We start from the raw sequence: 120478 nt of genomic DNA, 5'->3' as shown, positions 1-120478 counted from the left end.
AATTTCCTAATGAAACATGCATGCAGACATGACTTAAAACAATAAGCACAGATTCCAATTCCAATATGGCTTGCCATGTTTAAGGTAGGATTTAGAGACATGGCTAGGATCAGCGATGTATAATTTCCGCTCCCAAACCCCATAAGTTTCAGAGGAAGTGTCAAAAATGCCGAAAATATTGATACACGGGGATATGTGAAGTGCAAGGCCGGTAGCAGGAAAATATTGATACACGGGGATATGTGAAGAGCAAGGTCGGTAGCAGGAAAGTATTGATACACGGGGATATGTGAAGGGCAAGGTCGGTAGCAGGAAAGTATTGATACACGGGGATATGTGAAGGGCAAGGTCGGTAGCAGGAAAGTATTGATACACGGGGATATGTGAAGGGCAAGGTCGGTAGCAGGAAAGTATTGATACACGGGGATATGTAAAGGGAAAGGTCGGTAGCAGGTATATTGTACCCATGTCTGGAATCGAACCCGAGTCTTCGGAGTGACGAGCGAACGCTTTAACATCTAGGCTATACCCAACGGACCCTCACATTAAGTGACAAATTATTAAACGATGGCGGCCATATACGCGGCAAAGAGTTTAATAGTGGATGGGTGGGTTAGCGAGTGAGTTTGTGGTTGGGATTTAAGTAGGTCAGTGAGCCAGGTGATGGGTGGCTGTTTGTTTTTATTGATTGATTGTGTAAATACGAACAGTATAACATTATCTACACTCCTGGTACAGTGAATTTAAGAGTCCTATAACGGCATCACGAATGTGATTAAACCTGCGAGAAACCCATACTCCCCTGGGCCATATAATATCCCAAATGAGGAGAGAATGAAAGGTCTGTGGTTCGATCCCCGGTCGCGTCGAACCAAAAGACGTTTAAAGATGGTACTTCTTGTTACCTTGCCTGGCGCTCGGCAAAAGGAGGATAAAACAAGGACTGGTCGGCTCGAACTCGGTATTAAACTGCAGTGTATTTTCTCAGTGGGCTAGCACTATGAAACAGGTATTTGTCAGTATGTCTCCCGATGGCGATGGGGTTTTACGCCTGTTTTTGAAACTATTTCAGCTTTATGGGCCATGTCAGCTTAATGAACGTGAGAAGAAATCCAAGAGATACGTCGAAATAAGTTTTACGATTTTAATTACATGCACGAGCATTATGTGGTAGTATGAAACTAAGGATCATAATCGTCGCCTGAGAGATTCGGAATTACGACCAGCAGATCTTGGCATGGATGTGGAGGGGCACACAACGATGCAAAGCCAGCTGTTTTTGCACTGTCCGGAGAATTGGTAGTTCAGTCAGCCATCTTTCAAAAGAGTCATGCAGGTTGAAAAGTTTGTATACACCGAACAAGTGAGTGAGCCAGTTGGGATTGACGCCACTTTAAGCAATATGCCAGCTATATCACGGCCTGGTGCACCAGAAATGTGCTTTATACATTGTACCCATTTTAGAAAATGAATTTTGAAAAGGCCTTCGGCATGACGAACGAACGCATAAACCACCAGACGTCACAACCGCCCACCACCGAACAAAGACTTCTGATCTTTATCGTGTCAGTGGATTGTCATCTTTCCGAGGCAAGTGAGTTAACTGACTTTAAAAGTCCAGTTTCCACCCTTGCCGAATTCGGCTGGAATTCCTGGACTCGATCGTTGCGCCACCAGTGGCTATTACGAGTTATGTCCCTTCCAAGGCTCTCCGATGGACCAATCAGATTCCACTTCTCATATCACTTGCATTTTATTCAAACAAAATGGCGTCGCCCAATCAAGACGATCTGATCGATAATCAAGATCTATAATGTGATAAAACTGGTCTTACATCGCGAAATGCAAATCACGTGAGCACATTGATTAAAAACATGAAAACATTTAGAAAATACCTGTTGACAACAAGTTGGCGGTGCACATGCTTTGCAAATCCGGCAATCGACCGAAATCTGCATGACAGTTCAGGAACCGGATTTCGATGTCGTTGTGCGATTTTGATTGGACTATGCATAGACTCTTTCGTCCAGCCTAAATGTAACTCCATAATGCCAGCCTAGTTCGGCAAGGGTGGAAACTGGACTTTTATAGTCAGTTAACTCTCTTGCCTCGGGAAGATGGTGGATTGTATGGTCCAAATCACTTGATTGTGTGAGGCAGATTCCGGTAGAGCAGGACACATTTACATTTTTGGTGTCATCAGTACCAGATAGTACGCCCTATGGAATCTGTTTCGAATCTGATTCTCAAGATTTCTGGCATTAACGTTTTGTATTATGTCGAAGAAATAAGTTGAGAATGATGACAAGCCCATAACACGGGAAGACGAATGGAAGATGTTAGCATATCTCACCACCACTGGTCGGTATAACATTCATCCTCTACCCCCTTCCCTCTTGCTTCACCAAAGCAACGTATCTACGCCAGTACATAAAAGGGAGCCCATCACGCCACGACATCTAGGATTTTAACCTGGAAACACCACTGATCAACATGTCCCTAGAAATACAAATACAGAGGATCTCTCAACCAGCAGATGTACCAATTTCAGTTGCCCAGGATTTCCCACTTTTCCGGAGAAACCCCTGTACCGAAAACGGAGTCATCCTTTGAAACTTGGATATGGGAAGTAAGATGCCTTATTCGATATGATGCTTACCCACCTGCTATTCTGTCTCAGGCTGTGAGGAAGTCCCTTAAAGGTGATGCATCAAGTGTTCTTCTTTCACTAGGTGAGAGGGCTACAGTTGACACTATCGTGAGGAAACTGGAAGGACTATATGGCACAGTGGATAATCCGGGATCACTGATGCAAGCTTTCTACACGACTCGTCAACAGGAATCTGAATCAGTTGCATCATGGGGAATTAGATTGGAAACCCTACTACAGGTAGCCACAGATAGAGGAAGAAACAAGGTTGCTACGTCAAGAGACAGTATTCTGAGAAATAAATTCTGAAGTGGATTATTTCGCGAAACATTAAAGAATGCTACCCGACCTTTGTTTTACTCAGGACAGGATTTCGAGGATCTTCTGCAGACCACAAGAGAAATTGAACGTGAGATGCAAGGAGAGCTACATCTAAGGATGAGATCCACGGTCCAACAGCAACCACACGTCATGGATGGGAACCCCACACCAGATACAGATCAGTCGTTATATAGAGACTGGACAAGCTTGAACTAGCGCAGCCAAAGCAACAGCCCCAGACGGACAACAAACTTGTGAAGCAGATCTTGGATTGACTTTCAGTATTAGAAGCCCAAAACGATTCTTCTACAGTTACAGGTATCCCAGTTAGAGGCCGAGGTCGTGGTAGACTTGGACGTGGGAGACGTGGTGGATCTTTAAAATTGGAATGGCCTACTGCTGAAGGGCTAGTAGAGGCCAATGGAATCCCTAACCCAACAGATCTACATGACATAATGATCAGAGAGGCTAATGAAACTCAAGTAGTCATCGCTGGTGTAAAATGTTCTGCACTTTTAGATACAGGATCCCAGATTACAACTGTCAGTCAACTCAACTTTCACAACTCTACATTATCAGAGATTGAAAGTCGGCACCTAACTGAGTTTGAACTTTAAATAACTGGAGCTCGAGACACTTACATACCTTACTCTGGATACATTGATGTATCAATCTACATTCCTTGCTATGATGTCGAACTGCAAATTCCTACACTAATAACCAAGGATACAAAATACAACAAAGTCATCCCTGCAGTGATTGGCATCAATGTTCTCAAGAGATTGAAATCAAGAAACCAGGAAGCAGGAAAGGGATTACCCAAGGAATGGACTACTGCACTGGATTCAATTAGTTACAATGACATTCTAGGAACAGTCAAGTCTACCAATGAAACCTATCATTATTCAGCCAAATCAGATGGTCACCTTCAGTGGAGTTATTCGTCATAGTCCAGGGAATTACACTGCTGTTACTGAACATCTTGAAGTTGAATACGACATGCATACAGGTTTGTCTGTTTGTCCGCACCTAGTTGAAGTTGGAAAACATGGAAAGTTATCCAGAATACCAGTTCAATGCTGCAACCTGTCTGCAAGAGTCATCACCATTCGTCCAAAGACCAGACTCTGTCAACTCCACCAAGTTCGTATCATTAAACAAGTGCCCCTTGATGTATCTGCTAAGAAGACTAATCATGTATTAGAGGACACAACAGATACTTCTTCTCAGCACTGCAAATCAAGGATTGATCTCTCTGACATCTATCTTGATGATCCACAGAAGGAAGTAGTCTCTGACATGCTACAGCGTTGGGATTGCATCATGTCTTCAGATATCACAGGCTTAGGTTGTTGCAACACTGTGAAGCATGGAATCAGGTTGACAGATGATACTCCTTTCAAGCAGCCACATCGAAGAATCCTTCCTGGATTATTTGAAGAAGTAAGGGAACACTTACATGAGATGATTGCATGTGGAGCCATTAGAGAATCTCACAGTCCCTACTCATCTAATGTGGTCTTAGTCCGCAAACATGATAACATTCTACGTTTCTGTCTTGACATGAGATTGTTGAATTCAAGAACAGTTCGGGATTCCTACTCAATTCCAAGAATGGATGAAACCTTAGATTGTCTGTCTGGATCAAGATGGTTCTCCAAGTTGGACTTGCAAGTTGAGCTTGAGGAAAAGGACAAGGAGAAAACGGCATTTTCAGTTGGACCATTAGGTTTTTATGAATGTGTCCAAGGGCTTAGATTTAACCTCGGATGGTAGCTCAGGGTGATGACGGAAGACAAAACTCAGGGGTGAAGTTTAGACGACAGCAGCCATATTTATTGTTGATGGTTGAAATGAGTCGAAAGGTACATGTTGATAATAATGTGACAGAGCGCACACCGGGACCGAGTGGCCAATCTTCCCGGGTGGGAGAACCATTCTGTCACTTACCTTCTGGCTGTTCTCTAGGCTGTCTCCCTGACTGACCATGTCAGTCCGGTTTTGTAGAGCGAGGTATTACGTAACGCGTGGCAAGGTCATTGTCCCACGTGTATTTATATACGTAAGCTCCGGCGACGTTGGGAGGTGTTAATTGTTAGGAGGTGTTAATTGAAATTTATAGATAGCGCAGGAGATTAAGGGTCCTGCCCGGAGGGGCTTATGATAAGAGGGGATACGCCGAATGGTTACTGAATATATAAAACAGACAAAGGGCATAGAATTTCGGTGGACTTGGAAACATATTGAACCAGTTAGGTATTCAGATAAATGAAATGTTAAATAAAAGTATTGAAACGATTTACACTATTACAATACCCCTGAACGTCGTGGAGCTTTTGTCCTCAAAAGCGTTTTAAAAATAGTGACAATATGGAGTACAAGTACAGTACAATGCAAGTGACATCGACAGGTTGGCAAGTAGTTGCTTCATGCACTACACTTGATTGAGATGAATGAAATGACATTAGATAAGATATACAGGCGTGTAAAGTAAATAAGTGAATAACATCATTGTCAATATCGGTGAAACAATTATACATAACGTTAACAAGTTCAGCGGAGGTACCGGCTCGTACACACAAAATACAGGTGAGCGGAGATTCCGGCTCATACACAAAGAACATTAATTTAGACGAGTTTCCACCGCGTGGCACATCCTGCTCGCGGTCGTCCTTGCAGTCGGAATACCAGACTGCTAGATCACAGGTATCCCATTGAAACAGACAATAAACATTGTTGAAGTAAAGTACACTGATGACATAAGGACAAACACATAATAGGCGTAAAGCGTTGTCGTTTGCATATGAAAGTAATATTTTCATGATAACAGTAAGATCTTTGAAATTGGGAGTCTTATATTGTGAGCCTAGACTCGACAAGGCTAGCAGATGTGAAGTGTGATCTGCGCTAAAAAGTAGAATGTGTATGCAAAACCTAACCAACTTCAAAAGTCTAAACTGGAATGTAATGAAAAATTCAATCATGTGAAATTGTCTCGAAGATATTTGAACGAATCGTATTTTGTGTGCCAGAGACCATTTACGGTTGATTGCACGAATATACATAATTTTCGCCGGTATCATAATTAAGCACAAAATCACGTTGGCAAAACGAAGAAGTAGGATATAGACTGTGTACACAGTCTCCACTGAATAAGTTTGGTAAGCAACGAGGCTCCCTAACTTATTATACTTCTACAAACGCTGCTACTACATCGATTTTATCAGTTTTCACAAAGAGTACAAATAATTTCAGTGCTTACATACTCAAAAAGGAATAAATGAAGATATATAAGCAGGAAATTGTAGGGTATTGGATAACTTTTTGAAAGCTATTGTCTATAGTAATGGTTATAGGGCCACAAATTAAAAGAAAAATCCTTGAAACCGGGAGTCTGATTTGTATGGGACGACTCGGAACCCGCAGATATCGTTGATCTGCACTAAATGCTATAAGCGTAGGGTGTAGGACATGAATAGAGTAAGAGCCTAGCCGATTTCAAAAACTTAATCTGATAAGGATGTACCTCTGATAACAATACATAGATTGCAATACATACTCATTATCGAAAAACATGACAAAAATTTTAAGACAACGAAACAATAATGACTTGATTACATAACATACCTTACATGAACAAGAATGTCCGTGAGAATACGTTTTAGCACAGTACTCATTTAGAGTTGGAACGAAGGTTCAAATATATTGTCACACACACACACACATATATCGGTAGGCACGTGCTGAAGAATCTTGATGATGGTCGACTTGATCTTGGGTGTCGGTAGCTGGCTACTTGAATATTGTCTTGATGTCGTTGTTGCTGACGTTCGGGTAGGCTGGGCTGCTGTCTGTTGCTGACGATCGGGTTGGCTGGGCTGCTGTCTGTTGCTGACTATCGATCGGGTTGGCTGGGCTGCTGTCTGTTGCTGACTATCGATCGGGTTGGCTGGGCTACTGTCTGTCGTTTCTCCGTTTTCCCGTCACGATGGCGACTGGCTTGACGCTGCTTTTGTCTCCCATCACCTCTGAACTACCATTTACTTTGCTACGAGTTAGGGTAGGGGGATCGTGCGTGAGTCACAGCAAACTCACGTTACCCGGATTATTCTCCATCATCTGTCCAAGGGCGTATGTTTCGGCCCTCGGATGGTAGCTCAGGGTGATGACGGAAGACAAAACTCAGGGGTGAAGTTTAAGACGACAGCAGCCATGTTTATTGTTGATGGTTTGGAATAAATCGAAATGGTACATGTTGATAATAACGTGACAGAACGCACACCGGGACCGAGTGGCCAATCTTCCCGGGTGGGAGAACCGTTCTGTCACTTACCTTCTGGCTGTTCTCTAGGCTGTCTCCCTGACTGACCATGTCAGTCCGGTTTTGTAGAGCGAGGTATTACGTAACGCGTGGCAAGGTCATTGTCCCACGTGTATTTATATACATAAGCTCCGGCGACGTTGGGAGGTGTTAATTGTTAGGAGGTGTTAATTGAAATTTATAGATAGCGCAGGAGATTAAGGGTCCTGCCCGGAGGGGCTTATGATAAGAGGGGATACGCCGAATGGTTACTGAATATATAAAACAGACAAAGGGCATAGAATTTCGGTGGACTTGGAAACATATTGAACCAGTTAGGTATTCAGATAAATGAAATGTTAAATAAAAGTATTGAAACGATTTACACTATTACAAATGTAATAGAATGCCATTCGGCCTAACCATCGATCCAGCAACATTTCAAAGGCTGATGGAGAAATACATGGGAGATTTAAATCTTAGAGAATGTCTCATCTACCTTGATGACATCATCATCTTCTCAAGCACATTTGACGGCAGTATTTCAAAGACTCAGAAATAACAGACTAACGCTAAATCCATCTAAATGTCAGCTTTTCAGAGAAAGGGTGAAGTATCTTGGTCACATTGTGTCTGTTAATAGAATCGAGACTGATCCAAAGAAGATTAGTGCTCTGAAGACCTGGCCAGTACCACGAAATACCGGAGATGTTTGCAAATTCTTAGGATTTACTGGGTACTACAGGCGATTTGTGAAGGATTTTGCCAAGATCACTAAGCCACTCAATGATTTGCTCATAGGACAACCAAAGAAGAAGAGCAGGCGACCTACAAAAGAGAAAAACAATTGGATCTGGTCAGGAGAACAGCAAGCAGCATGTGATACTCTCATCAATCATTTAACTCAACCACCGATACTCGCCTATGCTGATTATTCCCTGCCTTTTGTGGTACACACAGGTGCAAGGGCAGCTGGACTTGGAGCAGTTCATTATCAGAAGGACGTTTGAGGGTTATAGCCTATGCCAGTAGAGCTCTACAGAAGAGTGAGAAGAATTACCCAGCTCACAAACTGGAATTCCTGGCGCTCAAGTGGGCAGTAACTGACAAGTTCCACGAATATCTCTATGGAAACAAGTTTGAAGTGAAGACGGATAATAATCCTTTGACATTTGTCCTCACAACTGCTTAACGTGATGCCACTGGACATCGCTGGCTAGCAGCACTTTCAGCATATGATTTCAAGATCATTTATCGCCAGGGAAACAAGAACCAAGATGCAGATGGATTGTCCAGACGGCATAATCATACAGGAGATTTAACCAAATTGGATGTTCCAAGTATCAAGGCCATCTGTCAAGTTCACCAGGTACTCCAGGCACTCCAGAGGAACCATCCCTGCCTTTAGCCTCGAAAGAACACAACTGGAAAAAAAAACAATCGCTGGATAAAACACTTGCTCGGCTGATATCACTTTTGAACCTAGGACAGAAGCCCAAAGCACGTCAACATTCTCTTGAAGATCAATCCGTCAGGAAACTCCTTCTGGAATGGGACAAGTTTCTTCTAAACAAAGGAGTTCTCTCTTTCGAAGTGTCAATAGTTCAGATGGAGTTGTACATCAAATTGTGTTACCAATCATACACAAGGAAACAGTTCTCAAGGCCATCCACGATAACTCAGGACATCAAGGCAGAGATCACACTCTCAACTTAATTTGAAACAGGTCCTCCTGACTGGCATGAACGAAGATTTAGAGAGACACATTCGTAAATGTGGAAACTGCATCAGACGAAAATCACCTGTAACAAGGAAATCAGCTGAGCTAGTCAACATTCAGACAACCCAACCAATGGAACTAGTGTGCATGGACTACTTGCAATTGGAGGAATCAAAAGGAGGATTTGGGAACATTCTTGTGATTGCAGATCATTTTACAAAATATGCCATTGCCATACCAACCAAGAATCAACCCGCCAAGTCAACAGCAAGAGTTCTCTTTGATAATTTCCTTGTGCACTATCGATCTCAGGCATACTTCACAGCAACCAAGGTAGAAACTTTGTTGGCAATATCATCAAGGAGTTATGTCAATTGACAGGAATTCGGAAGACTCGAACCACACCGTATCATCCCCAAAGAAACGGAATGTGTGAGAGATTCAACAAGAGTCTTCTGAACATGTTGGGAACCCTTGAAGAAGATCAGAAAACTAAACTGACTGGAAGACTTATGTTTCTCCACTGGTTCACGCCTACAATGCCACAAAGCATGAGAGTACAGGATACTCACCTTTCTACCTTATGTTTGGTCGACATCCATGCCCGCCTGTTGATGCTTTCCTTGGAGTCAAGGAGATTGGTGATGACCACACTACCACTACTGAATATATCAACAAATTGAGAAACATACTGAACTTACTGGGACACACAAGTTTGCTGATAAGTGGGGATGGGATGTGTTCCAAGTTGTAAACCAACCAAATCAGGGCATCCCAGTATTCACCCTGCAACAGGAAGATGGCAAATGACCAAAGAAGACACTTCATTGGAACTACACCTGCCAATTGTGTTAATACCAGCGGAACCAGTGTTTGGACATCAGAAAAACAATGAAAGAAAGGCAGGAACGAAGAAATCTATATCCTTGAAGGTGAAAGAATACCTAGAACTCATGGAGTCAGAAGATGAAAATGCCAAGGAAGTTTTTGTATTGTTACCAGATCCGATTAGTCCACCAGTGTCTCAGGTTACTGGATCCAATGAGAAATAACTGAAGCTAATAGAGAGGAATCCATGGAAACAGTAGGAACTGTGATTGAGCTTGAAGACTCATTTCCTGCTGACACGTCTCCTGGACCATCATCTAACAGTTCTCCAACACACTATACTTCCAGCCCTCCTGAACAGTCATCTGATTCAGCGGAAGAGGAGCCCGGTACAGCGTCTGCTCGTGACGAGGATGTAGTTGCAGACTCCACTGATCATGTGTCAGAACGGAACTCTGATATGGGGAGGCCTACCCGTAACAGAGCTCCTCCGTTTTGGCTCAGAAATGGCGATTGGGTAACTGACTACAGTATTCTTGCCAAACCATCTGTTTCCTCTGATGTTTTCCTTTCTGAGGACACATCACCGGCTGCTGGTATCTCAGAATCGTTTGAGGTTTTTGTGTAGTTGTGTTGTTAACTTTCAACGTTGTGGGCTGATAATGTGTGTAAGTAGTTGTGTAACGGTTTCACTTTTCTCTGTTTAGATGCTTCAGCGCATTTAAATGTCCCACAACATTTCTCAAGGGGGGGGGGGGGGGGGGGGGGGGGTGTCGCCGGATATATTTAGGGTTAGTTGCCTAGAGTTGTCTCTGTTTCATTTTACGGACGCTTCATCTCTCAATCAATCTTACTCCTTGTTGTCTTACCAGGAGTATCTCGTGCAGATACCAGGGATGTGACGTGGACACTTTCAATTGCCACTTTTATGTCACGCCATTGTCGAGGGAAGACATTCTTCCTTCCTCGACTCATCAATTCATCCTGTAAGTAAGATTGTGAGTGAAAGATCTGGTTAAGTTCCATTTGTTTAAGCCCCCTTTACACGGGGCTGCGACCTTTGTGCCACCTTTGAGCATCAAAAACTGGCCAGGACGCTCAATGGTCGCCTAAACCTAGAAAATCATGTTTCTGTGTAACTGCTCCAGCAGTTGTTCAGCAGTAACTGCTCGAGTTGTTCAGCGTCTGCAACCACAATGAAACACTGCAGATACATGCCCTCCATTTATAGGCAGGCTGGGGAGGCACTACATGTAGCTCAAAGGAGGCAGAAAAGAGGCAGAAGCTTTGCCATGGTGTCTCAAGAGTCACCGTGGTCGCCGAATGGAGGCACGGCGGTTGCATCAGTCATCGTAGGCACAAGGGAGGCAGAAGCATCGCCCAGATTAACGGAATACATTTGCAGCAGAACGCATCTTCTACCATTGGGCGACCACTGTGCCTTCATTCTGCAACAACTGCAATGCTTGTGCCTCCCTTCTGCCTCCTTTGAGCCACCTTTCAGCAACCAACCTCCTCGGCGACCTTTGTGCGACTGTTTTGAACATGTTCAAAAATTCACGGCGACCATGGCGTCCATCGCGATGTCTGAACCTCCCGTGTACCACCTTGGAACGACCTCGGCAACCATTCTGCCTACTTTGAGCCTCCAACGACGACCTGGCAAATGTCATGGTCGCATATGGGATGTCATCCTGTGTAAAGGCCCCATTATCATATATATATATGATAAAAGATCATAAAAATGTTACTTTATATATAATGTGGTGACGTCACACCAAATGTGTGCCGCCCAAAACATGTATTGCTACATTTATAGCATATAAAGTAACAGCGTTTGAATATTATATTGTGCCTTGCTATCCAACCTAATTATATTAGATTTTTATGTCACGCCATAGCCGAGGGGAGACATTCTTTCTTCCTCGACTCATCTATTCATGTTGATGTCGTTTATATATTTTTACAGGTAATAATCCTTTTATACCTCATCCTCACCGCCTCAGTTCCCTCAATTACAGCGTTGGCAGAACCAGCGACAGTAATGTTTGTTTGTCGTGCCGAACTGTGTGAGACTGATTACGTACATTCTACACACGTGTATAATAAGGCTTTATACTGACCATCTAATTTCCACAATCACACACACACACACACACACACTCTATCTATCTCTCTCTCTCTCTCTCTCTCTCTCTCTCTCTCTCTCTCTCTCACACACACACACACACACACACACACTAACTCTCTCACACTCACACACACTCTCAAACAGGCCAGATGAATATCACACGGTTTTGCACAACTATTGAATGTGACTAAGCTGCGTAACTTGCAACAGAGACCATATAGTAGCTCTGTTATATGGTCTCTGCTTGCAGCTATACAATATCTGCGTGGTATAGAATCTGATAACAAAATGCCTCCGCTTCTCGCTCTGCCCCAAGTAACACGGTGCACGAAGACTGCACGCCTTAATAGATTCATCGGAATAAAAAAAATCAAACGCACGCATTAAAGTATCAGTTAACCTCTCTGATATAGTGAGTGAGTGAGCTGGATTTTAACGCCGCTTATAACAGTATTCCAGTTATATCACGGCGAGTCAGCTTAATGTGGGAGGAAAGCCCGAAGTGGTGCAGGTCTCAGACGTTTACCACTTCGGTGAAACCCACGAGCACGGGTATGGTGCTGACAAGCCTAGAAACATAATCGGGGTGAATCAGGATTCGAACCTTCAATCACAGGTTTCTGGCGTGCCTAAGGGACGCAACTCTGCACTGCTAATTGCGGCGCCTTAGACGACAGGGCCACCCGTGCCCCCTCTCTGATGCAGAACTCTCGTGACTGAGCCGGAGTGAGATTATCTTCGTGGTGTTCTCAATACGGTTCTGTCCATTGATAGGAAATTCTGTGTGCACATAAAATGTGAGATAACGTTTGTCGTCAGATATTTCTGTTGGAGACTATTTTGATATGGCATTTCGATGTTTTGTAGTTCTGTTTGTCAGTTGTTTACCGCCGCACTCTGCAATATGCCACTGATGTGACGGGGATCTGTGAATAAGCGATCTGTGTGTGACGCTGACACGCCAGTATACATGTAGAACTCGATCTAACGAGAAACGGATCCTGGCACGTCTAGGGGGCGTAACTTTGCATGTAGAATTGCCGTTGTGGTCGATGTAAATGGAAAACCTGCTAAAGATATAAAAAGGGTCTCTGCATTTAGTAGAAAATTGTTATGATTATGGAAATGGTTTTGTTGCTGTATTTAAGTAACTTTTCAAAGACATCAGAATTGTTTTAATTTTTATATCATAACGTAAGGCGCTGCAATAGCCCAAGATCGCTATTAAGCGACATCGCCATTTTTTGCAGTATTATAGATTAATGTGAACCGTTTCTAATTTTCTATTAGTTCTTCAAAACAGACAGAAAAGGCATTGTGAGTGAGTGAGTGAGTTTGGTATGAAGCAGTTTAAATAATATTTTACACGCAATGTCACAGCTTGATGCCAGTTTTCTCTCACTAATGATAATAATAAGGATCAAAATTATTATTATTATTAACGTGTTTCTGAAGGGATTTATGTTATCATGATATATATATATATATATATATATATATATATATATATATATATATATATATATATATGTGTGTGTGTGTGTGTGTGTGTTACGCATGCATCCAGTCCAGAATCCATTAGATTATCAGAAAGTGACACAATTTAAAGATATTGCAACAAATGTGGGTCAAAGAAAACGATAAGTATACAATTATTCACTGATTTCTCAACACGGTCACGTCACAAGGACAAATGCCTCTGATTCGCCACCACGACAACCCTGTCCAATGAGCGTCCTTGTCATCCAAGGGTAAAGGCAGCTGTAGGCGGATTGAACCAACCGTTCCCGTTAGCCACAACAAACTCAGCAGCTGATCGGTCGAAACTGCAAGATGGCGAGTCTGGGAAGAAACATAATTAGGAGTCAACAATTTGCCAAGTCGCATGTGAAATATGGTAAGCATACATGAACTGCTTCACGTGTCGAGGTTCGGCTTTAGGTCAGTCGAGATCTGCATTTCCAGCTGATTACTTGACGAGGTCAGGTCATGGTTCACGGGACATCGGACGATTTTTTAGCGTACTGATAGTATTTATATGTCACCCTGTTCCTTTTTGTCATTCGTTGTACTTTTATCTAACCAATGCATGTGTTGAGTTTGTGTTCAACATGTTCAACACGCGTTCAACTGTAGATAAACTTCAAAGTTAAGTATGTTACTTGCTTCCTGCTCAGTTTGGGTGAGTTGGGGGTGGGGTGGGGTTGGGGTCAGGCCTATTGCTGCTGGTTATGTATATCACATGCGTGGGGTGTTGTAGGAGGGAGCGTGAGGGTGTGGCCCAGTGGGGTGGGGTGGGGTTCTGCAGACGGGTGGTGTTGGGTTCTCGGGGAGGAATGACATACGCGGGAAAAGGGAGACGAACCTGACGGATGACCGGCCCTCTGGTCAAACCTGCCGCATGTGACATAGATAACCGCACGTGACTGTACTTACATGCAACTAATCACATTAAAAAAAACCGGACGTCTGTTGACCTATTATAATATTACACACTAGTTTACAACTATTTAAATTAAAGATATTGCATCTGCCCCTGCTAAAATGTAAGTTATTTGGTTCACAACAATACAAATAAATAACCTTTGATAAACAACATACAGTCCACAGGTCATTGTCAGGCATAAGTAACCCTGATAACTTGACAATGAACTGTCATAATGAAAACATTATAAGGGTAACGCTATTTTTCAGGGCATTATCATTTGCAGAAGTCCGAGGTCTTCCATTAACTGCCCAACAAAGGAGGGCAGTTGAAAAGACCGAGGGCTTCTGCAAATGATAATGCCCTGAAAAATAGCGTTACCGTTATTATAGCTAAAATGGATGGAATTTGTTATCAAATGAAAAGAAACAACAATGTCGATTTTGAAACATTTACTGCAATCAACACGAATGTCACTGACCCACTTTTACAAATATGGAAACGTCATAGAACAAACCAGATGACGTCACTATTGAACGTTACATCACCTATCCCTATCCTATGACATCACCTAACAACGGGCGTGATAATGGCCCGTCGTCAAGTAATATGAGGGCATTATCAAGTTACAGTGGCCCGCTCATTTCTGTTAACATGCGGGCCTTTTTATGATAAGTCTATCCATTTTAGCTATAATATTTTATAACAAATGTTATATTTGGGATAACACTTTTTTGGTAAAGTACATATTCTCATACTTTCTGGGTTGAGTCACGTCAGGCTAGTTTACTCACCTGCTTAATTAGATTAATTCCCTGTCCTGATCGGGAAGTATGGCATCAGTAAGCAGACTATCTCAGATATATATCTTTTGGCTTACCGTATTCGACGTAATAAACGCCTCGCTCTAATAAGCGCCCACAACGATATTTGCTAATATATTGGATGGTGAACAATCCCAATTAGCACCCCTTCCGATTGACCAATGTGCACATGACTTATTTATTCGTGTATAATACGCACTCGTTTGTTATATTATGGGCAATTAAATTCTGGAAATAAGATATCTGTCGTATCTAAACATTTCAGGCTGTCAGCATAAACCGCTAAATTTACGATCTTTGACCCTTATTTTCACCAAAATAATACTCTAATAAGAGCTCACGATTTCTAATTTTGAAAGCGACATGGGCGCTTATTGCAGCAAATGGTAAGTCCAACATTTTGTACTCTGTGTAATCCAGATCTTGCCGTAAACCAGACTTTTTTACCAGTCCCAACCCGAGTCCGAATTGGACAGATTCCACTGTAGTCACAAGGCAATAGTATACCCCTTCTGTTCTGCTGCACTAAAATTAACATTTGAAACCAAATGCTGCACAATTTATGTTACCAGATTATATAGGTATATCCTTGCTTATCAAATGAGCATCGTGTGCCAAAATAAAATACTAATTACATTTATGTTTATGTATTTTGGTTTATTGTCAACTTAAGAAGGAATTATTTGCTAGTACAATTATTAGCCGACATGTTTTCAAATATCAGCTGTTATTTATTTTTGTGTCTACAGATGTATAGCACCAAATGTCACCACAAGATATTTTTTGAGGTAGTCATTTGGCTTCCTCTGAGTTTTGGGACCGCCTCCATGGTCTAGTGGGAGAGAGGAAGGTCCGGGGGTTCGATCCCTGGCCGCGTTAAAAGATGCTGAAAGATGGTACTTGATGTTACCCTGTCTGGCACTCGGCATAAAGGGGTTAACACAAGGACTGGTCGTCTTAGAGTCAGTGTACTGTGTCTGAGTGGGGTATTCATGGAAAAATGCAGCATGGTATTTCGGTGAGCTAGCACAACAAATCGGCATTAGTCCGGACTAGCACACACACACACACGCGCGCGCGCACGCACACACACACACAAACGTCGCAAGACACGTTCAATAATCTTGGATGTGATGTTAAACCCAATTTCACTTCACTTCTGAGCTTTAGACAGTAGACAAACAGAAATTTAGGTCGCTCAGTCTACCATTTTAGTCGCAACTTTGAGGCCTAGTAGTACAACCAACATGAACATGCACTTAAGCTGTCACCATCCTTCCGCTGTGTTTAAAAATATGGTAAATCAGCTCAGCCTGCTGGTGCAGATAAATTAATAACTGAAATGTTTAAATATGCTAGGATATACTTTGTCCAATCTTGACTTTATTATTTAAAGTAAAGGTATTCAGTAAGGGAGGAATGTTGTCTAAAACTGAAAAATGGTATTATTGAGATGTTAGATTAGATTAGATTTCTTCTTATAAATATTTGGGTGTATCATTCTCGAAAACTGTAAATTGGTCTAACCATGTATGCAATGCTGCACTTCAGGCCAAAAAAGTATTGTTTTGTATTTTAAAATCAATCAGGAATGTATTACCGTTTGATAATATAGTGTTTTTCAAGATATTTAATACCAAAGTAGCACCAATATTGTTATATGGGGCTGAAATTTGGGGCTTTAATAAATACAAAGAAATAGAACATATCCATTTATTATCATGCAAACAATTTTTAGGCGCTAAGTCTTCGACACCCGATCATGTTGTAAAAGACGAGTGCGGTCGATATCCTTTGTACATTTCAGCATATAAGTGTTGTATTATAGTGGTTGCTATAGTAACCTGATAGTCACATTACCTGATAGTCGTTACCCAAGAAAGAGCTGTTATCTGTTGAATAAAGAAGCTGTAAATGGCAAGATTAATTGGGTATCTAAGGTTACAAATGCCTTATATTAATTTGGTTTCGGCTATGTTTGGGAAAACGAATCCGTTTTTTATCCAAAACCATTTCTTTTTGAATTTGTATCACGATTTAAATATATACATTAACAAGAATGGCATTCAGATATTGCTAGTAGTCCGAAAATGCATACCTATTCTTTATTTAAATTATTTTTTTGTGCTGAACTGTATCTTCTAAATATCAATATTGATAAATGTCGTACTGCGCTTTCCCGCTATCGTTGTAGTTCTCATACACTCTATATTGAAGTGGGGAGATATCATAATGTCCCAAGAGACCAAAGACTTTGTAACATGGGTCTTATCGAAAACTGAATACCATTTTTTGTCAATTTGTAAAACATATAACAATCTTAGAAACAAATATATTCCGGGAAAATATAATGTCCATCTTACATTACATAAATTTAACATACTGTTGTCATCATGCCATGCTCAAGTCATGAAAAACCTCTCATATATATTCCATGCCATGAATATGAGAAGCCTGTTATTGTCCATTGTGGACGTGACTATCTAAATGTAAAATGGGCCGATAGCCTACAGTCCGAAATGAATAAAGAAATATCAAGGTCATATGATATGGCAGATAGATGGCCTTGACATGTACGCTGCTAAGAAGAAAATGCAAAAGTGATTTTAGATGTATATTATGTGTCATGGAAATAAAGTGGAACAGATGTCTGTTACCAACAGATGGTAATCGATTGTTCAATACTGGCACACATCATTGCCATTGACCCAGGGTGAAGGTCATCTGTTCTCAATTCCTTGTATGTTCACCATTAGAGTCCAAAACTGACTGGCATCGTCATCCCATGGAAGCAATCAGATCCTGAATTGTGGCTTGGGGAATATTCACCAACTCTGCCTGCAGTGCTGTCTTAGGTTCTGTGGTTAATGCTGACGTGCTCGCAGTCATTGATCCTGTGCATCCTATAAATGTTCATTGGCTTAAGTCTGGAGACCTGGAGGGCCATGGCAGGACCTGGATGTTGTGATTCCCCGAGGTCGGATGTTGTCTTGTTGAAAATGACCTTTGCTTGTTGCATTATGGGAAGGACATGTGGCGGAAGAATCTCATCCATTTAACATCATGCCGTTAATTTCCCAGAACTTGCACCAAGTCTGTTCTACCAGTGTAGGAGATGGTTGCCCACATCTTTACACTACCGCCACCAAATCTGTCCACTTACTGCTTGCAGTTTCATACGTAATGTTCCCCGAAACACCTGTAAACACGTTTACCATCCACAAGGCAAAGCTTAAAACATGAATTGTCACTAAACCAAACTTGTCTTCATCACAGTTGTGGCCATACTCTGACCTTGACATCATTGACGTTCCAGCTGACTATGCAGGTCCATCAAAATGACACCTCGAACTGGTCTTCTAGTGCAAATACCTTTAGCGCGTAAATGGTTCCTTACTGTTTGGGCTGATATCCTACGCAATCCTGGTATTGCCATAGTTGTAGAGGTGGCAGTGGTGGTTCTTTCATGTTATTGTCCTGTTCTCTAGTCGTGATACATGGTCGTCCAGATCTGGAAGGTCACGTGTTGTCCTGTGTGTGTGATAATGGTTCCACAGTCTTGTAATGGTGCTTGGTGCTACATGGAAAAACCTGGCTGCAGCTGAAGACGATTCTCGCATTGTTGTGTTGGGCTTCCGTCAGTCGTGGCATGTTTTCGCTGTTCACTTGCTGTAAGATTATGAAATAAAACCGCAACATTTTTACACCCCATGTGATGTTGCACGTGCATGTCATGTTGGTGTTTCGGCACCAGGCTCTCATGGGTTGTGTTTTTGCAACTTTTCCATCTTTTCACCAAATTTCTGCAGTACCTCATTCTTTCCACACAAATCACTCCCAATCCATGCAGTAATGACATTCATTTTTGTTATTAATTTGTATGGATATCAGCAAAACTCTGTCGAATATTTATAAATCAAGTGATACCTGCTCAGAGAGTTTTTCATCTGAATTGTGAGATCTGCACGATTCGTTTTGTATCGCACCTTCTGTTTTCTTATTGTTTCTGGTATGTCTTGCAAGTAGATGGTTCATAAGTTGAAACACTCCTCCGTTTTGGGTGAAAATGTAAAGCCTCCCATCTCGAGGAGAGCGGAGCCCCCTGGTGAAAATGTAAAACCTCGTTCAAGGGGAAAGCCTAGGTTTTAAATCATCAACACAGAAGTGTTCTTGTTCCAGTAAGAAACCTACTTTATTATTGACTTGATCAGCGATATGTTTACATAGTACTTATCAACAGCTGTTCTCGGCAAACAAAGGCGTGACACATCATGATTATACTTCCACTCAAATCCCCTGACCTCCACCTCCAAGAATGTCCTTTACAGTCTCACTCCAGCCACAATATCTCAATAGTTCATGATTATGAACTCTTGTCAGCCTGGTCAATGCGATAGGCTTTTGTCCTAACCCTAATATGTGGCACCGGTTTTGGTCATTTAATGGTGGTGGGGTGGGCTTCTTGGTGATGTCTCCGTGGTCTGGCACAACAAAACCAGACCAGTACCTACCAGTGAGCTCACACGTTCACACACATACACGCACAAACACACTCACTCATACGCATCCATTTCGCTCTAGAATTGCAATAATGTTTGACGGGACATTAAACCCCACTAAACTTCACCTCACCTCGTTTACAAAATGTTTCCCTGGTGTTGATGTAACCTTAGAATCTGTGCATCCGGCATTTTATTGCTCATTTAAAGTGTTTTAATTTCCCACATAGTCAGTGTTTCTCTTCTTCCTGACTAACACTTCATCTTGATGATATGTTGTAAACAACTAGTCTTTCATCACTAACAAAACTCAATTCTTCAATTTCAGGTGAGATTAAAATAACCTGACCTTGTTATTTTGTTTGCCATTTAAAAGATGTTTATTGTTTCGTTGTTTGTTCCCTCTCTCGATGTCCTAGGAAGAAGCAATGAGAGACAGTGAAACTGATGGATGTATTTGCCGCGCTATAGTACATGCGAGGGAGTAATCATTGCTTCCCTGTAGGGAGCATTAATTACATAGATTACATTACATATATGTCCCTCCCTCATCAGTTTAAGAAAAATATACCTGAAAAACATTTAAATATATTTTTCAATCTTCTCTATTGAGAAAAGGTGTAGTGCATTCAGTGTGTGCTGATGCAAGAGAGTTTTCATATCGGCTCAATATATTAGATGTTCACTCATGTGTGTACACATAACTTTCAACCTTAACAGGTTTATAGTAACATGCTGACAAGATTTCTTACGCTTGAGTTGGCCTCACAAAAACTTGATACCTTGAATGAAACTTGACACATTTTGATGTGTCACCTTGGGGGTCTTTCGATTGTTGTTATATTGACTTTTCATTAAATTAATCTGATACATACATACGTTTTATTACATTTCGTTAATGTAGATTTTGTCAGGATGTAAGTTTATGATTGACTTATGTAGTTTGACGGCCTGATGCATGTTCTGTGTTGTGTAATATACTGAGTCAAATTAAAAACTTCACATTTTTGAAAGTAATCCCATATATGATATACAACAGACAAATGTATCAGAGTAGGTAATTTTTAATCATTAATGTCCAAAGAAGGATTTTAATTAACAGTGGTAACCATAATTTGTTCAAAGCACCTACGGTATTCGGTAATAACATCAACAGTTTAAATCATAAGTCCCAAGCACGAAAATCTGATGGCACAAAAGTTCAGTAGCGTGTATGGCCACCATATGCGTTGACAACTGCCACACAACGCCTCCGCATGGACCTTGTGATGCTTGTGAACACATGATTGGGAAGACGACGCTATTGTTGCTGCAAAATGGTGCCAAGATCTTGCAAGTTCTGTGGTTGGTTCTGGAGAGTGCGCAGACTTCTGCCAAGAGTATCCGAGACGTGTTCGATGGGATTGAGGTCGGGAGACCTTGACGGCCAGTCCATGACGTTGACTCCCGCATTCTGAAGGAAATTCCTTGTCAAAAGTGCTGTGTGGGGTCTGGCATTGTCGTGTTTGAAGATAAAACCGGGTCCATGTGCTGCCATAAAAGGCAGAAGTTCTTGTGCCAGTACCTGGTCGCGGTAAGCAGCAGCGTTGAGGTTGCCACGGATGACAAGAAGCCTGGAACGTGCATTGCCACAGAAAGCAACCCACACCATGACACTTCCGCCTCGAAATCTGTCAACTTCCTGTACACAACACTGGGCGTAACATTCATGACTGCGCCTCCAAACCCTCGCTCTACCATCAGCAAATCAAAGATTAAATCGTGATTCATCACTGAAGACGACTTGATTCCAGTTCCTCTGAGTCCATCGTAAGTGTCGCTGTGCCCACAATTGACGTTGACGTCTGTGTCTGAGTCAGAATCGCCCCGCAGTATGGCCGTCGTGCTTGAAGGTGAGCAGTTCCAGACGGTTTCGAACAGTTTGTGCACTCAGTCTACCCCAAAACAGTTCATTTCTGGTTGATGTAGCTGACAAAAATCGGTTACGGAGGTGACGTAAGACAACCTGACGATCCTCTGCATGTGACGTCACACGTGGTGGACCTGACAAATGGCCGCAAAGACTTTTGTTTTCTTGTGCTTTTCTTTTTTTGTTAATGACTGCTAACAAGTATGACTGAAAACACGTGCGGTATTGGCCACGTGACAAGTTGCACGTGAAAAAACACTTTTGCCACTGTAGTGCTGTGCACATGATTTTGATCGATTCACCTGCACAAAAACGGGTGTCATCTGAAGACAATACGTGGCCATTACTGTTTAAATACACGATAAGGGCCTACAAAGATAACTGGTCAAAATGTTAAAATTTTAGGATTGTGAAGTTTTTAATTTGGTTCAGTATATTTATTCTACCATGACACTGAAGAATGTTTGATTCTGATTCGTCAAATTCAGGTACCTAACTCGATTCAATACCTCAAAACTTTACAAACAAAAAATCTTGTGTATGAAAACATTGATCTGTCGAGAGCCTACTCATCGATGCATGTAATGATATCTCTTCTTGATGCATTTCAAACCTCACACTTCCGTTTCAAGTAAAATAAGAGGTATCTAATCTGCAGTTAGACAGCCTCAAATTTCAGAACTCAGGTTTAACCACTAATCAGAGAATAACCAACAGACATTATTGATTAGCTGTCCAGAGTGAATAAGTTATGTAACCGCTGTGCATATGACGAGCGATGTTTCATTCGTTCGTTCATTCATTCATTCACTCGCTCGCACACTCACTCACTCACTCACTCACTCACTCACTCACTCACTCACATCACCTGTTGCACCACGTCACCCGTTGTATCACATCACTCGTTTAGGGCTGCAACGGTTCAGTTTGGTGCACCGAGAACTGGTACTTGTCTATAATGTCTAGATTTCGATTCGGTTCATTCCAATTTTTGTAATAAATTTAAAATTAACAAAAATAACCTACCTCGTTGGCGAAAAAAATTAAAAGACTTGCGTTCATATCGACGAAGTGAAAATGTCCAAAAATGCATTTGTTTGAAACTTTTGACGACTGTCACTTGAAAACGAAAATAGATTAGAGTGACCTCCCTTTGAAAGCATGGCAGACAACGTGCTGTCACCAGCCCCAAGTCATCCAAAATCTAAGCTTTGGGCTCAAGTGTGGCTAATGAGAGGGTCTTTTCAACAGCCGGGGATGTTGTGACTGCTCAGAGGGCTTCCCTTAGTAGTGACGATGTGGACATGCTTGTGTTTTTATCCAAAAACATGATCATCCCTGATGACCTGATTGACCTCACAGTCTGAGGTGATGAGTTTGTCCTGTTGGTGCACAGTGTTGCACTGTTCAGTAAAAAAGTTAAAGTAAATACACGTTTTGTTACTTATTTATGCATATTATACATGAATCATTGTATATTATTATACTAATGAATCATATTGAATCGAAAATGATCGAATCGAATGAAAAAATCAAGCATCGAACCGAAATGAAGTATTTGTGAACCATTGCAGCCCTACACTTGTTGCATCACATCACTCGTTGCATCACATCACCCATTGCATCACATCACCCATTGCATCACATCACTCGTTGCATCACATCACCCGTTGCATCACATCACTCGTTGCATCACATCACCCATTGCATCACATCACCCGTTGCCTCACATCACTCGTTGCATCACATCACTCGTTGCATCACATCACCCGTTGCATCACATCACCCATTGCATCACATCACCCATTGCATCACATCACTCGTTGCATCACATCACCCGTTGCATCACATCACTCGTTGCATCACATCACCCATTGCATCACATCACCCGTTGCCTCACATCACTCGTTGCATCACATCACTCGTTGCATCACATCACCCATTGCATCACATCACCCATTGCATCACATCACTCGTTGCATCACATCACCCGTTGCATCACATCACTCGTTGCATCACATCACCCATTGCATCACATCACCCGTTGCCTCACATCACTCGTTGCATCACATCACTCGTTGCATCACATCACCCGTTGCATCACATCACTCGTTGCATCACATCACCCATTGCATCACATCACCCGTTGCATCACATCACTCGTTGCATCACATCACCCGTTGCATCACATCACCCGTCGCATCACATCACCCGTTGCATCGCATCACTCGTTGCATCGCATCACTCGTTGCATCACATCACTCGTTGCATCACATCACTCGTTGCATCACATCACCCGTTGCATCACATCACTCGTTGCATCGCATCACTCGTTGCATCACATCACCCGTTGCATCACATCACTCGTTGCATCGCATCACTCGTTGCATCACATCACTCGTTGCATCACATCACCCATTATCACTTGAAAGGAAAACAGGAATTGACAGCTCTACGGAGATATTTCACTTAACTCAACATGTACAGGGATTATCCTTGAAATTTTTACCCATGAGAGAAAATCTCCCCTGGTCCAAAAGAATGGGATTTTTTGGCGTGTGATGAGATTTTGCTTATTTTCAGAGATATTTCATATTCACACAGTGTGGAAACTGTATTTGATTTTTGGTACTTGTGACTCAAATAATGTTGCAAGTAATATTACTAGATTATATAGATATATCCTATTTTCGAACATTATTTATTCCACTACGAATACATGTATTTAAAAATATTACCATCAGTATTAACATTACATTCCACTTACATTTATGTTCTACCTTAGGAGAAATTACACTGATATTTCTGTATTTCTGTTGATTGTCGACTTGATGGGGAATTATTCGCGAGGACAGTTATAGATCATTTAGGAGGCATGTTTACCACCATCTGCTGTTCATTTAGTTGGCATGAAGGAGACAACAATCTGAAGTTATCAAATTTCGACAATGTGTGTTTAGATCGTAATTCTATATATTTAGAGTGATGACATGAAATAGCGACTGTTGAATGGTATTACAGTTTGTTGGCAAAAAATATATTATTTACATTCCAGTGCTTTCATCAATTTCACCGTCTTATTTCCGTCTGAAGTGTGTACCTTATCAGAGGCCTCTGATCGTATCAAATGAAATCTTATCAATGTGCACGTTTCAATTAATTAGAAGTGACAGTTTATTATACGACTATTGCTCCAGGTTCACCCTCTTGTTTAATTAGCAACAATTCATTAATTTCACACAGAAGGCGGAGCCTTTGCCATGTGCAGCAGCCAGGAAATGTTTACGAGTAGCCGAAAGTTGAAAAAACTGTTGACATTCACGATGTTTAAGAGTTACATTTGAATGATTAAGTCACAGTTATCAATTTTTATGGACAAATTTGGAAGCAAACATATTGTAGCATATTCTAAAAAATAGAAATCCAATTAGCTGTTGGGACACTAGAAATAGTTCCAAATTTGTAATTCACGCACGGTGGCCATTCTAGCACGAGGGTACGTTCATGAAAACTCTTCCACTGGTGCTGTCCCTGGCTAGGCGAATCTCATCTAAATAACAATCGTTTCTGATCTGCAATTTGTAGATTATTATGGAGAAGGAGTTGAATGTATATTCATTTAGTATTGTTTTGCTGTCATTCCAAAATTGAAATTTGCTCGTGTTTTGAAAATTTACCCGTGATTGCCTTTTTCTCTCTTGATTTCAGCACGAACACACATACATGTAGATCAACGTCTTTGATTTCTGCTAGGATTTAAAAATATGATTAATGACTTGGATTTGTAGATCACGGAATAAGATTTTCGTGCGCTACCAAAGTGTTTGGTTTGTAAAAACAAACACTTGTTTGCCAATCAGGGATGAAAAAAAATGTTGTGCACTCCACCATTGTCAGCTGATGCAAAGCTCCATATTATATGCACAGTATTAAGAGATAGCCAATCGCTGAATAAACAAGCATGTAAGTGTTTTATTGACATTTTTATGTACCGTAGATAAATTTATTCAAGCAATACGCAATTTAAATTTTTATTGGTGAAAATAAGTGTTAATGCAGATAAAACTATTGGACGCTCTACACGATTTTCAATCGCGCTGATTGAATGTTGATGCGATATCTACGACAACAATGCGGAATCACGGGCTAAGTCAATCCCTGCTTGTAGTGCAGATGATGTGATGTTATCAATTTGTGGTCTCGTCATGAACAATGGAGCTTGTCATATCATGTGGTTGTCAGATATCATCGCTTCAACTGACCACTGATCAGTTTTGAGAATCTCTATAGGGCCTTTGGAAATATGGGAAAGAATCTTTGCACCCATATGTATAATAATATTTTGTTTGTTGTGTAAAGCCGCACTCAGCAGTATTCCAGCAGAGTGACTACATAAATAATTGAGTCTGGACCAGATAATCCAGTGATTGATATTATGAGCATCAATCCACGCAATTGGGATACGATGACATGCATCAACCAAATCGGCAAGCCTGACCACCCGATCCCATTAGTTTCCTCTTACGGCAAGCATGGGTTGCTAAGGACCTATTCTAACCTGAATCTTCACGGGTCAACACCTATGTGTAATGGACACTCAAGCCTTTGTCCACTTGAACTGTTTTAGTCAGCATGGATAAAATATGGTCTTCATCATGACAGTCTCATTAAATCTAGATATTAATTCTCGCTATCGCTAGACAAAGATCTGAGGACTTCCCATTAAGGGTCACGTCAGAACGACCTTTCATCCAACCGTTCAGAGCGTCGCTTACCAGATCATGAAAGTGACAGTCGGAATGTGTTTTCTAATCATGCAACCACGAAATATTTAACACGGTGTATTCCGAACGAAAGTTACGGGTTTTATGATTATATCCATACAATCTAGGCCATCTATAAGCCATTCCAGAATATTCTTCTCATCAGTTTTAATTTTTTTAATCGAAATATGTTTCGTAGTGTAGTCACTAGTTTGAAAGTAGTGTCTTAAAGCTCGAGAGAGCTGCCTTCTGATTGGCTAATGTCGATTTCTTGTCCGTTATTTCATTGGTCGGTCAAAATTCGCGAAAGGTCGTTCTGACGTGACCCGTAATGGGATGTCCTCAGATCTTTGTTTAGCGGTAGCGAGAAATAAGATCTGATTTTAATGAGATTGCCATCATGATGATGATGTCCTAAGTGTTCCTCATGATACATTGTCTGTAAAAGGGTTAACTATCGTGTGATAATGTCAGTGTATATGCTTTTCCTGTCTCGGGCCAGCCACCTCCGTGGTCGAGTGGTAGAGCGTCCGCCCGGAGAGCGGAAGGCCTAGGGTTCGATCCCCGACCGCGTCATATCAAAAGACATTAAAAGATGGTACTTGTTGTTACCCTGTCTGGCGTTCGGCATTAAGGGGCCAAAACAAGGACTGGTCGGCTCGGAGTCAGTATACTGTGTCCGAGTGGGGTATTCATGTTAAACTGCGGCATGGTATCTCAGTGAGCTAGCACTATAAATCGGCACACACGTGCATGCACGTCGCTATGTAAGTGCAATAATCTTGGACGTGACGTTAAACCTGTCTCTGGCCACCGTCCTAGCCCTTGATCTAGGAGTGAAAAGTTAACCCTACAACATAGCGCCACTGAATTATTCCATTTGTTCTCATGAACATGGTAATGATATTTGTAAATCATGAAGATAATTTCAAATCGATTAAATGATATATTTGTAGATTTGATATTTTTATACCTTTTAGATCACTAGACCCCTCGAGCCATTCATCGTAACCATTTTCTGTGATGCTGTAACTCTGTATTGGTGATCCGAGCAATAGCGTCCTTAAGCATGCTCAGAGAATTCTAATTTGATTTTGTTTTATATGAAGAGATTAAGATTACCGTGTGTATTTTCTTGTAAACTATGCCGGATAAAAACAGTTAGTGTGTTGTATGTGGAATTACATATGTTTTTGGCATATATTTTGGCAATAAAATGCCATTAAGCTCAGTTATCTCAAACTCATTGGGACTAGAGAAATAATTTGACTTATCGGGGTTCTACACATCGGTCTTGACCTTATTGCGGTCTGACCTTGCCAACAGACACCAGAAAGCTAAAGGTGTATAAGAACATTCAACAGAAGCGTTTGTGATATTCACCTTTATGAAATTATGCATTTTATTCATAACACTGGATTCTCATGACATTGACAGTAGTAACTACATACCGTATTCAACCCAATAAGCACCCAGGGCGCTTAAAATAAAGGCAGAAGGGGTGGAGGCTTATTGGCACTTTTTTTCCAAAAATCACATCTATGTGTTTTGATGTTTTTTCGCCCCCATGGAAAGACATTAATGTGAGCATGTAACACTGGAAATACCATGTCAACAAATCCATACTGAAGTTCGCAAATTATTCATGTAATTACACTGTCTGGCTATAAAAAGTGTTCTTTGTATATCTGGACTTTTGTAAGTAACTTATTTCATTAATTTTATTCAAAATTCCTTTTAATATTGTTTTAATTAATTTCGGCGAAATCGTGTGTGAAGCGATCGGAAGATCGCACAACTCACTGTTATTAACAGCAACCACGGTCAGATTACCGCTATTGACAACTTGAAACGAATTTAAGTTGACAGAGAATGGATACATATATCATAAATGCCATACTTTGATTCGTTAAAAGTCATATTTGTTTTTGTTGGACGATTCTATGTAACACGTACACGATTCTACACGTAATTCTCGCGATCAAGCGATCATGTGCCCGGGAGCCTTGACGGTGACTAGTCAGACTGGTTCCATGTAAAAGGGTGAGGGAGTGAGCGAAGTTTTACGCCGCTTTTAGCAATATTACAGCAATATCACGGCGGGGGACACCAGAAATGGGCTTCACACATTGTACCCATGTCGGGAATCGAACCTGGGTCTTCGGCGTGACGAGCGAACGCTTTAACCACTAGGCTACCCGACCGCCCCCCATGTAAAAGAAAATACCTGGCAATAGCGGTCAGCTGCTTCACTTAGGGTTATTATTATTTTAAATATGTTTAGTAAAAGCTGCATCTAAATTAACAAGATATTGAAATATGTTATTCCTGATAAAAAAAATAGTTTCAGATACAACTTTTGCTGATCCTTGCATTTAAAATCCTTTAAAGTTATATCATTGGGTGTGTCTTGACCGAATCACCGGTAGATTCCAAGAAAACGTGTGCACAGCTGATTGCTGTGTCTGGTAGTTTACGAGAAAATACACAATGTAATCTTAATCCCCGGATATAAAACAATGCCTAGCTGAACAAAAAATACAAATTAAACGGTAAATCAACATGTCTGGTGATTTTTTTATCTCAAATTTCGAATTTGTACTGACAAAGTTTCTCATCACCCGTTCGTTTGCCGGACTTCGCTGAAGGGTATGGTGTATTTTTTTTCTGAGCATAATATTCAAAGTCACAAATATCTAAAATAAACAGAATACAGTCATGCCCTGCTTATACAGACTTCAAATTCTATATAAATTTTCGGGCGAATATGGTAAATTGTGTTTTTCAAAATTTTGAGTTCAACTTATGAGGGTAAGTTAATACAGATATTTAACTCTTGGGGTTGAGGAAACTGGGAATTCAACATAGCCAGACCTAGACTGTGAGCTGGACCCAACTGGGGATTCACCAAATCCAAGTTGAGACAACAGGCTCGACTGTTAAACATTCAAGTAGACACAATTTATGGATAACAACTTGCTCAGTCTTGCCTGACAACGGTATAAGGATCTATACCAAAATGTCGCCTTTACAGTTTTAAAGAAGTTATCCATAAATTGTGTCTACTTTGTCATCCGTAAACTCCTAAGTAATGCGTATCAAACAATTCAATCATGCTTTGTTGTTAACACTGCTGTCTTTAATGTATCTGTGTTTTTGTTGCCTGTTGTTAGGTTCTGATGTTGCAAATATTCCAGACAGAGCAGGTGAGCTACAGAGTCTTGAAGCTATGTTTTTCTATGTGTTTGCACATTGTGTTGCAGGTAGTTGTGCGGTATATAGTACAGCACCTCTCCCAGAATTCCCAGCTCACAGCTACAAGCCTCCCTCGTATCAGGTCAGTTAACTCCTCAATCACAATAATGCAAAAATATGGATTAATATGTGTTCTTTGAATGGTAACATTCGTCTGTAACATCTGTTGTTTTGGAGCAACTCAGATCATACTGAACCGGCAAATAACAGTGTGAATGGAATTCCAGTTATATGATTTCCTAGTATTTTGTTTTGTTTTTAGAGTGTGTTACCTTTGGTTAGGGGCGGTCAGGTAGCCTAGTGGTTAAAGCGTTCGCTCGCCATGCCGAAGACCCGGGTTCAATTCCCAAAATGGGTACAATGTGTGAAGCCCATTTCTGGTGTCCCCCGCCGTGATATTGCTGGAATATTGCTAAAAGCGGCATAAAATCATACTCACTAACTCACTCATACCTTTGGTTACCATTGTTACTATGAACATTATCTAGGCTCTTTCTTTGGCTAATTTGTTTCAAAACCTGAGGGGCACTATAGCGGCAGAGAGGTAGACCTGCTTATTTATCTATCTGGTTGACAACCTAGGTTTGATTTCATGCACAGTTGAATCCACTCTTGGTGTCAACTGCAAAGCAGGCAGTCGGGTGGCCTTGTGGTTAAAGCATCCGCTCTTCACACTGAAGACCTGGGTTCAATGCCCATTATATGCCCACTGCTGCAATGATATTAGACATGTTTTGAGTGATTTTAAACCCTCACTCCCTCACTCACTCTTCTAGAATATATATTGTTGTTTGAAGTTCTCTTTGTATTTCTTCCCTCGGGATTCCATTCTGTCCTGATCAATATTTTCAACTGTAAATCCTTGCTGATGTCAGGGATTCAGTGAGGAGAAGACGAAGGATGTCCGGAAGAAGAACCTGAGCCCGGGGCTGGTGACGTACTACAGGAAGCCAGTGATGATCCATCATGGCAACATGCAGTACCTGTACGACACGGACAACAGGCCCTACCTCGACTTGTTTGCCGGCATCGTCACTGTCAGTGTGGGACATTGTCATCCGTGAGTGTACAATTCTGTTTTAAATGTTCTGTGAGTAGGTCAGAGGTCAAGGTCAAGGTCATGAAATAGAAAAAAATCTCACTCAAAGTTTGCAGTTACACTTTCTCAAAAAGTATTAATGCTTGTCTCATTAAACGTGGTATGTACCTTTTCTTGGATGGATACTTAGGTCTAAATAAGTCAAAGGTCAAGGTCAGGATTCAGCTTCCTGTGAAACATGGTTACCTATCTACGGGCATGAAAAATATGTGCATATATCTTACAAGTCCTATCACATCTAATGTTTGTGCTTTATCAATCAGTTGCCGTAAAAGGCGACTATGCTTGTCATAAGAAAGATCGGGTGGTCAGGCTCGCTGACTTGGTTGACGCATGTCATCATATCCCAATTGTCAATCACTGGATTGTCTAACCCAGACTCGATTATTTATAGACAGACAAAGTGAAGCTGGAATATTGCTGTGTGTGGTGTTAAACAAACAAATTATGTTATCAGAGGTCAGGGTCATCTTTTAGGTTATTCTGAAACATGCTTTTATCATTTATCACTTTTTACTTGTACAATCCCGAGACTTGGGCAGTGTTATATCTTTTGAAGTTTTCTTCATTAAGGCCAAGCCCTGGAAGTAATGTTTTTGGACTTGAAGTGCTAGGTGCTACATAAAGGCTTTAGCTTTGAGGAGCTGTCACTGACAGGGCTGCTTCTGTTTTCTTAAGTACATGCAATCACCTCTAGTTTATTCACAGATTTTATAGAGTATTTGTGTTTGGTGTAAAACAACATTCACTCCTTCACTGACTCTAGGCGGACAGTGGAGGCAGCTACAGAGCAGCTGGGCAAGAGTTTGGTCAGATTTTATTGATTAGGCGTTAATATTTCTGACTCGTGTAAAACACTCACTCACTCACTCACTCACCCACTCTCTCACTCTCTCATTCACTCACTCTCTCTAGGCGGACAGTGAAGGCAGCGACGGAGCAGCTAGGCAAGCTGTGGCACACCACCAACATCTACCTCCACCCCAAGATACACGAGTACGCAGAGAAGCTCGTAGCCAAGATGCCAGGAAACCTGAAGGTGAGGCAGCGATGCTGGGCAGTGTCCTAAATATTCTTGATGTTTCGACCCATGAAGATCTGGGGTAGAATTATTGCCATAAAAGGCGACTATGCTTGTCGTAAGAGATGACTAACAGGATCAATGAATTGGTTGCTGCTTGTCATCGTATCCCAATTGCGGGGATCAATGTTCAACATACAAACAAATCTTGATGTTTCATTCTGCTGTATTCTAGGCCAGACCAGATGAACCATGCTACTCAAAAGAAGTTAAAGAAGACTATGATTTTTTTTTCAACTATGGTTAGTCTGTCATGGCTATTTAAAGGTATTCTTTAACTGCCCTGGAGTCGTATATATTAGTTGCCCATGGATTATTTCAATTCAGATCTCTTGTAGCAGAGAAATGAAATTGTCGTCAAAAACAACTTGAACTTAAGGAAGTGCGAGTAAGTGAAACAAGATTACGAAAATTGGATTGTTTGTATTGTTTTAAAAATGCATTTTGATTGTTACATTGTGTTTTTATTGTTTTTGACACATTTGAGCAAGACAACCCAATAAATGTAGTTTATTCATTCATTCTATCATTAAATGGATTGTTGTTTCTGTTAGATTTGATCAGTTTATGGATTGTTGTTTCTGTTAGATTTGATCAGTTTATGGATTGTTGTTTCTGTTAGATTTGATCAGTTTATGGATTGTTGTTTCTGTTAGATTTGATCAGTTTATGGATTGTTGTTTCTGTTAGATTTGATCAGTTTATGGATTGTTGTTTCTGTTAGATTTGATCAGTTTATGGATTGTTGTTTCTGTTAGATTTGATCAGTTTATGGATTGTTGTTTCTGCTAGATTTGATCATTATGAGGATTACCCTTTAAGATAGTAGTGTGCCTAATAAAATGCCTCACATCTACAAGCAAATAAAGTTACAGATTAGTTTATTCATTTTGCAGTCAAGTAGATAGTGTGATTGCCCATCCCAACAAAGTCAGGGGTTTGATTCCCCATGTGTTCAATGTAAATATTCTATTCCTTATTGTCCCTGACCGCCTCCGTGGTCGAGTGGTAGAGCGTCCGCACGGAGAGCGGAAGGTCCGGGGTTCGATCCCCGGCCGCGTCATACCAAAAGACGTTAAAAGATGGTACTTGTTGTTACCCTGTCTGGCGCTCGGCATTAAGGGGCCAAAACAAGGACTGGTCGGCTCGGAGTCAGTATACTGTGTCTGAGTGGGGTATTCATGTTAAACTGCGGCATGGTATCTCAGTGAGCTAGCACTATAAATCGGCATCAGTCCGGACTAGTACAAGCAGCCACACAAACACACACACGTACATGCACGTCGCTATATAAGTGCAATAATCTTGGTCGCGACGTTAAACACCATTTCACCTCACCTTATTGTCCCTATTAATAAGGAGCGGTCGGGTAGCCTAGTGGTTAAAGCGTTCGATTGTCACGCCGAAGACCCGGGTTGGATTCCCGACATGGGTACAATGTGTGAAGTCCATTTCTGGTGTCCCCTGCCGTGATATTGCTGGAATATTGCTAAAAGCGGCGTAAAACCAAACTCACTCACTAACTCAATGATAAATGCCTAAACCACTGCCAAGAAGTAAAGCCGGTCGTTTGATTTGCAGGTGGTTTGTTTTACCAACAGTGGTTCCGAGGCGAACGACCTTGCCCTTCATATGGCTCGTTTGTACACTGGTGTGTATGACACCATATCACTGAGGTAGCGTACAGTGTACAAATGATATAAAGAGACTGTAAAACCTGTAAAATCTTGTGGTTAAAAGAGTGAAAAAAAATAGTGATGAAATATCCACAAAGCAAAACTGAAAACAGTTTTGCACTTGCAGTGAGGTCATATGATAAATGAAAATTGCAAATCACTGATTGCATGATGCAGAGATAGGGACAACAATCATGAGAACACATTCGATTGTAGCTCTACAACTACCGTAAGTCCCATACTTTAACACAATTCGCTGTGCAGAGCTGCATCCCTTGGGCACGCCAGAAAGCCATGATTAATGGTTTGAATCCTGGTTCACCCCAATTATGTTTCTAGGTTTGTCAGCACCATGCCTGTGCTCATGGATTTCTCCAAAGTGGTAAATGTCTGAGACCTGCATCACTTTGGCTTTCCTCCCACATCAGGCTGACATGCTGTGAAACTGGAATACTGTTGAAAGCGGCGTTAAACCCAACTCACTCGCTCACTCACCGTTCTTTAACATTGGCTTGCCTATGTTAGTTGTTGATTGTGTCGTGCAAATTAAATTAACCAGAATCATGAATAAGACAATATTACATTCACTTTCACTCCGCTCACATTTGTACATTTGTATACCGACCTGACAGGATCAACACTGTAGCTGTCCTAGAGGTCAGAGGCGGAACTGTTCCCTTTGGCCTCCTGGCTGTCGTACGAGCTGTCCTAGAGGTCAGAGTTAGAACTGTTCCCTTTGGCCTCTTGGCTGTTGTACAAGCTGTCCTAGAGGTCAGAGTTAGAACTGTTCCCTTTGGCCTCCTGGCTGTCATACGAGCTGTCCTAGAGGTCAGAGTTAGAACTGCTCCCTTTGGCCTCCTGGCTGTCGTACGAGCTGTCCTAGAGGTCAGAGTTAGAACTGTTCCCTTTGGCCTCCTGGCTGTCATAAGAGCTGTCCTAGAGGTCAGAGTTAGAACTGTTCCCTTTGGCCTCCTGGCTGTCATAAGAGCTGTCCTAGAGGTCAGAGGCGGAACTGTTCCCTTTGGCCTCCTGGCTGTCATAAGAGCTGTCCTAGAGGTCAGAGTTGGAACTGTTCCCTTTGGCCTCCTGGCTGTCATAAGAGCTGTCCTAGAGGTCAGAGTTGGAACTGTTCCCTTTGGCCTCCTGGCTGTCGTACGATCGGACTCGATACGGGCCATTGTGCCCCAGTTGCGTTGGTGGATTCTCGTGCAGCCAGTCACTGGTCTGCCTGGGTCACCCTCACCCCCTCCCACCCCTACATAATATGGCTGGAATATTGCTGACTGCATCTTTAAAAACTATATGCCTCTGAAAATATTAAATTCAGTCACATCAGGACATCAGGGCCTCCCATATCTTTATTTTTGTTCTGGCCAGCTCGTTAACTGTGTGTGTTCGTGTTGATTCCTTCCAGGAACGCCTACCACGGGATGAGCCCCTACCTGATGGGACTGACGGCCATATCCACCTGGCGCTATAACACCCCTACAGGATTCGGCATCCACCAGGTGAGAGGACCATCAAACAGTCTGAATAGTTGACCAGTGTGAATAGTGAGACCAGTGTGAATAGTGAGACCAGTGTGTATAGTGAGACCAGTGTGAATAGTGAGACCAGTGTGTATAGTGAGACCAGTGTGAATAGTGAGACCAGTGTGAATAGTGAAACTGTGTGAATAGTGGACCACTGTATATAGTGAGACCAGTGTGTATAGTGAGACCAGTGCGAATAGTGAGACCAGTGTGTATAGTGAGACCAGTGTGAATAGTGAGAGTGAGACCAGTGTGAATAGTGAGACCAGTGTGTATAGTGAGACCAGTGTGAATAGTGAGACCAGTGTGAATAGTAGTGTGAATAGTGAGACCAGTGTGAATACCAGTGTGAATAGTGAGACCAGTGTGAATACCAGTGTGAATAGTGAGACCAGTGTGAATAGTGAGACCAGTGTGAATAGTGAGACCAGTGTGTATAGTGAGACCAGTGTGAATAGTGGAACTGTGTGAATAGTGAGACCAGTGTGTATAGTGGAACAGTGTGAATAGTGAGACCAGTGTGTATAGTGAGACCAGTGTGAATAGTGGACCAGTGAGTATAGTGAGACCAGTGTGTATAGTGAGACCAGTGTGAATATTGAGACCAGTGTGTATAGTGAGACCAGTGTGAATAGTGAGAACTAAGTGAATATTGAGAACTGTGAATAGTGGAACAGTGCAACTAGTGAGAACTGTGTGAATATTGAGAACTGTGAATAGTGGAACAGTGCAAATAGTGAGAACTGTGTGAATAGTGGAACAGTGCAAATAGTGAGAACTGTGTGAATAGTGGAACAGTGCAAATAGTGAGAACTGTGTGAATAGTGAGAACTGTGAATAGTGAAAACAGTGAATGAAAATATGAATGACGAACTATTTATGACCTGCCAGCATGGCCAAGGGCACTTAGTGTAATATTAGATATATCCCTGGCTTCACACAAGTCTGACAAACATACAGCACTTAATGCTGTTCCTTGTTCAACAGGCAATGAACCCTGATCCATTCCGAGGGCCGTGGGGCGGTGCCAGGTGTCGGGACTCTCCATCACAGGTAGGTTGGAATACTGCCCTGAAGACTAATTATTGATAACAAAATATTGCAACTGATTCTGTGGCTAACCAAGCAATTTATTTGGTAATAAAGTTTCCATAGAGCAAATCATTTTAGGCCACACCTATTAACAGACTACTGTTTCCTGATTGGCTGATAATACAAGAAGCAGGTCTTGTGTTGCATTGTTGTGCTGAACGATGTCGCTGATGCCGTATTGTTGTCTACAGATTTTTGTGTTAATGATTAAATAAGCGGTCTGTGAAGATATTATTGTTGATAGAATTGACACTCTGTATTCTACTGTTAGAACTGTATGACATTGTACCTGTTGACCTGAGCCATTCCAGTCGGTCAGGAGTGGATGGAGATCCAGGATAGAATACGTCTTCAGCAACCCATGCTTGCCATAAGAGGCGATTATGCTTGTTGTAAGAGGCGACTAACAGGATCGGGTGATCAGGCTCGCTGACTTGGTTGATGCATGTCATCGATCCCAATTGCGTGGATGATGCTCATGATGTCAATCACTGGATTTCTGGTCCAGACTCGATTATTTACAGACCGCCATCATATAGCTGGAATATTGCTGAGTGCGGCGTTAAACAACAAACCAACCAGTCAGCAAATCACGAATTGCTCATAAATTAATGGAATGATACAGTATTATCATAAGGCTGTTTTAAATAAGTGATTTCAATCATGTAGTTGTTATGTTCAGCTGTGACTCTGCCTAATAATGTATAACTGTGTGTAACATTGGAAAACAGTGCATAAATATCTGTGCGATTGTATATTAATGTATTATGGTTTGTAACAGCAGGGTGATATGATATTATCATGATAGAACATTTTTCGTATCATAATTAGATCCACATCAAGTGCTTTTATGAGTGATCATGGTGTAATATTTATACATCATTTCATATAATTATAGTTTAGCAAGTAATGTTTATCATCAGGTAAAATGCATATATAAAATATCAGTAGTTTCAGTTTGGCTTTTTAGATAGATGCTAGCCTAAGGTAATGGGAGCGCATCTCCTAGACATACTTTTCAATAAGACAAGAGTTATGTCTACATAGTTCAATAGATTTGAAGCTTTTAGATAAATGCTAGCCTAAGGTATCAAGATCCCATCTCCCAGACAAAAGATATGTCTACATAGTCTTATAGATTGCCTTTAACTATTTTATTTAAGTAAATCTGTCATCACATATATTAGAATAACATTCAGCAATTACTTCAATTTAGACTCATTAAGGATTAGCCCCCATACAAGCTCGTCTATAATGATACCAAATCTCTTTCCAAGCACCCAGTAAATATGCCAACAAGATTAGTGCCAACAGGATTAACAGGATTAAGTATTCACCTCTGTCTAGCCATTCATTTAGTATAGGGCACAACCCATCGTGTATCAACCAATCATATTCCTTTTTATAGTTCTAATTTTGAATCTGAACAGAACCATAATAATTCCATAATAATATGTTACATATGCAGAGTCTTCTTTTTATCCCCCGCCCAACAAAGTTGGCGGGGGATATAGAAAAGGGCTCCATCTGTCCTTACGTCCGTCTGGTATACGGGCGGGGTATATAGCCACGTTAGTGGCAAACTCTCGTTTAATTTCATTGTTTATGTAATCAGAATATTATGGTTATAAGAGTTATAAATTCAAAAGTATTTTGTGGTTTTCCACTTAGTAACATACCTCCGTTTTTGAAGTTTTGTACATGTACGAAGATTCATTTTTGTTTGGTGCCATTTAATTTTCTTGCTGTCTTACAAATTCTACAGCACAAAATATCACCCATGATGTCATTTTCCCAACGTACATTCTCACACATGTGTCACAGCCATTGAGAGCGTTCTTCCAGTCACTCTGCAACTTTCCTGTTTTTGACTTAGTTTTAGCCAGATGTAGAAGTCTTCTTGTTAGACGTTTTGTCACTATGTACTGTGTCTTTACCACCAGCATCTTCCCCATTTTGATTTCGTTAGCCTAACAACAAAGCACTATGTCACTGTTCACGTTTTGGGTACAAGACTATCATGTGACTTGGTATTTCCCTGCCTCTTGCAATATAGAACATTGTTTTGTTTTAAGGCAGTGTTTATGCATAAATGTACATCGAAATTTAGTCAAGATTTCTGTTTTAATATAATAATGTCATATTTACTGCCGGTCCAGTGCAACAATAGGGTTCAATTGTCCACAACCTATTTAACCAGAAAACGGAAACACTGTATATACAGTGTCACTTGTGACCCTGGAATGGTAACATTCCTCTCGGTCGTGTTTGTAGACAATCCGGTCATGTGACTGTGCGGAGGGTGAGTGCGAGGCTTCCGACCTGTACTTTGAACAACTGGAGGACACAGTGCGCTTCTCCATGCCTAAGGACAGAGTGGGGGCTTTCTTCGCAGAGTCGGTGCAGGTACGGTCATGCAAAACATAGGGAAAAAATCATTTGGTTTGTGATTCCACCAACTGGAGCAAGCAGAATGTACAAATATACTGACAAATTCCCCGACTAAGTACATGTATCTTGTGACATACCATGTTGGATGTGACCCATGAAGATCTGGGGTAGAATAGGTCTTCTGCAACCCATGCTTGCCGTAACATACGACTATGCTTGTCGTAAGAGGCGACTAACGGGAACGGCTGGTCAGAATCGCTGACTTGGTTGATCCATGTCATAGTGTCCCAATTGCGTGGATCGATGCTCGTAATGTCAATCTCTAGATTGTCTGGTTCAGACTCGATTATTTACAGACCGCCATCATACACCTGGAATATTGCTGAGCGTGGAGTTAAACCACCAAGAAACAAAGAAACAAACCAAACCATGTTGGATGTATTAAGACCCCGGGATGGTTACGTAGTTCAAACTGTGGGCAGCATCTGAAGACAACCTATTCCTCTTTGTTTTAACATGAGAGAATGTTGTGCTGGGTCAGAGAGCAAGTTAGGAGCTTGTCTGTAAGGCTCCTTATTTGAGGTTGCCGTATTTTCTTGAGTATAGTGCACACTTTTTTTTAAAAAAAACACAGCTGTGTAGAAGGGGGTGCGCATTATACACGAATTAATGAGTTTTGATGTTTTTTCCCCCCATGGAAAGACATTACCGCAAGCACGTAACACCGGAAATACCATGTCAACAAATCCATACTGAAGTACGCAAATTAGTCATGTAATTAAACTGTCTGGCTATAAGAAGTGTTCTTTGTATATCTGGACTTATGTTTCTAACTTATTTTATTAATTTTATTCAAAATTCCTTTTAATATTGTTTTAATTAATTTCGGCGAAATCGTGTGTGAAGCGATCGGAAGATTGCACATCTCACCATTATTAACCGCTACCACGGTCAGATTACCGCTATTGATTCCAAGAAAATGTGTGTACAGCTGATTGCTGTGTCCGGCTTAGTTTTGCGAGAAAATACACAAGGTAATCTTAATCCCTGGATATAAAACAATGCCTAGCAGAACAAAAAATACAATTTAAACGGTAAATCAACATGTCTGGTGATTTTTTTTATCTCAAATTTCGAATTTGTACTGACCAAGTTTCTCATCACCCGTTCGTTTGCCAGACTTCGCTGAAAGGGTACGGTGTAATTTTTTTTCTGCTCTTGGTATTCGAAAAAGATTTTTCAAAAATATTGAATCCCCTTGAGGGGTGTGCGCATTATACATGGGTGCGCACTATACTCAAGAAAATACGGTAATTTGGAACACGTTCTTCCTGGGATTGGCTGTAAAATTGATGTTTTGGCATGAAGCTATGTGTGTCATCAATATGGAAGGTTGTTTAGGATGGAAGGGAAGGGATTATGGATGGCCGAATGGTTGCGGCCCCAAAGTTTCCGCACAGTAGTGTCCCTTAATTGTGCCAGTATCTGATGATCATGGGTTCAAATCCTCCTTCTCCTCCCTAATCCATGGTTTGTTGGCTCCATAGTCATCAGTTGTCCCATTCTGCAGCACTTCAGACATTCATGGACCACCTCCGTGAGCGTCTGCCTGGAGAGTGGAATATCCAGATTTGATCCCAGGCCGTGTTGTACCAAAAGACGTTAATAGATGGTACTTGTTGTTACCCTGGTTGGCGCTCGGCATTAGGGGTCTAAAACAAGCATTGGTTGGCTCAGAATCAATATACTGTGTCTGAGTGGGGTGTTCATGTTAAACTGCATCATACATCAAGCAGCCACACGCACATGTCGCTTTATAAGTGCAATAATCTTGGACGCGACGTTAAACCCCATTTCACCTCACCTCAAACCTTCATCCCAATTAGGGGGCGGTGGGGTAGCCTAGTGGTTAAAGCGTTCGCTCGTCATGCCGAAGACCCGGGCTCGATTCCCGACATGGGTACGATGTGTGAAGCCCATTTCTGGTGTCCCCCGCCGTGATATTGCTGTAATATTGCTAAAAGCGGCGTAAAACCATACTCACTCACTCATCCCTATTAGCTGACCTGCGTGATATAACTGACTCAACTTTACTTCACTCACTGTTTTGGTCTACTTCAGACACAGAAGCTCTTGTAACTTCACTGTAAGGTGACTTCAATATCATTCATCTCAATGTTCAAATCAAGCTGCAGTTAAAATTAACTTTACTTACGTTATTTCAGGGTGTCGGTGGTGCTGTACAATTTCCGAAGAACTACTTGAAAAAAGCATTTGATCTGATTCGATCCAAAGGGGGACTCTGTGTGTCTGATGAGGTAAGCTTTCACACTTCACATGGTGCTTTCAGAGAATGAGCTCGATCATGTTGATACTGACTCAAAGTATAGCTAATAAGTATTCAAGTTGTCCTGTTTATCAATGAAGGGCCCACAGTAACATGTTTCACTAGGTAGGTGTCTACTTCCTTTCAGCAGAGCATTGTGAACATGCAGACCAGTATTTTGGAGTAGTTTCACATTAGTATAACAGGTGTAGGGATGGTTTGTTTGTAAATTTCCAAGAAACATACAGTTTTCTTATTCACAATACTTGTACCATATTGTGTGTGGCATCACTGCGCATTTATAACATCATCAGCTGAAGAAATTGAAAAAAATATTTGAATGAGGCAAAGTTTATCCATTTATTTAAAGGATCTTCACACTAACATATGCGATATATAATGTTTTTTCTATCCCTGGGTGGTATATATTAATTTTAATAAATAATCAGTATTATTTTGTCAGAATATGAAGGGAACACAGGAGCTTAATATATTTTCATTTGAAAATTATGTTTTGCCCGTTGGATTTGGAAAATATGCCAAGTGAAACACGTATTTACAGACCAAACAAATCCTAACCACTGGTGGAGCGGTCGGGTAGCCTAGTGGTTAAAGCGTTCGCTCGTCACGCCGAAGACCCAGGTTCAATTCCCGACATGGATACAATGTGTGAAGCCCATTTCTGGTGTCCCCCCGCCGTGATATTGCTGGAATATTGCTAAAAGCGGCGTAAAACCATACTCACTCACCTAACCACTGGTAACAGTGTGTCAGTGATTTTGTTACTTGCAGGTAGGAAGCTCATGGGACGTTATTCCCCTGCTGTGATCGATGTTGGAGTAGTGGCAGCTCTCACTGTTTGTTTCTGTCTGATGTGCTTGACATTCTGATGACCACCTAATATTAAAGCCTTTCCTTTAAAATATGTCACAAGAAATTTGATCTGTTTGTGTAGGTGCAGACAGGCTTTGGTCGAATGGGCAGCCATTACTGGGGCTTTGAGACGCATGGTGTTATCCCAGACATGGGTAATAATGTCACATGTTGCCCTCCATAATAAGTCATATTCCCTAGCTTAGCATGTAGGGGTGAACTGTGCGAGTCTCCATTTTGATGACAAATGGCAAGCTCCTCCCAGCAATAGCCGTTTCACAGAGCTCTCTGTACTATCACTGCCACCAGTCAGAGCTCCCCACTGCGATGGAAGGCTACAACCATGCTTGGAGTTGAACTCGCAACCGACTGACCATTATGTTTACAAACAAGTGACGACAGTTGTGATGCTGAATACTCTTAGCCCAGTTTAATTATTTTCTTTGTTTGTCAATTTCAGTTTCTATTTCATTTTAACTATCATGTAATTGGTATAGTAAGGGGGAGTTGGGTGATTTTCTGTTGGTCTGCAATTTCAAAGCAATCTGATAAAATGAACAAATTGGTAAATTCATCTGGGAAATATGGTCGGTCGTAAACCCTTTAAAAAATTGCTATGATGGCAGTTGGAGTTGGAGGGCAATTTTCAAGAGTCTTGTAATCGCCATGCCCACACTGATGGCAGTGATGTTACAAGGATGGGAAGGATTTTAGACTAGTGCATGCACCATCGATTTTGAAGTATTTTAGTTCACCAGGCCTACATTTGAACCATAGTTGTGGCAATAAATGCATTTGCCATACTTTTCCCACTTTCCTCTTGGGGCACGGGTGGCCCAGTTGTCTAAGGCACCGCGATTCAATGTGCTGCGATTCCATGTGCAGAGCTGCATCCCTTGAGAATGCCAGAAACCTATGATTGTGGGTTCGAATCCTGGTTCGCCCTGAATATGTTTCCAGGTTTGTCAGCACCACACCCATGCTCGTGGGATTTCACCGAAGTGGTAAACGTCCGAGACCTGCACCACATTAAGCTGACATGCCTTAATATAACTGGAATACTGTTAAAAGCGGCGTTAAACCCAACTCACTCACTTCAACTTCTAAAGCTGTGGAACTGAATATTAGCCTCGTGTTTTGGTGCCAGTCAGTTGACACAAAAGTCCCCTTTTTAGTCCCGAAGTCTGTGTGTGTTTTGATGACATTCCTCCTGTTCCAGTAACAATAGCTAAGGGCATGGGAAACGGCTTCCCCATGGGCGCTGTGATTACAACTCCGGAGATCGCTGCCACGCTGGGGAAGGCACTTCACTTCAACACGTACGGCGGCAACCCAGTTGCATGTGCAGTCGGTTCAGAAGTCCTCGATGTAAGATGATGCAATGGAACCCGCTTGGTCCAATCTCATTAAAATCAGATCTTAGTTCTGGCTACCGCCAAACAAATATCTGAGGACATCCCATTACGGGTCACGTCAGAACGACCCTTCATCCGACCAATCAGAGCGTCGCTTACCAGATCATGAAAGTGACATTCAGAATGTAATTTCTTTAACATGGGATATTTCGAACGATAGTTACAGGTTTAACGACTGAATCCATACGATGTAGACCATCTATTAGCCATTCAAGAATGTACTTTTGTTCAGGTTTCAAATTTGTAATCGAGAGTTTGTCAAAATATGTTTCGAAGCGTAGTCGCCAATTTGAAATTGGTGCCATAAAGCACGAGAAAACTGCCCTCTGATTGGCTAATGTTGACTTCTTGTCAGTCCTTCTATCAGTTGGTCAAAGTTTGCGCAAGGTCGGTCTGACGTGAGCCGTATTGGGATGTCCTCAGATCTTTGATCTTTGTTTAGCTTTAGCGAGAACTAAGATCTGATTTTATTAAGATAGCCACTTAGTCCAAAACCCGTCTATCTACTGATTGAGTTTGGAACATAACTTTCTCTCTCCATTTCTCTAGCTCTACACACAGAGAGAAACACGAAACAACATGACTGTTCTTCTGATTTGAAAATCCAGAATTTTGTTAGTTTAACACAGTTCAAATGGTAGAAGATGTCTTCAGCAATCCATGCTTGCCGTTAAAGGCGACTGTGCTAGTCGTAACCGGATTGGGGGGGCAGGTTCACTGACTTGGTTGATGCATGTTATCGTATACCAATTGCATGGATCGATGCTCATGATGTCAATCACTGGATTGTCTGGTCCAGATTCGATCATTTACAGACTTATCATCGTATAGCTGGAATATTGCCGAGTGCGGCATGAAACCAAACACAAACAAACAAATCAAATGTTAGGTGGTATCGCTACATCTGACAAAACATGATTCTTGTTTGGGTTTGACACAAAGGTGATAGAAGATGAGAAGAGGCAGGAGCACTGCGCCGTTGTGGGAACCAGCCTCATCCAAAAGTTGCAGGGGCTACAGGAGGAGTTTGATTTCATTGGTGATGTGCGAGGCAAAGGACTGATGATTGGAGTGGAAATGGTCACGGACAAGGTGAGTTTGACTGGAATGAGATGGTGGGGTAGCCTAGTGGTTAAAGCGTTCCCTCGTCACGCCAAAGGCCAGGGTTCGTTCCCCCCGCACGTGTACAATGTTTTGAAGCCCATTTCTGGTGTCCCTTGCTGTGTTATTGCTGGAATATTGTTAAGTGACATTAAACCATACTCATGCACTCACTCTACTGCCCTGGTTTAAAGCAATATTTACTTCTTTAATCAGTATTTTAGTGAAATCATGGCATGACAGTTTAATGTGAGGACCCGTAAAGATTTGGGGGAGAATAGGTCTTCAGCAACCAATGCTTGCCGTAAAAGGCGACTATGCTTGTCATAAGAGGCGACAAACGTGATCAGGTGGTCAGGCTTGCTGACTTGGTTGATGCATGTCATCGTATCTCAATTGCGTGGATCGATGCTCATGATGTCAGTCACTGGATTGTTTGATCAAGACTCGATTATTTACAGACTGCCATCATATAGCTGAAGTATTGCCGAGTGCGGCGTTAAACAACAAACAAGCAAACAAACAAATAATGTGAGGAAAGTATAAAGTGATGTAGAATGGAACGTTACCAGCTTGGTGCTACTGATGGTGCTGGTCAACAAACCAATGATCGAAATCCTCACAGGGAGACAAGCACGGGGTACTCGGGACCATCTCTCACCTGGAATCCCCACAGGGAAACAAACAGGTGTTTCAATATTGGATAAGGTTGAAACCGTCACGAATGCATTGTGGCATTTATGGATCTGATGCATTGTTTTTTCACATGTACATATTCCAAAACTTGTAGCAGTATATTGCCATATATCTGCACTTGTATGCATATTGTGCTTTGTCTTTGTGCTTTCATGTGCAGTTGTCCCATTAAGATGTTAGCCAAGCTAGTCATATAAACTTGGTTGTGATGTCTTGAACAGTGGATAACAACATCTTCATTAGCAACAATCATAATGCATTCATGTGATGTCATGTTGCTATGGAACGCCTCCGTGGTCTAGTAGTGGAGAGCGGAAGGTCCGGGGGTTCAATACCCGGCCGCGTCATACCAAAAGACGTTAAAAGATGGTACTTGTTGTTACCCTGTCTGGCGCTCGGCATTCAGGGGCTAAAACAAGGACTGGTCAGCTCGGAGTCAGTATACTGTCTGAGTGGGGTATTCATGTTAAACTGCGGCATGGTATCTCAGTGTGCTAGCACTATAAATCAGCATCAGTCCAGACTAGTACAAGCAGCCACAAGCAGCCACACACACACATGTCGCTATATAAGTGCAATAATATTGGATGCGACGTTAAACCAAATTTCACCTCACCTCACCTCACCTCACCTCACCTCACCACACGTTGCTATCGGACTCTTTGCAAGTAATGAAATCAAGTTGGACATTTTTAACAAACTGCCAATCAGCATAAAGCAAAACATACAGCTAAGTGGTAATTACTGGAAATAATATCACAGATTTTCAACCTCTATGGGTAATATGTGTATTAATTGGAGATCATGTTATGTTGCAGAAGTCGCGGAAGCCGATGTCGGGAGAGGACATCGGGGACATCTGGGAGGACACCAAGGACATGGGCATCCTGCTGGGGAAGGGAGGACTGTACGGGAATGTAAGACCATTGATCCCCATGACAGTCCCAGCCATGTAGGAGAAACAGCCTTGACTCACTTGTTTGTCATCCATTGATAGTTAGGGGCGGTCGGGTAGCCTAGTGGTTAAAGTGTTCACTTGTTATGCTGAAAGACCCGGTTTTGATTCCCGATGTTGGTACAATGTGTGAAGCCCATTTCTGGCGTCCCCCCCGTGATATTGCTGGAATATTGCTAAGAATGGTGTAAAATCATACTCACTCACTCATTATAAGTTAATAAGGCGACAAAACCATTTCCTCAATCATAATCCTCTACTTGAAGCAGAGTCTGTTGTACCATCCTGACTATATAATGACCATGTGTTTTGGAATCACTATCAAATTGTAATGACACCTGATGGCGAGCATGTCCGACCCAACTGGTGGCATCCCTCACAAACACATGTTAAGGCAAAATAGGGAATTGCATCTGACATCCTTTTGATCATCAGGGCATCAAATGTGGAAATGTCATTTGATCCTGATAGAAAGTGGTTAAATTGTTTGCTCGTCACGCCGAAGATCCGTGTTTGATTCCCGACATGGGTACAGTGTGTGAAGCCCATTTCTGGTGTCCCCCGCAGTGATGTTGCTGGAATATTGCTAAAAGCGGTTTAAAACCATACTCACTCACTCACTCAAATGAGAGCCAAACAAATAGATATGAATTTGACTCATCTTTGTTTCAGACCTTCCGTATCAAGCCCCCGATGTGTATCACAGATGAAGATGTAGATTATGCGGTTGCCGTCATGAGAAAAGCTTTTGAGAATTTTGCTGTCCGACGAAAGTAAATAGTCGACATATGCGAGAGAATATGTCAGTATTCTATCCCAGTCACTGATCTGTTAAAATGGTCCTCAGGAACCCATAAAGCAAGAAGCGCTTTGTCTACATTACATTCAATGGATTTCTGTACTGCTGAAATAGTCCCTGTGAAAACTGAAGAATCTTTGGAGTACACTTTTCAATAAATGGAGGTCATTTTACAACCTCAATCCTACTGCTATGTCAGGAGTTACCTCATGTTACATTTATTCTGCACCTCATTCTATGTGGAATAGCATGGCCTTTTAATCTATGATGATTCTCTGTTATAGTAGTTGTCTATGAAGAATGTCTACAGGTATCTTTTTGTGTTCACCATGTTCGTGTTTTAGCCTATGATGTCACTGCATTGTTACCTCAATGAGTGATGTCATAGCCATCTTCCTGAGGCAAGGGAGTCAACTGACTGTACAAGTCTAGTTTCCACCTTTGCCAAACTAGGCCAGAATTTCTGGGTTCGATCGTAACGCCACCAGTGCTTATTGTCCCTTCTATGCCCCTGCTACTGACCAATCAGATTCCACCTCTGATATCATTTGTATTTGCTTCAATAATCTGATCAATAATCAATATCGATAATGTAATAAAACGTGTCAAATTTACGTGAACACCTTGATAAAAAACCTGAAAAGATTTGGAAAATATCTTTTGACACTGTTGACGGTACACATGTTTTGCAAATGTTGCAATAGACCTAAATCTGCATGGCAGTTTACGTAGCGTATATTGATTTCGTTAAACGATTTTGATTGGACTCTGCATAGACTTGTTAGTCCAGCCAAAATGAAACTCCTGAACCATATTTCCAGCCTTGTTCAACAAGGGTGAAAAATTGACTCTTAAAGTCAGTTAACTCCCTTGCCTCAGGAAGATGTGTCAAAGCAATCTATGATGTATTCCATTGTTTGTATAAACTGCACATTAGAACTTAAGGGATATGTATAGTTTTAGATATACTGTAAATCTTGAAATTAACGCGAGCGTGAATTAAATGCAAAAAATGCAAGTGGTCTTTGCTTGCATTAATTAACTTCGCATTTATGTTGAAAATGACTATCAACAATAATTGGCCTCACTGCACACTTTGGATAGCGGAAATACCAACTTGAATACAAACACAAAGACGGTTTATTGGTTTATTGAGTAGCAGTTGTAACAAGTATATAACAATGTCATTCAAAGAATAGGAATTACACAATGGGTAACCGGTGAGTTATCACTGCTGTAGTCAAGAGTTCTACCCACTCGTGCCAAGCTTGTTGACACCTAAACTGTTGTTGATTCAATTATTTTATTGCCTTTGAACTTCCTTAATGACAGTCAACAGAGTAAACATAAAAACAGTGTGTTGCTTTTAGGAAAACACTGTTTATTGTTTTTTACGGAAGTGCCCTACTAAGTGCTAATAAGCAGTGCTATTTGCTGTTTGATTGGATAAAGGTAAGGATATGTATCCTTCCATTGGGCTGGGGCGGGGGGGTCGCATTGATATTGAATTGGATTTGTGGCTAGGGGTCAGCAGTCGTATTAGTTTGGAGACACATTAATTTCCAGATTTACAGTATACTATTATGATGTTGTAATGTAAATTTTTATTTGTGCAGCTAGCACAAGAAAATTCACAGTGACTACCTTGTTTTCATTTGGAGAGTTTGATTTGGTCGTTTAGATTTTTTAGATATCTATCATTTCAGTAGTCAGTGTGTGGAGTATGTAAACACATATTACTCAGGAACACCACTGTTAGGATGACATGTAATCTACTGGCAACTAGTTTAACCCAGGGCCATTCTGCTTCAGAATAATGTTCCACAAGGAATTAACAAATATGCATAAGTCATGGAAAAGTTGAGACTTTTATGGTGAAATATGATTAAATTTTCCTTTTGTATTCATATTATTGAAACACCCCATGCAAAGTTACCTGCCTTGTCAAAGTTGACAAGGCAAGAGAAATAAGAAAGGCATATGTTGGGTTCAAGGTCATAGGTGTGGCAGGACTTGTGGGCTGCCCTAAGCTGTTATTATAATGAATTATATTTGGCAACTTGAGTTCCCAGCAAGCAGCAAGCAGCAGCAGCAATGGGCCACTATGTTGCCAGCAGCAAAATACTAAGTTTCTGCTGAAAAGCAGACATGAATTAAGTTAAGCCTAAAGGTTCCCATCCGCTGAGAAGCAGAGGGAGCGAACAGATTCCCGCTGATGAGCAGGGACCTGATAATTTTGATGATTACTTGGTGATTAAGTATTTGCATTTGTAGCCCACAAGAACCACGCCCACCTATAACATTTATTGAATAAATAAGCAATATACATAGTTTGCCCTGAGCCATATATGCACACAAGATTGATTAGAGAGAATATGAATATGGCAGGCTAGGGGTAGGGTGGGTGGCAGCCAAAAGTTGAGAATTGCTGTACAAAACTGGGTACTGAAAATTTTGACAGAACTAACGGATGATGGTGATGAAGATGGTGATGACGCAAGAGAAAGTTTGATGACGTTGTAGGAAGTATAATTATGACGTAAGTGGCGGGAGATTGTAAGAGGAAATGACGTAAGGAGATAAACAAAGAGGTGCATTATGGTTTCAATAAACCCATTTAGTGAGAAGCACTAAATGAAATTAATGATTCCATTGTCATACTAACTCTAACTTTTGATTATTATTTTTAATGATCTTTGACGCACAATATTCCTAACTTGAAGATGATGATTATATGTGTGTTTTCAATTACACTCTGCTTTGGGCAACTGTTTCCTGATGTCTCACTGCCGTGTGTCACGCCGTCCATGTATTTCTCAGCTTGTAGATATAGGTATGTAATCTCGCTCGGACATCCAACAAATGTTCAGCTTTTTTCGATAAGTTCATTGTTACGTTAGGTGCTGAATTTTTACCAGTATTTACAGGTACTTCTTAAATGTCATGCTTCACAAGCATCTCATCATTAAGCCCTGTTGGCTGCATGATGTCGAGGCAGAGTACGTTGTTTTGATCATACTGCTGTATGCGTAAGACCTTTAATATGATATGGAATAATAAATTATACAGGACATGTTCGTTTACCTGTGTTCTTTAATGCTTAGTGCAGCACTAAACAACACACACACACACACACACACACACACACACACACACACACACACACACACATGCGTTTGCATACATGTACACGCTCATACATTAGTCAGGTATGTCTTTATAGTGATAGAGTGAGTGAGTTGTGTTTAACACCACTTTTAACAGTATTCATGGTGTGTCAGCTTAATGTGGGGGGGAAGGCTCGAAGTGATGTAAGACGTTTACCACTTTGGTGAAACCCACGAGCATGGTAATGGTGCTGGCAAACCTAGAAACATAATCGGGGCAAAACCGGGATTTGAACCCACAATCATAGGTTTCTGGCGTGCCCAAGGGATGCAACTCTGCACAGCAAATCGCACCGCCTTAGACGACTGGGCCACCCGTGACCCCCTATGTCTTTTTGGATTAATCTGGTATTGTAAGGATGATTACCTGTTAGTATTATTACATTTGGTAGAGACTGGTGTATGTTTGCAAAGGGATAGAAATTACTTGTTTAATCAGGGCATTTGTAAATCTGGGATTTCACTGAGAACTGTACACTTCAGGTTAACAGGGATTCTTTTACATGCTTGCAGCAGGTTTTGTTGTTTGGAGGAAGTTAAAGTTTTATCTGGTCATTATAAAAATGCATAGAACTTCTCAAAAAACATGTTGTAAGATTTTTTTATGAAAGCTTACCACATTTACGTCCTGTGTTTGCCTGACCCCTGCTGTTAGAAGTGGGTACCTTTGTGCTGTGCTGTGCTGACCTTGACCTGTATGCTTGTGGACATGCACTGGTTACCTTGACATCTGCGGATGTGTACATCCACTGGTGGTGATCTTGACCTGTATTCTAGTGCACATCTACTGGTGATCTTGACCAGTACGGTTCTGGACATCCACTGGTGATGTTGACCTTGTGGACATCCACTGGTGATCTTGACCTTGTGAACATCCACTGGTGATCTTGACCTTGTGGACATCCACTGGTGATTTTGACCTTGTGGACATCCACTGGTGATCTTGACCTTGTGGACATCCACTGGTGATCTTGGCCTTGTGAACATCCACTAGAGATCTTGACCTCTATGCTTATTGACATCCACTTGTGATCTTGACCTTATGGACATCCACTGGTGATCTTGACCTTGTGGACATCCACTGGTGATCTTGACCTTGTGAACATCCACTGGAGATCTTGACCTCTATGCTTATTGACATCCACTTGTGATCTTGACCTTGTGGACATCTACTTGTGAACTTGACCTTGTGGACAACCACTGGTGATCTTGACCTTGTGGACATCTACTGGTGATCTTGACCTCTATGCTTATTGACATCCACTGGTGATCTTGACCTTGTGGACATCTGCTGGTGATCTTGACCTTGTGGACAACCACTGGTGATTTTGACCTTGTGGACATCCACTGGTGATCTTGACCTTGTGGACATCCACTGGTGATCTTGACCTTGTGAACATCCACTGGAGATCTTGACCTCTATGCTTATTGACATCCCACTTGTGATCTTGACCTTGTGGACATCCACTGGTGATCTTGACCTTGTGGACATCCACTGGTGATCTTAACCTTGTGGACATCCACTGGTGATCTTGACCTCTATGCTTATTGACATCCACTGGTGATCTTGACCTTGTGGACATCTGCTGGTGATCTTGACCTTGTGGACATCCACTGGTGATCTTGACCTCTACTCTTTTGGACATCCACTGGTGATCTTGACCTCTATGCTTATTGACATCCACTGGTGATCTTGACCTTGTGGACATCTGCTGGTGATCTTGACCTTGTGGACATCCACTGGTGATCTTGACCTCTACTCTTGTGGACATCCACTGGTGATCTTGACCTCTATGCTTGTTGACATCCACTGGTGATCTTGACCTTGTGGACATCCACTGGTGATCTTAACCTTGTGGACATCCACTGGTGATCTTGACCTCTATGCTTATTGACATCCACTGGTGATCTTGACCTTGTGGACATCTGCTGGTGATCTTGACCTTGTGGACATCCACTGGTGATCTTGACCTCTACTCTTGTGGACATCCACTGGTGATCTTGACCTCTACGGTTGTGGACATTCACTGGTGATCTTGACCTTGTGGACATCCACTGGTGATCTGCAGATAAATTGGGACGCACTGTCTTTTTCCGTATCCATTGTTTACAAATGTGTATACAGGACGCACATTTGTGTGTCGCTTAAAACCCTGAAGAACATTCTTGGGACGCACACACAGATGAGAGCATCTTGGATGCACACACAACAGAGAATATCTTGGATGCACAGAAAGCTGAGAATGTTTTCGATGCACACACTTCATAACGTCTCCATGGTGGGGATGATCAGAAGAGTTTGGGTGCACATTCTTTGGAAAAACATCCTGGACAAGAACATTTTGGATGCATACCACACGGGAATGTCTAGGATGCACACCCAGACAAGATTATTTTGGATGCATACTAGACGGCAATATCTAGGATGCACACACAGACAAGATCATTTTGGAAGCATACTAGACGTGAATATCTAGGATGCACACCCAGACAAGATTATTTTGGATTTATACTAGATGGGAATATCTAGGATGCACACACAGACAATAACATTTTGGATTTATACTAGACGTGAATATCTAGGATGCACACACAGACAAGAACATTTTGGATGCATACTAGTTGGGAATATTTCGGATGCACACACAGACAAAAACATTTTGCATGCGTACTAGACGGGAATATCTAGGGATGCACACACAGACAAAAACATTTTGGATGCATCCTTTAACAGGAATATCGCGGATAGACACACAGACAAGAACATTTTGGATGCATACTAGATGGGAATATCTAGGATGCACACACAGACAAGATCATTTTGGATGCATACTAGACGTGACTATCTAGGATGCACACACAGACAAGATCATTTTGGATGCATTACTAGACGTGAATATCTAGGATGCACACACAGACAAGAACATTTTGGATGCATACTAGATGTGAATATCTAGGATGCACACACAGACGATCATTTTGGATGCATACTAGACGTGAATTATCTAGGATGCACACACAGACAAAAACATTTTGGATGCATACTAGACGGGAATATCTAGGATGCACACACAGACAAGAACATTTTGGATGCATACTAGACGGGAATATCTCGGATGCACACACAGACAAGATCATTTTGGATGTATCCATTAACAGGAATATCTAGGATGCACACACAGACAAGAACATTTTGGATGCATACTAGACGTGAATATCTAGGATGCACACACAGACAAGAACATTTTGGATTGCATACTAGTTGGGAATATTTCGGATGCACACACAGACAAAAACATTTTGCATGCATACTAGACGGGAATATCTAGGATGCACACACAGACAAAAACATTTTGGATGCATCCTTTAACAGGAATATCGCGGATAGACACACAGACAAGAACATTTTGGATGCATACTAGATGGGAATATCTAGGATGCACACACAGACAAGATCATTTTGGATGCATACTAGACGTGAATATCTAGGATGCACACACAGACAAGATCATTTTGGATGCATACTAGACGTGAATATCTAGGATGCACACACAGACAAGAACATTTTGGATGCATACTAGATGTGAATATCTAGGATGCACACACAGACGATCATTTTGGATGCATACTAGACGTGAATATCTAGGATGCACACACAGACAAAAACATTTTGGATGCATACTAGACGGGAATATCTCGGATGCACACACAGACAAGATCATTTTAGATGCATCCATTAACAGGAATATCGCGGATAGACACACAGACAAGATCATTTTGGATGCATCTATTAACAGGAATATCTACGATGCACACACGGACAAGAACATTTTGGATGCATCCATTAACAGGAATATCTCGGATGCACACACGGACAAGAACATTTTGGGTGCATCCATGAACAGGAATATCTAGGATGCACACACAGACAAGAACATTTTGGATGAATATATATGGACGGCAATATCTAGGATGCACACGTACCAAAGCGTGTTAACATTGATACACTCATCCTGATCCAATTAAACACAGAACTAAACATGTTGCAGTTTTGTGTGTGTGCATTTTCACCCGTTCCATTCCTCCCGTTCAATAACAGAAATGAAAATTAAAAACGTCAACCCAGAATTATCAAATCTTAATAACCCCACCGAAACAGATTACATAAGGCATAAAAAGCAAAGTATATATAAAAATTATAAGAATGGATCACTGAAAGTCAGGTGTGTCACGTGATGTTGTAAAAGCCATTCTTTCCTTGTCTGTTGGTTCATGTAGAATCATGTCCATGTTGAGAAATAGATTATACAATTCCGACTAGATCAAGAGCATGAGGTTATGAGTTCGCTACTGGTAGGGCAGGACCAATTCATAGTGAAGCCAGGTACTGCTTCCAGTCTACTCTAGGCCTGGCTGATCCTATGTAGATAGGGGAATAGCATCATGAAGCTCAGTACCCCCTAAACCTTCCCGATGTCTTGTTATATTAATATTAATGCTTATTTGTTAAGCATTGTATGTTACATTTTCGAACAGGTGTTTGAATAACAATATTTGTTTCTTTTAATTCCATCAACTGGAGTGTGTGGGTGAGTGTGTGAGCGCGTAAGGCTTTAGCAATATTCCACCAATACCACGGTGGGGGACACCAGAAATGGGTTTTCCACATTGTACCCATGTGGGGGCGTGACGAACGAACGCTTTAAACCACCAGGCTCTCTCTCTCTCTCTCATCTCTCTCTCTCTCTCTCTCCCTCTCTCTCTCTCTCTCTCTCTCTCTCTCATTGTACCCATGTGGGGCGTGACGAACGAACGCTTTAACCACCAAGCTACCCCGTCTCTCTCTCTCTCTCTCTCTCTCTCTCTCTCTCTCTCTCTCTCTCTCATTGTACCCATGTGGGGCGTGACGAACGAACGCTTTAACCACCAAGCTACCCCGTCTCTCTCTCTCTCTCTCTCTCTCTCTCTCTCTCTCTCTCTCTCTCTCTCTCTCTCTCCTCTCTCTCCTCTCTCTCTCTCTCTCTCTCTCTCTCTCTCTCTCTCTCTCTCTCTCTCTCTCTCTCTCTCTCTCTCTCTCTTACACACACACACACACATGGCCCGTGAAGACCCGGAGTAGACTAGGTCGAATATGCTTTTCGTAAGAGGCGACTAATGGGATCGGGTGGTCAATAATCTTGGATGTGACATTGAACCCCATTTCACCTCTTTTGACTCACGGGATAGATTGGTCAGGCTCACTGACTTGGTAGATGCATGTCATCGAACTCAATTGCGTGGATCGATACTCATGATGTCAATCACGGGATCGTCTGGTCCAGACTCGAATATTTACAGACCGCTGTCACATAGCTGGAATATTGCTGAGTGTGGCGTTAAACAACAAACAAACAGACAGACGCACGCACACACGCACACACACACACACACACACACACACATCAGTCAGAACTCAGCACTGAGTCTATTTTATAGAACCAATGGACACATTTACAACAAAAGAAAAGTAATAACAGTAATTGATTGTAATTGATGGTAATGAAGACATTTAAAGAATTAATTACAAAAGTATTTCAAATTATAAAAAAAAATACTACGTCGATGAGTAGTATACAACTAAAATGAAAAAAAAAGAAAAGAAGTTAATCATGTTATTTATATGCATTAAACCAAGTAAATGACAATGGGCATATACACGCATGACTTGTATCAATGTCTGCTGTGGTACACGACTCACAAAGCATACATTCTAATCTGCATGGATATTTAAAGCAGGACACTCGAACACTCGGTATTCAACAGCTGCTTCCACGCAACAATCGACAAGGGCAGGTAATTCTGATTGATGGCTGAGTGCAAAACATGTGACAACAAGAACGAGGTGTCATGTCAACAAGATCAGAGAAGTGTCGCCACTGGGCACTGTAGCAAGAAATCACGTATACTTCTATCAAATCCTTGACTAGTGAGTAGGTGGGAATAGTTGAGGCTGCAGCATGTCTTTGTAGCATTCCGGTGGCCTACGTGATCACCGATAGTCAGAATTTCAACACCGTGAACACGGAAGTAGATATCTAGCTGTTTCTCTGTTGTCATGGTCAGTGGTATATTTGCTATTTCCGGCTTAGATTACGAGAAAATACACACGATAATCTTAATCTCTGCATATAAAACAATGACTTGGAGAGCAGGAAATACAATTTTAATGGTAGATCATCATGTCTAGTGATATTTTATGATGTAAGATTTGTATTGACCAAGTTTGTTATACTTGTTCGTTCACCTGAATTCGCTGAAGAGATACGATGTTTTCTTTTGAACACTTGATAAGGTTTTTTTTACATTTTGAATCATAAACAACTACTATTCTAATATTTTTTTAAAACTCTGAAACGTAGATCGAGTTAGGTAGGCAGAGCTACCCACTCCACCACGGTAAACCCGATCGTCTGTTACTCTCATAAATTATTTGGACGCCCAAAGGTAGCATTGTAGCGAGGGATCACCGTGTATATATATAACATCATAGACGCTTTTATCAAAATAATGTTACCTCAGTCTGAATGAATGGAATGAATGGCACCCCCCCCCCCCCCCCCCCCCCCCTGCCACTATTGCAGTAAATTAGCGTCGAGTAATAGGGGGCCGGGTACCCCAGTAGAGAAGGGTAATAGGGGTGGGTACCCAGGTAGGTTTGAGTAATAGGGGGGCGGGTACCCCAGTAGGGAAGGGTAATAGGGGGATGGGTACCCGGGTAGGGTCGAGTAATAGGGGGGCGGGTACCCCAGTAGGGAAGGGTAATGGGGGATGGGTACCCGGGTAGGGTTGAGTAATAGGGGGGCGGGTACCCCAGTAGGGAAGGGTAATAGGGGGTGGGTACCCGGGTAGGGTCGAGTAATAGGGGGAGGGTACATGAGTAGGTTCGGGTAATAGGGGGGGTGGGTACCCGGGTAGGGTTGAGTAATAGGGGGGCGGGGTACCTGGGTAGGGAAGGGTAATAGGGGGTGGGTACCTGGGTAGGGTTGAGTAATAGGGGGGGGGGGGTACCTGGGTAGGGTTGAGTAATAGGGGGGGTGGGTACCTGGGTAGGGTTGAGTAATAGGGGGGTGGGTACCTGGGTAGGGTTGAGTAATAGGGGGGCGGGGTACCTGGGTAGGGTTGAGTAATAGGGGGGCGGGTACCTGGGTAGGGTTGAGTAATAGGGGGGTGGGTACCCGGGTAGGGTTGAGTAATAGGGGGGCGGGTACCTGGGTAGGGTCGAGTAATAGGGGGGGCGGGTACCTGGGTAGGGTTGAGTAATAGGGGGGCGGGTACCTGGGTAGGGTTGAGTAATAGGGGGGCGGGTACCTGGGTAGGGTTGAGTAATAGGGGGGCGGGTATCTGGGTAGGGAAGGGTAATAGGGGGTGGGTACCTGGGTAGGGTCGAGTAATAGGGGGGCGGGTACCTGGGTAGGGAAGGGTAATAGGGGGGTGGGTACCCTGGGTAGGGTCGAGTAATAGGGGGGCGGGTACCTGGGTAGGGTCGAGTAATAGGGGGGCGGGTACCTGGGTAGGGTCGAGTAATAGGGGGGCGGGTACCTGGGTAGGGAAGGGTAATAGGGGGTGGGTACCTGGGTAGGGTCGAGTAATAGGGGGGCGGGTACCTGGGTATGGTTGAGTAATAGGGGGGTGGGTACCTGGGTAGGGTCGAGTAATAGGGGGCGGGTACCTGGGTAGGGAAGGGTAATAGGGGGTGGGTACCTGGGTAGGGTCGAGTAATAGGGGGGCGGGTACCTGGGTAGGGAAGGGTAATAGGGGGTGGGTACCTGGGTAGGGTTGAGTAATAGGGGGGCGGGTACCTGGGTAGGGAAGGGTAATAGGGGGTGGGTACCTGGGTAGGGTTGAGTAATAGGGGGGTGGGTACCTGGGTAGGGTTGAGTAATAGGGGGGCGGGTACCTGGGTAGGGAAGGGTAATAGGGGGTGGGTACCTGGGTAGGGTCGAGTAATAGGGGGGCGGGTACCTGGGTAGGGAAGGGTAATAGGGGGGTGGGTACCCTGGGTAGGGTCGAGTAATAGGGAGGCGGGTACCTGGGTAGGGAAGGGTAATAGGGGGGGGGGTACCTGGGTAGGGTCGAGTAATAGGGGGGCGGGTACCTGGGTAGGGTTGAGTAATAGGGGGGCGGGTACCTGGGTAGGGTCGAGTAATAGGGGGTGGGTACCTGGGTAGGGTTGAGTAATAGGGGGGCGGGTACCTGGGTAGGGTTGAGTAATAGGGGGGCGGGTACCTGGGTAGGGTTGAGTAATAGGGGGGTGGGTACCCGGGTAGGGTTGAGTAATAGGGGGGCGGGTACCTGGGTAGGGTTGAGTAATAGGGGGGCGGGTACCTGGGTAGGGTTGAGTAATAGGGGGGCGGGTACCTGGGTAGGGAAGGGTAATAGGGGGTGGGTACCTGGGTAGGGTTGAGTAATAGGGGGGCGGGTACCTGGGTAGGGTTGAGTAATAGGGGGGCGGGTACCTGGGTAGGGTCGAGTAATAGGGGGGGCGGGTACCTGGGTAGGGTCGAGTAATAGGGGGTGGGTACCTGGGTAGGGTTGAGTAATAGGGGGGTGGGTACCTGGGTAGGGTTGAGTAATAGGGGGGCGGGTACCTGGGTAGGGTCGAGTAATAGGGGGGCGGGTACCTGGGTAGGGTTGAGTAATAGGGGGGCGGGTACCTGGGTAGGGTCGAGTAATAGGGGGGCGGGTACCTGGGTAGGGTTGAGTAATAGGGGGGTGGGTACCTGGGTAGGGTTGAGTAATAGGGGGGCGGGTACCTGGGTAGGGTTGAGTAATAGGGGGCGGGTACCTGGGTAGGGTTGAGTAATAGGGGGGTGGGTACCTGGGTAGGGTTGAGTAATAGGGGGGCGGGTACCTGGGTAGGGTTGAGTAATAGGGGGGCGGGTACCTGGGTAGGGTCGAGTAATAGGGGGGCGGGTACCTGGGTAGGGTTGAGTAATAGGGGGGTGGGTACCTGGGTAGGGTTGAGTAATAGGGGGGCGGGTAATAGGGGGTGGGTACCTGGGTAGGGTCGAGTAATAGGGGGTTGGGTATCCAGGTAGGGAAGGGTAATAGGGGGCCGGGTACCCAGGTAGGGAAGGGTAATAGAGGGTGGGTACCTGGGTAGGGGTGGGTACCCCAGTAGGTTTGAGTAATAGGGGGACAGGTACCCGGGTAGGGACGAGGAGAGGGCTTGTACCTGGATAGGATCGAGTAATAGGGGGCTTGTACCTGGATAGGGTCGGGTAATAGGGATGGGTACCTGGATAGGGTCGGGTAATAGGGGGCAGGTGCCTGGATAGGGTCGGGTAATAGGGGGCAGGTGCCTGGATAGGGTCGGGTAATAGGGGGCAGGTGCCTGGATAGGGTCGGGTAATAGGGGTGGGTACCCTGGAAGGGTTTTGTATTAGAGGGGGGGCAGGTAATGACCATATGTACAACTGTAGGCTACAAAATGCAGAGTTGCGGTACTGCAGTAATCTCAGCATGTGTGGCAGTATATTTTGTCAGGAAACACAACAGAAATCAACAAAGAGAGGTATTTCAAGTTTTCAACACAGAGCTTGGAATTTGCACTTTTCTGCATCCAACTAGGTGTTAAGTCATATCTTTGTGTCACAACAAGCAGTGTGACGACATAATAGTTATGTGTTTGTAATGAAAACTTGCAAGGCTTGTGTTTGTTTTGTCATGGTACGATGGAGATAAACATGCTGCACATATGGTTCCAAATTCAATTCAGGTAGCCTGGCTCAATGTTCAGATTTTTCCTATTTGTAACATAGTTTGATACTGTAATGTATAAGTAGAGGGTAATTACCAAACAAATAGTGATTATTTTAATTTGTTAGTGTGTTTTAATACTGCCATAAGCAATATTCCAGCTGTATCAATGTTTCTAGATAATCAAGACTGGATTCATAAACCAGTACTGTCGAGGTACGATGTCACATAATCAACCAAGTCACAGAGCCTGACCACCTGATACACTTAGTCCTACGAGGGGCATAGGTTCCTTAAGACTGGAAGTTTGAAGTTTGAAGTTTACACGATATACAGCTTTTCCACATGATCGCAAAATTGAAGTTCCTGAGTGCAAGGGCTGATGTTCTTACAGTTTGGCCTTCACTCTATGAAGGTTCATACTCCAATGAACTCACACAAAATGAAAGTCAATTAAATAAAGTACACAAATCTCAGATATCGAGAGGATACGCCACTCGTGTAAATATCTCCTTTCCACCCATCACCCAATGAGAGAAACATGATATTTCACTAGACTCATAGACTATCCTATCTATTATATATACTTTTTGTGTTGTTGTCTACCGGAAAAGGAAATTATTTCATTACAAATTTAAAACCTTGAAATGTAAATTATCCCTACCTAAACACACAGGGACAGGTCACCACCCCTTATATTTGTGAATGAAAAAAAGTAGTTTCCTAAAATCCTAAAACATTATAAACAAAAGTAACACAAAATATTTAGGGTCACCAGAATTCTGCATCATACATATAGATATGATTTTATGCAAAATCAACTTTAACGGAAAATATTCTTGAAAACTTTGAGACCGTTGTTGGAAGCGAAAGAATACATGCTGGTTAAGTAACAAAAATGGCGCTTTGTGATTGCGGGTTAAATGAGAATTTTACAGTTTATAATGGCATATTTTCAAGAATAATAACAAATGGCATGAAGAGATATTAACTCCACAAATGACCATCTGTCATTACTTGGCCTTGTCAATGTGGAACTAACATAAAAAGGAAGTTAACAGTTTGAGAACGGACCAGACACTTACAATAAAGGGAGACAATTTGAGGGGAGGTCACTCTTGTATGACAATAGTTCGGTCAAAGTGTCATGTTCACAGCTAAGAAAATATCACTTTTCTCAACTTCGGGAAACTCAGTCTTTCACACTTAAGTATATAATAAAATAAGTTTTCCTCATCCCTGATTTATGCATAAAAACCTCTTTTATCAATTTTGTTAGCATATTTTGAATAATTTATTTTGGGTTGCACCAGTGTTATCAGGTTATAGTATATAACCGTTATACCAAATATAACATTTGTTACATGTTGCATTTTGTTTGTTTTCTTGTTTAAGATTATTTGAGGCATGTAATTGTTACTGAATTAAAACAGAGACTTCTCCAGTCAAAGGTTGCTAGACTGAATCCGTAGTCTAGTGGTGGAGTATCCGCCTGCAGAGCAGAAGGTCTGGGTTCGATCCCCGGCCATGTCATACCAAAAGACGTTAAAAGATGGTATTTGTTGTTACCCTGTCGCTCGGCATTAAGGGGCTAAAACAAGGACTGGTCGGCTCGGAGTCAGTATACTGTGTCTGAGTGGGGTATTCATGTTAAACTGCGGTATCTCAGTGGGCAAGCACTATAAATCGGCATCAGTCTGGACTAGTACAAGCAGCCACACACACAAATGCATATGCACGTCGCTATATAAGTGCAATAATCTTGGATGTGACATTAAACCCCATTTCACCTCTTTTGACTCACGGGATAGATTGGTCAGGCTTGTTGACTTGGTTGATGCATGTCATTGTATCCTAATTGCTCATGATGTCAATCTGTAGATTGCCAGGTCCAGACTCAATTATTTACAGACTGCTGTCATATAGGTGGAATATTGCTGAGTGCAGCGTTAAACAACAAACAAACAAATCATACACACTGGATGAAACTGTTGCAGTAAGTTGCGTGATTTTCATCTCACTCACAATCCTCAGTGAGTCTACAGCCTCTTTTTTTCAAACTAAAACACAAAAGGTTCTTTTTCAGGAATAAAACAGCACATTTCAAACCAGTTGCTCCGATGTTGTACAAGAACACCTTCCCGGGATGGGGACCAGCCCAGTTGGTATGTGAAGAATGTTTTCTGCTAGCCGAAGTCCTCGTCCACCCATGTTTGTGGAGCCTGTCAAGTCTCCTGTCCTTGTACAAGCCGACCACAAAGGAACAAGCACACCCAGGACGTGTGCTGTTCAACAAAACAATATGGACAGTTCCATTTCTGGTGTGGCACATTTGTACGTCCCCCATTGCCTTGGTTGGCGGACTTCTACGTCTGCCACTGCTTGGTATCAGAAGAAAATATACATACGTCCATAAGCCCAACGCTGCTCAGCCTGCACCAATACAGGGAAGATACACCGTCGCTTCAATTAATGTGTGTCTTTTCCAAGAATTCCCCAGTCGTATCAGCAATCTGGACGATCCTTATCGACGGGCAAAGCAAATTGGTGAGCGAATTATCATTGACCAATATTTCTACAAAGATTTCCTTCCAAGAAACGGTCCACAGAATCCGGAATCAAGGTACAGCCAGAGATCCAGAGATCCAGAACGAGTGCCAGAAAGAAGAGACGTAGAAGTCAGCGTTGAGGCCCACTTCTCCCAGCTAGACTTCATCTGTTTCCAGGAAGTGTGGCAACGTTGTTACTCGCGTCTGTTGATAGCGGAGCTGCAGAAGGTGTTCCCATACGTCATCCATGACGCCGGTCACTGGAGCCTCGGCTGCAACTACTTCATGTTCAACAGTGGTCTTATGTTTGCAAGTCGATATGAAATATTAGACGTAGACTTTAAACCCTTCTTGAACAGTTGCAAGTTTGAAGTGATAAATTCCAAAGGGCTGTTGATGGTGAAGGTAATCATTAGAATTGGGAGTCTTTCTTCATTAAGCAAGTTGTGTCAGCCTAATGTAGGAGGAAAGCCTGAAGTGATGCAGATGTTGGATGTGTACCAGTTTGGTGAAATCCACAATCATGGGTATGGTGCTGACAAACCTAGACAAACAAAATCAGGGTGAATCTGGGATTCAAACCCATGATCAGAAGTTTTTGCATGCTTAAAGGCCAAGGGTAGACACAGTTGGTCAAATCCAACTTGTCCGCACCTCATTTCAGACTAGGGTTATGTAAAATAACAAGACTTTGGAAGAACACAACTAGATTTGTAATGCTGTGCCTTAGACAGCGGGACCATGCCATACCCATGAATCACTCAAATGACTTCAAGGGGGCACGGGTGGCCCAGTCGTCTCAGGCGCCACGATTCGCTGTGCAGAGTTGCGTCCCTTGGGCACGCCAGAAACCTATGATTGTGGGTTCGAATCCCGGTTCGCCCCAATTATGTTTCTAGGTTTGTCAGCATCATACCTGTGCTCGTGGGTTTCACCGAAGTGGTAAACGTCTGAGACCTGCATCACTTCAGACTTTCCTCCCACATTAAGCTGACACGCCGTGATATAACTGGAATACTGTTAAAAACGGCGTTTAACCCAACTCACTCACTCACTCGCTCACTCACTCACTCACTCACTAAATGACTTCAAAAATGTCTGTGACATTGTTTATTCATGCACAATCTAATTAAAATCAGACCTGAGTTCTCGCTGCCGCTAAACAAAGATCGGAGGACATCCCATTAGGGGTCATGTCAGAACGACCTTTCATCCGACCAATCAGAGCGTCGCTTACCAGATCATGAAAGTGACAATCGGAATGTGATTTCTAATCATGCAGCCTCGAAAACGTTAAAACGGGGTATTCCGAACGATAGTTACGGGCTCAACGACTGATTCTATACAATCTAGACCATATATTAGCCATTCTAGAACGTTCTTTTGTTCAGGTTTCAAAATTTTAAGCGAGAATTTGTCAAAATATGTTTCGAAGCGTAGTCGCCAATTTGAAATTAGTGCCGTAAAGCACGAGAAAGCTGCCTTCTGATTGACTTATGTCGACTTCTTGTCAGTAATTCCATTGATCGGTCAGAGTTTGCGAAAGGTCGGTCTGACATGACCTATAATGGGATGTCCTCAGATCTTTGTTAAGCGTCAGCGAGAACTAAGATCTGATTTTAATGAGATGGATTCATGCAAAATGTGTAGTCATGCTTTTTGGGGGGCGACGGGGTAGTGGTTAAAGCATTCGCTCGTCATGCCGAAGACCTGGGTTCGATTCTCCACATGGGTACAATGTGTGAAGCCCATTTCTGGTGTCCCCCGCCGTGATATAGCTGGAATATTGCTGAAAGCAGTGTAAGACCATATACACTCATGCTTTGAGTTGCCTAATTGAGATGAGTCGAGTCATGTTATGGTGTCTGTATGTAGAAAACTGTCTGCAGGTGCTGCTCGGCAAGACAGGTGCAGACAAGCGGGATGTAGGCTACATTTTCTGCACACACCTTCAAGCAAACCAAGGTGAGTGTGTCTGGAGTGTATATTCTTTCACATAGAATTTTAATAGTCATCGTACTCAATCTAATTAAAATCAGATCTTAGTTCTCGCTACTGCTAAACAAAGATCTGAAGACATCCCATTAGGGGTCACGTCAGATCGACCTTTCATCCGGCCAATCAGTGCGTCGCTTTCAAGATTATGAAAGTGACAGTTGCCAATTTGAAATTTGTGCCGTAAAGTCGAGAAAGCTGCCTTCTGATTGGTCATTCCATTGGTCGGTTAAAGTTTGTGCAATGTCGGTCTGACGCGACCTGTAATGGGATGTCCTCAGATCTTTGTTTAGCGGTAGCGAGAACTAAGATCTGATTTTAATGAGATTGGCATCGTACTAAGATCACTGAAACCAGGGCCCTGTACAACATACCAGTCTCATTAACATTGTGCTCATTCTTCTCCAATAGACTCCAGGTCCTTCAGCATGTGTGGTGAGGTGAAATGGGGTTTAATGTCGTGTTCAAGATTACACTTACATAGCAATGTGCATGCATGTGTGTATGTGAGTGAGTGAGCATGGTTTTATGCCGCTTTTAGCAATATTCCAGCAATAACACGGTGGGGGACACCAGAAATGGGCTTCACATATTGTAGCATGTGTGTATGTGTTTGTGGCTGATATGAATTATCCGCATGTGGAAAACAGATAATAAATACTTCCTAGATTACATTGAAAGAATAGAGGCTAGTTTCGGGGGGCCAGATCTCATACAGATGCTTGTCATGAGTATGTCCAGATTTGTGGCAGCCTCTGCTGGTTTCTCTGCTGTGGCCCTCATTCCATTTGTCTAGCTGACTGTCGGTTGGTGGGGCAGAAGCATTCACTAGTCACGCTGAAGACCCCGGTTGATTCCCCACATGGGTTCGATGGGTTCTTGTGTCCCTCACCATGATATTGCTGAAAATATGGCTAAAAGGGGCGTAAAACCACACTCACTCACTCACACTCTTCTGATTGTCCATTAAAGTCAGAGGGGGGGTGGGATAGCCTGGTGGTTAAAGCATTCGCTCATCGTGACAAAGACCTGGGTTTTCGATTTTTAACATGGGTACAATGTGTGAAGCCCATTTCTGGTGTACCTCACCGTGATATTGCTGGAATATTGCAAAAAGCAGTGTTAAACCATACTTACCCACTCCTTTAGCATCACACATCCCTCCCACAAAGGCAGAGGCAAGGATAGGGATATGATTACATTTCATTTTTAGGGTTAGTGGGTATTTACAAGTCGAGTATGACAGATGTATGAGGAGTTGTCTCCCTTGTTAAAGAAAACATTCTGAGAGACCGCAACATGAGTTGCCGAACACAATTGTCCAATCTAGTCACAAACAGAACTTTCTTTACAGTATATTGTTGACATAAGGGATGTGCTTGTGATTTGACTTGATTTTGTGGAAGAACGTCATTGAAATCCTTTAGGGAGCCAATTTGTCGAGTATTACGTTTCTGATTTCAAATATTGTGTTCAGGAGATGAAAAGGTGACGGACAAGCAACTGGATGATATCTTACGATGGACAGAAGAGTTCCGGCAGGAAACAGCGTCTAAACATGACAATGTCAAGTTGGACTGTATCAGTGGCGACTTCAACTTTGACAACATGTCACCATGTAGGTTCTACATTGATTCTCCTGTGGCAACGGTGTCACTAGTGTTGTACAACACTGTCCTATAATGATATATGTGGTAGAAACTTGTAGTCATTATGTAGTTGGTACCAGGTTAGTATTGTTATACAACACTGTCCTATGATGATATATGTGGTAGAAACTTGTAGTCATTATGTAGTTGGTACCAGGTTAGTATTGTTGTACAACACTGTCCTATAATGATATATGTGGTAGAAACTTGTAGTCATTATGTAGTTGGTACCAGGTTAGTATTGTTGTACAACACTGTCCTATAATGATATATGTGGTAGAAACTTGTAGTCATTATGTAGTTGGTATCAGGTTAGTATTGTTATACAACACTGTCCTATAATGATATATGTGGTAGAAACTTGTAGTCATTATGTAGTTGGTATCATGTTAGTATTGTTATACAACACTGTAGTTGTTTTCATTATACATTCTGATAAACATATTTGTTGTACAACCCTGTCATATATATATATATATATTTATAACATTGTTGTCATTTTCATTGTTCAACCTTGTAGTCATATTCTCGATGGCTTAATTCTGTAGTATTCATGTGAGAAGAGTGAGTGTTGTTTAACCCTGCAGTCAGTATTATTCCAGCTGTAATACACTGACCTGTAAATCAGAGAAAACATAGTGGTTTTATACCCCTCACCAAGGTTAACTGTAAATTCCTTGACAACCACCCCCCAAATTGTCAGAATATAAAAAAGCAACAAAAAACTATTCCATAATCGTAAGAAATCTCAGCTAAAAATCGGAGTCTATTGTGGATTCCAGCTATGTCTTAAGCATGTGTTTATGAGTCATTATCAAATACTGATGATACCATGTGTAACAAAGTATTGAGACATGCGGCCTTTCACCAAATATCACATAGTGCCATGTCACTGTAGTGTGGTTAGAGTGACCTGCCCTTGATTCGTTGAACAGAACAAATATGTTTTGATCCTTCTGCCAACTTTTCCATGTGGCTTCCTTGAATGTTACCCAGGTGACCATGAGCTGTCCAGCCATCCGCTGTTTGACCAGTATGAGGACCCCTGCAGAGAGAGGCAGGGTATGGACAAGCCCTGGACTGTTGGTAGGTGCAACGGGACAATAAGAGGTATTATGTGGATTTATATCTACTTGTATCCTTCTGAAATGTGTTATATGGTCCCTATGTGGTATGGTTTGCCTGGCCCAAGTCGTTGATTGACATGTCACTGTCATTTAACTAGCACATTTCTGACAGCTGTGTAAAACATCATCTCATCTCTGAACATTGTTTGAGGTCACAGGCTGATTGAATTTGATGTATAACATGTTGAATGATATATGTCTGAACACCTAACAGATATAGGAGGACATGGTTGATACCCCATGATGTAGGACTCCATCCTTACTGGGCGGTGGGTCAACCTGGTGGTTAAAGTGTTGGCTAGTCACGCAGATGTTTGGGTTTTAATTCCCCACATTGGTACAATTTGTGAAGCCTATTTCTGGTATCCCCCGATTTTAATATTTCTGGAATATGGCGAAAAGTTGTGTGAAAACATGCCCATTCACTCACTCACTCACTCCCTGTTTTTAGGAACGTTGCTCCGGCACAACCGACTGTGGGACCAGGAAGTGTCAACTCCGGAGGGCCTGTGTTCAGTATTGAAGGATCCACTCCAGCGGCAGCGCTACATGGTGGACGCTGACCTCCAGACCAGCACGCCTGACTCCATTGACAATGCCTCATGTAAATTTGATCACCACGGCAACGTCATTCCGTCACCTCTCGGAGGAAAGCGAAGAGTGGATTATATAATTCACCGTAAAAATGTTTCTGTAAGTTGGATCATGATGAAGTGTAGAACTTGCCTCCATTCGTTTTATTGGCAGCCAAATAAGGCATACCTAAAAATATTTGTGATCCTGTCATCAATATCTTTGTCAGTAATCTGAAATCTGCCCTCCTATTTGACCATCCATCCATCATAATTGTTTGAATAAGTGGTTTTTTTATGTTGTTATGTCCAACATGTGTTCCTGCTTTTCGTGGTATCAGAACTTCTATTACCGTACCTGTTTTGGCATTGTCTTGTTTACCATGTGTACTCTCTGAACAACAAGGGGGTCATGGGTGGCCCAGTCGTCTAGGGCGCTGCAATTTGCTATGCAGAGTTGTGTCCCTTGGGCATGCCAGAAACCTATGATTGTGTGTTTGAATCCCGCTTCACCCCAATTATGTTTCTAGGTTTGTCAGCACCATACCTGTGCTCGTGGGTTTCACCGAAGCGGTAAACGTCTGAGACCTGCATCAATTCGTGCTTTCCTCCCACATTAAGCTGACACACTGCATATAACTGGAATACTGTTAAAAGTGGCGTTAAACCCAACTCACTCACTCTCAACAATGACATTATATTCTATATTTTGCTGTTATTCCATATTTATTTTACCACTATCTATTTCCAGAGAGCATCGAAGTTCAAATTTGTAAGCAGGTTGGCCACCTTGACTGACCATATACAAGTAGCTCTGACCTTGGAAACTTGACCTTGGAAACTTGTCCATGGACTGCCCTCACTTTGCTGGCATAGATATGTCTAGTGGTCCATGTCTGCAGTGTGATTGTTTCTTGTTGATGTCACAATGGTGTTCAGTCTTTGTTGAATTTCTGATATTCCTAAGTCCAGTGAGATGACATCATTGCTGGGTTCTGCCATAGTGAAAGATTTCACCACACAAAGTACAAACACAGTGACACTAAATAATGGGTCAACAATGAGCCAAGAGGAGTGGGATACTAAAGGATGCAACTATGCACACCTAATTGAGTTGCTTCCGTCCATTAGGCCATGCTTGCCTCCCATCCAAGACTCTTTAAATATGCATGTCCACAATGGCCTTTAGAATAAGTTAGGATAGGATCATTGCTGGGTTCAATTTCAGCTTCATTAAGTGGAAATGAAAACATCCTATCCCAAAGACCATGGTTGGCATGCAGGTCATTCGAGGCTCAAACATAAAAATGGCACACAAAATGTCTGGTTCAAGGTACACAAGTGATACATTTTTGTTTGTTTATTTGTTGTTTAACGCCGCACTTAGCAATATTTCAGCTATATCATGGCGGTCTGTAAATATTCGAGTCTGGACCAGAATATCCAGTGATTGACATCTTGAACATCCACGCAATTTGGATCATGACATGTATCAACCAAGTCGCGAGTCTGACCACCCGATCCTGTTAGTCGCCTCTTAAGACAAGCATAGTCGCCTTTTACGGCAAGCATGGGTTGCCGAAGACTTGTTCTACCCTGGATCTTCGCGGGTCCAGTTATACATGAATACAGACTCAATGGGCCAAAGGATACATCCCAAACAGCCATTACCATTCAAATTTGTTTGTTTGTTGTTTAACGCCGCACTCAGCAATATTCCAGCTATATGACGGCGGTCTGTAAATAATCGAGTCTGGACCAGACAATCCAGTGATTGATATCATGAGCATCGACCCACGCAGTTGGGATCGATAACATGCATCAACCAAGTTAGCGAGCCTGACCACCCGATCCCGTTAATCGCCTCTTACGACAAGCATAGTTGCCTTTTACGGCAAGAATGCATAATAATGTAAATATGATGAAGGTACTACTTACTTTGTGTATTTACACAACAACGAAAACATCATACAAACATAAAAAACCCGTTATATAAAATATTTGTATTATGAAATTATCATTTGCTTTGCAGAAAGAAGGAGGATTATATCGGCAGTAGTCGGGGGAGAAGTTGGAGACAACAAGGTCGAAGGTGTCATTCATCAAAATAAATAGATGGTCTATTGTCCTTTTCTGTGATGAATACATCTACATATGTCAGAGCTTGTGATGTTTTGTTTTAATAGCAATAGTTACATGTCTCGTTCCAGGTTAGAGTTTACAGTTTGTTTTTCATTGATCAGATATAAATAGAAAACCCATCTTCCCGAGGCAAGTAAGTTAACTGACTATAAAAGCCCAGTTACTAAACAAACGATAACAAAATAAACTAGAAAACTTCAAGGCCTTAGGCGTATTCTTAATAGAAACGGAACTAATAAAACGCATCTAAAAACACAATAACCTACCAAATCAAAATCACATAAACAAACAAACATCCACCATACCCAGCTCCCTTAGTTCTCCTCCCCAATCCCATCGGCATCTATTCAAAATCTCAAAATTCCCAAATTCTATATAAGCAACCCCTAAAACCCCCCTCTTGGGTTGCACAGACCACCTTCGCCCCTTTCGGAAACACATTAAATGGCCTGGCCGGGCCCGTGTGCGAAATACGCATCAGTCGGAAAGCGCACGTTAAATCTCCAAAGTAAGTAAGTAAGTAAGTACAAACGTTATTACAGTTTACGATATACCAGTATGTATCTTGCACCATGCTTGTTGCAGCTATACTGTTATACCTGAAATACCTAATTATTTGTATGCTGAAATATCAAACCTATCGGGTAATATTAAATAACAACTGTAAAATTACAATCGTCCTCTCTTCGTTTGAATTTAACAGTGGCCTCCCTTTGAAAAAACATATATCGCTCCGGCAAACCTCATTATCACTGCTAGCCCTAAACTGGCATTAACCAATAACATTTGATTACTTTTCGGACACATCGAAAAGTCATGTAACAACGCTCGTAGTTTAATGTGTAGTTTTAATTCATTGGAACTATTAGCATTATAAAGTAGTCGCGAATTTACATGAAATAAATACGTTAATATGGCGTCATATTATTCTGACAAATAGTAAAGCATTTACACCAGCATTTTGGCAAGTAAATCTAGCCTGGATTTATCTATTACATGGTATGAAGATAATTTGGAGATATATTTTGTGAACATCGAGAATATGGTGATCTGTTACAAGTGTCTTCTAAACGTCTGGATGAGTTTAATTTATTTACACTTCCTGGGTTCCTGTGCAATTTACCGGATCGTAGTTTTCTGAGGCGTTCGTAGTAGATTTGGTATATTTGTTTTATTTATAATAGTTATACAATTGTAGCATAAAATTAGATGTATTAACTTATTTGTAAAACAAATAGAATAAGTTATAAAATACTTTTGATATCGGATCGGCCTTTTCTTCACACGCCCTCGAGAACCCACGCTCGTAAACAGCCGTCATATTTACATTTCCTATCTTTTTCTTTGAGTGAAACTTTTTGGAAGTATTACCGACGGCTTGATAGCGGTAACATCATTGTCAATCTATTCAGACCAAGAGTCACCCGAAACCAACCCCTGGTCGTAGAGTGGGCATTTTTCAAGTGTTATTTCTAGGTCCAAGACGAAATCGTCCCAGTCGTACATTGCTGTGGCGAATGTAAATTGAAATAAATGTCGCGGAAGACTCACATGTTCAGCAAATAATTTGCAGCCAACTGACATGTGCTAATGAGAGATATAATAAAACATCATTATATTGTCTCTGATTTTACCAAAGACATATTGTAACAATAATATATATATGTATATATATATTGCATTTAAAAATATACCCAAGATAGTTAAGTGTTCAATCATAGTATATACTACATATCCCGGTGTACTTTAAATTGCATCCGAAATTATATAATATATGGCGAAATATACGTGAATTATGACGCACCGAGTTGACAATTCTTTTAGATACGTCCCTATGCGGGTAGACGGAGCCCGGTCGCAACCCGGGCACGAGTCGCTTTTCGGCTTGTCCCGGAATAACACGAGTTGGTCACAAGCGTTATGCACTGCACACCTTCGCGCGGCCTACCTTCAATCAATCAGCGTTCACAGAACCTTCAGCCTTCGTGCAACTTACACCCTGCTACTTTCACGACAACCACAATTCGTTACGCAAGCTACGGTACCAACACGGCTACTGATACCGATTTAGTAGTTAATGTTACAGAACAAGTATTAATGGCCAATGCAACAACAAAGGTTTAACAACCTAGACTTCACACAATACAAGACAGTATAAACCTCCGGTGACGTCATCCTATTGTTCTCCAGTCGGGTTAAATCTCCTAAACAGGGACGTTGTAATGTGCCTGGGATTTTATAGGATAATTAAGTCAAATTTGCTATATAATGTGTTATAATATCCCAGGGATTTTATATAATGTCCTGGGTATTTTATTAATATAACTTCCGTTCAGATTGTAACATGTAATGAAATGTAAAATGACAAATGTTTTCTTTAAATTCCCGAGGATCGAACTCGCAACCCTCATTTCTGTAGCCCAGTGAGTGTACTACAAGGCTACAGAGGTGTTGTTAGGCTGCACTGCTTTTAAGAATGTCCTTTTCAAGATCCGTACGCCACCAACATATATTTTACGCCCTTTTCCTAAGGTTCACGAAAAGTATGTTTGAAACATAAAAATGTTGATAAATGTTGTTTTGAGGTTCAAAATCGGTTTATAAGTAAGATAACACACTTCCCCTCGGGTTGTTATGATATTTAAAACCTTTTCCCTCGGAAAATTTAATCCCTCGGATTTAACAACCCTCGGACGTGTTTTATCCTATACTTGGAGGATACATCTCAAGATATGTATCCCTCAATATGAGGATTATGAAGTAATTACGTGGATTACGAACATACTGCCGACATTACCGCCATCAAGGAATTTTTCTCCCATATACGGTCTCTGGTACCATACATCATTTAAATGACACATAAAACCTACTTTGAAAATAGTTAGTGCGAGTTATAGGTGGCGTTATGCTATTCGAATTGGTTCGACAGTAGCAACACGGCTATTGTAGCATTAACAGAAACTCTACTTGAAATATCAAGCGTTTTACATGGAAATATACTACAGAATAATACTCCAAAATGCACTATGATCAATTATGGATATCAAGAAATTACACATAAATGTATTTTGAGTGAAAAGCATTACATCACATTGTAAAATTACAGTACAATTGAAGCGCCCTGCAAATCACTAAACAAGACAATCGGATTTGTCTCCCATACCCCTGGGACTGATTCCATTAAAATGACTATGGAAAGTTAACTTGATATACCTAATGATATAGAGGGGAAACCTAACAACATGTGTACAACAACCAGGGAGGTAGTTCATATTCAGTACTAAATAAACACTTTAACGGAACTATTGTCATACGAGAGTTACTTCCTCTTTAATTGTCTCCCTTGGTTGTAAGTGCCCGCAAGTGTTGACGTCCTTTTCACGTTAGTTCCACATTGACAAGGCAAAATAGTGACAGATGGTCGTTTATGGAGTTAATATCACTTTTTGCCATTTGTTATTCTCTCGAAATTGTTTCGTTGTAAACTGTTAATTTCTCAATGAACTCGTCAATCGAGAGTGTTCGTTTCGCAAAGCGCCATTTTCGTTACTTGACCAGCTTGATTCTTTCGCTTCCAACAGCGGTCTCCTAGTTTTCAAGAATATTTATTTGTTAAAGTTGATTTTGTATATAATCATATCGAAATGTATGACAAAGAATTTTCGTGACCCTAAATATTTTGTTGATACTTTTGTTTAAGATTTTGCAAACACGAAACTACTTTTTCAGTCGCAAATACAAGGGGTGATGAACCGTGCCTGTGTATTAGGTAGGGAGAATTAACGTTTCAAGGTTTTACATTTGTAATGAAATAATAATTATTTTTTTCGGGTGTAAACTACACAAAAAGTATATAATAAATAGGATATCAATATTTCTTCATCAAACTTGGCACACAGTATGGTCTAGTGGTAAACTGGTATGTTTTGATGAACACACAATTTTAGCAACAAAAACGCATTGGATGAGATGACTAGACTGCGGAATGAAAGATTGCTCACCTGGAAACACCCTCGACTGACTGACTGACTGAGTATGGTTTTACGCCGCTTTTAGCAATATTCAAGCAATATCACGGCGGGGGACACCAGAAATGGGCTTCACACGTTGTACCCATGTGGGGAATCAAACCCGGGTCTTCGGTGTGACGAGCGAACGCTTTAACCACTAGGCTACCCGACGGCCCCTGGAAACACCCTCGAACAGTCATGGTGATGGACTCAAGGTGGCTCGATTGATTGTTCGATCACCCAGTGCTCATTTTGAAGATGTGAAGAATGAAAAGTTTGTCGGTGTGGTTCATGTTTTTTTTGTTTTCACAGATTCTCACATTAATGATTACTGTGAAAGAGACTACCAATAATATCAAGTCTATGTACAAAAGACACTACACATGGTATCGCTGTATATGTGTTTCCAAGAACAGTGTCCAGCTATGTGATGTAACGTCATCTCGCAATGTTGAAAACATTTCTTTCTTGTTGGCACGTTCTGCATTGCGTGTGTGTATGTTCCTCTAAACGTGTCATGGAACGGTGGTCACATTCCCTGACTGATTTCATGGAGGATCTCTCCGAGAAGCATGTCCTAGTAACAGAACATTTCAACTGTGATCTGGGTGAAAAACTGAAATTTAAGATTTCTTTAATGTGCAGAAAATGACTCAACTCTTTCACTCTCCAACTCACTGTCTTTGAGCTACACTGGACTTGTTGTTTACTGATCATGCCAGTGCTGTGGCATTCCAGACATCAGTCTACTACTCAGATCATCAGATGATTGGTGAACATAGTTCACAGTGGCTAATGACTACACACAACTGGACATGTCATATTGGCGGGGGATATGAGTGTTTCATGCTTGTTTGTTATTACGCCGCACAATCAGAACATTTCATTTAGCATCAGAAACGTGGCCTTCATTCAGAAACAGTACACTGCCCAGAGATGTGGTCAGCAAAATACTTTTCAAAGCAACGTGAACCCAACTCAAAGCATGTTATTTTTGGCAGTAACAATACACATTACAGTAAACTACGGTTATAACGAACACGCTTATAACGAACTAACGGTTATAACGAACTTACTTTTTTGGTCCCGACTATTTGCTGTAGTTATGCTGTATATATGCTTATAACGAACTATGGTTATAACAAACTAAAATCAGTAGTCCCTTTGAGTTTGTTATAACCGTACTTTACTGTACTATGCTCAGTCAGCAACGCGAGAGAAAGTTTGTGCTGAGTTGGTGATAAGACTAAGAGAGATGGAAATAGTGACATTACTTCTGAAACAAAGGTTTTATGGAAATAGACATTATTTTGGATTCTTAATCAGTATGACACATGTGAGTGGAATCATTTCTTTATTACGCATTATTTCTTAATCCTTTTGAGCTCCCCTTGAGAAAAATGCACTGATCACCACCGCTGTCCTAGCAAACCACAATTTGTCGAATGACGTCAACAGTCTTTAGCGTTGACGTCGTTTCTAGTGTTACGCCAACAACGCAGTTCGGATGATGGAAATAGTGCACTGGTGAGTGAGAAGTGATATTTGCATATGTACGCATACGGTTTTTCACACTCCGGCGCAGTGGTGACTCAGCATAACAACACTGCCACAGGCTAATTTGCATATCACGTGTCCGGACTTTTCTCTTGTTTGTAAACAAACGCGCTTTTTCAGAAATCAGTATAGAACGGACTTAAGCAATGTATTTACTTATTGTTTTGCATAATTAAATAGATATGCTACTACAACTGCGACAGTGAGTTGCATGACAATATATATTTATACATCAAAGTGACCGTATCTCTAGCTCTCCGTTGGGCTTCAGTGACAGCACGTGGAGCTGTACAAACAATGTAAACAAAGGATAACTACGCAAAACCAAATAGATATTCGCGCAAGGGATACTTTCTTAATGAACCGTAACCATTCTTTGACATTTGTTTATGAAAATGGGCAGACTTGTCAAACATGAAACGGATGAAAAGCATATGCTATATCTTGAATGGACTGTGAAAGATGTGACGAATCGTCACATGGCGCTGGGCGGCTGCCGGCCGCATGGAACTCTGGGTAGGAGAGTGACGGTTTTTATGAACTAACCCTTTGGGTAAAAAAAATGGGATATAATATTAGTGTTTATGTCATACAATGTTTACGACACAAGTGTCTTATTCCGGTACACTCGGGACAGATAATCCGCCATTCCTCGTAAAGTATTATCTCTATAGTGTAGCAAATGTTATATTTGGGATAACACTTTCTGAGTAAAGTACAAATTCTCGTACTTAGTCCAGTCCGGGATTCGAACCCACACTGCCAGGGTGAGGCCCCTAATCGCCAGCTCACAGAGTCAGCGATCTAACCCACTCAGCCACCGAGGCTTCAATAAAATGAAAGTCCGACAACTGGTAGTCTAGATCAGGTACTTTGTGTACCCCTCTGACAAGTGTAAATTAGCACGGCTCCCATAGCCGAAAGGTATGAATCGCCTCAGCGATCAGGTTATTTGTTTTCACATGGAACAATTTGACCAGTCACCGTAGCACGTGATCGCGAGAACTACATGTTGACATAGAATCATCAAACTACAACAAATATGACATTTAACGAGTCGATGCATGTCATTTATGATATATATGTATCCATTCTCTGTCAACTCAAGTTCGTTTCAAGGCGTCAGTAGCGGTAATCTGACCGTGGTTGCTGTTAATAACGGTGAGTTGTGCGATCTTCCGATCGTTTAATTCACACACGATTTCGCCGAAATTAATTAAAACAATATTAAAAGGAATTTTGAATGAAATTAATTAAATAAGTTACAAACATAAGATATTCAAAGAACTCTTTTTATAACCAGACACTGTAATTAGATTCTACATGATCAATTTTCTGTGGTTAACTACAGCCTTGTTTGTTGACACGGTATTTCCGGTGTCACGTGCTCACGGTAATGTCTTTGCGTTGGGGGAAAAAAACATCAAAACTCATTATGGCGTGTAGATCTATAATGCGGCAGATATACATGTAATTACATGAGCCAGGATGAAAATGGTTGAATATTTTTCTTATTTTCCTGACATTCCTCCACATGCCAAGATCCAGCAAGCCAAAAAAAAATGTAAACATGTGTCATGTTTGATAATCAAAACTGTTAAATTATAAGTTACAACAAAATATATATTCCAAATAAGCATATTTTTAACAATGTGAAATATGCATGAGAGGAAACAGAGAAAGACATATGATTCCTGGAGTACACAAATCATAAAGATAACGTTCAACCTTTGATCGAGTGTCGAGTGTGTGAATACTAGGCCTAAATACTGATCACTGCAGAAACACTGACAGGGAAGTTAACTTGACCTGACAGCAGTCCCCTCAACTCAGGTACGTGAAGTCGTCTCATTGTTGTACATTGTCACACATTTAGCCATGGTAAAGACAATAACACAGAATAGTGATCTGAAATCATGGATGGTGTTATGTTATAAACCTGTGCTATCTCCAGGCAGCTTTGGTCATGGGCATGGGCGGATACAGCTTTTTTTAAAAGTGGGGGGAGGATGCACAATTAAGATCTATTTATTGTCTTTGGTGGTAATTTATACAGAAATAAAAAAAAAAATCGAAATAAAAAGGGGGGATGTGCATCCCCCCCCTCTGTATCCGCCCATGATGGGGACATTTAGCTGGCTGTCATATTGCTGACATGGGCAATAATGCTATTCCTTTAAGACCAATATTCCTGTGAAAATCACAGAAAGTATGTGAAAATAGTAATCTAATATCCTGCCTTAGCTCTTTTACCCATAACTCTGTCCTAATAGCAAGTTCTACATTGACATGAACCTTAAATCTATAGAGGGGGCACGGGTGGCCCAGTTGTCTAAGGCGCCGCGATTCGCTGTGCAGAGTTGCGTCCCTTGGGCACTCAAGAAACCTATGATTGTGGGTTCGAATCGCGTTTCACCCCGATTATGTTTCTAGGTTTGTCAGCACCATACCCATGCTCGTTGGTTTCATCGAAGTGGTAAACATGAGAGACCTGCATCACTTTGGGCTTTCCTCCCACATTAAGCTGACACACCACGATATAACTGGAAAACTGTTAAAAGCAGCGTTAAACCCAACTCACTCACTTAAATCTATAGAGGAAACAGCATAATGACGCGTAGACTCTTTGTGTGAGACTAATAACTCAGAAAGAGCGAGAGAGATCAACCTAGACTTGCCTATGTCCCTAAGGTAATATATTTATTAGTATTTAAATCATGATTTCTTGATTATATACATAATAAGAACAAGTTGTCCCTAGAATAGATTGGCGTTGCCAGGAGGAGAAAGGGGGCAATATAGCTGGCCATGTCCAATTCCAAAAATACAGACGGTGAAACTCAGGATTTCACAACACACACAAGGTTGTACTGTTCACATATCTAGACTTGCCTATTGTAAGGATAGAATTACTATACACCAATGGACTCACCATTCAGTATGGCCTTGTAGCAAGGCTATCTGTTCCATTTACAGCCAGTGCCTGTCACAGTCATTGAGCAGTGTATGCTTGCCAGTAGAGGCGACTAACGGGATCAGGTGGACGACCTCACTTACTTGGTTGATGCAGGTCAAGTTTGAGCAGATTTTTCAAGGGATTACAGTAGGTTTGTGATATGGACTTAGTTCCTCTGGCCAGTCACTTGATGTGTTTGTTTATAGTTGTATGATACTGCCTGGGGTCAAGCTAACTGCTCAACACTGACCTACTGACAGTTTCATCATACAACAAGGTACTTCTGGATAGTAATATTTTCAGTGCATTGCACTGGAGTAAGTATATCCTCCTAATAACTGTCTATGGGTCAAATGGGTTTCCCTCTTCCTGTTTTAACCTGCTGTGGTGGGGTAGACTTGCACAAGTCTGTAAGGAAATAATTATTGGTTTAAATCATTATTCCTAGATTATATAAATATTAAGAATAAGTTGTCCCTATAAATGACTGGCGTACTGTCAGCTTATCTAGACTTGCCTATTATTAGGATAAAATTACTATACATCTTTGAACTCATCATTCTGTACAGCCTTGGAGCAAGGCTAGTTGTGGACTAGTGTTAGAGGAGAAGTTCTTTAGGTTATTTGGTTATTAGGTGTTTGGATCTAGGAATTTCTTAGCATTTGACAAGGACTGGCTGACTTTCAATTTTAGCACTGTTATGGCATTGGTTTGTCATCACAAAGAGTTCCATTCACCACATGGGTCCGATGTCCTGTTGTGTTCTCAGCTGTTATATGGATTATAGCTGGGACGAGTCCAAGTTTATTAACCGGGTACCCAAACCCCTATTACTCTACTCTATCCTACTTGAATACCCGCTGTAGTATTCAAGAGATGGCTACAAAATGTCCGATAGGGAATAGTTTGACCATCGCCCTGGTAAATGTATTTAGATTGTATTTGGAGTTCTAGATAGTTTTAATCATGAAACAATATATCATGTGACTAACCATGGTGCGGGTCCTACTCAGTACCAGTGTTACCCACCTCAGCCCAAATATGGTCTTAATAATTGGATGGAGTATTGCAAAACACATTCATATACTCTGGACGCCTGTGAAGATCCTGGTTAGAATTGGTCTTCAGCTACCCATGTTGTAAGGGGCAACTAACGGGATCGGGTGGTCAGGCTTGCTGACTTGTTTGATGCAATTGCAAAGATTTATGCTCATGATGTCAATCACTGATTGTCTGCTCTAGACTCGATTATTACAGACCTCTATGATATAGCTGGACTATTGCTGAGTGCTGCGTTAAACAACACGCAACAAGATCATACAGAGCAAACTTAAATACTGATGCAGCAAGTTGCGATGATTTTCATCTCACCCACTATAAGAGATAAGATGAGTTCAGACTTTATTATCCCAAGAGAAATTCATATTGCACAGTTGGTTAGCACTAAAATATAAAAAAATGTGTTTGTTATTAAAATATGTACATAAGAATATAAGACACTTATTCATATAACCAAGAGTAAAAGATTAAACACTAGAACACTCCCCAGTGAGTGCAGCCACTTTTCAAACTAAAACACAAATGGTTCTTTTTCAGGAATAAAACAGCACATTTCAAACCAGTTGTTGCAATGTTGTACAAGAACACCTTCCCGGGATGGGGACCAGCCCAGTTGGTATGTGAAGTATTATTCCTGATAGCCGAAGTCCTCGTCCACCCCTGTTTGTGGAGCCTATCCTGTCTCCTGTCCTTGTACATGCCGATCACAAAGGAACAAGCACACCCAGGACGTGTGCTGTTCAACAAAACAATATGGACAGCTCCATTTCTGGTGTGGCACATTTGCATGTACCCCATTGCCTTGGTTGGCGGACTTCTACGTCTGCTACTACTTGGTATCAGAAGAAAATATACATACATCCATAAGCCCAACGTTGCTCAGCCTGCACCAATACAGGGAAGCTACAGCATCGCTTCAATTAATGTGTGTCTTTTCCAAGAATTCCCCAGTCGTATCAATAATCTGGATGATCCTTATCGACGGGCAAAGCAAATTGGTGAGCGAATTATCATTGACCAATATTTCTACAAAGATTTCCTTCCAAGAAACGGTCCACAGAATCCGGAATCAAGGTACAGCCTGAGATCCAGAAATCACATCATTCAGGAACGAGTGCCAGAGAGAAGAGACGTTCAAGCCAGCGTTGAGGCCCACTTTCCCCAGCTAGACTTCATCTGTTTCCAGGAAGTGTGGCAACGTTGTTACTCGCGTCTGTTGATAGCGGAGCTGCAGAAGGTGTTCCCATATGTCATCCATGACGCCGGTCACTGGAGCCTCGGCTGCAACTACTTCATGTTCAACAGTGGTCTTCTGTTTGCAAGTCGTTATGAAATATTAGACGTAGACTTTAAACCCTTCTTGAACAGTTGCAAGTTTTGTGTGATAAATTCCAAAGGGCTGTTGATGGTAAAGGTAAGAATTAGAATTAAAAGTCTATTTTTCAGGACCCAGTAAGTGAGTTGTGACAGCCTGATGTGGGAGGAAAGCCCAAAGTGATGCAGGTTTTCCCACTTTGATGAAATCCACCATCATGAGTATGGTCTCACAATGCCACTAGAAAATGGTCAAATGTAACAAATTTTACTTTTAGGATAACACTTTCTTAATAAAGTTCAGTTTCTAGTACTTACTTGGGTGGAATCCCATTCAGGATTCGAACCCACACTGCCAGAGTGAGGCCCCCAACTTACGTGATCTAAACTACCAGTTGTCAGACTTTCATTTTTGTGGAAGCTTCGGTGGCTGAGTAGGTTAGATCGCTGACTTTGTGTGCTGGTGATTAGGTTCCACACTCTGGCAGTGTGGGTTTGAATCCAGGATGGAACTCAACCCCAAAAGGTACTAGAATCTGGGCTTTACTGAGAAAGTGTTATCCCAGATATAACATTTATTACATGGGTATGGTGCTGACAAACCTAGATACATAATCAGGATGATTCTTGGATTCAAACCCATGATCTTAGCTTCTCGCATGCCTAAAGGCCAAGGGTAGACAAGAGTGGTTACATAAAATGACTAAATTTTGGTAGAAAACAAGAATTCACTATTCACTAGTCTCAGATTAACAAGTGTATTGATGCGCCTTAGACAGCTGGGCCACCCATGCCACCACTCCACTATGAATCACAGGATGTAACATGATGTGTTCATGTTTATTACTGTTTAGAAATGTCTCTGGACCGGTGAAGATTCCGGGGTAGAATAGGTCTTCAGCAACCCATGCTTGCCGTAAAAAGCGACTATGCTTGTTGTAAAAGGCAACTAACAGGATTGGGTGGTCAGGCTCGCTGACTTGGTTGATACTTGTCATCGATCCCAATTGCGCGGATCGATGCTCATGATTTTCAATCACTGGATTGTCTGGTCCAGACTCGATTATTTACAGGCCGCCGTCATATAGCTGGAATATTGCTGAGTGCGGTGTTATCAACAAACAAACAAACAGAAATGTCTGTGACATGGTTTATTCATGCATCATGTGTAGTCATACTTTGTGGGCGCGGTGGGGTAGCCTAGTAGTTACAGCGTTCGCTCGTCACGCTGAAGACGCAGTTTCGATACCCCACATGGGTACATTGTGTGAAGCCCGTTTCTGGTGTCCCCCTGCTGGAATATTGCTAAAAGCGGCGTAAAACCATGCTCACTCACTCATGCTTTGAGAAAGTAATTGTGTTGAGTTGCCTAGTTGAGATGAGTCGAGTCATGTTATGGTGTCTGTATGTAGAATACTGTCTGCAGGTGCTGCTCGGCAAGACAGGTGCACACAAACGGGATGTTGGCTACATGTTCTGCACACACCTACAGGCGTACCAAGGTGAGGCAAGCTAGAGTGTGTCTGTAGGGAGTAGAACTCCCCAGGCCCCGCTTCACAAAGAGATGTTAGCACTGTGGTTATTAGGGGTGTCACAATAAATCGAAATATCGATATATTGCTATTGGTAAGCACTTAAAGTCAATAAATCAATTGTTAAATCAGTTTACCATATAATGGGTAGGTTTCTCGGCAGGATAAAGCCAACGGATAAAAACGATATCCGCTGGGGTCATATGTGGATAGAGATGCAAATATCAAAGGTCAAGTAGGGACTACTTTCACTGTTTATAAACAAACATGGCGTCGCCCTTGTCATTCAGCAATCGAGTCAGAATTAACTATCTGGAATCTGGATAAACTACAGAGATAATTGCTATCATTATCAAAAGAACAGTCTATTATACTGAAAATCAGTGTCTAACTGTAACGTAGCAAAGGCATTTTATAAGTTTTGGCAACTTTGGAGAAACAATTTTGCGAAGGCACGAGGCCTAGCCAAGCGGGATCAGTAGTCATATCTGTTCTTAACTTGTTTGATAGGCATTACTTAGAAGTTGACGGATGACAAGATAGACACAGTGTTTATAGATAACAACTACAGTACAGTATTAAAGAAGTTGTTATCCATAAAAACTGTGTCTATCTTGATATCTGTGCTTGTAGACTTCTGCGGCTTGAAACCTTCTCCACATATTAAAATAGTTTGATTTGGCCGAAATATGTTTGAATTGTTACCTTGTTTCGTTTTGTCGCTGTGTGTACATCTGACTACACTTCTTAACGTTATGACAGGACAGCCCGACTGTCAACAACGACAGCCGTGACGTCTCGTAGACTAGGTTTAGAGTAGCTTCCATTTGACAAAGGGGCAGTTACTCTAGCAGACAGACCGATGGATTGCTGCGAAAGGCAATTAAAAACAATTGTTGTTTTGCGTATATGTTGCTTCGCCACTGTATAAGAAACAGATTTCAGTTGGAACTATATTGGCTACTGTCACTGTCCGACTGACACATCACTTACCCTGTGATGTAATAAATATTAATGCGCACATTCCAGGAAAACTCGCATTGTTTCGGTAATGTTTATGAGAGAGGGAAAGCGATTTTGCAACACAGAATTAAAGAATGACATTATATGATAAAGAGGTTATCACGCTTGTGTGTTAGGGAATGGTAAATATCCTGTATTAGGAATAAACACTATGTAATAGCTCGCCAAGGCTCGCTAAATACAATCTTTATTCCTAATGCAGGATATTTACCATCCCCGAACACACTCGCGTGATAACCTCTATTTATCATCCAAACTGGAGATATGTTTTGGTGAGATAAAGCGATATCTACATTGTAGATTTGGCTTCAATGAAATTGCATCACAATGTTTTGCAGACTATTGTCATTGGTTACCATGACGTCACAATCAAATGACATCACTAATGGCCCTGCTACTGAAGCTGTTAGCAGTACTTTTTTACAACTAAGATACTGCTTATGTGTACAAACTGAAAAAGTTGAAAGAATGATGTTGGATGATAGAGAATCTCACACTGGTTGGATTTGGCCGAAATATGTTTGAATTGTTACCTTGTTTCGTTTTGTCGCTGTGTGTACATCTGACTACACTTCTTAACGTTATGATAGGATAGCCCGATTGTCAACAACAACAGCCGTGACGTCTCGTAGACTAGGTTTAGAGTAGTTTCCCTTTGACAAAGGGCAGTTACTCTAGCGGACAGACCGATGGCAGAGAGTGACAGTCAAGTGGAGTTTGGACAAACTTGGGTGGAAAATCGAAAACTGAAAACTAACGATATTTATCACAATAGTTGCTTGTAATATCAATAGTTATTGCTATAGTTTCTTTCAATATCAATAGTTATCGCAATAGTGATTTCCAGACCAATAGTCGCCCCAAGTGGTTATATTGGCTTCTATTCATCCACAGGGGTGGTCAGGTAGCCTAATGGTTAAAGTGTTTGCTCATCACGCTGAAGCCACATAGGCAAAATGTGTGAAGCTCATTTCTGGTGTAACCCGAGGTAATATTGCTGGAATTTTGCTTCTGTCTGGTGGTGGGGTAGAAGCATTCACTAGACATGCTGAAGACCCCGGTTGATTCCCCACATGGGTTCAATGGGTTCTTGTGTCCCTTACCATGAAATTGCTGAAAATAGGCGTAAAAACACACTTACTCACTCACACACGCCGAAATATGTTTGAATTGTTACCTTGTTTCGTTTTGTCGCTGTGTGTACATCTGACTACACTTCTTAACGTTATGACAGGACAGCCGGACTGTCAACAACAACAGCCGTGACGTCTCGTAGACTAGGTTTAGAGTAGCTTCCCTTTGACAAAGGGCAGTTACTCTAGCAGACAGACCGATGGATTGCTGCGAAAGGCAATTAAAAACAATTGTTGTTTTGCGTATATGTTGCTTCGCCACTGTATAAGAAACAGATTTCAGTTGGAACTATATTGGCTACTGTCACTGTCCGACTGACACATCACTTACCCTGTGACGTAATAAATATTAATGCGCGCATTCCAGGAAAACTCGCAATGTTTCGGTAATGCTTATGAGAGAGGGAAAGCGATTTTGCAACACAGAATTAAAGAATGACATTATATGATAAAGAGGTTATCACGCTTGTGTGTTTGGGGATGGTAAATATCCTGTATTAGGAATAAACACTATGTATTTAGCTCGCCAAGGCTCGCAAAATACAGTCTTTATTCCTAATGCAGGATATTTACCATCCCCGAACACACTCGCGTGATAACCTCTATTTATCATCCAAACTGGAGATATGCTTTGGTGAGATAAAGCGATATCTACATTGTAGATATGGCTGCAATGAAATTGCATCACAATGTTTTGCAGACTATTGTCATTGGTTACCATGACGTCACAATCAAATGACATCACTAATGGCCCTGCTACTGAAGCTGTTAGCAGTACTTTTTTACAACTAAGATACTGCTTATGTTTACAAACTGAAAAAGTTGAAAGAATGATGTTGGATGATAGAGAATCTCACACAAGTTGGATTTGGCCGAAATATGTTTGAATTGTTACCTTGTTTCATTTTGTCGCTGTGTGTACATCTGACTACACTTCTTATCGTTATGATAGGACAGCCTGACTGTCAACAACAACAGCCGTGACGTCTCGTAGACTAGGTTTAGAGTAGTTTCCCTTTGACAAAGGGCAGTTACTCTAGCGGACAGACCGATGGCAGAGGGTGACAGTCAAGTGGAGTTTGGACAAACTTGGGTGGAAAATCGAAAACTGAAAACTAACGATATTTATCACAATAGTTGCTTGTAATATCAATAGTTATTGCTATAGTTTCTTTCAATATCAATAGTTATCGCAATAGTGATTTCCAGACCAATAGTCGCCCCAAGTGGTTATATTGGCTTCTATTCATCCACAGGGGTGGTCAGGTAGCCTAATGGTTAAAGTGTTTGCTCATCACGCTGAAGCCACATAGGCAAAATGTGTGAAGCTCATTTCTGGTGTAACCCGAGGTAATATTGCTGGAATTTTGCTTCTGTCTGGTGGTGGGGTAGAAGCATTCACTAGACATGCTGAAGACCCCGGTTGATTCCCCACATGGGTTCAATGGGTTCTTGTGTCCCTTACCATGATATTGCTGAAAATAGGCGTAAAAACACACTTACTCACTCACACACTCATCTGAATCTCCTTTAGTGTCAGAGGTGGTGGGGTAGCCTGGTGGTAAAAGCATTCGCTTGTCATGACAAAGACCAGGGTTCGAATTCCCGCATGGGTTCAATGCGTTCATGTGTCCCATACCATGATATTGCTGAAAATAGGCATAAAACCACACTCACTCACTCACTCATCTGAATCCCCGTTAGTGTCAGAGGGGTGGTGGGGTAGCCTGGTGGTTAAAGCATTTGCTCGTCATGACGAAGACCAGGGTTCCAAATTCCCACATGGGTACAATGTGTGAAGCTATTTTCTGGTGTACCCTGTCATGATATTGCTGGAATATTGCAAAAAGCTGCGTAAAACCTCACTCACTCACTCACTCACTCACTCACTCACATAGGCACAGATGGGATTTTAGTACTTTTCATCTTGAGGGTTACTGGGTATTTCCAAATCTAGTATGACAGATGTACGAGTGGTGATCTCCCATGATAAAGAAAACATTCCCAGAGACAATGACATTAGTCTAAGTCAAACAGAACTTTCTTTACAGCAGTATATTGTTGACATAAGAGATGTGCTTGTGATTTTGTTGAAAAACATAATCCTTTATGGAACCAATATGTCGAGCATTACATTTCTAATTTCAAATATTGTGTTCAGGAGATCAGAAGGTGACGGACAAGCAGCTGGATGATATCTTACGATGGACAGAAGAGTTCCGCAAGGAAACAGCGTGTAAACATGACAATGTCAAGTTGGACTGTATCAGTGGCGACTTCAACTTTGACAACATGTCACCATGTAGGTTCTACATTGATTCTCCTGTGGCAACAGTGTCACTAGTGTTATACAACACTGTCCTATAATGATATATGTGGTAGAAACTTGTAGTCATTATGTAGTTGGTATCATGTTAGTATTGTTATACAACACTGTAGTTGTATTCATTATACGCCCTGATAAACATATTTGTTGTGCAACCCTGTTATGGATCACGAGGGGTATATTGGGTTTAACCCTGCAGTCAGTATTATTCCAGCTTTGATACACTGGCCTGTGAATATTAGTACGAGGCATCAAAGAATACCGGTAGTAATTTTATAGCCCTCACCAAGGTCAACTGTAAATTCCTTGACTACCACCCCCAAAATTGTCAGGATATGAAAAAGCAACAAAAAGCGATTCCATAATCGTAAAAAAACTCAACTGAAAATCTGAGTCTATTGTGGATTCCAGCTATGTCTTAAGCATGTGTTTATGTATAATTATCAAATAGTGATAAAACCATGTGTAACAAAGTATAGATATATGTGGCCACTCACCAAATATCACATTGTGCCATGTCACTGTAGTGTGGTTAGAGTGACCTGCCCTTGATCAGTGATTGATTGAAACAGCACCTGATTCGTTGAACAGAACAAGTACTTTTTGGACCTTTTCCATTACTTGAATGTTACCAGGTGACCATGAGCTGTCCAGCCATCCACTGTTTGACCAGTACGAGGACCCCTGCAGAGAGAGACAAGGCATGGACAAGCCCTGGACTGTTGGTAGGTGCATACTGTTACAGGTTAGGCCCGTGAAGATCCGTCTTTGGTAACTCATGCTTTCCGTAAAAAGCGACTGTGCTTGTTGTGAGAGGCGACACAGGATTTGGTAGTCAGGCTCACTGACTTGGTTGATGCATGTCGTCATATTCCAATTGCATGGATCGATGCTCATAATGTCAATTAGTGGATTGTCTGGTCCACACTCGATTATTTACAGACACAGTCATATAGCTGGAATATTGCTGAGAGCTGCATTAAACAATAAACAAATAAACAAACAAACCACCCCTATGTTGTATGTATAAACTCAAATCTATGCTGTATGTATTCACGGGTGGGCGAAGTGTGTTGTGGTTGTCAGGAGAGCTGACTAGTGAGGATTGGATGGTTACAATTAGTTCTGTGGTTGTCAGGAGAGCTGACTAGTGAGGATTGGATGGTTACAATTAGTTCTGTGGTTGTCAGGAGAGCCGACTAGTGAGGATTGGATGGTTACAATGTGTTCTGTGGTTGTCAAGAGAGCCGACTAGTGAAGATTGGATGGTTACAATTAGTTCTGTGGTTGTCAGGAGAGCTGACTAGTGAGTATTGGATGGTTACAATGTGCTCTGTGGTTGTCAGGAGAGCTGACTAGTGAGGATTGGATGGTTACAATGTTTTTACAGTTGTCAGGCCACTGCCATATAACTAGAACATTTGTGACAGCTATCATCTCATCTCTTCAACATTGTTTGAGGTCACAGGTTGATTCAGTTTGGTGTATAACATGTTGAATGATATATGTCTTTACACCTAACAGATTTAGGAGGACATGGTTGATACCTGATGATGTAGGACTCCATCCTTACTGGGCGGTGGGGTAACCTTGTGGTTAAAGTGTTCGCTAGTCACTCAGAAGTTTGGGGTTCAATTCACCACATGAGTAAAATTTGTGAAGCTTATTTCTGGTATCCACCGATATTAATATTGCTGGTCTATGGCTAAAAATGGTCTAAAAACATGCCCATTCACTCACTCACTCAACTCATTCACTCCCTGGTTTCCATTAGGAACGGAGTTCCGGCAGAACCTACTTTGGGACCAGGAAGTGTCAACTCCAGAGGGCCTGTGTTCAGTGCTGAAGGATCCACTCCAGCGGCAGCGCTACATGGTGGATGCAGACCTTCAGACCAGCACGCTAGACTCCATTGTCAATGCCTCGTGTAAAGTTGATCAACACGGCAACGTCATTCCGTCACCTCGCGGGGGGAAGCGAAGAGTGGACTACGTAATTCACCGTAAAAATGTTTCTGTGAGTTTGGTCATGATGAAGTGTAGAACTTGCCTCCATTAATTTTAAAAAGGCTTCCCCCAACTGACAATACTGCTGATCTTCTGTCATGGCTCTTTGTCAGTTATCCGACATCTGCCTTCCTGTTTGACTATTCATCCGTCATTAGTGCAAAAAACCATATCACTCACTCACTCACTCACTCACTCACCGTCCGTAATGATTTCCTTTTCTTGGGCAGAACTCGAAAACCATTCAGTGTATTTAATTGAAAATTGGCAAATCTATCAGAAGTGGTGACTTTTGCTATTTAGGAATTGTAGAAATTTTTATTTTTTTACGTTTCCATGGCAACAAGTTTGATTTAAGTTTTAGATGATTTTGTTGACTATACGCTTGTTTAGTTATTGTTTCTTGTAATTTGTCATTTGTTTGCATAAAAAAACAAAACAGAAACACACTTGTTTTACTTTCCATTTCATATGGATGTGACCATGGTGGATCTTTTGTTGGTAAACAATGTATGCTTCTTAGAGAACATTCAACTCTTGACTCATTACATAAAGAATTGCACATTTACTTGTGGTTACTTTACAGACAGCTGCCGGGGGGATATGTCATCTTTCTGATGACTCTTGTTGAAGGGGCCGTCGGGTAGCCTAGTGGTTAAAGTGTTCCCTCGTTATACCAAAGACCTGGGTTTGATTCCTGACATGGGTACAATATGTGAAGCCCATGTTGGTATCCCCCGCCGTGATATTGCTGTAATATTGCTAAAAGTGGTGTTAAACCATACTCACTCACTCACTCACTCCTGCTTTTTGTGGTATCAGAACTTCTATTACCTGTTTTGGCTTTGTCTTTACCATGTGTACTCTTTCATACATTACATTCAAATTTTGCTGTTATTCCATATTTATTTTCACTGCTATCTTTTTCCAGAGAGCATCGAAGTACAAGTTTGTAAGCAGGTTGGCCACCTTGACTGACCATATACCAGTAGCTCTGACCTTGGAAACTTGACCTTGGAAACTTGTCCGTGGACTGCCCTCACTTTGCTGGCATAGATATGTGTAGTGGTCCATGCCTGCAGTGTGATTGTTTCTTGTTGATGTCACAATGGTAATTTCTACTTAAGAATCTTTTACCTCTTGTTTTGCTGTGTTGTTTGTTTACATATTGTACTGGCTAAGTTTGATGTGTTAATTGATTGCTGTATGGGTGAGTGAGGGACTTTTTGAGGAAGTGGAGGAGGAGGATTCGATTTGATTCCTTATTTAGCTCTCCTGACGTTAATGTGAGCTTACAGGACCTACCATTTGATAATCTTTGGGTTTTTCACAGGTTTTACAAATATTATATTGTTTAGCTTGATATGCTGCATGTCACGAAAAAAATGCATGAAAAACAATAAACCTGTTTGGCTCCTATCAATGAAAAGAAAAGCGTGTTTTGAAGCAGTGTAAGAATTATGCCGTCTCTAAACAAACTCCCAGGCCTCCACCTGCAGATGTTTAAATGGTGTGTGACGTCTCTTGTTTGAAAGTGTGAACCATCGGTCATTCCTGTCATATAAAACTTGACCCCTTCCCCCCTGAAAGACAGGGTAGGATAAGGGCCCTTTTGGGCCCACAGGATCTGCATGATTTAAGAATTGAGCAAAATAAATTGAAATACGTAGGTAAGGATAATATGATGTGTCAAAAAGGATTATTGTAGGGTTCTTCTAAGATTTGAACATGACCAAGTCTTTGACCCAAGCTCAATTTCATGTACATTAAAAACATTACAATCATATGGTAAAACAATTATTATTATTATTATCATTAATAATTTATTTATTTATTTTTGTTTATTTTTATTAATATATTATACATGAATATATCGCATGTATCCAGGTACTAGCATCTGCTCAAATGCGTTTTTATTTGTTCCCCGACCATTCACATTCCAGTTATCTTCCTCAACTCCCTGGGGAGTATACAACCCAAGCTGCCTAGGGGTGCCAGAAGGTTTTAACATCCACCTCACATATCGGGTACCCATTCCCTGCTGGGTGAACAGAGGCACAGTTGAACTAAGTCACTTGCCCAGGGTGACACCACAAGTTTTGACACTTGTGTTTCAGGTGTATGAATGTATTCGTGGTTCCATCATCTGGTCATCTACCATCGGACAAGTGGGTTCTTTTGAGTGCACAGGGTGACTGTACTGTACACTAGGGGTAGTGGCAACGCTTAAAGGGCCTGAAACCATTGTGGGTCCCAAAGCTAAATAACAACCCGGTCATTAGCGGGATACAATTTCAGCACCTGGCGCTTGCTAGCCTGGCACTTTTGACCGCTTCCCCACTCGCCATCATCTAAGTTTTTCATCGGTAGTTCTAAAAATCTGCCTTTTTAACTTATAGCCATATTTGTTGTGCAAAAAGGGCTACCTATAGTTGTCAGACATTTGAACATGTTAACTTTCATAGCTATATTTAAAGTTTTCCTCTATTTTAATATTTGACATTTCCAGCGTGCCAAAAAGGGTCCTTATAACATGTGGGCAACCACATTAAAAGATCTCTTATTCTGTGATTGGACAACTCTCCAGAGAGATGTGGGAGCAGAGTTAGTGATCTGAAGTGAATGAGATCCCTCTGTATGGGTGTATAGCACTTAAGAGTCATCAGTTGCTGGTCACCAAGTCTTATGGCTTGCATATGGTTGTCACCTGCAGTTTCATTGGTTTATCACATTTTGTATGACTTTATTCATTCAGATTCTTTGTTTATATATATACACATATATATTTTTTGATGATAAAAAGAAAACCCATGATTAAAAAAAGAAAAATGGGGTTTAGTCTTTGTTGAATTTCTGATATTCTTAAGACCAGTGAAATGACATTATTGCAGGGTTCTTCCATAGTGAAAGATTCCACCACACACAGCACACACAGTGACACTAAATAATGGGTCAATAATGAGCCAAGAGGAGTGAGTGAGTAAGGGAAGCAAGTATGCACACCTAATTGAGGTGTTTTGTTCCACTGGGCCATGGACCACCTCCGAGCTCCAGTGGTAGAGCATTCAGCCAGAGAGCAAAAGGTTTAGGGCTCGATCCGGAACGCCTTATACCAAAAGACTTGGTTGGTTGGTTTGTTGTTTAACGCTGCATTCAACAATATTCCAGCTATATGACGGCGGTCTGGGATTGGGATCGATGACATGCATCAACCAAGTCATGAGCCTGGGCACCCGATCCCGTTAGTCGCCTTTACGACAAGCATAGTCACTTTTTACGGCAAGCATGAAAGACTTTAAGAGATGATTCTTGGTGTTACCTGGTCTGTCGCTCACCATTAGTAAGCGAGTAAGTGAGTGAGTTGGGTTTCACGCAGAGTGTCAGCTTGATATGGGAGGAAAGCCCGAAGTGGTGCAGGTCTTATAAGTTTACCACCTCGGTGAAATCCACGGTACGGTGCTGACAAACCTAGAAACATAATCGGGGCGAACCAGGATTCGAACCCACAATCAAAGGTTTCTGGCGTGCCCAGTGGACGCAACTCTGCACAGTGAATCGAATCGCGGCGCCTTAGACATTCTCCCCGCTTGGCATTTATTAAGGGGCTAAAACAAGGACTGGTTCGCTGGGAGTCAATATACTGTCTGAGTAAGGTATTCATGTAATCTGTGGCATGGTATCTCAGTGGGCTGGCGCATTAGTCCGGACTAGTACAATCACTCAAACACACACTCTCTCGACCTTAAACCCCATTTCACCTCATCTCACTATTGGGCTATGCTTGCCCCCCATCCAAGACTTTTTAAATATGTATGTCGACAATGGCCTTTAGAATAAGTTCGCAGCGGTAGAAACTAACAGTTTTCGTCCACTAATCCTTATAATGATAACATATAGCAAAACCCTTAAAAAGGGCAAATTTCTACTTGTCCATATGATACCTTAACCATTGGGCAGTTTGGCAAGGACTACAGGACCAGTGCCAATTTCTAACACTGGTTAGGGTAGGATCATTGATGGGATCGTGTTCAGAGAATTTCAACATGGAAGTGGAAATGAAAGAATCCTATCCCAACCACCACGGTTTGCGTGTCCATTCGAGGCTCAAATGTCAACAATAGGTCATAGGATACATCCTAAACAGTCCTTATGATACATTACCCAAATGTATCTGCTAGAAATATAAACAGAAACTAAGTAAGTGACTTCAGTGAAAATTCGAAAACTCGTTTTAACTAGTTCTTTTACACCAGTCTCGATTATCCAGCAAAACGGATTCCACTGGACGTGACAGACAAACTAGCGGTGAAATTGTATGGATCACTGAAAAGTCTAAGCCTTGCACAGAGGCGAACATATACGTCGATTTCAGAATTATTGCATTTCTTATTTAGAAGCCTTACGCTTCTAGTAAAGTGACATGAGGTTGCCCTTTGTTGAGAAATGTAACATAGCGCAGTCAGAAACGTGACCTTTGGCATTCAAAAACGTTCCTTTGGGGATATTCTTTATGAAATTGCGTGCTCAGTCTTCAGCACATCGCTTCAGGCTTTCATCCCACATTAAGCTGACGCGCCGTGATATGACTGGAATGCTGTCAAAACGGGATTAAATCCATGTCACTCACACACTTACAAGCGGCAACCTGCCATTCTATGAGTGAGGTACTGAATTAGTATATCATACAGACCCTGAAACAAATATATCCGAAAACATCAAACTAAGTCCATAATACCAGCAAGGCTCTCTTACCCATGGGATCAGGGGATCACTGTTGACACTATTGGCCACAGTGGTCGCAGTTGGCTTGAGATCAAATCAACTGGAGTGTGTGAGTTAGGTTTTACGTTGCTTTCGCAATATTCCAGCAATATCATGGCGGGGAACACCAGAAATGGCTTCACACATTGTACCCATGTCGGAAATCGAACCATGGTCTTCGGCGTGACGAGCGAACACTTTAACCACTAGGCTACTCCACCCCTCCATCTCAATTGGAATGCCACTGAGTAGCAGTCTGTTCTGTCGACAGGAAAGTCACATTTCTGTTTGAGGTTTAACGCAACTGATTTGATGGGGGTCAGTATAGTTTGAAATCGATGGAGACTGTAAGGCTCGCACCGAAGGGGGTACTTCTAACTTGCCAACTGTAGTCCTTAAGGTCGCGTGACATTCTGTGAGGTACTGGATTGGTCTCTCACACAGACCCTGATACAAAATATCAGAAAACACCCCAGCAAGTCTACAGTACTAGGAAGTCTAGATTTCTTCAGTTTCAGAACGTTATGTATTGCATAATATTTAGTTAACACAATGACTTACACTCGAAATTACATAAGTGAGTGAGTGAGTATGTTTTTACGCCGCTTTGAGTGATATTCCCGCCATAGCACTGCTGAGGACACCATGAATAATTCAACCACCCATCTGGTCCACGGCCCCCAATATATCAAGCCTTTGTTCACGTGTTTCACCAGGGCGTTAAAGGGATGGGATGCTGGCATCTCATAAAAAATACTTGTTGAAGAGTGTATATTTTATTCAAATCTGAAATGAATCGGAACAGGATGAACCATCTCAGTGAATACGTACAATTGAATACAATGGCGGTACTTTAGTAGAGCAAGTCTTCGAGGTCATTGTACGTGTTTCCTGAAATAATTACTTTATTTGGTTGTTGTTAAATACCCCTTCTGCAATGTGGGGGTTCGTTGACAACCCAGGTCACCTGATCCATCAAGTCGTCAATCTCATTAAAATCTGATCTTTCACTCTCATAAATATCTGCGTCACGGAATGACAGATCTCATATCCACTCACTTGTGCCACCTATCCGGGACATGGATTGTCTACCCCTTCTGAGGCTTAACAATTCGCTGTGCAGAGTTGCATCCCTTAGACATGCAAGAAACCTGCTATCGCGTGTTCAATCGTAATAAAATTAGATCTTAGATCTCGCTACCGCTAAACGAATAGCGGTTGCGAGAACTAAGACCTGATTTTAATGAGATCGAATTCAAATCCAGTCCATACATCTAGGTCTGCCAGTACCACTGCTCGTGGGTTTCGTGGTGAACGTTTTGACGGACTTCCTCCCACGTCACGGAGTCAAAGGGTGAATCGGGACCCTGCTTGAGTACCTGCTATCCATTAAGTTTCTTATATACGACCAGCAAAGGTTGCTTGGGACCTATCCTAGCCCGGAAATATCACGGGGTTCCTTAATGCTTGGCATTCAGTGCATGACACATGCCAATACATTCATCACTCACGTTCACCCAGCAACATTCTATCACCAAACACTGGTCTGTTCGGGTCTCCATGCAACTGGGAAGACAAGGCGCCGATATGGCTCCATACATTATTATTTCATGCAATTCACAGTTCAGCTCAGGAACCGGGGAATGGAAAGCGACGTTTCTTTGGCAGACGAATGCATCTAATACGTGTACACCCTTCATCTATTACGTGTATATCTTCATCTGTTACGTGTTTATCCTCAATCTGTTTCGTGTATATCTTCATCTGTTACGTGTATATCCTTAATCTGTTTCGTGTATATCGTCATCTGTTACGTGTATATCCTTAATCTGTTTCGTGTATATCGTCATCTGTTACGTGTATATCCTTAATCTGTTTCGTGTATATCGTCATCTGTTACGTGTTTATCCTTAATCTGTTTCGTGTATATCGTCATCTGTTACGTGTTTATCCTTAATCTGTTTCGTGTATATCTTCATTTGTTACGTGTATATCCTTAATCTGTTTCGTGTATATCTTCATTTGTTACGTGTATATCCTTAATCTGTTTCGTGTATATCTTCATCTATTATTTATAGTGCTAGCCCACTGAGATACCATGACGCAGTTTAACATGAATACCCAACCCAGACGCAGTAGACTGACTTGACTCCTAGCCGACCAGTCCTTGTTTTAGCCCCTTAAAGCCGAGCGCCAGGCAGGGTAACAACAAGTAACCTCGTGTGTTTCCACGTTGATAATATCACTCGGAACACACTTAGGTAACAATCTCCATTGATATGAGAGTGCATGTTTAAGAACTCTTTTCAGTTTGTGTTAGACAGAGTTTTAGTCTGTCTTACAGACCCTGATACAAATATATATCAAATACAGCCCATGCAAGTCTATAATGTTTGGCAAGTCTAGATAACTGCAGTTTCTGGAAATGAAGAGAGTCTCTGGGCTCCCTTTTATTATATTTTTATTAAGATAATTGAACATCTGTACGATATCTTCAGGAGGACCGCCTCCACGGTCGAGAGGATAGAGCGTCTGCCCGGAGAGCGGAAGGTCAGTGGTCCGATCCCCGGCCGCGTCTCTTATGGTAATATAGTATATCAAAAGACAACTATTAAGTTACTTATTCGGATGGTTTGTTCGAAAAGCAAAGGTTTTTCTTTGGAATAAATAAACATTTTTATTCCAATGGAATATCTGTCACACTTCCACAAAAATCACACACTTCACTATCTTGTTTCTTATTGAGGTATACGGGGGCACGTGTGGCACAGTCGTCTAAGGCGCCGCGATTCGCTGTGCAGAGTTGCGTCCCTTGGGCACGCCAGAAACCTATGATTGTGGGTTCACCCCGATTATGTTTCTAGGTTTGTCAGCACCATACCCGTGCTCGTGGGTTTCACCGAAGTGGTAAACGTCGGAGACCTGCATCACTTCGGGCTTTCCTCCCACATTAAGCTGACACGCTGCGATATAACTGGAATACTGTTAAAAGCGGCGTTAAACCAAACTCACTCATTATTGAGGTATACATTACACGAAATAATTGAATGCAGTATCTTACATTGGGGTTCAGTGGTATTCCTCCGAGTAGTTTCGATAATTCTGAAGTTATAAAGTTGTGAATTACTAGTATTTGTTGTTGTCAGTTAAATTGAATATGAACAGATGTAAAGTAATTTTAAATGGCTGTCCTTTTGTAATCATCCAAACAGATGTGTTACTGCGTTTAAAATAACTGAAGTATATCAAGTTACCCATTACATCCAAATTTAAAATTGTTCTTAAAGTCTATTAATAAACAGCATTATTGGAAACAACATCCCCTGATACGCCCATCCACGTGGGACTGTACACAGTTGTAACAACATGGAAACAACACTCTCTGATACGCCCGTCTACGTGGTATTGTACAGGGTTGTAACAACATTGAAACACCATCTGATACGCCCGTCCACGTGGTATTGTACAGGGTTGTAACAACATGGAAACACCCTCTGATACGCCCGTCCACGTGGTATTGTACAGTGCTGTAACACCATGGAAACACCGTCTGATACGCCCGTCCACGTGGTATTGTACAGGGTTGTAACAACATGGAAACACCATCTGATACGCCCGTCCACGTGGTACTGTACAGGGTTGTAACAACATGGAAACACCGTCTGATACGCCCGTCCACGTGGTATTGTACATGGTTGTAACAACATGGAAACACCATCTCCTGATACGCCCGTCCACGTGGTATTGTACATGGTTGTAATGACATGGAAACACCATCTCCTGATACGCCCGTCCACGTGGTACTGTACAGGGTTGTAACAACATGGAAACACCGTCTGATACGCCCGTCCACGTGGTATTGTACATGGTTGTAACAACATGGAAACACCATCTCCTGATACGCCCGTCCACGTGGTATTGTACAGGGTTGTAATGACATGGAAACACCATCTCCTGATACGCCCGTCCACGTGGTACTGTACAGGGTTGTAACAACATGGAAACATCATCTCCTGATACGCCCGTCCACGTGGTACTGTACAGAGTTGTAACAACATGGAGACACCCTCTGATACGCTCGTCCACGTGGTATTGTACAGGGTTGTAACAACATGGAAACATCATCTCCTGATACGCCCGTCCACGTGGTACTGTACAGGGTTGTAACTACATGGAAACATCATCTCCTGATACGCCCGTCCACGTGGTACTGTACAGGGTTGTAACAACATGGAAACACCATCTGATACGCCCGTCCACGTGGTATTGTACAGGGTTGTAACAACATGGAAACACCCTCTGATACGCCCGTCCACGTGGTACTGTACAAGGTTGTAACAACATGGAAACATCATCTCCTGATACGCCCGTCCACGTGGTACTGTACATGGTTGTAACAACATGGAAACACCATCTCCTGATACGCCCGTCCACGTGGTACTGTACAGAGTTGTAACAACATGGAAACACCATCTGATACGCCCGTCCACGTGGTATTGTACAGGGTTGTAATGACATGGAAACACCATCTCCTGATACGCCCGTCCACGTGGTATTGTACAGGGTTGTAATGACATGGAAACACCCTCTGATACGCCCGTCCACGTGGTACTGTACAGGGTTGTAACAACATGGAAACACCCTCTGATACGCCCGTCCACGTGGTACTTTACAGGGTTGTAACAACATGGAAACACCATCTCCTGATACGCCCGTCCACGTGGTACTGTACAGGGTTGTAACAACATGGAAACACCCTCTGATACGCCCGTCCACGTGGGACTGTACAGGGTTGTAACAACATGGAAACATCATCTCCTGATACGCCCGTCCACGCGGTACTGTACAGGGTTGTAACAACATGGAAACACCCTCTGATACGCCCGTCCACGTGGTACTGTACAGGGTTGTAACAACATGGAAACATCATCTCCTGATACGCCCGTCCACGTGGTACTGTACAGGGTTGTAACAACATGGAAACATCATCTGATACGCCCGTCCACGTGGTACTGTACAGGGTTGTAACAACATGGAAACACCATCTCCTGATACGCCCGTCCACGTGGTACTGTACAGGGTTGTAACAACATGGAAACATCATCTGATACGCCCGTCCACGTGGTATTGTACGGGGTTGTAACAACATGGAAACATCATCTCCTGATACGCCCGTCCACGTGGTACTGTACAGGGTTGTAACAACATGGAAACACTCTCTGATACGCCCGTCCACGTGGTATTGTACAGGGTTGTAACAAGATGGAAACAACATCTCCTGATACGCCCGTCCACGTGGTACTGTACAGGGTTGTAACAACATGGAAACACTCTCTGATACGCCCGTCCACGTGGTACTGTACAGGGTTGTAACAACATGGAAACACCCTCTGATACGCCCGTCCACGTGGTACTTTACAGGGTTGTAACAACATGGAAACACCCTCTGATACGCCCGTCCACGTGGTACTGTACAGGGTTGTAACAACATGGAAACACCATCTGATACGCCCGTCCACGTGGTACTGTACAGGGTTGTAACAACATGGAAACACACTCTGATACGCCCGTCCACGTGGGACTGTACAGGGATGTAACAACATGGAAACACCCTCTGATACGCCCGTCCAGTGGTACTGTACAGGGATGTTACAACATGGAAACATCATCTCCTGATACGCCCGTCCACGTGGTACTGTACAGGGTTGTAACAACATGGAAACACCATCTGATACGCCCGTCCACGTGGTACTGTACGGGGTTGTAACAACATGGAAACACTCTCTGATACGCCCGTCCAGTGGTACTGTACAGGGATGTTACAACATGGAAACACCCTCTGATACGCCCGTCCAGTGGTACTGTACAGGGATGTTACAACATGGAAACATCATCTCCTGATACGCCCGTCCACGTGGTACTGTACAGGGTTGTAACAACATGGAAACATCATCTCCTGATACGCCCGTCCACGTGGTACTGTACAGGGTTGTAACAACATGGAAACACCATCTCCTGATACGCCCGTCCACGTGGGACTGTACGGGGTTGCAACAACATGGAAACACCATCTGATACGCCCGTCCACGTGGTACTGTACAGGGTTGTAACAACATGGAAACACCATCTCGTCCACTGTACAGGGTTGTAACAACATGGAAACACTCTCTGATACGCCCGTCCAGTGGTACTGTACAGGGATGTTACAACATGGAAACACCCTCTGATACGCCCGTCCAGTGGTACTGTACAGGGATGTTACAACATGGAAACATCATCTCCTGATACGCCCGTCCACGTGGTACTGTACAGGGTTGTAACAACATGGAAACATCATCTCCTGATACGCCCGTCCACGTGGTACTGTACAGGGTTGTAACAACATGGAAACACCCTCCGATACGCCCGTCTACGTGGTATTGTACAGGGTTGTAACAACATGGAAACATCATCTCCTGATACGCCCGTCCACGTGGTACTGTACAGGGTTGTAACAACATGGAAACACCCTCTGATACGCCCGTCCAGTGGTACTGTACAGGGTTGTAACAACATGGAAACACCCTCCGATACGCCCGTCTACGTGGTACTGTACAGGGTGGTAACAACATGGAAACACCCTCCGATACGCCCGTCTACGTGGTACTGTACAGGGTTGTAACAACATGGAAACACCCTCCGATACGCCCGTCTACGTGGTACTGTACAGGGTTGTAACAACATGGAAACACCCTCTGATACGCCCGTCCAGTGGTACTGTACAGGGATGTTACAACATGGAAACACCCTCTGATACGCCCGTCCAGTGGTACTGTACAGGGATGTTACAACATGGAAACACCCGCTGATACGCCCGTCCACGTGGGACTGTACAGGGTTGTGACAACATGGAAACACTCTCTGATACGCCCGTCCAGTGGTACTGTACAGGGATGTTACAACATGGAAACACCCTCTGATACGCCCGTCCAGTGGTACTGTACAGGGATGTTACAACATGGAAACACCCGCTGATACGCCCGTCCACGTGGGACTGTACAGGGTTGTGTAAACGTGGAATCATGATGGATGTAATAATGAGGCTAAAAAAATAACATTAGAACAAGTCTGATTTTATTCAGTGTATTGTTGCTAGAGAATGTCATAGTTTCTTGCCATTGTGCATCGTATCACGACCTTATACCATCGAGATCGTATATCGTATCATCCATAAAAGATATTATAACAACCGTCCTCCTGAACGTGTCACGCGATTTCGTAACCCGCTCCACTGCTGTCGTCTACAAACGCCTGTGCGCTAACCTAACGAATAATCAATGTGATTCAATAATATACTTCGCTCCTAAAGCCACTCTTGAATTGATTTTTACCTTTTACAATCAATTTACCTATGTATACAAGCCCGGCGTGTAACACTGCCATACTGAGTGAACACTTGCACGGTGTACAGTCAGTATGTGGCGAGCATCACTTCATGGTGTGTTGATGAAGGAGCGAGCTGTTCATAAAAAGTCGAGTTCCACCTTCTTCTTTGTGTGACACCCGACCCACTACAGTAGCTCATACCACAAACAGAGGTCACCTGGGGCCGAGTTTAATCTGGGACCCCAACCACGGGGGCCAGGATCTTGCTAATAATACAGTCTGGTAACAATTACTTTCACATGTTGTAATCATTTGAGGAATCGATCTCCTTCATGTTATCTTTGTAAAGGCAATAACCTCCTATCACATGTCATGATGACCAACCCAACAGACAGGGATCCCAAGGTCAGATTGTAGTAAGGTGTCTGAACCAATAGGGGCGGATCCAGCATTTAACAGGGGTGTGGTGTGTTTGTGTGTGTGTGTGTGTGTGTGTGTGTGTGTGTGTGTGTGACACTATGCCAAACAAACATGCATTTAAAAGGTTAAAGATCAACCAAAAAACAACATTCACTTTGACTACATTTTAATCACATGCCGCAATGAAATCCCAAGAACTCACACCAGCACATGGGTGAATAAGGCTGACACACGCTGCATTGTGTGGTACTACGATTCACGTAATCTCAATAAAAGACAAACTGAAATAATCTTGTAATTACCAGATAATGTGTTTTTAAAGTACGAGACAGTATTTGTAGACACGACATATTCTACTCTGAGTAATACGTATATCATTTCTTTTTAGCACAATATTACATGTATTTGCAAAGGTTATGTCATTTCCTTTCATGAGACCCGTGAAGATCCGGGATAGAATAGGTCTTCACCAACCAATGCTTGCTGTAAGAGGCGACTATGCTTGTCGTAAGAGGCGACTAACGGGATCGGGTGGTCAGGCTCGCTGACTTGGTTGATCCATATCAACGTATCCCAATTGAGTAGCTCGATGCTCACGATGTCAATCACTGGATTGTCTGGTTCAGACTCGATTATTTACATACCACCGTCGTTTAGCTGGAATATTGCTGAGTGCGGCGTTAAACGACAAACAAAAATCATGTCATTATGATATAAATATATATCATGTTATTGTGTGTGTCAAAGTAGTATTGCGTTGCTTGTAGCTGTCCTGAGTGAGCGCTTCCTGCAATAAATTTCGTCGTCTTCTTTAATCATTTCGTTAATTAAATGCCGGTGAAATAATTTTCAAACCCTCTAACAATTCCCGCAATCATATTTTCATTATGCTAATATCTCATTCGAACATTTATTACCAACTCCTGCTTGAACAGGTTGATGAGTCCATGTTATACATCCTTGTTCTACCCCCTACATATTCCCAGCCATCTGTGTGCGGTGCCAGTCATGACAGACAGCCCCCCCCCCCCCCCCTCGCGTCTGTGGGGGGAGCTTCACATGGGGCAGCGTAACCCGACCCATCTGCACCATGCAGCGGGCTCCACCAGAAGCGATATGGGAAGATGCGGCGTTAGTCAGTCGACAGCGAGACCGCGCCCGTGATGTGACGCCACCACTGATCACGTCTACCGTCAACGACAACCCACATCCCAGAGCACTTCCCGTCCCCTCGCCGAGACCAAGGGCACATTGAAAGGTGGGTGTGTTTTTTTTGGGTCTGGAATGCGTGCACATGTGCAGGCTGTGGCCGATGTAGGGAGACGAGGGGTGTAGTCTGACACTATTCATAGTACAGCATCTACCTCAGAACATGCAACATCGAGGTCGGTGTCAAAAGTGAGTTATGCTGTGTAGTGGAGCGTAAATAAGGTTGGTTTTATTGACGAACATAAGTCATTCAAATACAGATTAAGTAATAGACGGGCAATCGGCTACACTAATATATAGCGACCGATGATAAGATGTCGTCTGCTTTTAGTCTTCTTCGTAACCATATTGTAACCAACTTCAATGAATCATAATGATCGGTATCTAATACATATTTTCATTCCAGGAATTGCTGTTTTGAAAACAGCAGAATGGTGTTGTGTTTAGTATTTGCTATCAGTACATAGTTTATAAACAGATAACGTTCTATGTTTAACGACGTCATCAAGTTAATATAGACCCATAGTTTGATGTTCAACGCGCGAAGTTATAACATAGCTTCTGTTTGATAGTAAATGTTTGTACACTGTGTAGTTCTACGTGTTATATATACCATACTGTGATGAACACGTGTTCCGTAGAGTTCGGCTTGGAAGTTGCAAATGTTGCGACAGGGCAGGCTGAAGATAGTGTTGTGGTAAACCCTGCTCCAGCCACTGTACAAACGGTTTGGTATCTCGCTGTCTGGGTCGCCACAGTTGATGTATGGGGTGGGTGAGCTTTCATCCGCCTGATAGCACGTGATTAAGACTGTGGTGTAGACATGTATTATCTGTAGGATTGTTTCAATTTGCTTCTGTGTCTTCAGGAAGGAGGTAAATGTCACTAGTCAGATAGTGTTCGTTTTCTAGCTGTGAGCAGGTGCTGTTAGGGTTGAGAGAGGGAGTGAGGGAGGCTGAGAGAGAGAGAGAGAGAGAGAAAGAGAGGGGATAGAGAGACAGAGAGAGCTGGGGGTAGAGAGATAGGGGATAAGGAGAGAGAGGAGAGGGATAGAGAGAGAGGGGATAGAGAGGAAAGGGAAAGAGAGAGAGGGGATAGAGAGACAGAGAGCTGGGGGTAGAGAGATAGGGGAATAAAGAGAGAGAGGAGAGGGATAGAGAGGGGGAGAGAGGGGATAGAGAGAGAGGAGAGGGAGAGAGAGGGGGGGAGGGGATAAAGAGAGAGAGGAGAGGGATAGAGAGAGAGGGGATAGAGAGAGAGGAGAGGGATAGAGAGAGAGCTGGGGGTAGAGAGAGAGGGAGAGAGAGGGGATAAAGAGAGAGAGAGAGGGAGGCTGACAGAAAGAATGAGTGAGTGATGATTTTATGCCGCCTTTAGCAATATTCAAGCAATATCAGGGCGGGGACACCAGAAATGGGCTTCACACATTGTACCCATGTGGGGAATCAAACCTTGGACTTCGGTGTGACTAGTCAATGCTTTAACCACTAGGCTACCCACAGACAGTCACTCAGATAGAATTCAAAGCAGAGAGAGAGAGAGAGAGAGAGAGAGAGAGAGAGAGAGAGAGAGAGAGAGAGAGAGAGAGGGGTGTTAGGGGAGGTGGAGAGAATATTCTCATGATTTCCCAATCATGTTGGCTCACAGGTTGTAAGTACAGATAACCAATGTTTATTGTAGTGGCCCCACATTTACTAATATTTCCTGTAGGCTGGTCATGACACACACTGAAGTATTTTCAGGGCTATCGCTGCAATCCATCAGGCCAGGATTTCCTGAAATTTTTTCACTTGTCCAAATATTTACTTGTCTTGCAGGGATATGCCAGTAGAATCAGGATAGCGTTCTGGGAGAGGCCCACTTTGGGTGGATGAGAGTTATATGTTTTTTTAAACATTCATGTTTTCAGATTGTATGTTAGTGTTCATAAGAATTCTTCATTTAAAAGTATTATATTTACAGGTTGGACAAAGTTAGTTTAAAAGCTAGTATCAGTTCATGTCTAACACATGTCTTTAAGAAAGCATAACTGATATTATGGCTAAATTGGACAGAATTTGTCCTTAATAAAATCTATTAAACAACCAAATGCAAACCAACGACTGCTTCTACCTAGCTGCTCTGATTCACATAGAGAACATCACAGAGGCACATTATGACACTGACCTAGAAACATGTAGGACTGAGATATTGTTTTGAATGAGTATGGTTTTATGCCACTTTTAGCCATGACTGTGGGGAACACCAGAAATGTGTCCACTCTGGAGGTATAGTTATGAAACGTGCCTCAAGGAATTATTGTATTGTAAGAGCACTCACTTAGTGTTTAATTGGTGATACATTATATATACTCAAGGGCAAAAGTAACTGTGATAATGCTATTATTAAATATGCTGTGGATTGTTTGAAGCTTTTGTAACTCAAAGTGACTCTGTGTCTGTGAAGATTAAAGTGGACTTTTGGGTGCTTTTTTATTTTTTTAAATAATTAAAAGTTGAACAAATATAAAGGTTCAGCCATGTTACAACCAACTTACGCTCCCTTAGTTGATAACCTTCCATAAAGAATACACAATATTGTCCCAATGAAGAATACACAATTTTGTCCCAATGAAGAATAAACAATCTTGTCCCAATGAAGAATACATAATCTTTTCCAAATAATGAATACACAATCTTGTCCCAATGAAGAATACAAATCTTGTCCAAATAAAGAATACACAATCTTGTCCAAAAAAAGAATACAAATCTTGTCCAAATAAAGAATACAAATCTTGTCCAAAATAAAGAATAAACAATCTTGTCCAAATGAAGAATACACAATCTTGTCCAACCCTAACAGGTCCCCTGAATTGAAGATCTGTGAAGACAAATACAGCACATAGTTTGAGAGACAGCATCTGGGCAGTTATTAAATGTCAGCTATCTCCTTCCTTCACCCCACCCTCTCCACCCCCTACCAGCTTCACTCATCCTATCTAGACTTACATCTCCCCTACAGCTGACATTTGCAGGGCTCCTCTACAGTGACTGGAAACGACACAAATGCCAGTCTATTGCCTAGCTTTTACTTAATACATTATATCCATCTATCGTTGTAGACAAGATTGTAAAAGCTGTCTATTGTTTATTACATTAATTTACAAATGAAAATATTTTAGGATTATTTTTTGTTAAATTGTCTTTTGATATATAACAAAAAGGAGCCCAGAAAATTCCATTTTTAAACCTGAAACTGAAGAAATCTAGACTTGTTTAAGTGATGTAGATTTGCATGGGGTTTCGGGTGTATTTGCTTGTCTGTCCGTTTGAGAGTCCATATATATATTGTTGTAAGACATGATTTATAAACGGTGAACTATTGTGAGACCCCAGTTGTTTTGAATTGGGATGCATAAATGTTATTTGTTTTAAATGGGTCTTTGAAACAATGGAATTTAGGAATTATTTGGTTAAATTATCTTTTGAAATATAACAGAAAGTAACCAGGAAATGTCTTCAGTTTTAGCCAGGCTATGTGTAGACTTGCAAGGTATTTGGGGATATTATTGCATCAGGGTCATGTTGTTTCACACATTCTACCCTTCATTTCAGAAACTGTTCTAAACGTACTTTATATAACTTGTAAATGATCCATTTGCCTTGTAGACAATAAAATATTATTTGGTCATGGAAAACTTGATCACAGGTTGTAAGCACAGTTATAGTGTAAATGTCAGTCCAAACGTCTTGGGCATCGAACCACCATCCTTAATCTCTCCATGCAGGCACTCAATCCACTGGATCACATAGATCATCTAGGGTTATGCTTCTAGCATTACAATATGTTGAGCCTCCCATGAAATGAATAGCATATTGTGCAAGGCTCCATCCACAGGGCATAACGTTTGCTAGTGTCTTCCACGAGACTGTAAATAATATATACAGTGCATATTTACAATTATTCAAGCCAATAGTCTTATAAAAAACTTTATCATCCATGATTCTCACTGAACAAATGTTATCCACTTCTTGTGTCTTCAGGTAAGTTTACATCAAGCACAATGACAGACCCAGCAGATACGGCCGCTGCTCTTCAAGAAGCCGACCGACTTTACAAAGAGAACCAGTTTCCAGATGCACTGGAGAAATACACCACACTCCTTGAGAAGAACCAGGAGGACATTGAACTGCTGCTTAGACGGTCCCGATGCTACTACGGTCTCAAAGAATTCAACCTGGCTTTCAAAGATGCCAAAGCTGCCCACAACATTGATGCTACCCATATTGATGCCTGTATTTGTTGTGGAAGGGCTGCAACGAGGACCAAGTCTTTTGAGAAAGCATTCAGATACTATAAAGATGCCTTGAAAGTGGACCCTAAGCACCCAGTAGTGACTGAGGATCTCAAGAAACTTCAAGGCGCCATCATGGCGGAACATGAGAAGGAGGTAGTGGAGGAGCCTACCTACAGTGCAGTGAAGTTCTGTACCCAGGATCCCTACCCCGGAGATAAGGAGCTCTACCAGATGGAACAGGAGATCCTAAACAAGAAGCACAAGATTTCCAATAACCAGGAGATCGCACCGCCGGTACCAAACACCAAGCCAGAGGACGCAGCCAAGCATGCTGCCATGGCGATACGGTACCGGGCAGGAGGCAATACGGGTGATGCTCTACAGGAGTGTTACAGGTCTGTGGCTATTGACCCCTACAATGTGCTATATCGGCAGCTGAGGGCGGAGGTTCTCCTGGACAGGTCCCAGCGAGAAGATTCCCTTCGAGATCTCTTCGCTATCCCACCACCAAGTCGGTCTGTTGAGGTCTGGAAACAGGGAGGTAGGTCCTGATATTTCAGCAAGGAAAAATAAATCCACAGGCACCCAGGCTTGTTAATGATTGGATTGATGACAAATGCCTAGTTGTTGATAATGTAAAATTAAATAGAAGTTCTATGTTTATTGTGAGGGGAATATTTCTGGTATACCCTCTGTGTGGCTGAGGGTATGGTCACACAGAGGGTACATCAAACCCTGGGGATAAGCTTACAACAGATTTTTGTGAGTGCAAAATGTTTATCATTTACCATGAAGAGAGCGTTTGTTTGTCACCAATTTTCCAGCTTTGTTACATACATCACACGATACCATTTCACTGTAAGTGAGTGAGTGAGTATGGTTTTATGCCGGTTTTAGCAATATTCCAGCAATATCACGGCGGGGGACACCAGAAATGGGCTTCACACATTGTACCCATGTTGGGAATCGAACCCGTGTCTTCGCCGTGACGAGCGAACGCTTTAACCACTAGGCTACCCGACCGCCCCCACTGTAAAGAGACTGAAATGCAGTGACTACACATATTGGTAAAATGACCGTTGGCATCATGGCAGAGGATGGGTTTTTTGGGGGGTTTCTTTTCTATCACATCCTTTATCCAAAACTTGGGTACAAGGTTTTCAGTTTGCATCTGACTACTACTGGGTTTCTTGCCAGAAATATGGGGAACTGGAGATGATCTCCCTGTAATGTTTTTATACATAGAAACAAATATCAAATAAGTTATTCCAAATTGATAAATGAATCTGATATACAGGCTCTATAGGCCTATACCTGCAACACGATGGTACCTATCTGAATGAGCTGTAATATGTTACTTTACATAAAAGCATTTGACCTTTTTCAGGCCAAATCTTACTCCAGATGGGGCTGCCAGTGTCTTCGGAGTTCTGGTTTCGGAAGGCCACCAAGATTAGTGACAACAAGGATGAAGAGTCTGCCATCTTATTCCAGAAAGTGCGCACGGAGAGACTGTATGGGCCCCTCACACAGAACGTTCCAGTGAAAGTCGACTTTGGTCAATTTGGACGATCTATATTTGCCACTGAGAACATCGAAGAAGGGGCGGAGTGCTTGACAGACAAGCCAGTCGTCATGGCTGAAAGTATCAACAACAATCTTGTCCCTGGTTGTCATCATTGTGCCATGTCGCTCCTGTCTCCGGAAGACTATTTTGGGGAAGCTCTGGACTTGTTCGATGACTCAATGAAGGATCTGGTGAAGGAGCTGTGGCCAGATACGACTCCTGTGCTGTGTAAGACATGTGAGAGGGTGAAGTACTGTAGTGTCAAGTGTCACGATGAGGCCTGGGCCAAGTACCACGAGGTGATATGCCCCGGGAGGAACCCTGCCGCCAAGCGTATATACGACCTGGCAGCCAGTAAGGGTGTTGAGGTCCTAGCAGATGGAAGGACGGACGATGTATGGGTGGGGTCATATAGTCCTCTAGTCCTTGCCAGGATCTGGGGAACCATTGTGCAGGATGCCAAGACCATGATGAGATCGGAAGGTCTAACACAACCATCAGCAGAACATTGGGCAAAGGCAAAAGCCCCATTTAGGAGGTACCAAAGGTTTTGATGAAGAGTGAATGAGTGCTTGTTGTATTATGCTGCTGTCAGCAATATTCCAGGTGTATGAAGGTGGCCTAAAAACATCAAGTCTGGACCAGACAAGCCAATGGGTACACCATTGGCCAGGCCGCATACATAACACCCCGTGTCAGAGTGCAAAAAGATGTTTGTTTGTCGTGTAACGCGGCACTCAGCAATATTCCACCTTTATGACGGTGGTCTGTAAATTTTATAATAAGTCTGGACAAGACTTTCTGGTCTGGGGGGGCATAAGTAATAATACATGTACACATATTTGGGGAGGGACATGAAAAAATGGACATTTAATAATAAAATGTTTGCATTTTGCAATAAATGTGAGGTCGCTCATCAAGCCCCTGATTATGTTTCTAGGTTTGTGAAAGTGGTGTTTGGCCCAACTCAATCAAGGATGTGTTTCTGGGGACTGATACTGTCCTGGAATCCTCATCAGGGGGTTTGAGAGTGAAACTGTTTCATTAAAAGAACACACTTGTTCACATGATTTTCAGGCTATGGTGAGATAGGGAAAAGGGTTGATGTCGTTTTAAGCATCACACCTGCAATGTATTGGCGTGGACACAACAGGTCTTCACAGGGTGCACCCATGTGGAAATCAAAGCCAGGTGTTTGTTGTAACAAGCAGCTCCTTTAACCACTTGGCTTACCCATTGCCTACAAGGTACAGTGAATGTGCTGTATGCAAGTATCATGTCTGCTTGATGTTAAAAGTTAGTAACAACTTGGTAGTGATGCACAGATGTGTTTATGAATCTATTTTTATTAAATTTACAGTAATATTTTGGTCCGGAGTTATCCCAGAATCACACTGATGCTTATTTGATAATTTGCAAACTGACCACAAAATTCTATAACACACACGTCAGTTTTCAAGACTCATCACCAAGTCCCAAATTTATCCATGTGTTAATATAAGGGTAACACTATTTTTAAGGGCATTATCATTTGCAGAAGCCTGAGGTCTTCCATTAACTGCCAGACGAAGAAGGGTAGTTGAAAAGACGGAGGGCTGCTGCAAATGATAATGCCCTGAAAAAAAGCGTTACCGTTATTATAGCTAAAATGGATAGAATTTGTTATAAGAATAAAAAGAAATAACAATATCGGTTTTGAAACATTTGCTGCAATCAACACAAATGTCACTGACCCACTTTTACAAATATGGAAACGTCATAAGACAAACCAGAGGATGTCACTATTAAATGTGACGTCACCCATCCCTATTCTATGACGTCACCTAACAACGTGCATGATGATGGCCTTTCATCAAGCAAATATGGGGGCATTATCAAGTTACAGTGGCCTGCTCTTTTCTGATAACATCAGGGTGGTTTAAAGATAATTGTATCCATTTTACCTGTAATAGATGTTTGTTCATTCTTTTTCATTTTGCTCTGTGACAGGTTTATAGCATTCGGCTGTACAAAGGCAACAGACAAGATGCCAGAAATGATCAAAGTGTTTCAGGAAATCTTCCAGAACTGTGGTGATGGCATCAGCTATGAAATCACGGAAGCGGAATTCAACGGCCGCTACTACCAGGCAACGTGTAACCTTCAGATCTTCACCTCCTACATAACACCCTACCAGCACTTCCTAACAAACGTGGCAAACAAGGGCGACCCACGCGGTTTGAAGATGCTCAAATACTTACAGAAAAATCCTAAACCGTCAGCCTTCACTGGAATGTTTGCCCTCCATGCTTGTCTGAACCATTCCTGCTACAACAACGTGGAGGTCCGTGACGGCCGCTGTGCAGATGACAAACCTGGAGTTGCTGTGATCGCTAAGCGAGATGTGAAGAAAGGAGAGGAGGTCCTCACGACCTACATCGACACCTCCATGCCACGGAGGCTGCGACGAGCATGGCTGTACAAGTCCTTCAACTTTTGGTGTCACTGTCTGCGATGCCAGTATGAAGGCGACGACGCAACATCGTGTACAACATGTCGGGTGAAGGTTGAAGAGGGTAAGAAGTTCCCTTCTTGTGGAAAGTGTCATCGTGCCTGGTATTGCTCCGTGGCATGTCAGAAGAAGGCTTGGAAGCAAGGCCATAAGATTATCTGCCAGACGGACCACTCACAGGTGAACAAGCTGCAATAGGATCTTGTGTGGCTGATCCAACCTGCCATAGGATCTTGTGTGTCCGATACAACCTGCCGTAGGATCTTGTGTGTCTCATGCCAACCTGCTGTAGGATCTTGTGTGTCTCGTGCCACCTGCCGTAGGATCTTGTGTGTCTGATGCCAACCTGCCAATCTGTGTCCTTCAACCACCTGCCGTTGTGTTTTTTAAAAATCTGCCATCGGGTTCTCTGTCCTTCACAACCTGTTGTGCTTCTTTGTTTGTCAACAACCTAAGTGTTTCCGTGTTTGTCAACAACGTTCTCTGTGTCTATGTTTGTCAACATCCTATAATGTGGTCCTGATCAACCTCTGGTTGTAAGTGTTGCTTCTGGAGATCCCCGTGTCAAGTACTGTTGGTCCATGTGTCGCATACTGTCATGTTAACATGTTGAGCCATGCAATAGGTAAGTTGTATGGTTGAGTATAATGTCATGCTACCTCTTGTTGATATGCAGTGAGGGAGAGAGTTGAGTTTCAATGCTGTTTTTTACAGTATTTGTTGTATCACAGCATCTGAACTTGATGTCAGATCGATGTTGGAGGAAAGCTGAAAGTGACAAAGGCTGTAGACGCTGAGCATGGGTATGATGCGTACATCCAGGATCTGGAATTTTATACCCGTGATCAGCAGATCCTGGCACAAATAAGGGACAGCAATTTGCACACCTCAGACCACTGGGCCTAAGTGCCTCTTACAATTGCTGAAAATGTCTGAGTCTGGCATTGTGAAATGTGAATGTTCTCTAGGACATGGTCCAGATGAAACGGCACATTTCAAGGATGAAACGACCTTCATGTTTGCTGTGAGCTTTCAGAGAATTTGTTTTGGACATCATTTTAAAGCTGAAATTAAAAACGTATCTTGGCTGTTTTTTGCCTCAAATTCAAGAATATTTTCCACAGAGATCTTTGTAACAACTATGTCATTTGTATATTTTTTCTGATATACATATTGTCTTTAGCGCTTTGTCCAACAAGCTCTCAATGCCTTGCCAAGTGCTCGAAACTAAGCTTGAAGGGGTAGGTGTTCTTTTCATAATACTTAAAGATTCTAGGCCCCCAAGATTCAAACACTGTAGAAACAAACCTCAAGAACCCCTGACACGCTTAGTTTCCAGCACTGTCTCCCGTGGTATTGATGTCTTACCTCAATGTCTTCTGCAGAACATCCAAATGAAGCTACTATGCTCATTTTACACTAAATCTATACTACTCAAAAGAAGAAATGAACACCTGATTTTTTCATGACTATTGTTAATCTGTCATGTCATGTGTTCTTAAACTTCTGAGTAGTATATTTATATATATCTGGTAAGAAAACAAGAATCCCTTCATGTGGTTGTCTGCAATATCCAGTGTTATTCTCTGTTGTCCAGTGGCAGTTTGTGGAGTGTACAGTTTCCTGCACACTGGTGTTTTGGGTGTGAGCACAGCTGCCAAAGAAGAATTCAGTTATCAATTCAAAATACGTAATGATGTGACATACAGTAATTCCTGTTTTAAGAGCTGGATCTAGGGTAAGGTTGTGAATTAAGATAACTGAAAGTCATGTGAGCTCATGTCATTTTTAGATTTGTACATTTAGTATACAATACATATACCCCTCTGTTCCCAAGAGCTTTGCCTAACCTTCCACTGTCAGGTCTAAGGACAACGTATTGGACACACAAAGGTACTGGGACGGTTGGGTAGCTTAGTGGTTAAAGCGTTCGCTCATCACACTGATGACCCGTGTTCGATTCCCGACATGGGTACTATGTGTGAAGCCTATTTCTGGTGTCCCTGTCGTTGCTGGAATATTGCTAAAAGTGGCGTAAAACTATACTCGCTCACAAAGGTACTGGTGTATTAAGAAGATTCCCATCATGGACAGTGATCACTCATCAGATGAAGGCAAAGAAAGTGTGTCTGTTACACACACATAGTTGTATGTGGCACGTAATGTAATAACGAACACTTTAAATTCATGAAATGTTATCAAGTGTTTAATACATAAGGATGTGCTAATATATGTCTTTTTTAAACAGATCAAAGCCGTATGTTATTGAAAAGGCATTGCGACTTGCTCAGGTCATTAATCTGGCTACCCCTCACCCTCCATTGCCCCACCCCCTTGCACCTCCACCCCACCCTGTGTGTGTGTATGTGTGTGTGTGTGTGTGTGTGTGTCTGTCTGTCTGTGTGATTTCAATGTACACAGTTGCCTTGACCTCACCACCCCATTCCCAGTTTGACTCCAATTTGTGCGGTGTTCCTTGAGAGTGATATTGAATATTCAAGAACATAAAGCTATGGCTTACATAATTTTTGTGCTTAAAGTTAATTTCCTCCAATGAAATATTGACAGTTCCATTTAATATAAGATAAAATATATTCCTGTAAGTTTAAATATTATAACATCCTAACAGTATTGCTCTAATACATAATATTTTCACTTGTTTTCTAATACATTCATTGACATTACCAATTTCATGCACTCCAAATGAAACATTTCATCATGACTACAACACAATTTCATTTTACTAACTTGACAAATGTTTCTTTTCTTTCTATTTATATGACTTATTGTGTATATAACAATTTACATATTTGTTAATTATCTATTTATTTGTTCTTTTTTTCAGATGAGTTTAACTAGCTAACAATGTTGTGGAGTTTCTAACAGAAATTTGGCAGTGCAATTGTGTTTTATTTATTCATCTTTTTCCCCGTTTTCATTCCGGCCTAAATGGTTTTATTCAGTATGAGAGTAGAGACTTGACTAGCGTGGTTATGGCTTGTTTGGTTGTGTATAAATTAATGAACAAGTGCAATTTTTTTACTGTGTGATATCTTTACGAGTTAAAATCTTTATCCATTGTTTTACTTGGAATTTTTAAAATAAAACGAATACGTTTCTCTACTGCTGTGTTGTGTATCTTTGCCGCACAAACCCCTGGAGTCAGCTCTGCAGAACTCTTTTCGTTAATGGCAGATCGCCTCAGTGGTCGAGTGGAAAGGTTGTTTGTTTGTTGTTTAACACAGTACTCAGACGTATTCCAGCTGTATGACGGCAGTCTGTAAATTGAATCTGTACCAGACAATCCAATGATTGACATCATGAACATCGATCCACGCAATTGGGATACGATGCCATGCAGCAACCAAGTCAGCAAGCCTGACAACCCGATCCTGTTAGTTGCCTCTTATGGCAAGCATGGGTTGCTGAGGACCTATTTTCTACCTAGACTTTCCCAGGTCTCTAGTGGTTAAAGTGTCTGCCTAGATTTGAAGGTTGTTGGGTCAATCCCCGGGCAAATCGTACCCATAGACGTTAAAAGATGGAACTTATTGTTGGGAGATACATGCTAAACTGTGGCATGGTATGTCAGGGTGCTAGCACCGTAAAACCGTCATTAGTTGTAAGATGTGTGTGTCTGTGTTGTACTAGTGTGAACAAATGCCAGATTTATAAAGCTAGACCACAGAAACACCATGCTGCAATGGATACCCCTTTCAGACATTGCAAAGTCAACCAGTATGCAGAGTGCCAGGCCGGGCAACGAGAAGTACCATCTTTTAACGTCTGGTGTGAAGCGGCCAGGGATCGAACACACACCTTCTAGTCTCCAGGCAGACGCTCTATCCACTTGACCACAGAGGAGTCAATGGCAATATGAATGCAGCTAAAACCTGTCATTCATGACTCCTACACTTTATCATAGTCATACGACAGCATCTTTCCGAGGCAAGGGAGTTAACTCACTATCAAAGTCCAGCTTCCACCCTTGCCAAATTTGGCTGGAATTATCGAGTTATATTTTGGCTGGACTAATCAGTCTATGAATAGTCCAATTGAAATCGCATAAGTCAATTGCAGGATTTGCAAAGCATGAGTACCGTCAACTGATATTTTCCAAATCTTTTCATGTTTTTAATCAAGGTGCTCTTGTGATTTGATGTACTTCGCAAAGTAAGACCCATTTTGTTACAATATAGATTTTGATTATTGATCAGATTATCTTCACTGGATCCTTATACCGTTGTCAAGCAAGACAGTGTATGTGCATTGGGCCAGAAATGCCGGCCTAGTTCAGCAAGGCTGGAAACTTTACTTTTACAGTCAGTTAACTCAATTGCCTCGGGAAGATGTACAACATTCACATCTCGGATCAGTTTGTGAGCAAGCATGGGTCTAATCCTGCTGGTTTAAACAAAACAAAGACATTCTCCTTGATTCAGTCATTTATCATATATGATTCATGTTGGATTCTGTGAGCAATGGAAGACCATTCATATAAAACAGCAACTTGTGAGTAACAATGTACTAACAAAATACAAACTGAGCATAAAAAATAAAAGCTGAATAGATAGAGCACTTTCCTTCAGTGGATACCATCATGGTGAATGTGGGAGACGAGAAGGCAGCCAGGAGTATCACAGTCATGTTGTGTCAGTCTGATTAACTAGGTCAGACCTACCAGGTCGATTGTGTGATGGATATAAAGGGGGCGGTACCAGACCTACCTGGTCGATTGTATGACTGATGTAAAGAGGGCGGAACCAGACCTACCTGGGCGATTGTATGACTGATGTAAAGAGGGCGGAACCAGACCTACCTGGGCGATTGTATGACTGATGTAAAGGGGACGGAACCAGACCTACCTGGGCGATTGTATGACTGATGTAAAGGGGGGGGGACAATACCTGCCTGGTTGATTGTATGACTGATATAAAGGGGACGGAACCAGACCTACCTGGGCGATTGTGTGACTGATGTAAAGGGGGGGGAACAATACCTGCCTGGTTGATTGTATGACTGATATAAAGGGGACGGAACCAGACCTACCTGGGCGATTGTGTGACTGATGTAAAGGGGGGGGAACAATACCTGCCTGGTTGATTGTATGACTGATATAAAGGGGACGGAACCAGACCTACCTGGGCGATTGTGTGACTGATGTAAAGGGGGGGGAACAATACCTGCCTGGTTGATTGTATGACTGATATAAAGGGGACGGAACCAGACCTACCTGGGCGATTGTGTGACTGATGTAAAGGGGGCGGAACAATACCTGCCTGGTTGATTGTATGACTGATATAAAGGGGACGGAACCAGACCTACCTGGTCGATTGTGTGATGGATATACAGGGGGCGGAACCAGACCTGCCTGGTCGATTGTGTGATGGATATAAAGGGGGCGGTACCAGACCTACCTGGTCGATTGTATGACTGATGTAAAGAGGGCGGAACCAGACCTACCTGGGCGATTGTATGACTGATGTAAAGGGGGGGGAACAATACCTGCCTGGGCGATTGTGTGACTGATATAAAGGGGACGGAACCAGACCTACCTGGGCGATTGTGTGACGGATATAAAGGGGGAAGGAACCAGACCTACCTGGGCGATTGTGTGACTGATATAAAGGGGGCGGAACCAGACCTGCCTGGGCGATTGTGTGACTGATATAAAGGGGGCGGAACAATACCTGCCTGGTTGATTGTGTGACTGATATAAAGGGGGCGGAACCAGACCTACCTGGGCGATTGTGTGACTGATGTAAAGGGGGCGGAACCAGACCTGCCTGGTCGATTGTGTGACTGATATAAAGGGGGCGGAACCAGACCTACCTGGGCGATTGTGTGACTGATATAAAGGGGGCGGAACCAGACCTGCCTGGGCGATTGTGTGACTGATGTAAAGATGATAAGGACCACATGATTCTTTCATATTCTGTCATGGCATGACAGATTAACTGTAGTAATATGAAAGAATCTGCTGTCCTGTACTTCTTGTGGGTAGTATGCATTAAGTCTGCATATTTAGGTCAAATCACATGGAATCTTGACAATAAATATTGCAGAGCAGATTCAAAAGGAAAAGCTGGCTGTAGACACATGATTGTAGGGGCTATTTCTAGAATCTAGAAGTGAACTTGAAATGCTACTAACAACACATTTTTCAATATTTGACTACCAAAAAAGGGTCTTTAAAGAGAAGTAAGTTATTTATTTCAGAAAGTGTATTATTGTCTTGTATCGATACAGAAAGAAAGTATCATGTACCGGATCATCATATCTAAATACAATGCACCGATGTGTTGTTCACCCCCAACAGACATATTTGGTTAATAACCTCAGGACTATGCCCTCCTCACACCTAATGACAGACCACTGCAACTCGGTACAGTCTGTGCCAAAGGGTTTGTCACGACGAGCCCCGAACCCCCTTTTATCATCATTTTCAGAAGAATTTAGTGTCATTATGTGGACTATCATTAGCTTACCTTACTAGGCTGAACAGAATTTTACTTGACTCTGGCTTCGGACAAGTGGCTAAAGTCGCAGACTGCTGGTAAATCAGCACACCATAATGTCAAACCACAGCTGCCGTTGAGTGATGTTGCCTTCGTTCTTCTTCCATCAGTAACCATGGTTACAGGAAGACAGTAATAAGGGTTTGTATCTCGTATGAAAGTTTGGGAAATGTTTCGTAAACAAAACCATCATGTAAACATATAATTGTTTACAAATAAGCCAAACAGTCAGAGAGTCGACAGTTTCCATATAACAACAAATTGGATTTGAAAACAATGTGTTAGATTGGAGATATAAAGATGTTGTCAAACTTGATCACCACAAAATTCAAAGATCGCCACTGCAATGTCAGATAATGTACACCAATCACTTCAATAACAGGGACTATGTGTGGAAGAACTATACATACATGAATGGAAACAAAACATGGATAAACTTTAAGTAAGGCCTAACCCTGCCTACATTTCAAGTCTCTCTAAGTCTTCATACCATGAACACTCTCAAACATTACCCCCATAATTATACCACATTAAACACATTAAACCATGGTACTTCAGAATCTCCACACAGCCAATTATGGATCGACAAGTGACGATTTAGACTCCATGGGTTAATTCCTTAACCACATGTTTCCCCAAAGTCAGTAACACTGAAAAGACATTACTGTATTTGTAGTATTTGTTACTAGTTGTAATAAGCACCCTGGGTGCTCTAAAAATGGACAATGGGGGTCGCATATCAAAATACTGAGCCAGCTTAATTTTGCTTTATATTTTGTTTGTTGTTTAATGCCGCACATAATAGCATAATAATGACAAGCCTCATAATAAGAATTCTGGTAAAATAAATGCATTACCTGTTTACCCCAAAAGCAGAGGCATGGTAAAGTGATACAAGTACCCAGCTTTGAAAAGCATGCAATATTTCTCATTGTTCTGAAAACGTGAGAAATGTAAAAGTTAACCATGTTAACTATTCATTTTGATATCATGCAGTACTGAATCTACTGAGTCCCTTAAATCTCTACAAGAACCATCATAAAATGCCTTGGGCACAAAGTAAATCAAACACCATGGTCGTCTGTAGTAATCAGCCTTAGAAATTCGTTTTTTAAGACTAGTCCTGAGGACTAGTGTGGACCTTATTTCACTAGCACTCAGAGTTTGGAAATGGTCCTGCTTGAGCGAGACTAAAATGTTTACTGTGTTTACATTTTCTGTCAGTTTCATTCAGTTCCAATTTGTAGCAAAATTAAGGCCTTGAGAACTGGTTCTTAATTATAGTGAGTGAATGAGTATTGTTTTACGCCGCTTTTAGCAATATTCCAGCAATATCACTGCGGGGTCACCAGAAATGGGCTTCGCACAATGTACCCATGTCGGGAATCGAACCCGGGTCTCCGGCGTGACGAGCGAACGCTTTAACCACTAGGCTACCCGATCGCCCGGGTTCAGAATTACAGCACTCAAATGCTGAAAGTCAATGATGATGACCATCATTGGAACTTGACTTGTCCTCAGTACAATTTAGTAGTCTCAGGCTTGCAGACCAGCGTGAATTTCTAAGGCTGTGTATTTGGTCCACATAATCTCCAACAGTCCACTATTGCACTCATACCTCATTGTAACAATCAGTTAAAATCATAAAATCTCTATGAAACAGAGGAACCACGTATTGTATGGCAGCTCTAGTGACACAGACAAAGACATTTCTTATCACAGAAACGAAGGCAGATCATCGTCGCTGCTGGTGGAGTGGTTGTCCATGCCGGCATCAGTGTCAGAATCTCCTGTTAAGTCCAATACTTCATCAACTGCAACAGAAAGTACACCATTGCCAGTCAATGACGTCTCTTTCCCATACCAGGGCTCAGGAACTGGATTTAACTTGCACCAGGTGCATGTTGACATAAAAAGCTAGTTGCACCAGACAAAACCAGGTTGCACCCTGGTCCTATCAAGTTATCAAAGTGTAAACATAGATGTACAGCATGGCCTAAAAACATAATCTCAGATATCTGATGATTGTGGCATGATTTTGCATAAATTAATGACATGTAAAACATATCATCTTGAAGCACCCAAAGTTTGATAATGTCAAGAAAGCATGACAAATTACACATAACAGAGGGATAAGGGAAGTACCCATTAGTATCATAACTAAAGCTCAGCAGTATTTAGTGTGTACAAAGATCGATGATGTGTGGGAAAAACTTATAAGTGAGACAAATGTGTATTTTTTTACATGCACTTGGTTCATGTCAACATAAATATTAGGTTGGTATTTTCAATCATAGGTTGCACCGGTGGATGCTTTATATAGATAAAGCCGAGCCCAGCTTACACAAAAAATCATGATCCAAAGTTACAATTACATGTCTAGATCAAGAACAAAATACTATCAACAACGAAGACTGTTAACCTCAAAAAGATATTGCTGGATCTATATATTTGAAAAGAAATCTGCCTGTATATGTAATAGTGTATTCATGCATGGTATTACACATAACAGAGGGATAAGGGAAGTACCCATTAGTATCATAACTAAAGCTCAGCAGTATTTAGTGTGTACAAAGATCGATGATGTGTGGGAAAAACTTATAAGTGAGACAAATGTGTATTTTTTTACATGCACTTGGTTCATGTCAACATAAATATTAGGTTGGTATTTTCAATCATAGGTTGCACCGGTGGATGCTTTATATAGATAAAGCCGAGCCCAGCTTACACAAAAAATCATGATCCAAAGTTACAATTACATGTCTAGATCAAGAACAAAATACTATCAACAACGAAGACTGTTAACCTCAAAAAGATATTGCTGGATCTATATATTTGAAAAGAAATCTGCCTGTATATGTAATAGTGTATTCATGCATGGTATTATGGTATCTCAGTGGGCTGGCACTAGAAAATTGGCATCAGTCCAGACTAGTACAAGCAGCCACACACTCACTCACTCACTCACGGACGCGCACACGCACGCGCGCGCACGCACGCACGCACGCACGCACGCACGCACGCACGCACGCACGCACGCACGCACGCACGCACGCACGCACGCACGCACGCACGCACGCACACACACACACACACACACACACACACACACATGCACATCGCTATATAAGTGCAATAATCTTGGACGTGACGTTAAACCCCATTTCACCTCACCTGACAATCTTTATCAGTTTTGTCAATACAGGTCACCTTTGTAAGAGGAAAAAATTATCTTTTTGTTGTAATACAGAATGAAAAGAGTGAGTGAGTGAGTCAGTTGGGTTTAACGCCGCTTTAAACAGTATTCCAGTTATATCACGGCGTGTCAGCTTAATGTGGGAGGAAAGCATGAAG

General features: G+C 42.0%; 5 protein-coding genes across 10 annotated transcripts in view; 4 read left to right on the top strand and 1 right to left on the bottom strand.

Moving 5' to 3' along the window:
• The first annotated feature begins 13691 nt into the window (after positions 1-13691).
• LOC139454539 (alanine--glyoxylate aminotransferase 2, mitochondrial-like) lies at positions 13692-48737 on the top strand. The gene is made up of 14 exons (XM_071236321.1): positions 13692-13847; positions 29634-29707; positions 30501-30685; positions 31640-31763; positions 33387-33481; positions 34896-34989; positions 36001-36066; positions 38380-38511; positions 40722-40814; positions 41778-41850; positions 42915-43063; positions 44053-44202; positions 45726-45824; positions 46535-48737. Exons 1-14 carry the CDS (start codon positions 13784-13786, stop codon positions 46637-46639), a joined length of 1503 nt encoding a protein of 500 aa, XP_071092422.1. The 5' UTR covers positions 13692-13783; the 3' UTR covers positions 46640-48737.
• Positions 48738-61658: 12921 nt separating this feature from the next.
• LOC139452662 (sphingomyelin phosphodiesterase 5-like) lies at positions 61659-69721 on the top strand. Its single transcript, XM_071234205.1, has 6 exons — positions 61659-62520; positions 64005-64080; positions 65588-65728; positions 66756-66845; positions 67338-67579; positions 68210-69721. Exons 1-6 carry the CDS (start codon positions 61687-61689, stop codon positions 68288-68290), a joined length of 1464 nt encoding a protein of 487 aa, XP_071090306.1. The 5' UTR covers positions 61659-61686; the 3' UTR covers positions 68291-69721.
• A 6543-nt stretch (positions 69722-76264) lies between these two features.
• LOC139452643 (sphingomyelin phosphodiesterase 5-like) lies at positions 76265-91154 on the top strand. Of its 3 annotated transcripts, XR_011652380.1 has the most exons (8): positions 76944-77000; positions 79721-80597; positions 81924-81999; positions 86347-86487; positions 87147-87236; positions 88286-88527; positions 89449-89628; positions 90461-91154. XR_011652380.1 is itself a non-coding variant. In XM_071234191.1 (7 exons), exons 2-7 carry the CDS (start codon positions 79755-79757, stop codon positions 89527-89529), a joined length of 1473 nt encoding a protein of 490 aa, XP_071090292.1. In that variant the 5' UTR covers positions 76265-76328; positions 79721-79754; the 3' UTR covers positions 89530-91154. The 3 variants fall into 3 exon arrangements, 2 of the variants coding, with proteins under 2 accessions (XP_071090292.1, XP_071090285.1); XM_071234191.1 differs by lacking the exon at positions 76944-77000 and adding an exon at positions 76265-76328 and having other exon boundaries at positions 89449-91154; XM_071234184.1 differs by having other exon boundaries at positions 89449-91154.
• Positions 91155-102136: 10982 nt separating this feature from the next.
• LOC139454538 (uncharacterized) lies at positions 102137-113691 on the top strand. 3 transcript variants are annotated; one of them, XM_071236320.1, is made up of 5 exons: positions 102137-102321; positions 106295-107089; positions 107936-108653; positions 110105-110786; positions 113452-113691. In XM_071236320.1, the coding sequence occupies exons 2-5, from the start codon at positions 106315-106317 to the stop codon at positions 113467-113469; spliced, it is 2193 nt and encodes a 730-aa protein (XP_071092421.1). In that variant the 5' UTR covers positions 102137-102321; positions 106295-106314; the 3' UTR covers positions 113470-113691. The 3 variants fall into 3 exon arrangements, with proteins under 3 accessions (XP_071092421.1, XP_071092420.1, XP_071092419.1); XM_071236319.1 differs by lacking the exon at positions 102137-102321 and adding an exon at positions 102341-102461 and having other exon boundaries at positions 110105-113691; XM_071236318.1 differs by lacking the exon at positions 102137-102321 and adding an exon at positions 102341-102494 and having other exon boundaries at positions 110105-113691.
• Positions 113692-115076: 1385 nt separating this feature from the next.
• LOC139454537 (microtubule-associated protein futsch-like) overlaps positions 115077-120478 on the bottom strand; it is a 71644-nt gene continuing 66242 nt past the window's right edge. The window contains exons 21-22 of one of the 2 annotated variants that reach the window (XR_011652459.1): positions 116209-118938; positions 115077-116161 (exon numbers count right to left, since the gene is read on the bottom strand). Coding sequence is in view for 1 of the 2 variants with exons in the window: in XM_071236317.1 (XP_071092418.1) it covers positions 118841-118938 (98 nt within the window). In the remaining variant the exon portion in view is untranslated. Of the gene's footprint in view, positions 118939-120478 lie in introns of both variants that reach the window. The other variant, XM_071236317.1, reaches the window with a different exon arrangement.

This window comes from Haliotis cracherodii, unplaced genomic scaffold (assembly GCF_022045235.1).
Source record: "Haliotis cracherodii isolate W230 unplaced genomic scaffold, xgHalCrac1.p SCAF_10, whole genome shotgun sequence".
NCBI classification, from domain to species: Eukaryota; Metazoa; Mollusca; class Gastropoda; order Lepetellida; family Haliotidae; genus Haliotis; species Haliotis cracherodii.
The sequence above is the reverse complement of the archived record's forward strand: the minus strand, read 5'-3'. Positions and strand labels throughout refer to the sequence as shown.

Bases quoted from the DNA above. Each gene is read 5' to 3' on its own strand.
- LOC139454539 (XM_071236321.1), top strand. From the start codon at position 13,784: ATGGCGAGTCTGGGAAGAAACATAATTAGGAGTCAACAATTTGCCAAG. The intron at 33,482-34,895 runs GTAGCGTACAGT...GATTCCTTCCAG, and splicing joins TATGACACCATATCACTGAG to GAACGCCTACCACGGGATGA. The intron at 44,203-45,725 runs GTGAGTTTGACT...GTTATGTTGCAG, and splicing joins TGGAAATGGTCACGGACAAG to AAGTCGCGGAAGCCGATGTC.
- LOC139452662 (XM_071234205.1), top strand. From the start codon at position 61,687: ATGTTGTACAAGAACACCTTCCCGGGATGGGGACCAGCCCAGTTGGTA. The intron at 62,521-64,004 runs GTAATCATTAGA...AACTGTCTGCAG, and splicing joins AAGGGCTGTTGATGGTGAAG to GTGCTGCTCGGCAAGACAGG. The intron at 67,580-68,209 runs GTAAGTTGGATC...ATCTATTTCCAG, and splicing joins TTCACCGTAAAAATGTTTCT to AGAGCATCGAAGTTCAAATT.
- LOC139452643 (XM_071234191.1), top strand. From the start codon at position 79,755: ATGTTGTACAAGAACACCTTCCCGGGATGGGGACCAGCCCAGTTGGTA. The intron at 87,237-88,285 runs GTAGGTGCATAC...GGTTTCCATTAG, and splicing joins GGACAAGCCCTGGACTGTTG to GAACGGAGTTCCGGCAGAAC. The intron at 88,528-89,448 runs GTGAGTTTGGTC...ATCTTTTTCCAG, and splicing joins TTCACCGTAAAAATGTTTCT to AGAGCATCGAAGTACAAGTT.
- LOC139454538 (XM_071236320.1), top strand. From the start codon at position 106,315: ATGACAGACCCAGCAGATACGGCCGCTGCTCTTCAAGAAGCCGACCGA. The intron at 107,090-107,935 runs GTAGGTCCTGAT...GACCTTTTTCAG, and splicing joins TGAGGTCTGGAAACAGGGAG to GCCAAATCTTACTCCAGATG. The intron at 108,654-110,104 runs GTACCAAAGGTT...GCTCTGTGACAG, and splicing joins GCAAAAGCCCCATTTAGGAG to GTTTATAGCATTCGGCTGTA.